A 144,179-nucleotide genomic window follows, 5' to 3' on the forward strand; every position below is an offset into this window, starting at 1 on the left:
ACCGTGGCAGTAGCCCCGCCCGCCTAGCACGGCGCCCCGAGCCGCCGCCTAATTCGCCCCGACGATGCCCTGCCCGCTTAGCACGGCGTCCCTGTCCGCCGCCTAAGTCCCCCCGACGTGGCCCTGCACGCTCGGCACGGCGTCCCTGTCCGCCGCCTAATTTACCCCGACGATGCCTTGCCCGCCGTGGCAGTAGCCCCGCCCGCCTAGCACGGCCCCCCGACGATGCCCTGCCCGCTTAGCACGGCGTCCCTATCCGCCGCCTAAGTCGCCCCGACGTGGCCCCGCCCGCCTAGCACGGCGTCCCTGTCCGCCGCCTAATTTGCCCTGACGATGCCCTGCCCGCTTAGAACGGCGTCCCGCGCTGACGCAGCAGCAGGCGCTGCCTAATATATATATATATATATATATATATATATATATATATATATATATATATATATATATATATATATATATAAAGAGTTAAAACTTAAACTCATTTACTTGTTTGTTCATTTCTTACCATTTCCATTCCTTACCTAACTCACTGCGCCCGAGCTCCCCGGTATCTCTCTCTCTCTTGCTCGAGCTCGACTTAATGTCTGCCCGACTCATCTCAGCCGTACGACCTGCACTCGGCCACTTTTTTTTTTTTTTTTTTTAAAAAAAAACTATATATATTTTGACCATCTTCGTTCCCCACCTCCCCCCGGCAAAAAAAAAAATAATAATAAAAATCCTCAATATAACATTCGAACCTTTAGACTCGTGGCCCACAAATAGATGGACAAGAAGAGAAATACAGCAGCAGTCCACAATCAACTGAGAGAAAAAAGAAAAAAAAGAAAAAGTGGTGTCTACGATATTCAAATTTGGGAGATTTCTAGGACACGGTCCATTCACGGTTCAGATCAACAGACGCCCAATTCCATATGCTTCTTATTCTAGTTGCTTTTATAGTGATTTCTACCTGCTACATTCTGGCCTAGATGGTGAATCATTCAATCTAAAACATGGGATATCATGCGTTAGTGGGCCACAGACCCAAGACTCAGCAGAGAGAATTGGTTGGATGCTATTAAGGAGGATGGTGAAAGACAATAGGATAGCCAATCTGTTAACTGCATCGGTAACCACAGTGCTTGATGTGAAGATCAGAGCCAGCTTGTCATGGAAGGCCATGATCACCACCCAAAAGAAGAGTCCGATCACCGAAGATGCCACCACCGATACAACTGTAGCAAACTTTGCAGCATTCCCATTTCCAGCTCCGAGTTCATTCGAAACACATACTCCAGTTGCAGCGAAGAATGCAGATGGAATCATTATCTCCCAACTATTGATAGACATGCAGATGGATAACGCATCGACCGCAATTTCAGCATTCTTCAGATTCCCAGTTGACACGATCAACACTTTATAGTACCAGCTCTGCCACTTGCCCGAGCTATCTCTCTCTCTCTCTCTCTCTCTCTCTCTCTCAACACCAACAACATGTACCTTTATGGCTTTATCTAATATATATATATATATATATATATATATATATATATATATATAATTGAATATTTGATTTGAGAGTTGAGTCGGGTGCGGGATGGGTCAGTCGGGTCGAGTGGCTAGGTTGGGTCGGGTGGTTGAGCTGAATTGAGTGTGGGTTGAGTCAAGTTGGTGGGAGTCAAGTGTAAGTTGAGTGTTGAGTTGGGCAGGGTTGGGAGTAGGATTGATTCAACTCGAGATAAACTCGCCTCAAGCTTGACTCAAAGGGTTCGGCGTATGAGTCAAGCTCCGGCGATAAATTCGAGCTTGAGCTTGAGAAGAGCAGGGACGAGTCAAGCCAAACTTGGCCCAACTCAACTTGGCTCCATGCACAGGCCTACCTGGAGGTAGGTAGGTGGTAGGAGAGTTCCAGTACCACACGCATGGTACGACACTCATAAGAAAAGTCACCCAGCGTCATGGCCAAAGTTTTTACAAGTCAAGGATTCGGATTCCGTCCTGCCCCTGCGGTGGATAATAATCCGTCCAGGAAAGGTCCCATGGGTCCACCATAATGTATAGGTTTACGCTGTCCATCCAATTTTCCAGATTATTTTAGTGAAAGATCACAAAGTTGAGGGCGATCTAAAGTTCAAGGGGACCGCACCACAAGAAGCAACTGTGATATAAATATCCACTGTTAAAACCTTCCCAGGAGCCTTGATGTTTATTTGCCATCCAACCTGTTCACAAGGTCATATATACCTTGGTGAAGGGAAAATACAAATATCAAATTGATTCAAAACTTATGCGTCTCCCATTAAGTTTTTAACGGTGGGCGTTCAATCCCCGGAGTGTCTGGTCCACTTGATGATTGAACATCCTCATTTTGAGATCTTTCCCTGGAAAAATGGATGGACGGGGTGGATAAAATCCGTACATCACGGCAGGCCTCACACTTGCACAACATTAGAAATGCTCATCAGACCATGCCAACAATCGAAATAAAAGATCTAAAAACCAGGCCTACATGATAATCAGTTTGATCACATCCTTATACAACGAACAAAACAATTGACATAAATTAACCAACGGTTGAGAATCTGTGTACATGTGCGGCTTACTTGATCATCATATTTAGCTAATTTTAACGCATCTAAACCTTTTCTCTTGCATTTCCTCCCTCCTTCCTCCCTCTGGTTTCTTCTCCTTTCATTGCATTTCCTTCTCCTTTCTCTTTCTAGCTTCTTCACCTTCCTTTGCTTCTCCTGTCTCATCTCTCTTTCAATCTCTTTCTACTTCTTCTTAAATGAAAGAATTCTTCCCAATTGTCATCTTCTTCTTCTGCTGTAGAAGAATAGCTCTTTCGATCGACCCACTATTCGAAGCTTGCGAGCCTCGAGACTGCGGCAATGGCCTCTACATACGCTACCCATTTCGGATCCTTGACCAACCTTCCTACTGCGGCTACAAAGGCTTCGAACTCGATTGCAAGAACGGAAGGCCTGTCCTCAACATGTCCAACAACGATCATTACTACATCCAAAACATATTCTACGAAAACCAAACTCTTCTGCTCGTAAACATGGGATTGCTCGACAGTGAAACATGCCTGAGACCGACTCACAATCTAACCGTCGAGAATAGATATTTCAGTGTTAGCTCTGCAACCACCTACCTCTTCTTCTTCTTCAATTGCCTCATCTCACTTCCTGATCGAATTGGCTATGAACGAGTATACACGATGGATTGCATGAACAATGACATACATCACTCTTACGCCACACTTGCTGATTATCAAACGGTGAAATTGATGAATTTTACCAAAGATCATGAAACATTGAGTTCGATGAGTTTTACTGAAACTTGTGAATCTTGGGCTACTGAACCGGTTAGAGCAGACCCAGAATTTCTTTATGGGTATTCAGAGGCCGGAAATTATTCAGAGATTTTGAAGACAGGGTTCGTTCTGGATTACGGGAGTGCTAGCAATTGCAATGGGTGTGTAGAATCTGGCGGTCAGTGTGGATTTAATGATACTATGTCTCAGATCATGTGTTTATGCCCTGATCGACCACAACTTGGGGCTTGCCCTGCTGGTAAGTCTCTGAGAGATAGTAGATTTTATTTTTATTTTTATTTTTTTGAAATTTTCTTTATTAAATTTTAATATAGGAAGAACAGAGTAGCGAAGCTGATGGGTCAGGTTCATTTGGGGCCTACAAAAGCCCTATTCCAGCTGATTTATTTTCTAGCCTGTCTAGACCCAACTCGAAATTGTGTTCCGAGCCTGAGTCTGTGATAGACAGAGACAAGCCAGGACTAGGTTCCATCCAGGCTGGAAAGGGTCAAACCTGGCCCACTTACATTCGTGGAATGGTCCATCTATGGTGGGGGCCATTTGAGTTTCACTCACATGGTCCATTGGAGAAGTTGGACGGAAGTGAATCTGCTTACCATAGGAACTTGCTTAAGCTTTTAAGAAATCAGTGGGGTCGAGCATGGTTCCCTTCCCATCACCACCCAATCCTGATCAAGTGATGATAAAGCCCACTACAGATAATTTCAATTAATGCATTTTGAGATAAAAATACTCAAATTAGAATAAGGTAAAATCCCAATTTGTGAAGGTTTCTGTTTCATGCAAACTGATGCATAGAACAGAACATAAGCCCATATGCTTGTAAGAAGTTGATCACCTGTAATGAAGTCCTACCACCAGATCTTTGAAACATTTCATCCACATGTCTAATAGGCCAAAAGTCATTCATCTTTTTCTCATTATTTCATCTTAGAAGTTCATATCTTTCGTTTGAATTTTTAAAGATCTTACAGTCTGAAGCGAATGAGAAATATGGAATAAACTCCTCTTTGGACGAGAGCTATCAAAACATAAAAGTAGACCAGGACCATTTCACAAATTTCCACATGAATTGCATCATTAGTCCAAATCAGAGAAGATTATGATGTGGAGGAGATTCATCTTTAGACAATTGAAATCAATACAAGGAAAGAGACGGAGGAATTTAAAATATCCCAAACCTACCTCCCACCATGCACAAGGCAGACGGGAAGGTGGATCAGGACTGTCCATCATGTCATTCCACAGATAGGCTACCTATCACTTTTACTGACCGATCAGACGACGTGAATAATTTCTCACTATGGTTTTTAACATGGTTACCTCTTGATGGACAGTCTTGATTGTGATCCATCTTCAATGTCACGAGTCCAATGGAGTTAGGTAGGTGGTATGAGAATTCCAGTACAATGGAGGAGTTGTACCAACGCCCATGGAAAAGTCACCTTCCCATCCAAGCCTTTACAAGTCTTTTAAGTCATCAATCAAAGTCATCACCCCAGTCAAACAAGAAAATGGACGTCTTTAAAGAAATGTTAGATTTTTTAATTTTCCTCATTAAAACAGAGAGGGCTCTGTATTTCTGTTGAATGAATTACAATTCATTCTATTTCAATGGCTGCTCCTTCAAATCCTTCCATCCTTCTCTCTTTCCTCTTCATATCTCAGCTTTCTACTCACTCAGCCAAAGAAGAACCTCATGCCCACCCAACGTGTCAGGCTTTTGAATGTAACAGAACAGACAAAAGCAGATTCCCTATCTCCAACTTCACCAGCCCTAAATGTGGAGTACACAGCATAAATTGTTATGAAGCAATATCAAAGATCCAATTTGAAGAGCATGGAAGATGGTATGTTGTTAAAAGCATCTCCTACAAAAACAAGACGCTTGTAATTCAAGATGCTGAACTCAATGATCACTTGCATGATGACATCTGCAATTCCCTCGACGACTTTATGTTGCCGTCCTCTCATTCAAAATACTTCCAAGTTGTAAGCCCCATCATCACCTTCTTGAAATGCGAGCGTGGTCATCATAGCCTCCCTCAAGATCACCCTAAGGAGTTATTTAATTACGCACACTGCGGAGCCTATGATCTCTATTACTTGCCCAGGAATGTACCGCCCCCGACTTCTCAGGATGACTGTTCTGTCATTAAGTTTCCTATGATGGTGTTTCCACCGCCTTTGGATCCGCATTGGTCAGATGAAAACCTCTCATCTCTGTTGGATTGTGGCTTTGCTCTTAAATGGAGCCCTCATGTGGACTGCTTCTTCGCATGTCACGCTCCTCATTCCGGTTTGAGTCATGGTAAAAGAATAGAAAATTGGGTCTGGTTGTTATAGTTTTTGCAGCTAAGGATTGTAGCAACTGAAAAGTCGATGCATCTCAAGTTCTTAACCTAACATTACTATTCACATTTCTTAGAGCCTGACTTACCAGTGGTTTTTAACTTTTAAGAGCTTATCCTTCTTGGAAAGAGATCCATTATCAATTGGCTTTCGCTTGTATATGATCATATTTACTCTGTTTTCCATTTTCTTTTCTTTCACTTAATAGTTTGGATAGTCATGTTAAACAGACAGCATGATTTATGTTTTCCTTAACCTTCTATATGTTATGATTTTGCAGATAATGAGAAAAGAAGGAAGATAAGGAAAATAATAATAGGTATTATTCTTTTCAAATACCAACATCTTCTTTGGCTTCGTTTCCGATTCATTAGAAACAATGCTTGTGTTTGCCTTTGAGAAAAGAGAAGCTAACACAATCTATTGGTTTGGACCATTGAATAGGTGATCTACACCTTGTAATTCCCATGACACAAAATCCCCGCGATCAAGCAATCCTAAGTGACTTGGGTCAACAATCTAATATGGAAAGAAAAAATATAGACAAATAATCGACACCAAATGTCCAAAATTTATTGAACTGATTGATCATGACTGTCTGATACTCTGAACAGGATGGCTTTTGCTAGAAGAGTACTAGCATGATTACAAATTATTTCTAAAAAGAAGAAAAGTCTAAAACCCTAAAATATATATATATATATATATATATCGGAATTACTAAAAATAGTAGATTTTCTTGAATTTTCATTTTTTAGCCGAAAGTGTACGTTTTCTGCGAAACTGAAAAATGCAACCCACTTAGTAGGTCGGTTCACCTCGGATGGCCCGTTTCAGCAAAGATTGATAGGTTGTGCATCCCGTAACGATACCCAGATCAAAAGTTATAATCAATTTACGGTCCACCTTCTTTTGGTCCACCCATGCTAGGAATGTACCTCATGTGCCACTTCCTACATCACTTTTTTAGTCCATCTTGGCCATGAAAGTGTTCACGACTTGCTCTACTTCACTGCACAATAGTCTATGTTGTGTGAGAAGCAAGCTAAGCTTTTAGTCGATGAATGTTAGCCACATGTCATTATAATGGCTCCCTTGAGTATTAATTTGCAAACATTATCATCAAACAACCACATATATACATTAAACTCAAACATTAGAAATTATATATATAATTCATTGAATAAATATATAAATGTATTAATAATGATCTGATGGGCCCTACAAAGTTCAACAATATAGACTTATCATACCACCAAATTTTTGACGCAGGGATGAACGTGATGAGGATAACTACTCCGAATCCACGGAGCTTTTCTGGACTCCTCACAGAGACTTCTCGAATCTACGAGGAAAGAAAGCAGAAAATAGAAATAAATTTTAAGAAATTCAAAATTGATTAATTCATCCATAGAAACGAGTTCACAACCCTTTAAATAGGGGTACCAAGCAATGGGAAAGAAATCAGAATCAAACTACAACTCAAAATCCTAGAATCCGCGACTTACTATAAATAGTAAACTTACTATTTATAGACGGTTGTGATGTCTACTAGTGCGCAAGGTTTTTGGCCAAAAATAGTAAGTGTCCTATTTAGCTTCACCAAACCGTTCTCCTAATTATTCTAAGCTCTTTTCACATTGGGCGCAACTCCTAAAGCCCTACGGATGAAGAGTTATAATCAAACTAAAACTTACTATTTATAGTAAAAATGAAATTAAAACAGGGAAACGAACATCGATTCAGGGATTTTTTGCAATTCTGGGCTGCGGAACCCAGCGTAGCGGGGTTGGTTGGCTTCAGTAGCTCGTTCTACCCCAAAATCATATATTTTACGTCAGATAATTCATTCCGGATTGCAAGATACGCCCGATTTAAGGTTCGATGGTCTGGATCACTTCTGTCGTCGACCGGGCCTTTTCTGATCCATCTTGGCCATGTAACTGTCCGCGACCCGCTCTGCATCAATTTTTTACTGGTGAATGATTTGTGTGTTAATGAAAGAGGTTGTACTTAACTGACATGGACTATTGCATATGGGCCTGACCTTATATTACCAATGTACCAAATGCATTTGTATGTGATAATTCTGACCATCTAATCCTGAGTATGAATATATATTGTGTGCATTACACATTAATGGACACATGCAGTCGGATTTCCCTCACCTAAAATGTCCTCTTATAAAGAGAAATGCATGTTTTTGAGGACAATTTCTAAGTTATCTTCCCTTCATCCTTTAGGTGCGTTTGGAGCAGCTGGGGGCATCTTTCTCGTATGCCTCATCTTCTTCCTCTCTCGAGTCATCTCCTCAATCACCTCTGGACAGAAATTCTGGCTGGATAATCTAATTTTCATTTGGAAGAAGAGAACAAAAGATGCCCACAACGTGGAGGAATTTCTAAAGAATTATGGATCACTCATTCTACAAAGATATAGGTATTCTGAAATCAAGAAGATAACCAACTCTTTCAAAGACAAACTAGGTCAAGGAGGCTATGGTGGTGTATTCAAAGGGACGCTCTTTGATGGCCGTCTAGTCGCCGTGAAGGTCTTGAATGAGACCAAGGGCAACGGAGAAGAATTCATCAATGAAGTCGCTAGCATTGGTAGAACATACCATGTCAACATTGTGACGCTTCTCGGTTTCTGTTCCGAGGGGTCCAAAAGGGCACTCATCTATGACTTCATGCCTAATGGTTCTCTTGAAAAATTCATCTATGCTGAGAAACCAAGAACAACAAATCATACTCTTGGTTGGGAAAAGCTATACCAGATTGCAGTTGGCATTGCTCGAGGACTAGAGTATCTACACCGTGGCTGTAGCACGCGTATATTGCATTTCGACATAAAACCACATAACATTCTTCTAGACCAAGACTTCTGCCCCAAGATTTCAGATTTTGGTCTAGCAAAGCTATGCCCAACGAAAGACAGTATCATATCTATGTTGGGTGCTAGAGGGACTGTTGGTTATATTGCGCCCGAAGTATTCTGTAGAAACTTTGGAGGAGTTTCATACAAGTCTGATGTTTATAGCTATGGAATGATGGTGCTAGAAATGGTTGGAGGACGAAGAAACATTGATGCAGGAGTCGAGAATACGAGTGAGATATATTTTCCACAATGGATATACAAGCGTCTTGATCTAAATAACGATTTGTTACTGCATGGAATAGCAACACAAGTGGAAGAAGAAACTGCAAGGAAGATGATTATAGTGGGATTGTGGTGCATACAAACGCACCCCACGAATCGGCCTACAATAAGTAGGGCTGTGGAGATGTTGGAAGGAAGCCTGGAAAGCTTGCCGATGCCACCCGATCCAGTTCTTTCTTCGCCCTCAAGGCCAGAATCACAGTCTTCCACAACAACATGTGCTTCGAAAATGGTCACCTAGATAATTGAAGAGGGATAAAACATATGAAATGGCTCATTTTTGCTTGTAAGCAAATGCCATATTAAGGGAGGTTTTTATTTACAAATTGTAATGAAATTGTTCCCATTTGCATATTTTAGACTTAAATCTTTTTCTTTCTTTTGAAGAACATACTAATCATCTGAACTGGGATGGTTTGTATTTGAGGAAATATTTCTTTTCTGATCATTTGCAGTAGCTGTGTGCATGCATATGGGTCGCCATAGATCGTTGGTGGATCAAATGTTATGAGTGCGGATCGTCTGTGTTGAAAGCACAGGAAATTCCGGTGCCGGCGATTCTCATCGGTTGGCGTCATTTTCGACGATTACAGAGCACTATGCTGAATCTCTTCCGGATAGATTGCATACTACACAACATAACTTTTTATGTGTGGGACTTCTCCAGGCCCACTATAATTTTTTGTGTTAGATCCAAACCGTCCATCAATTGTTTTAGGTAATTTTGAAGCACGAATCCAAAATTGAGGTACATCAAAAGCTCAAGTGGGCCACACCACAGAAAGCGTTGAGATTGAACAAACTGCCATTAAAAACCTTCCTGGGTCCAAGTGATAAAAAAGAGAGGAAGAAGTACGAAATAAGCAATAACAGGCTCACACGTGGCGATGTCTCTAGGTGATCGGTCAGGTCATTGTGCCTGACCCTATCTACTAACGGAATTAACGGGTATTCTTCTACAACACAGGCCCTTTACCTTTCAGCCGCAAAGAAATGTTGGCCTACTTCCACACAGGGTATATTGTATAACTCATTTAGTGTGTTGTTGGAACATGACATAGAATATTCATATTGCCCTCTGACAGAAATAAAATTTAAAAAAGAACTATTTTAATTCAACCATCTTTTTCTCAACTCGCCTAGGCTTATTTGCCATCTAACCTGTTGATAAGGTCACTGGTACCCGGGTGAACGTAAAACAAAAATATCAGCTCGATCATATAGCTTTCTATACCCCAAAAGTTTTCAATGGCGGTACTAATTCCTTGTGCTGTGGTTTACTTGAGCTTGCATTGTTTTCAGGCTTATATCGTAGAATGATTAAAAAATTGGATGAAACGGTGGATATAAGAAATACATAGTCGTGCGTCACATAAATTTCACTACCTAATTTACTGCTCGGTGGAGAGAAGAATACCCCGAGTGTTGACATGTGGAATTTTGGTGGGTCCATCATGATATATGTGTTAGATCCACACGCTACATCCATTTTTCTATGCCTTTTAGGGCTTCAGGTCAAATGCGAGGTAGATCCAAGGCTCAAGTGGGCCACGCTATAGGAAACAGTGAAATTTGAGGCCTATTGGTGAAAATTTCTTGGGCCCACGGGAGGCTAGCTCCTATCAAGCTGATACTTGTGTTTTCCATTAATCTAGGTCCATGTGACCTGATGATGAGCTTAGATGGAAAATAAACCTTACATTGGACCCTAGGAAGGTTCCCCGCTACTTTCGGTGGTGTGGTCCACTTGAGCTTTTGATGTTCCTCATTTTTGGACTCGTGCACTAGAATAATCTAGAAATAGTGATAGACAGTGTAGATCTAACAAATAAATCATAGTGGGTCGAAGAAGTTCCACATGGTAAAAATTGGATTGTGTGGCACTCAATCCATTATTGAGAGAGAAAATACAAGTGATGTTTACATGCCATCCATGCCATCCATACCATTCATAACATCATTTTTATTGAGATGAACTGAAAACACATATAAACGGATTCATAACTTTTGTGGCCCCACGAATATTTCACCTGTGTACGTTCAATCCTCACATTTTTGCCCCACTTGAGTATTGGATCGGGCTCATTTTCTCATTGGGCCCACTTAGGTTTCCATTGTAGGAACTTTCCGCCAAAGGCATTTATAGGAAATCCGCATCTGCAAGGGAAAAGCTATATCATATCACAGTTGGCATTGCTCGAGGACTTGAATATCTACACCGTGGATATAGAATGCATATTTTGCATTTGGACATAAAACCACATAACATTCTTCTAGAACAGGATTTCAGATTTTGGGCTAGTGAAGCTATGCCCAAGGAAAGTGTCGTATCAATGTTGGATGCTAGAGGGACTGTTGGTTATATTGCCGCTGAAGTATACAGTCGAAACTTTGGAGGAGTTTCATACAAGTCTAACGTTATAGCTATGGAATGATATTGAGGAAACATTTCTTTTCTCATTTACAGCAGTTGTGTGTGCATGCATATGTAATGCATGGGCATTTTCACACTAGGCTCGAGTGGGGTGGCCTGTGGGATGCAGGGTCACACTTCGGGTGGACAGCCCGTGTGAGGCGGGTTCCACCCGTGTGATGTGTGTTGCTTGTGTGAGACAGAACCCATGTGATGTGGGACCTACGATGGGGGTTTTAGTTAAGATCCTAAGCCATGCAATGTGGAGCTTGGGCTATGAGATAAATGGATTGATTTGCCATGCTCTATCAGTTCGAGCTTTTAGAGCAAGTGATTAATTGTCCTTCATCAATATGGTCATCATAGTCCGGATCAAATAATTCCTCATTTTATACTGCTAGCATGCCATCTTTAATGCCTTGCGCCTTGAGAAAAAAGTGTGTCGAGAGCAGTCATAATAGAGACACTACTCTTGGTTTCTAATGAAGGAATTTATCAAGTGCAACTGGAAGTAATACTAGATCTTAGAGTTATCGAAGGCAAGAATCATGGTATCTCGGGGAGGTTCGTGCAATGAGCTCACATTACACTAAAAGATGCTACATGGGAAAGATAGTATTTTTTTTTAAATTTTTTTAATTTTTTTAATTTTTATTTACACACACCCCACACACTCACGCCGCAATGGGATTTCACCAGCTATGGATACTTGAACCCTTGACCAGGTGTTGAAACTCTTGAGAGTCTACCACCGGAGCAAGAATAAGGATCCATGGGAAAGGTAGTATTTCTTGCAACAAAGATTTCCAAACTGCAACCTTCGGGGACAAGGATCATATAAGGGTGGAGGAATGATGGGACCCTTGATTCTATTGGTGAGCCAGCATGTTAGTTGCTCACAGGGTTAAGTAAAAAGAAAGAAAAAAAAAAGCCACAATGAGAGCTGTAAGGAGATTAGAAGAGTAATTTATTAAGGGAGAGGAATTTAATTGCTGGATGAAACATGAGGAGATTTTGGACCACCTCCGTTCTTTTTCTTTCTAGGCACGTTCTAGAGCATTTTAAACTAAAATTCAGAAGCTTATAAAATGGCACTTTTGTACCTTCTTAGAAATTTTTATGAAATTATAGAAATGCCCTTCTAAGAAAAGACTGATATACACATGCATAGAAGAGAAACTTCCAAAAATAACAGAAATTTCTAACCACCTAAATGTTATAATTGAATCCATTCCACGTACAACTGTATAAAAGACATGTTCCAGCTAAAGTCACATCTATTTGTAGAATTCCATAACCCAATTGTTACAAGCACAGCACAACATCCTAAAACCAGTGAAACCAGCTCCCTTCGGCAAGTCCTCAAACTCGTTTGCTGTCCTTTCTTTGCCTCCTGAAAAGTTAATCATCATAATCAAATCTAGCTTGATGACAGAATTAGCGGCTGTATTAGTCTCTGGTGCCACTGGGAGAAAGAATTCGACTATGATCACCTTTCCAGAGTCCGGTAACGCCTTACAGCAATTCTTTAGAAGTTTCAAGCAGTGATCATCGTTCCAGTCGTGAAGTATCTACTGCATGTATTTCATAAATCCCTTACTAGAATCCAAAGAACACTGAAGCAGTGATAATAGCTACAACATACTTATCTTCTTAATAAGTAGAAAGTAAGATAAGTTACTTGTGGAATAAGCAGCTTATCTTAAACAACTTACGATCCAAACGCCCCCTTAAAGTACAAGCAATAGTTAAATTTGGTTTAGGCATACATGGTCCAGCTCTAATCTATATTATAAATAATGTTTGGGCATACATGGTCCAGCTCTAATCTATACTATAAATAATATGAATAGCATCTATTATATATGTACATTTATTGCATTCGCTTATATTAATCTCAGCTGAAAAATGAGGTAAATGGGAGAATATGAGTAGGCCATAATATAAAAAAGAAAGAGAATGAGTCATCCACACTCAAACCATTCTCTTTGCATGTAACACACACTTTTCTCTTGCATCACTCCCCTATCTCTCAAGATGCACTGCATATACCATACATCCTAATAAATATAGTAGTGGCTCATTACCCATCTGAACTGAAAATGGCCAAGATCAGCCGGTGGAACTCACTACAAGAAATTGGCCTTTTGCTGACGAAATTATTTCCGACGAAATTGAAATATGACTTTCCCTGACGAAATTATATTTCATCGGAAAAGATTCCCACCATGACCAAATATGTTCCCACCACTATTTACAACAACGGCCTGGAAACTTTTCCTGACGACATTATGTATCATTGGTGAAAACTATTTTCCCAACGATTATTTTGTCGGTAAATGTAATTTTTCCCCACGAACCAAATAGTTCGTCGGCAAAAGATCCATTGGTGTCCATTCCGATGACGGAGATGCTATTTTTACTGACATTATACAATATCATCGATAAAAGAACTTTTTACCGATGAAAAAAATCATCGGTAAAGGAGCTTTTTACTGACGAAATAGATACATCGTTGGACAAAATGAACAGTGGATGTATTATTTCACTTTGTGTGGTTGATCATGGATGTTGAGTTGTAATTTTTGTTTTTGTTGTAGCTAATAAGTATATTTAAAAACATATGTACGAAGTGGATGAGGCTGATAAAGCACAGGTGAGCCCAAATATTTTTGAATCCTTTTATCGACAAATTGTGAAAACTATCACTGATGAAAATTTTCGTCAGTAATAATGTTATATTTTAAGTCAAAAATATTTTTTACCATTCTCTCTTCTTACCCTACCCCCCCCCCCCCTCTCCTGCCCGAAGGAGCACTGCTGTCTGCCTGACGCCCCTATTCCGGTCACCCTAAACCCTAACTCGCTGCTGCCTACCCAACACCCGATTATCTCCCTCTCCATCTCTCTCGTCTCAAATCTCTCTTACGTTGGTCGAATAAGTAATCTGTATATTTTTCTCTCATTGATTTCTTCTCTTTCACTTTTTTTCTAATTCTACTTTCTACCGATTCCAATGGTATGCATTCAATCTCCAATGTTCCTTTGGCGTGACCTAATTCTACTTTCTAACACACTTTTGTGGCCTCCAAGAAGTTTCCAATGGTATGCATTCAATCTCCATTGTTCCTTTGGTGTGGCCCACTTGAACTTTGACAACGGGTGCATTGCATAATTTTACGGCATGTGTGCAAAAATAACAATTCCACCCACTCGGTTGGATTTACCATCTAATTTTAGGGCATAGGCCCAAAAGTAAGGCCGATACAAAGCTCAAGTAGGACAAATGATCAAAGAATGATGATTGAATGCCCACCACTGAATCATTTGTGGGGCATAGTATTTTTATTATAACTCAATTCATCCAATGCCCACAATGAGGCAGATACAAAGCTCAAGCAGGAGACATGACAAGAAACAGGGATTGAATGCCTACCATTGAAGCATCTTACACCATTATGGGGTTCATTTTGAACTTCTGATTTGCCTCAATATTGGGCCCATGCCCTAAGATAAGCTGTAAAAAACCAACCGATGGAAGGGGTTGATTTCTTACCAGCATTAATGTGGCCTCATGTACAGTTTGGTTAGGTTAGCATGGTGTTCACACCCCAAGTGCAGGGTTGTGATGTAGTAATAAACTCGGTAAGACCGAGGTCGAATCCATAGGGACTGAAACCTGTACGTTATCTGAAAATAACCAGATCTAGAACTAGGCTAAGATGAAATCTAAACCAATTGTGATTTGAGGAATAATGGTGAAATATTAATTTAAACTTAAAGAATTCAGAGAAAGTGAACTAGGGATTCAGAGGATCCACTTGTAGAGATCAGGGAGATCTTATGCCTGCTTCATGGATATTATACTGAACTTACTTGATATAGTTTTCAAGAGATGAAAGGTATAAGAATTAGGTATGATTCCATCACAAATCCATGCCTAAGAGACAAGGTAAACAACAGAACTTAGACCAATCCATAACTAACTAAAAGATGTATGAGTATTAGGAAGGATCCCATCATCCACCCATGTCTATGAGACGATGGCGAACAACAAGGTTTTCGAACATTAAAATAAAAGGAAATGAATTATTCAAGCCATCATAGATCTACTGTAATTTAAATCACAACAAACCATTAATGACTAAAAGAATTTCTTAAATCAAACAAAGTCAATCAGTTCAGTTCAATCAAACCTGTAGAAGCTCCCATCACGCCACAAGCTTCACCTCTTAGCCCTAGCTAAGAGGTTTAGCCTAACATAATCATAAAAAAAAGAAGAAAAATAAAGAAAAAATACATAAAAATTTCAAACACTTCTCTCTCCGCCTCTCTCTCTCTCTATCTGACGTCCCCTATTCAAGCATACCTTCTTCTCCACGTTTGAAACTCTTTTTATAGCTTTTGGAGTGGTGGAAATCAGATTTGGGAAGCTATCGCACGCGCAGCGAAAGCCTTTTCGCAGCCAAGTTCAGGGCTTCATAACTCTCGCGTTCCTTGCATTATTTCTGTAAAATCAGCGTCTCTTGGAAGTATTTTGGCTGGCTACACGATGGACGGTTCAGATCTGCCATATGATCAAAGATGGTGGGCCATAACTGCCTGAAAAATCTGATTTCGCGGACGTGCGTAGCCTTTCGCACGTCCGGCACTGACGTGATCGGTGGGCCCCACAGAGGTATTTTCGGAGAAATCCACCCCATCCATTAGATTCAGGACGAAATTTCAGTCAAGAATGGGTGGTTTTAAACGTCACAGGACCGCCTGTTTGTGGCCTCTGTATCGTGCACGTGTGCTTGCATGGGTCCAAAAGTTCAGCAAGGTTTTGTAGTAGTCGAGGCCCTTTACACGATGGACGGTTTAGATTGTCCACTGGGACAATGTGTGGGGCCCACTGGCGTCCGCAAAACGGACAGCGTCCGTCCGTTTTAGCGCTAAAACGGCAACTGCCGTTTGGGAAGAAGATGCGGGTCAGCGCTGTTGACCCGCCTTAGATGGTTCGGTGCGCCGTGAGTCTACGTGTGCTGTGCACACGCACGCGCGTAAAGTGGGACCCACCTTGATTCTTTTGGTAAATCCACATTGTCCATCTAGTTTTTCATCTAATTTAATGGGTTGAGACCAAAATTGGAGTATATCCAGATATCAGGCGGGCCCAAAATCAACGGTTTATGAGCTGATCTGTCAGTTGGGGTACTTTCATAGTGAACCGATGGCTGAAATTTGATATGTACGGTTAATTTATGGCCCTCAGACCATGTATAAAGTTTTGGGCCAATCAGATGTCGAGAACTATGTGATCTTGCATTTTTCACCATTTTCGGGCCTCTTTAACGTGAATGGCTTGATTTCCTCGGATCCCTGGTGTGTAATTCCATCGATCTTAGTCCCCTAGAGTCCGTCCCTTGCCTTGGGTGTCATCAGAACGTTAAATTCATGGTTTAAGCACCCTTTTTCAGTTCATGCTTGTAAATACACTCTGCATCACAAACACGATTAAATCAGGCTGTTAAACGGTATCATGCTTGTAAATCCATGCAATAACTGGGTCTGATATGCAATATTTGACCCTCAACACATGACAATAAACATTAATAAATGTGCAGGAGGTTTGATAGACATTTAAGTATAGAGTTGAGGGTTGCTCCACAATAGGTAAGGACTACCATGATATTTATGACAAATCCACCCTGCCTATCTATTTTGCCATCTTATTTTTAAAAGTTAAAGTAAGCCAAAAGTATAGGAAAAGTGAGTATTAGCCATTGAAACATTCGTGAGGCCATAAAATATCCGTGACAAATCCACCATGTTCATCGATTTTGCTGGCTCAACTTATGACATAGCCAAAAATAAGTTCGATACTAAGCTCCAATGGGCTAAACAGCATGAAACAGTAGGGATTGAACCCGACCGTCGAAACATCTTGGGACTGATATAAAATAAATGATTTTTATAAAATATATTTAAAATAAAATATAATATAATATATTAAAAGTCTCGTGAAAAGCTTTTTCATGGATTTTGAGAATAAAATATAATATAATATATTAATTCATAGTAAAAAAGTGCTACACCGGTAATAATTAACTTACGGTGGTGTAAGGAGCTCTATAAGGTCTAAAAAATTATGTGTTCTATCTCAGTCGTCCATATATTTTGAAATATTATTATAGGGCATGAAATGAATAATTAGTTAGATCGCAGGCTAAAGTGGACCACACGGTAGGAAACATGGAGATTAAATTACATGTGCAACCTATGGTATGGTCCACTTGGGCCTTCTATCTACTTTAATTTTAGTATTATTTACTAAAATTAATAGGTGGAATGGATAAAGAAAATACATCATAGTGGGCCCCACGGAGCCCCTTCCATGACCATCCATTCGTCTCAACGCCCTAAAATGGGCGCGCGCTCAAAACGTAGCTGCGCCCAAAACTCCCCAATCATCTCTCTCTCATTCTGTTCCCTGACTTCGTCTGTCATCTTCCTCCCTCACTCTCTCCCTTCCCTAATCCTCTCACTCTCTCTCTTCCCCAATCCTCTCTCTCTCTCTCTCTCTCTCTCTCTCTCTCTCTCTCTCCCTTCCCCAATCCTCACTCTCTCTCTCTCTCTCTCTCTCTCTCTCTCTCTCTCTCTCTCTCTCTCTCTCTCTCTCCGTGGCCATGTCTCCAAATTCGCTCGGCGGCGGCGAAGACGAATCGGTACTTCTTCGGTCCCGTCTCCCGCCCGTCGGATCCCTCAATCTCCTCTCCGATTCTTGGCATTCCCACACTGATCGGATCCTCCCTGTAAGCTTCCTTCCACCAACCCCTAGAACCCCCAAAAACCCTTTTTAAAAAAACCCCTAAATCTCCTATTTCTCTCTCTTCCATTTCAATTTTGCAGTTCCTGACCGAAAATACCGATTTCACGGTCATCAGCATCATTGGTCCGACCAGTGTTGGCAAATCGATGATACTAAACGACCTTTATGGATTCAATGAGAGCACGCCCGGTAAATCCTCTAAAAACTTCTCTGTTTTCTACTCAAATGCAGTTCCTTTGTTTTGGACTAATTGATGGTTAGGGCTATGCTGATGTTATTTTAAACTAGTGATTAGAGATTTGAGTTCTTAGGTTTGATTAGAGATAAGTTTGAGCTATTCTGGCTTGCAGGAATGCTCCCACCTTTTACATTGCAGTCGGAAGAAACATGAGCATTGGCTAGGCATTGTACAACGGGAATTGAACTTAGGATTTCTGCTAAAAGGCTGATTCTTCTTGATACCCAGGTTCCTCTTACTAACCTTTTTGTTATTGCATTTCCCCCACTTTAAATTGATTAAATTTAGACTTAGATTCTTTGTTGTGTATTTTGAAGTCTTTTAACTTTCTTGAATAATATTTTTCTTTCTACCTCAGAACCTCTCTTCAAAAGTTTGCACCATTGCATTTTCTTTTAATTCCATGGCTCTAGAAGTGTTTTTCATTTTCACATGACAATAAAATTCTTCATGACATGCAGCCTTTATTCAGCCCTTCTATTCTAGTTGAGATGATTAGACCTGATGGTTCGTCTTCAGTTTCTGTATTAAATGGTGAATCCCTGTCAGCTGACCTGGCTCATGAATTGATGGGTATTCAGGTACTCTTAAAGAAAAAAGAATCGCATTACAGTTATGTTTTTAAAGATTCACACACTACTCACACGTGACAGTTTTTAAGATTGTTTAAGCACATCTGATCTGGCGCTATCCTTTTTGTGGTGGTGCAAGGAACCGTTCTAGCTTGGTGTTTTCCTAGTATTCATTAGTCATGTTTTACTGGTGGTATCAGAGGGAGTTCATGATGTTAATATGTGGCATCTGATGCTGACGGTATGCCTTCCTCTTGGGATTCTATTATTAAATGTCATTTATCCATTTGTCAGTAACGTGTTTTTGATGAAGCGAACTAGTATTTGTGCATGAGCAAACAGAAAAATTATGATGCCCATTAATGTGGAGACCACTGTACTGAAGCTTTTAGAGACCACAATTTGCAAGCTGTGATAATCTGTCTTTCCATAAAATATCAACTAGCAGTGTGGTGGCCATGAGATGTTTTTTCCTCACCATATTTTCACCGTGACTGGTTTATCACTCTTAGCAGTCATTATTCATACCAGTTCTGGAATTAGTTGCTGAGTCAACTCAGTTTGGATGGGAGCTCAGTATCAGTGAACAAGTTTTCCTTTTTAAATAAAATCAAGAAGTTGACCTGGCAGGGGCCAAAGTTGGAAAGCAAATTGTAGTTTGAGATTGACTTGAAGTTTTTAGCATTTCTGAATCCTTGTGTTGGTAAGACCATTCTAACATCATGAAACCACCACAGCCAATAATCATGTGAAACCACCCAGGGTTGTGCTTAAGTCACTTGATTGGATGACTCCCATCCCTATAAAAGCCTGTGATAGCCTATAATGCCAATGGACTGTTGGAGCCATACAATAATTATGGCAGGCATATAGAGCACCTATAAATAAGCTGTAACAAAAACTTGATCATGGTTTTAAGTCATTATATGGAGTTCATGCAGTGGAATGTGCTAAATGTTAACCCCACAAAAATCATGCGTAGATTAGCTGAAACTAGGTTTATCCATGGCTGATGAGAAACCTGAAACATCTCTTCTTCTTTTGGTCCATATTTTGTGTGTATGGTGCAATGTTTAAACACTTGTTTGTTTTTTCTAAGATAGCTCTGTGTGATAGTTTTTCTTTTCTTTTCAAGTCATATCCAGTTTAGTTGGTCAAGCATGTATCTGACCAAGAAGCTTTCCTTTGTGTCCGACTGTTTCTTCTACTAAAACATGCATCCTTTACATGCATTTGTCCCTCTCTCTGTGATCTAGGCTGGCTGCTCTATTAGGCTACTTCGCAGGCCAGTTCCTTACTAATTCAAGATGATGAATTACTGATACATCAGTATGGTTGAGTACAGCTGATGTGCTATTATATCTTGATTGTACTCCCCCCCCCCCCCCCCACTCTTTGAATTTGTTGCACCTTTGAAACTGATTTCTAGCTAACATTTAAAGATCTTGTGCTACACATTCCCCTCAGGCTGCTTCTCATTGGCTGCATATCGTCCCGTGGGGTATTCGCAAGTTGGCAAGATACATGAAGTATAACAATGGAGACCCACCGATTATTATAACTGAAAATGGTATTTTCGAATTCACAGCTTCAGGCGCATTTGGATGCTCAATTCAATTGAACTGCGATATGGTCGGTTCAATGTAGAGGAATCTCCAAAATGGGTGTAGTGCCATTTTAATTCGTAATAACGACTGAATCTCCTAATTGCAATTATATGAGTTGCAGGTCAAACTTGAAGCAAACAAATTATTGCAGTTCATTTCAATTGTGCATACAAACATGTCTCAACAGTTACAGGTGTGTTTGGATGCTCGATTGAATTGAATCGGGTGGAACACCATTTTAATTCTCATCAATGATCGAACCACCTAATTGTAGCTCTTTCTGAACTCCTGTATCAAAGTTATGATTTCAAATCCACTTTGTTCCATAGAGACTAAAATCCACCTGATTTCAAATCCACATTGCCAAACCAACCTTTATAGTTTGGATCAAGAGAATACTTTGGAAATGAATTCTGACTGCATGAAAATTGAGTTAGCCACTGTTAGTGAAAAAAACTGCTGCAAATTTGATTTTCATTTCCAAGGATTTACTCAAAAAAGCCAGTAGCAAAACTCTATTTTAAACCCAATCATCATCACAATAGTCACTCACATTGAGGTTGTCATGGTTGGAACATGACAAGCCTTTTTTAGGAGTAGGTTTAATTTAGATTTGTTGCTTGGGAGATCTGTTGATCACCCTTTTATTTTGACAAAATATTCTTAATTTAAAAAATGATAATACAATTTATTTTTAAAAAAAATGTACAAAATGTGGATTAGCAGTCAAGAACATTTCAGGGTCAGCTTGGCTCTATCAGGTTTTTTTTTTTTTTTTAAATATTTTTTTTTAATTTTTAATTTTTTAAAATAAAGAAAGTGAACCTGTCTTGGCTTTAAGGAAACTGTGGTTGAATTGAGGACTTGAAAGTGTTAACCAAGTACATGGAACAAAAAAAAAAAAAAAAAAAAAAACCCGGTTAAGTGTTGAAGTTGTAATTTCATTTCTTAAAATTCAATTGAGCACCTGAAAGTGTCAACCAAGTACATGGAACAAAAAAAAAAAAAAAAAAACAAACATTCCATTTCCTTTTCCACTAATTTCTGTGTGAATGCATTTCAATGAAATGTTGGTATCTAGAGAACTTCTACTAGATTTCTATATGAGTTCAGGGAAAAAGAAGCCTGACCAGATAATCATTTTCCGGTATGTTCTTGTTATTATTTTTGAAAAAGTTTTTTTTTTTTTGGAGGCCCATTTCTGGATTATATTTCCATAGGTCTACATTTCCATAGGTCTGTTGTATAAACTATGTGTGTGTGTGTGTGTGTGTGTATACATATACAATTGTTTGCTAGACCAACCATTGTCTCTCTCTACATGCACTCTTAAGTGCAGCTATATGATATTCGAGCTGTGTCCCGGCTCGAATCCTCCTGTGTGTATTAGTTTTGATGTTGTTTGCGTCCTGCTAGATGGAAGGTGAAAAAGGTTTTTTAAAAAACATCAGAGTTGTTCATCAGTTTGGATCTACCATGCAGATGACCTCGACCCTAGATTGGACTGTTAACAATCAGGTTCTTGGTGCATTTATGGTAATAATTACTGTTTTAAACCACTTGCTCATTTTAATCAGGTGTGGTGTTATCAGGGGTTGATCAGCCTATTGCTTTGAACTTGATTATCTATATAATAAGTCCAACTTTATATACAGCTGAGATGTCCTAACGCAGGTCATGTAGATCACATGTGAAGCTCATGTTTGAATGCTGAGGCTGAATGGTTGTATGCATGTCTAGCTACCCTACTCATCTGCATCAGAGCTCTTTCTAGGTTTAATGGTGTCGAGGACTGGGTTTTTAGGTCTGTTGAATTTGAGCTATAACAGATTTTGCCTAACCTTCAAAGGGGAAAGCAGAGAAGTTTTTAGTCTTAAGATCTTACCTTCTGTTTTGCTTTACCATTCTTCCTCATTTTAACTAAAAGAAACTATTTGAAGTTATGCTCTGATTGTCATGTTTATACATTTCCGCAATGTAGTGTCTTTTGGGGATGAATGTGTAGGTGCATGTAAAGATTTTATAATAGCATGGACTTGTAATGAAACAGAATATTCTAATAGTTAAATCGTATAAATTCAGTACTCCTTTCCCCATCTTGTTTCAGTTTCAACTGTCTCATATTTTTGCCATCTGTGTTTTTTTTCTTTGAATAGCTAGGGATGGAGTGAGTGAATCGCAATTCACATAGGTCCTAAACATCGAGCTGGATTAGATTATCGAGGTATTCTTGCCATGGAAAATGCCATGAATAATTATCAAAGCTATAATGTTCCACCTGGTTAGCCTCTTCATAAATTTCTTGAAGAAAAGAGTATTGAAAATAAAAATTTCACTTCAATCCATCATGGGTGTTTGTTAATGCTTTAGTGGGATGCTCATCCTAAGTAGAAGTTAGTGCATGTCTAGCTACCCTACTCATCTGCATCAGAGCTCTTTCTAGGTTTAATGGTGTCGAGGACTGGGTTTCTAGGTCTGTTGAATTTGAGCTATAACAGATTTTGCCTTAACCTTCAAAGGGGAAAACAGAGAATTTTTTAGTCTTAAGATCTTACCTTCTGTTTTGCTTTACCGTTCTTCCTCATTTTAACTAAAAGAAACTATTTGAAGTTATGCTCTGATTGTCATGTTTATACATTTCCGCAATGTAGTGTCTTTTGGGGATGAATGTGTAGGTGCATGAAAAGATTTTATAATACCGTCTACTTGTAATGAAACAGAATATTCTAATAGTTAAATTGTATAAATTCAGTACTCCTTTCCCCATCCTGTTCCAGTTTCAACTGTCTCATATTTTTGCCATCTGTTTTTTTTCTTTGAATAGGGATGGAGTGAGTGAATCGCAATTCACATAGGTCCTAAACATTGAGCTGGATTAGATTATCGAGGTATTCTTGCCATGGAAAATGCCATGAATAATTATCAAAGCTACAATGTTCCGCCTGGTTAGCCTCTTCATAAATTTCTTGAAGAAAAGAGTATTGAAAATAAAAATTTCACTTGAATCCATCATGGTTGTTTGTTAATGCTTTAGTGGGATGCTCATCCCAAGTAGAAGTTAGTGCAAAGGAGATTATTTTTCTTTTGGGGTAGCACTGGGCCTTATACCTGCCCCAAAATATATCTCATTTGCCTTTGGTGCTAGAAAATCGTGTTGATCTCTGGAACTGAGATATTCCAGATGACCATTGAATTGCTTGCTTTAGAGCTTTTATTCTCAGCTCCAAATGGCTATTATTATCTGGGTACATGAACATTTTGTGCTGGAAATTTTGCTTCCTGAGCTTGTTCAATGTGAATTGTCCTTTTATTTATTTATTTATTGTTCTTTATTTTTTCACTTAAACAGGCACTGTTGTGGACAAAGCAATTTGCCATCCGCGAAACGACGACTTCTACATGTGTTCACACGCAGGAATGATTATAAGATTTGACATGGAGCTGACCTTTGTGTTAAATTGTGGGAAGTCACCATCCATCCTCCATTGATTAATTGCATCGCCCGGTCTTTTTTATTGTGCTCATATCCATACACAAACAGAAAGAATTCGTACACAATCAATCAAGGTGCGTGTGGATTGCTTACTTTTGCATTGTCTTTTCCTTTAAACAGGGAACAACGCGCCCTACTCACTACCATGTTTTGCTGGATGAGATTGGCTTCTCCCCTGATGATCTCCGTGAGCTTGCGCATTCATTGTCCTATGTGTAAGTAGCGTTTCCCTCCACCTCTTTTGTATACAGTGACTTTATTTATGTCCCTTGCAATGTATGGGTAAATGCTGAAATCATTCATAGTATTGCTCTGCATCTGTTCAGGTATCAGAGGAGCACAACTGCGATATCAATCGGTAAGTACCGTGTTTCTGTTAAATGGCAATTGCCTATTTTATGTTATGAGGGGTTTTAATTACTATATCCCTGTCAAAGGACTCTTTTGAGTTGTAGGGCTGCAACTTGGGATCAACCAAAACCTTACTTACCCAAACGTAACCTAGGGTTTAGTTGGGGCTGGGTTGTTGGGTTCCTCGTTTGGTTAGGGTTGGAAAACTTATATGTATTTGTGCGTGGATGAATGTGTGTTGTATGTGGATGTGGATAGGATTGTTTGTGTATGGATGGATACGGTTTGTGTTTGGATGGATGTAATTTGTGTTTGGATGGATGTGGATATGAATATGATGAAAATGTATTGTAACAGGTGTATTTACAGGTATATATTAGAAATTTTTTCCTAAATTTTGAAAATAAATGAAACCAGTAAGAAACAGACTATTTCCGACAAAATGTTTCGTTGGTAATAGCAGGTTGAAAACTTATACCGACTAAATATTTCTTAGGTAGAAATTAATACAAAAATTTATACCACGATCTATATATGAAATATACCGACGAATTATTTCGTCGGTAATAACGGCTTATGCCGACGAACATACTCGTCGGTATTATTGTTTTACCGATGAACGTACTCGTCGATAATGTCGTTTATCTGGGCTTATGCTGACGAACATACTCGTTGGTATTATTGTTTTACCGACGAACGTACTTGTCGGTAATGTTGTCTATTCACAGTTTTACCGACGAAGATATTTGTCGGTATAAGCTGTGTTTACCAATGAAATATATTGTTTTTTTCTACCAAAAGTAACATGTTTGGCCGACGATTTTAGTTGTTGGTATTTGTTTTATCATTACCAACGAAGTCATATTTCGTTGGCAAAAGCCTTCAGCCAAGATCTTATTGTGATAATCTTAGCGATGACATATTTCGTCGGTAATAATCATTATCGACGAAAAAAGATAAAATAACGACGAATTATGTCGTCGGTAAAAGAGCAATTTCCTGTAGTGACTTTCTCATCTAGACGGAGAGAAATGGTCCATCCACGCTTTGTAGTACTAGATCAATGGTCTGGATCCAGGGAAAAAGGCCCACCTCAATCAGGAATCATAGAATCCTAAATAAGGGTGGAAATGGGCTGGGTTTAGGCTGGAAAGTCTATTAAGACCAGACCTGAGCAGCAATCAGAACCTAAAAGTTGTTTGGCCCGGGTCCAACCAACTTGTCCTGGAAATTGATAAATCCTCTTTCCTATGAATGTTCAAAATCAATCAGTTCATCAATTAGCCATGCGGTATTTTAGAAATTGAGACTGGAACATACGCAGCAACTCACACTTTTTCTTTTATACTCTGGACTTGTACAAGCCTTCATACGCAGGCACTTTGAAATTTTAGAAGCCTATAATGAGCCTTTATCTTCTCTAATGCTCTCCAACCCCACATGGTCGAGGATTTAGTGACTTAACACAGTCAATGTGATGGGCCCTTCCATGAAAGTCCTTAATTAGAAAAGGGTTCTCATTGGATGATGCTGGCTTGACTTTATGGAGTTCAGATTGTTGGATAGCTGCAATTGCACGGCAGATTCACTTTCTCTGCAAAGCTCTTAATTAGAAAAGGACTCCCATTTGATGATGCTAGTCTTATGGTCAATGGACTTTATGGAATTCCAAATTGTTGAATAGCTGTAATCGGACGGCTGATTGGTTTTCTCCAGCGGACTTTATGGGATTCTAAATTGTTCGGTAGCTGCAATTGCACGGCTGATTCGTTTTCTCCAGCGACTCATTGTGGTGGTGCCTTCCATGAAATTAGAGAAGGATTCGCATTGGATGATGTTAGCCTTATAGTCAATGAAAGTCCAAAGTTGATTTGTTTTATCTGCAACGGCAATTTCTAGGGCAGCCCCAATGGATGAGGGGCTAGGTTTCCTCTGCCATGATCTGTCCATAGCAGCAAAGAAATTGAGTATTTTAATTTTAAAAAGAAAAAGAAAAAGAAGCATTTAACAAAAAAATAAGTTTTCAAGTACCCATCTATATATGTAGTATGTAGTATTTGATGTGGGGCAGGTTATGGACAGTTTCATGTCCAAGATGGACCAAAGAAGACTATCGGAGGCGAAAGTGATCAGGACTGTCAGAATCCTAAAAGAGGCATATATCGCAAATTGGAACAAGTTATTCGATGTACCATATATGATTTTAGGGTAGGAGAAGTTACTTTAGCCACCCAATCATACTATGCTAGGTTGCCCATGACGAATTTGCAAGATTCCATCATATTGGCAGTCAAAAGTCCATTTTAATTTTGTTTTTACTATTTTTAGTAAGTTTTACTTCAATCATAACTCTTGATCCTTTTAGCTTTAAGATTAGTGCCCAACATGAAAATGGCTTAGAAAAATTAGGAGATTAATGTGGTTAAGACAAATTAGACCTTACTTTTGCATAAAACCATGAAGTCTAGTAAGAATCATGATCATCTATAAATAGCAAGTTTATTATTTATAGTAAATCACGTTTTTAGAGAGTTTGCGTTGGAGTTGGAGTTGGAGTTTGATTCTAAAACTTCTTCGTAGGTTTGGTATTACTATTTAAAAGGGTTGTAAATTTGTTTTTATCATCTATCAATTAATTTTCTAATTTCATAGAATTTACTTTTATTTTCTTATTTTCTCTTGTGGATTCAAAGAATCTTTGTGAGGAGTTTAGAGAAACTCCATGAATTCAGAGTAATTATACCCTTGAGGAAGATGGTGATCAACCTCATTACGTTCATCCATGCTCAGTATTTATTAAATAACAATGTCCAATGGATGATTTATTATAAAGTAAACAATAGATTCATAGTTCCAAAACTGAAAATATGGCAGATTAAGGACTGATTTGTGGTCCAGATTCAACCGCTTTTGGGCTAATTTATGGTCCCAATCTGACCAATTTTAGAGGCTGCTGGATGGTCCAAGTTTGAAGGTTTTCTAGGGCCACTAATTAGTCAGGTTGGTGGGCCATATGATGGCTTAAAAAGGGTCAAATTTGAACTGCTCAAAACGTCTAAGAAATGGGCATATTTGAACATTCAATAGGGGGTTCAGATCGGGCTGATTTAGGTCACTGATTTGTGGTCCAGAATTGACACAAGGAAGGACGTGTAGAGGCCGAGCACCGTCTTCCTCAAGGATAACTACTTCAAATCCACAGAACTTCTCTGGACTCCTCACAGAAATGCCTCGAATCCACAAGGAGAGATAGAAAATAGAAAATAATTCTAATAAAATTCGTAATAATTTGATTGATGATGAAAAACGACCTTACAACCTCTTAAATAATAACATAAAACCCAGGAAGAAATTTCAAAGTTAAACTATAACTAAAATCCTAGAAATCATGACTTACTATGTGACGCCCTGATTTCGGGGGCTAAGTAAATACTCGACTCCCGATATTTCGGGTATCACTTATGTTTTGCGGAAGCGAGTTATATGGTTCATTTTACTTGGCATGCAAGCATTTGAAGAATTAAAATGGATCCTACAACGTACACTAAAATAAATGCAAATTTAAATCAAAATACGACTAATGAGAAGATATATACGTCCAGTGTACGGGACCGTATCCTAACAAAATACATACGGTTCCAAAATACAAAATGTCTCGACCTTAAAGTCTCATCGACGCCTTGAAGGCGACCTACAACGGCCCGCCCAGCAATTGGAAGTACGAGAGCTCCTCCTCTGAGTCCACGAACGCCTTATCCAGTGTATCGGACTCTATGGTACCTGCATCTATGATTTGGTCTAGTTGGTATTTTAAAACACTGTCCCAAAGTGAAAGTAAGTGATCAACTCAATGGTTTCATTTTATCCTTTTTTTGCATATCAATTGCCACATACAGAGAGTTCTCGGGGCTCTAGAGTTTGGATGTATGACCATGACCGAATCATTACTGGATTTGACATTAGCCGATCAGGTTCGTTGGTTGTCTTGGGACATGCTGAGTATGCTCTATATTCAACTCGTTTGGATTTTCAATGATTTCTTAGTCAGTAGGAGATAATTTATTGAAGTCAAGTTGAAGCTCAAAGAGTGAATTATTCTCGTTTTAGGTGGGGTGTATACAGAAAGATTACTAGTTTAATGGAGATTTATCCATTATTTCTTCTTTTTCTTCTTCGTCTTCTTTAATGGAAGAAGTTCTATTGTGGCAGCAATGACGGCAAAGGTGTGTTGGGATGGGGGCATGGTCACGTTTAGGTTGATCATGTAGCAGAGGGAAAAGGAGAGGGGAAGAAGAAGAAGAGAGACCCTTGAACGAACCCTTATATACCCATGCATATTTCATTTAACAAGAAAGTGATCTAACTGTGAGTTTGGGGGCCCACCATGGTCTTCATGTGAAATCTATATCGACCACTAGGTGTTTAACCCCATCTTAAGCACATGGCTAAAAAATGCCCTAGTCCATATTTCATCTGGACCACATGAGTAGAAAAGGTGTGCAGAGTAATACTCACCTTCTAAATTAATTTTTGTGTGTAACCCACCTGATTCAAGGTTCAATCAATTTTTTTGTCCATGGCCATAAGGTAGTATTACACATCTAAGGAGATGAGCCTAAAAACAAGTAAATCATAGGCTTAAATGGACCACACTATTGAAATAGTGAGGATTGAACACCTTCCATTGAAAACTTCTTGGAGGCTATAAAAGTTTTGGATTAATATTTTATTTGTGTTTTCCCCTCATCTAGGACCTTATGAACAAATTGGATGACAAATAAACATCATGGTGGGCCTTAGAAAGGTTTTGATGGTGGGTGTCATTGTCACCCATATGCTTCCTATTGGGTGGTCCACTTGTGCCCTTGATCTGCCTCATTTTTTGGCTCACCCAAAAATGACCTGTAAAAAAGGATGGACAGAGTAGATAAAAAACATGTCATGATGGCCCCACAGAGCCCTTGCCATGACCATCGTATCTAGCTAGATTTTGGTGATGGTAGTACTCAATCCATGCCCTAGGATACCCACCCTTGATTTTCCAAGGGGCCCGCCTTAATGCGGTAGGTAGAATCCACTCCAACACCCCACACACCCAAAATCTTACCTGTGAAAAAATATATTCATTCTTACCTCACAGCCATGCACCTTCCGATGAAACACACAGTTCGAGAAGAAGAAGAGTACGGTGGAGTGAAAGTGGATTTCAAAATAGAAAACCTTAGGTCAAACTTGAAAGATTCCAAGTTTATCAGTGCAACCCGTTTGAAGCAATGAATAAACTCTAAGAAAGATGGCAAATATAAACTGACAATAGCAGAAGATTCATTCGGAGATTTCAGGAAAAAAAACAAAGAGAGAAAAATATTGGTTTTTGAGTATAGCCGAATGAAAAAAAAACATAACGCAAAAAATAAGAGTATTTTCATTTGAAAAAAGTCGATCCACACCGCGTGCATTTAGAAATGGAAGATAAAGTTTTGAAGGTCCAGTTAAGCTGACATGGTAAAAGTGAATTCTACGCCGGAAGATTTCTCAAAATTTTTCTCCCGTTTCTCTGTCCTGTCGTGTCTCATTTCTCTTCCATTTTGGGCCGTCCAATTGACCCGTACACCTGTCCCGTCAAACAGAAACGGTTGCAAGTCCAAATCAAAATCTAACCGATCAAACTTTCACACGCCTCATGGCCGCCGGGTGGAATTAGCAAGCCTCCCATCTGCATATATCAATTGCTCCAAAACCACCATCACCATTTCTTGTTAATCTCTCCAGTCCCTCCGAATGCAATCACATCACTTACTATCTTCCATCCTTTCCTTCTCCTTCTTCTTACTTGTCTTCCATGTGCCCACTTCTTCATCCCAAGCTGATAATCCAAACGACATATGCGCCCCCTTCAACTTTCGATGCGGAGAAATCGATCACACCATCAAATACCCATTTTGGGTCGATGGCCGTTCCAGGCAATGCGCCTTCCCAGGTTACAATTTCACTTGTCAAGACAATTCACTTATGATACAGATGCCATCAGAGACATACATTGTTAAGAATATCGATTATCAAAACAATATCCTAACGATAGTAGACACGGATTTCGTGAACCAGACGTGTCCAATATCAACTAACACAACCATCGAATACGGCTACTTCAATCCTACGGATCAAGTTCGGAACCTGACCTTGTACTACAATTGCATCACCTCCATTGAGCCATCTGGATTTCGCCGACTTCCTTGCTTCGCTGAGCCTAACAAGTTTGCCTACTTCACAGTCCAGACCGAATTCGACATGCTTGATACATTTGCAGATTGTGCTATGAGTGTCATTTCAATTCACGAAACGAATGTTGGTCGACTTGAAGATGATCCAAGGGTGTTCAGGGATGTTTTACAAGATGGTTTCAACGTGTCGTGGATCGTCGGCAACATTTGGTGCAAGCAATGTGTCAGCTCAGGAGGGCGCTGCGGATTCATGGAAGGCCTTTTTGCAGAGCCTACCTGTTATTGCAAGGACGGAGTACATACGACCGCGTGCCCAGGTATAGGTACGTCTTCTTTATCCCCCTAGATCTTGAAATGGCCAAATTTACATCTTCATTTGGAAATTGAGAAATATTCTTTCTTTTCTCTTCTTCTAATTCATTCGTGGAGTCATCATTTAGTAATTTAGCATTTCTGAGGAATTTTGTAGTAAAAATCCATAGAAGGTAAATGGAGGATTTCCATCATACCCAACTAACCATTACATGGACATTTCCAACAAGGTAAAAAATCATTGGTCGATTTCTCATTGTTTCATCTTACAAGGTTCCTATCTTTCACTTAAATTTTCAAAGATCTTACCAGCAAAAGTGAACGAGAAATATGGAAGAAACTCCTAATTGGACAAGAGCTATCAAAACATAAAACTAGAGCGGCCCCATTTCACAAGTTTTCCATATGAATTGCATCATCAGTCCAAAACAGAGAAGATATATGTGGAGGAGATTCATCTATGGACAATTGATATCGATACAAGGAAAGAAACGGGGAGGAAGATAAAATACCAATAATTGTGTGTGAGCATCTCTCTCTGTATAGTGAAACGGTTCTATGCGGTCGAGCTCATGGGAACTTCCCATGAGGTCGAGCTGTGTGGGCCCACCGTGATGAGTGTCGAACATCTACCCCATCAGTCAGATGCATCATTCCATGGTGGGCCTTGGGCTTAAAAATCAAGTCAATCCATGACTTTTGTGGGCCACACATACATAAGTTGAGAGGGGTTACCCTCCCATTAAAACATTCATAATCATTTGTTGGGCCCACAGATATGTTTTTTACAAATCCAGCCCATCCATTATGTGTGTCCCACTTGGATGAAGGGTCATACCAAGTTTCAGATGCATCGGAATTTTAGGTGGGCCCCACCAAGTGCTTTTATATATTTTAGGCATGTCTTCATATGATTTTAGATGCTATGGCCGACCTGAGTTCCGTATACAGCTGATTTTTGGCATATCCTATAATTTAAAGGGGACCCATCAAATGCACGGTGTTGATGTTCGACATACATCACGGTGGGGCCCACACAGCTCGACCTCATGGGAAGTTCCCATGAGCTCGACCGCATAGAACCATTTCCAACATGCCAAAAAATCATTGGTCTTTTGTCTCATTGTTTCTACTTACAAGTTTGTACTTTCACTTGAAGTTTCAAGTATGTTTCCAGCAAAAGAGAATAAGAAAGATGGAAGAAATATATATATACGGAACTCTCTCGATCGTGATCTGTCTTCAATGTCACGAGTACAATGGAGGTAGGTACGTGGTAGCTAGGAGAGTTCCAGTAGAATGGGGCATTGTACCGATACCCATAGAAAAGTCACCTACCGCCATGTCCAAGTCTTTACAAGTCAAGGATTCGGATTCCGTCCAGGCAAGGGTCCTATGGGGTCCACCATAATGTATGGGTTTTATCCACGCTCTCCTTCCATTTTTCCAGATCATTTTAGGCAAAGATCACAAAGCTGAGGGCGATCTAAAGTTCATGTGGACCACACCACAAGAAGCAACTGTGATAATGATATCCACTGTTGAAACATTCCTAGGGGCCACCATGATGTTCATTTGCCATCCAACCTCTTCACAAGGTCATATAGACCTTGGTGAAGGGAAAAATACAAATCTCAGATCATGTGTTTATGCCCTGATCGACCACAACTTGTGGCTTGCCCTGCTGGTAAGTCTCTGAGAGCTAATAGAATTTTTTTTTTTTTTTCAATTTTCATAGTTTCTTCTTCTTATTTTCTTTATTAAATTTTAATATAGGAAGAACAGAGTAGCGAAGCTGATAGGTCAGGTTCATTAGGGGCCTACACAAGTCCTATTCCAGCCGATTTATTTTCTAGCTTGTCCAGACCCAGCCGGAAATTCTGTTTCGAGCCTGAGTCTGTGACAGACAGAGACAGGGCAGGACCCAGGTTCCATCCAGGGTGCAAAAGAAAATGGATTAAACCTTAGCCCTTGCTTGACCCACTTACATTTGTGGAATGGTCCATCTATGGTAAGGGGCCATTAGAGTTTCACTCACTTGGTCCATTGCAGAAGTTGGATGGAAGTGAATCTGCTTACTGGGGGAATTTGTTAAAACTCGACGGCAAGTGGGACCTAAGTGCTTAAGCTTTTAAGAAATCAGTGGGGTCAAGCATGCTTCCCTTCCCATCACTACCCAATCTTGATCAGGTGGTGATAAAGCTCATTACAGATAACTTCAATTAATTCATTTTGAGAAAAAAAAATACCCAAACGAGAATCAGATAAAATCCCAATTTGTAAAGGTTTCCGTTTCCTGCAAGCTGATGCATAGAACAGAACATAAACCCATATGCTTGTAAGAAGTTGATCACCTGTAATGGAGTCCTACCATCAATCTTTAATCACATGTGCTAACGAGGGGGAAAAAAAGATACTGATTTATGCCATGTTTGGATACACTATTTAATTGAATTGCAATAATAGGTTCAGTGGAGCGAAAATGGCCAACTGAAATTAACTTGGTATTCATAATGAGAAAGAAGCCCTCAGATTACATTCCTTTCAAGCCCGACCTGGAAGTAATATAATTTTAGTTCTGAGCTTAGTCACTCAATATGAATTCAGAGAGCGGCAAGTCTGGTTTTGTCATTTCTACTACTGAAATAACTGTCACAATTCAATTCAAAAGTGTATCCAAACATAGCTAATGTGCTCTTCTTTCAATATGAACAATAACATATTTGTGCAGATGCACGCTCATACATGGCCACAATACACAATTATACAATTCCTTTCTTGATGTAGATGACACCAAGGAGACCAATGCAGTTGGCTTTGTTATTTAAAAATCAATGTCATATTGGAATATTGCTCTTATATATCATAAACTATCCAACTGTCTTGTGTAATTCCGTCTCTGTTTGACATCTTCCAATATTTTAGCTGGAAGACTGTTGTTAGGGTATACAGTCTTCAATATTGTACTTACATTGCAGTATGTTTGAGTGTGAGAGTAGTATACGTATATTCAATTTTCATATTGTGCACCATATCATTAGAGATTATGGTAAATCTTTTAGATTTCAATAGAGTTTATTTTGAGCTTATCTCTTGTAGGTACTTATCACTGTAAAAGGATCTCGGGAAGGAGCATACATGTCCTCTCCCCTTCTTTTCCCTATTTTTACAAATATACAGATGGGATTTTTACTGCAGAATTCCTCTGAAACTAGGATTTTACCAAATAATGTTTCTGCCAACCAAAAATGTAAGGAATTGCTTTATGAGCGGTGAAATTACTATAACGCGTACTGTACACTTTTTCCTTTAAAAGTGGCAAGGTAGAATTATGAGGCATATGTTATATTTTTATAATATCCAACCCATCCAATAAATGTGATCCACTATGATGTTTAGAAAAATAAAAAATTTGATCGATCTAAACATAAGGTGAGACGCACTATAAAAACAATATACAACATTTGAAAATATTAAAATTCAGGTGCAACCCCTTTGGTAATTTTATCAGAAAGATTTTTGGTTAGTGTGATTATTATGGTTAGACACGTATGTTTAATGGGTTGGATGTCATGCACACACCATGTGGGCCCCAAAAGTTTCTAACTTAAATTGTTTTTTAAAGAAAAAAACAATAAATCCGAGTACTTTGGTATCTTCCTAATGAGGGGGCCTTTTCACACTGTCTTGAGTGGAGTGGCCCGTGAGATGCAGGGGTACACTAGGGGTGGCATTTGAGACAGGTGGCTTGTGTGAGGTGGAATCCATGTGATGTGGGGGCCCATGAAGAGTGTCCGACCGATGACTTAACCTATGGAATGTAGGGCCAGGGTTATGAGATATAGGGATCAATTTTTCATACTCTATCAGTTTGAGCTTTCAGAGTAAGTTGTTAGTTCTGTTGCAACATAGTAGTATCAAAGCCGGAGGTCTTGTGTTCTCACACAAATTGCATCAATATCAATACAAGGAAAGAGATAGGGTGGGAGATAAAATATCCCAAACCTACCTCCCACCATGCATGAGGCAGTCACCTCCCCATCCAAGCCTTTACAAGTCTTTTTAGTCATCATCCCAGCCAAACAAGAAAATGGACGTGACTATAAAGAAATGTTAGATTTTTTTTTTTTCCTCGTTAAAACAGAGAGGGCTCTGGATTTCTGTTGAATGAATTACAATTCATTCTATTTCAATGGCTGCTCCTTCAAATCCTTCCTTCCTTCTCTCTTTCCTCTTCATATCTCAGCTTTCTACTCACTCAGCCAAAGAAGAACCTCATGCCCACCCAACGTGTCAAGCTTTTGGATGTAACAGAACAGACGAAAGCAGATTCCCTATCTCCAACTTCACCAGCCCTGAATGGGGGGTACACAGCATAAATTGTGATGAAGCAATAGCAAAGATCCAATCTAAAGAGCATGGAAGATGGTATGTGGTTAAAAGCATCTCCTACAAAAACAAGACACTAGTAATTCAAGATGCTGAACTCAATGATCACTTGCATTATGACATCTGCAATTCTCTTGACAACTTCATGTTGTCGTCCTCTCATTCGAAATACTTCCAAGTTGTAAGCCCCAACATCACCTTCTTGATATGCAAGCGTGGTTAATTATCATAGCGTTCCTCAAGATCACCCTAAGGAATTATTCAATTACATACACTGCAGAGCCTATGATCTCTATTATTCGCCCAGGAATGTACCGCTCCTGCCTTCTCAGCATGATTGTTCTGTCATTAAGCTTCCTATAGTGGTGTTGCCGCCACCTTTTGATCCCCACTGGTCAGACGACAACCTCTCGTCTCTGTTGGATTGTGGTTTTTACTCTTAAATGGAGTCCTCATGTGGACTGCTTCTTCGCATGTCTCAAGAACAAAAGTAGTACTTCCTTGCACGCTCCTGATACCAGTTTGAGTCACGGTAAAAGAATAGAAAATTGGGTCTGGTTGTTATAGTTTTTGCAGCTAAGGATTGAAGAAACTGAAAAGTCGATGCTTCTCAAGTTCTTAATCTAATAGTTCTTAATCTAATACCATTCACATTTCTTAGAGCCCGGCTGACCAGTGGTTTTTAACTTTTAAGAACTTATACTACTTGGAAAGAGATCTGTTATGAATTGGATTTCGCTTGTATATGATCCTATTTACTCTGTTTTCCATTTTCTTTTCTTTCACTTATTAGTTTGGATAGTCATGTTAAAAAGACAGCGTGATTTATGTTTTTCTTAACCTTCTATATGTTATGATTTTGCAGATAATGAGAAAAGAAGAAGGAATATACGGCTGATAGTAATAGGTATTATTCTTTTCAAATACCAACATCTTCTTTGGCTTCGTTTCCGATTCATGAGAAACTATGCTTGTGTTTGCCTTTGAGAAAAGAGAAGCTAACACAATATAATGGTTTGGACCATGGAATAGGTGATCCACACCTTGTAATTCCCATGACACAATTCCCGTGATCAAGCAATCCTAATTGACTTGGGTCAACAATCTAAAGATGGAAAGAAAAATTATAGACAAATAATCGACACCAAATGTCCAAAATATATTGAACTATTGATCATGACTGTTTGAGTTTGATACTCTCATGAACAGGATGGCTTTTGCTAGAAGAGTACTAGCATGATAACAAATTATTTCTAAAAAGAAGAAAAGTATAAAACTATATATATATATATATATATATATATAGAGAGAGAGAGAGAGAGAGAGAGAGAGAGAGAGAGAGAGAGAGAGAGAGAGAGAGAGAGAGAGAGAGATGCTCACCTACGCACCTACACATGTGTGCACCTTTGCACACATGTCATGGGTGTTGAATCCGAACGGTCCATAAGATGCGGAATCCCATGAAACCTTAGGAGGTGAATTTTCACCCTGATCTAAGATTCTGGTGGGCCATAGCAAAGATAAATTCAAATCAAGGGAAGAAACTGTTTGCATTTTTCATGGCCCACTGAAGTTTTGGATCAAAGTAAAAATTTGTACCAGGGGGTTTCATGAGGTTCTGCTTCATGTGGACAGTTCAGATTTGCGAGACTCATCAGATATGATGAGTTCTCAAAAAAGTTCGTATGTAGTAGGTACGAACTAGTTCACATGTGAGCATTTCTGTGTGTGTGTGTGTATATATATATCGGAATTACTAAAAACAGTAAATTTTCTTGAGTTTTCGTTTTTGAGCTGAAAGTGCGCGTTTTCTGGCGAAACTGAAAGATGCAACCCACTTAGTGGGCAGGTTCACCTCGGATGACCCGTTTCAATAAAGATTAATAGGTTGTGCGTCATATAACTGATGGAGTTTTCCTCCTCAGGTCAAAGGAGATGAGGTGCGGTTCGGATGCCACAAACAGTAGAATCCCCGCGCTGCTCGACCAGTCCTGCAGCCTGCTCGACCGGTCGAGTGAACAGTGCCCGCCAGTCCTGGGTCACTCGACTCAAAGTCCAGTGAGCTCCGTGAACAGTGCTCGACTAGTTGAGGGTCGGCTCGACCAGTCGAGTGAACAGTGCTCGACCAGTCCTACAGCCCGCACGACCAGTCTTGGTTACGCAGATTTGAGTCTGATTTTGTACGGGATTCGGAATTTTGAGGCGGCTTTCGCAAGGGTGCGAAAGAGAGTTTCCTAAACTATAAATAGGAGGTCCCTAGGGTTTTCTAAGGCATGCAAGAGGTAATATAAGAGGGTTTCCTAAAGCTTTGTAAGTGTTTGCCAAAGGGTTTAGGGCTATCAAAAGTATGAGAGAGAGAGAGACAGAAAGAGAGAGAGGAAGCTTGTGGAAGAGAGGTTATGATCGTAGAGGTGATCTACTATATCTTAGCGCCTCCACGTCCTCGTAATCGGTGAGATCTCTCCATTTTTCTTTTATTCCCTTATTATTTATTCACTCTTGCGTGAGTGAAGAAGGTTGTAATGTTCTACTTCATAGTGGATTGTTGATCTGTACGAGGTCCTGTGGTTTTTACCTCTTTGAGGGTTTTCCACGTAAAAATCTCTTGTGTGGTGTGGTTTATGCTTTGATTTATTTCATTGCTTTATTATCCCATAATTCTAGTTTGTTTTAGGAGGTTAAATCTTAAGGTTTTGTTCAAGGCCCCCAACAAAGTGGTATCAGAGCTAAGTTCATTAAACGGGTAGGATCGGTTTTGAATTATGGAAGGTGGCTCATCAAGGATGATCAGCCTCAATGGTTCTAACTGGATCATATGAAAGGCTAAGATGAAGGACTTACTTTATTGCAATGACTTATATTATCTAATTTTAGGCATATCAGCAAAATCCAAGGATATGTTTGATGATGATTGGAAGAAGATGGACCGAAAGGCGGTGGGGTTTATTAGATAATGGTTGGACGATTCCGTATTTCACCATGTGTCTACGGAGACCTCAGCCGCTAGCCTATGGCTGAATTGGAAGGGTTGTATGAGAGGAAAACAGCCGGTAATAAAATCTTCCTGATAAAATGACTTGTGAATCTTAAATTCAAAGATGGTGGTTCTGTGGCCGAGCGTATGAATGAGGTTAGTAATATAGTGAACCAGCTCTCCGTTATGAAGATAGTCTTGGATGATGAATTGCAGGCTTTGCTATTGCTTAGTTCCTTGCCTGATAGTTGGGAGACATTGTTGATGTCTCTAAGTAACTCCGCGCCAGACGGAAAGATATCCATAGAACAGGTTATCAATTGTCTCTTCAATGAGGAGAAAAGGAGGAAGTCTTAGGGATCTACTCAGCAAGAGACCCTTGTGACACAGGAACGAGGGAGAGGAAAGAACAGGAAGGGTGGGAAGGCCTGAGATAAATCAAGAGGCAAGTCGAATATAGGGAAGGATGTTGAATGGTGGAATTGTGGCAAGAAGGGCCACTATAAACATGAATGTCGTAAAAATAAGAATGACAAAAAAGAAAAAGGAAAGGAGAAGAAAGATGAATCAGATTCCACTGCGGTCGCTTTAAATGGCAACGTTGTAGTTATTCTTTCAACAGATCATGATGTTTGTTTCACGGCTACGAGTCAGGACACCGATTAAGTAATTAACTCAGGAACTTCTTTTCATGCGACTCCACGCAGGGACTTCTTCGTAAGCTACAAGTAAGGTGACTATAGGACTGTGAAGATGGAAAATTCTGGTGTATCGAAGATCGTAGGAGTCGGTAATATTTGTGTGAAGACCGATGTGGGCTGTACATTGGTTCTCAGGGATGTGAGGCATATCCCAGACCTTCGCCTCTACTTGATGTCGACAGGAAGGTTGGATGATGATGGTTATGAAAGTCAGTTTGCTGGTGGGCGCTGGAAGCTCATCAAGGGTTCGTTGATTGCAGCCAGAAGAAAGAAGTGTTGCACCCTTTACAAGGGAAGTGTCAGTGTGTGCAAGGGTGGGTTGAACACAGTGAAAGATTCAGCTATTGACATGTGGCACAGGCATATAAGTCACATGAGTGAAAAAGGGCTTCAGCTACTAGTAAGGAAGCAGCTCCTTCTAGATGTGACATGTACGCCTCTCAAAACCTGTGTTGATTGTTTATCAGGGAAATAACATACAGTTTTATTTATTAAATCTGCGTCTCATGTTAATAAAGTGCATGCATTAGATTTGATTTATTCTGATATTTGTAGTCCTATGAGGATAAAAACCTTGGGTGGGGCATTGTATTTTGTTACTTTTATAGATGATGCATTTAGGAGGGTTTGGGTTTATGCTTTGAAATCCAATGATGAGGTCTTTAGTGTGTTTAAATTATTCCATGTTATGGTCGAGAGAGAAACATATAGATCATTGAAGTGCATCCGCACTGATAATGGTGGTGAATACATTGGCGACTTCCATGAGTATTGTAAGTACCTGGGTATACGACATAAACAGACGATTCCCAAGTCCCCTCAGTATAATGGTGTGGCTGAACGAATGAATTACACCATTGTAGAGAGAATCAGATGTATGTTATCCCACGCGAAGTTGCCGAAGACGTTCTGGGGAGAAGCAATGCACACGGTAGTATATCTGATAAACAGGTCTTCATTAGCCCCCTTGAATAGAGAAGTACCTGAGAAGGTGTGGACTAGACATGATCCATCGTATAGTCATCTCAGGGTATTTGGGTGCAGGGCATCCGTTCATGTACCAAAGGACAAGAGGTCCAAACTCGATATGAAGATCAGGCAGTGTGTGTTCTTGGGGTACGGTGATGAACAGTTCGGTTATAGATTGTGGGATCCGACTAAGAGGAAGCTCGTCAGGAGCAGAGATGTGGTTTTCTTTGAAGATCAGTGTATAGAAGACATTGTTAAGCCAGAGAAGAACCAGCCTAGTTCAGGTGAGCTAGAGGATATGGATCTGATTATTCCTCCCATGGTGCCTGATAACGGGGGAGTAAAGCAAGGTGCAGAGGACGAGGGAGTTCCTTTAGAAGATGGACCAGGGGAGTAACCCCTACTTGATCCACCTGTTGAGTTATAGGTGACTCATTTAGGGACAGACAGCCGTCCAAGAGATACTCGCCGCATGTGTACATTATGCTAACTGATGGGGGAGAGCCAGAAAATTATTCTGAGGCCCTAGCCGACGATCATAATGGGGAGTGGTTAAAAGCTATACAAGAGGAGATAGAATCCTTGCATAAGAACCACACCTATGATATAGTGAAGTGAATACTGTGGTATCTAAGAGGCTCATCCAGGTTGAGCCTATGCTATGGTGACGGAAAATCTGTGTTAGAGGGCTACACAGATGCAGATATGACAGACGACATAAACTCCAGGAAGTCTATGTCGGGGTTCATGTTTACGTTTGCAGAGGAAGCGATTTTTTAGAAGAGCAAGCTACAGAATGTCGTAGCGTTGTTGACGACAGAGGCTGAGTACATTGCAGTCACAGAAGCATGTAAAGAGATGCTTTGGATGAAGAGGTTCCTAAAGGAACTTAGCCTGAAGTAGGAGCAGCACATGGTCTGTTGCGATAGTCAAAGTGCTATATACTTGAGCAAGAATCCAAGTTAGCACTCTAAGTCGAAGCACATAGAGATTCAGTATCACTGGATCAGGGATACTTTGGAACAGAAGGTGTTACAGCTTGAGAAGGTCCACATGGATGATAATGGGTCAGACATGATGACCAAGGCTTTGCTTGAGGTTTGTAGAAACCGGGTTAGCTTGAAGAAAGTGAATTCCTCCTGAATCGGAAAGGGAGAGATTTAATGGGGTTTTTCTCCTCAGGTTAGAGAAGATGAGGTGTGATTCGGATGCCACAAACAGTGGAATCCCTGCGCTGCTCGACCAGTCTTGCAGCCTGCTCGACCGGTCAAGTGAACAATGCTTGACCAGTCCTGGGTCACTCGACTCAAAGTCCAGCGAGCTCTGTGGACAGTGCTCGACCAGTCGAGTGAACAGTGCTCGACCAGTCGTGCAGCCTGCACGACCAGTCCTAGTTACGCAGATTTACGTCCGATTTTATGCTGAATTCGAAATTTTGAGGCGGCTTTCGTAAAGGTGCAAAAAAGAGTTTCCTAAACTATAAATAGGAGGTCCCTCGGGTTTTCTAGGGTATGTAAGATGTAATGTAAGAGGGTTTCTTAAAGCTTTGTAAGGATTTGCGAAAGGGTTTAGGGCTATCAAAAGTGTGAGAGAGAAAGAGAGAGAGGAAGCTTGTAGAAGGGAAGTTATGCTCGTAGAGGTGATCTACTATATCTCAACGCTTCCACGTCCTCGTAATTGGTGAGATCTCTCCATTTTTCTTTTATTATCTTATTGTTTATTCACTCCTACGTGAGTGAAAGTTGCAATGTTCTACTTCATAGTGGATTGTTGATCTGGACGAGGTCCCGTGGTTTTTACCTCTTTGAGGGTTTTTCACGTAAAAATCTCTTGTATGATGTGGTTTATGCTTTGATTTATTTCATTGCTTTATTATCCCATAATTCTGGTTTGTTTTGGGAGGCTAGATCCTAAGGTTTTGTGCAAGGCCCCCAACAATAACAATACCCAGATCAAAAGATATAATCAATTTACGGTCCACCTTCTTTTGGTCCACCCATGCTAGGAATGTATCTGTGTCATGTCCTACATCACCTCTCTGGTCCATCTTGGCCATGAAAGTGTTCACGACCTGCTCTACTTCACCGCACAATAGTCTATGCTGTGTGAGAAGCGGGCTAAGCTTTTAGTTGATGAATGTTAGCCACATCTCATTAAAATGGCTCCTTTGAGTATTAATTTGCAAACATTATCATCAAACAACCACATATATACATTAAACTCAAACATTAGAAATTTTTATATAATTCATTGAATAAATCTATAAATGTATTAATAATGATCTGCTGGGCCCTACAAAGGTCAACAACGTAGACTTATCATACCTCCAATTTTTTATACTATTGAATGATCTGTGTGTTAATGAAAGAAGTTGTACTTAACTACCATGAACTATTGCATATGGGCCTGACCTTAAATTTCCAATGTACCAAATGCATTTGTATGTGATAATTCTAACCATCTAACCTTTGAGTATGAATATATATTGTGTGCATTACACATTAATGGACATGGTAGGTTTTTCCTCACCTAAATGTCCTCTTATAAAGAGAGATGCAATGTTTTGAGGACAATTTCTAAGTTATCTTCACTTCATCCTTTAGGTGTGTCTGGAGCAGCTGGGGGCATCTTTCTCGTATGCCTCTTCTTCTTCCTCTCTCGAGTCATCTCCTCAATCACCTCTAGACAGAAATTCTGGCTGGATAATCCAATTTTCATTTGGAAGAAGAGAACAAAAGATGCCCACAACGTGGAGGAATTTCTAAAGAATTATGGATCACTCATTCTACAAAGATATAGGTATTCCGAAATCAAGAAGATAACCAACTCTTTCAAAGACAAGCTAGGTCAAGGAGGCTACGGTGGTGTATTCAAAGGGAAGCTCTTCGATGGCCGTCTAGTCGCCGTGAAGGTCTTGAATGAGACCAAGGGCAACGGAGAAGAATTCATCAACGAAGTCGCTAGCATTGGTAGAACATACCATGTCAACATTGTGACGCTTCTCGGTTTCTGTTCTGAGGGGTCCAAAAGAGCACTCATCTATGACTTCATGCCTAATGGTTCTCTTGAAAAATTCATCTATGCTGAGAAACCAAGAACAACAAATCATACTCTTTGTTGGGAAAAGCTATACCAGATTGCAGTTGGCATTGCTCGAGGTCTAGAGTATCTACACCGTGGTTGTAGCATGCGTATATTGCATTTCGACATAAAACCACATAACATTCTTCTAGACCAAGATTTCTGCCCCAAGATTTCAGATTTTGGTCTAGCGAAGCTATGCCCAACGAAAGACAGTATCATATCTATGTTGGGTGCTAGAGGGACTGTTGGTTATATTGCGCCCGAAGTATTCTGTAGAAACTTTGGAGGAGTTTCATACAAGTCTGATGTTTATAGCTATGGAATGATGGTGCTAGAAATGGTTGGAGGACGAAGAAACTTTGATGCAGGAGTCGAGAATACTAGTGAGATATATTTTCCACAATGGATATACAAGCGTCTTGATCTAAATAAAGATTTGTTACTGCATGGAATATCGACACAAGTGGAAGAAGAAACTGCAAGGAAGATGATTATAGTGGGATTGTGGTGCGTACAAACACATCCCACGAATCGGCCTACAATAAGTAGGGTTGTGGAGATGTTGGAAGGAAGCCTGGAAAGCTTGCCGATGCCGCCTGATCCAGTTCTATCTTCACCCTCAAGGCCAGAATTAGAGTTTTCCACAACAACATGAGCTTCAAGAACAGTTTCGAAAATGCCCACCTAGATAAGTGCAGTTCCAATTGTTGGAGAGGATTAAAACATATGAAATTAATGGCTCATTTTTGCTAATAAGGGAGGTTTTTATTTATCAATTGTAATGAAATTGTTCCCATGTGCATATTTTAGCCTTAAAAATTTTCTTTCTTTTCAAGAATATACTAATCCTCTGGACTGGGATGGTTTGTATTTGAGGAAATATTTCTTTTCTGATCATTTGCAGTAGCTGTGTGCATGCATATGGGTCTCCATAGATCGTTGGTGGATCGATTAATTCCTCATTTTATACTACTAGCTAGTGTGCTATCATCCATAATTTCTCAGGTGGAAACAATGGCCATTGACCATTAAAAACTTTTGTGGGGCCACGCAAGTTTTGGATCAAGCTGATATTTGTGTTTTCCCTTCATCCAGGCCTGTGTAACCTTATCAACAGGTTGGATGAAAAATAAACATTACGGTGGAACCCAGGAAGTTTTTAATGGTGGACGGTCATGAACCCTGTTTACTAGTGTGGTCCACTGGAGATTTATATCTGCTTCATTTTTGGGACTGTCCACCTACAAGGAGTGAAAAAAATGGGTGGACGGCGTGGATATAAAAAATACATACATTGAGGTGGGCCCCACAGCAGGACTCGACCACTAAGCTGTTGCCGGACTCACCTAATCCGCGCCCAACTCTCTTGGTGTTCGTTTTGACCCTGTAGCGATTCAGGATCCACCATGTGTCGCCATCTACTGGGGCCTACATGCTAAGATAATCCGATGATTTGAACCGTTCATTTTCTACTTACTATCATAAATAAGCTGTTATCCTTTAATTACCCGTTAGTCATGATCCTAAGCTTTGGTTTTAGTCGAATTTGAGCCCTTGAAAGATTACTTTTCATTCGTTGTGGTAAAAGCATCCACAGAGCTGATGGTCCCAATCATCCCTTGATCATAAGTTTATTAAGTCATTTCGTATAGCATATAGGCCAAAGCATGGACGGTTCAGATCATCAGACCGCTTAGCATGTGGGATTCAATGGGCATCGACAGAGGCTATATCCTGAGTCCCGACTGACTTTAATCTTGGAATCTGGACAACTCACGATTTTACCTTTAACCATCCATTTTATAGCCATTGTATGATGGATGGTTATGATTTCTATACAGATGTGATTTTATAGATTTGCTCCACCATGGTATGCCCCTCAATTTGGATGGTCTGGATAACTGGACAGTCATCACCTTTTTTTTTTTTCTCTCTGTTTTTTGAAGGCTGGCAAATCTGACTCTTTCACGCGTTAAGAGCACTTTTCCGTTGCGAATAGTCAGTGCATGTCAAAGAATGAGAAATTTCCGACTATACGACCCATTTCCGAGACGAAGCCCACCTCATTTTACCTTCCAAGAGTAAGCCCCAGCTGTACGGACGCTTTCCCACGGGTCGAAATTGCCCCCTGCTTTTTTTCCTTCAACGGATCGGCTGGTGGCTGAAGGCTGGGGTTCCTATTACTACGAATTATAACCGTAGCAACAGCGGCAGCCATTGACAAAATTAATACAGCTGGCTGTACTGCCGATCCGGCGGTAATGCTGCCGACCTCTGGACATCTGTGAGGTAGTGCCGCCCAGGTGCGGTAGCTCCACCCAGTTTTTGGTTAAAAAATTGGGTGCATAATTTTGAACGGGCCCCACACTCAATGATCATGATTTTGGTGGGCCGTACATCCACCTGTGCACTTTTTTTTTTTTTTTTTTAGCATAGACAACTTTATTCTACCTACATTTTTATCTAATACATATTTATATAAATATGTATATATAAGCATATAAAAAAATTTTCTCTCTTTTTCCCATTTATTTCTTTATTCATTTAACAAGATTGTCTTCTAAACCAAAATTAGTTACTTGATGTACCCTATATGATTTTTGGGGTAGGAGAAGCTACTTTAGCCAACCAACCTCTTTATTTTCCAAGATTTCATCAGGTTGATGGTCGAAAATCCATTTCATTCACTTCGCTGTAAATTTCAATCAATTCGTGGTCAATTTCATTCATTTCATTTTCCTCACAATCAATTCCATGCATTTCATGGTCAATTCCCTTCACTTCACGGTCATTTCCATGCATTTCGTAGTCAATTTGCTTCACTTCACCGTCATTTCCATGCATTTTACGGTCATTCTCGGCGATTCCGTTTGGATTCACGGTCAATTCCACACATTTCATCGTCAATTTCCTTCACTTCACAATCATTTCCATGCATTTCTCGGTCAATTCGCTTCACTTCACCGCCATTTCCATGCATTTCACGGTCATTCCCGGTGATTCCGTGTTGATTTACGGTCAATTCCACGCATTTCACGATCAATTCCCTTCATTTCACGGTCATTTCCATGCATTTCGCGGTCAATTCGCTTCACTTCACCGTCATTTCCAAGCATTTCACAATCATATCCGGTAATTCCGTGTTGATTCACAGTCATTTTCATGCACTTCACGGTCAATTCACTTCACTTCACGGTCACTTCCACTCATTTCACGGTCAATTCTCTTCACTTCACGGACATTTCCATGCATTTCATGATCATATCTGGCAATTCCGTGTTGATTCACGATCATTTTCAGGCATTTCACGGTCATTTCCATGCATTTCGCGGTCAATTCGTTTCACTTCACCATCATTTCCATGCATTTCATGGTCATTCCCGACGATTCCGTGTTGATTCACGGTCAATTCCACGCATTTCACAGTCAATTTCCTTCACTTCACGGTCATTTCCATGCACTTCATGATCAATTTACTTCACTTCACCACCATTTCCATGCATTTCACGGTCATTCCCGGCGATTTCGTGTTGATTCACGGTCAATTCCACGCATTTCACAGTCAATTCCCTTCACTTCATGGTCATTTCCATGTATTTCGTGGTCAATCCGCTTCATTTCACCATCATTTCCATGCATTTCACGATCATATCTGGCAATTCCGTGTTGATTCACGGTCATTTCCATGCACTTAACGGTCACTTCCACTCATTTCCCGGCAATTCTCTTCACTTCACGGACATTTCCATGCATTTCACAATCATATCCGGCAATTCTGTGTTGATTCACGGTCATTTCCACGCATTTCATGGTCAATTCCCTTCACTTCACGGTCATTTCCATGCATTTCGTAGTCAATTCGCTTCACTTCACTGTCATTTCCATGCATTTCACGATCATTCCTGGCGATTCCGTGTTGATTCACGGTCAATTCTACACATTTCACGGTCAATTCCCTTAACTTCACGGTCATTTCCATGCATTTCGCGGTCAATTCGCTTCACTTCACGGTCATTTCCATTCATTTCACGGTCATTCTCGGCGATTCTGTGTTAATTCACGGTCAATTCCACACATTTCACGGTCAATTTCCTTCACTTCACGGTCATTTTCATACATTTCGCGGTCAATTCGCTTCACTTCACCATCATTTTCATGCATTTCACGGTCATTCTCGGCGATTCCGTGTTGATTCACGGTCAATTCCACGCATTTCATGGTCAATTCCCTTCACTTCATGGTCATTTCCATACATTTTACGGTCATGACTCGTGAATTTAAACGTGGGGCCCACCAAAATGGAGTAGAGTCATATCGCTGGAAATGACCGTGAAATGAATGGAAATGATCCTGAAGTGAAGCGAATTGACCATGAAATGCGTGGAAATGACCGTGAAGTGAAGTGAATTGACCGGGAATCAACATGGAAATGACTGTGAATCTAAACGGAATCGTCGGAAATGACGGTGAGCCACAAAGCATCACAAGAGGGAGAGAGAAAGAGAAATAGAGAGAGAGAGAGTGTGTCACGCCCCAAACTCGGAAACCGGGCTCACAAAATTTTCGATCGCCGAATCCGGCGCCGACAGCCTCTGTAGAACCCCATTCTCGGCTCCCAGCGCCCATTCACCAGGTTCCGATCCTAGGATTCTATGAGGAGGGTTTTCAACATCAGTTTGATTCATAATAAGCATAACCAAAGGCATAACCCACAAACAACAACTTAAAACTCCATCACATTTCCACTATGATAAAAAAAAACTTTACAAGTACAATGAGCATAAAGGAAAATACAATGATGATAAATCAAAAGCTCCAAAATGATCTACTACGAGCTCAAGCCTCAGCGCTGCTGCGATCCAACGTCACCTGCACGCAACAGTCGTGCATAAGCTTATAGAAAGCTTAAAGGGTGGTGAAAGTGTGTGCTCAAGGTGGTAATGTAGTTATGCAGTATCAGAGTAATGCAGAACATGCTAATAAATGCCAAGAATACCATAGCCGTACCAAGGCCATACGGCGCAAAGCATGAATGATGTCAGCCCTACCAAGGCCATGCAATGCAAAATGCAACTCAAGCATACAAATTCTCATCTAAGTCCACATATCAATACAGCTCAAATTTGGAATATCACCGGGGTCTAATACACTTCAAGCCAGATTGCCGCCCCATCGCGTGCAATAAGGTGAGTGGAAAAGACTTCACTATCCGCCTGCCAATATCGAGCTCGGCTCGCCAATAGCGGACCCATTCCTCGAGCTGTCAGACTCAGCCTAGCATTACCCCCTACTCTCGGGCGGGTAAGGCCGCACCCCCTTCCAACCGACCACGACACAGTAGAAAGCACAACCGTCTGGTAATCGGCACTCGACGCTCATGCACCTACTCGGTCTAGACGTTGGAGCAACCTCTTGGTACCATAAGGGTTTAGGGACTTTCACCTAAGGATATCTATAGCACCCCATATAAAACAGTATTTTTGGTATCCAATCCTGCCAACCACGATACGTCAATGGAGGTTACGGCCCTAATGTCGCTAGGGCGTATAGTAACTATATCACACAATACGAATGCATAAATCATACTATCCAGTCATACAACAATCCTGCGCGTATCGTGCGCTCATGTAGGGCAACACTCTCTATCCGGGAGCCCCTAAACAATCTGCCCGAAGGCATATGCTATGATCAGTCATTTCTCATATCAAGCATACGTATGATGCATATGATCATAAATCATGGAACTAAACATATTATATGGGATGGATGATGTTCATAACGAAGATGGGCCTAGACGGCTTACATATTACATATACGAGCCTAACAATGGGCCCTAGGGAAAGTCATAATGCGGACATTTAACCAACACTATACTTGCAATGTGGACATCAAACCAACATTACTCCCAAGGCACGACTGTCATAAACATCATTACATAAATCATGTTAGGATCACACATTGCAATGAACCTTAGGTACATCCCACTGGGCCTTAAATACATCAAATGGGCCAAATCACATGGGCCTTATATTCATCAAGTGGGCCACATCAATGGGTCCTTTGTACATTGCAATGGGCCATAACCCTTTGGGTCTTGAATATATCAAATGGGCCTAATCTCATGGGTCTTATGTGTATCAAATGGGTCACACCAATTGGGCCCCATATGTACATCAAATGGACCTCAACCCCATAGGCCTTAATACATCTCAATGGCTTTAACCCATGGGCCCCTAATACATCAAATAGGCCTTAACCCATGGGCCTTACATATAACAAGGTGGGCCTCATACATCCAAAAAAAAAGAATCATATTGAAGGATCTAAACCATTTCACAAATAGTAGTGGAGGTAATGATTTTCACCGTTTACAATCCCAAGGCCCACCATCAAGTTTAATTCCCATCTAGTCTGTTAGTAAAGTCACGTAGGTTGATTGGGAGGAAAAACAAATATCACCTTAATCCAATACTACTATGGTCCAAAAAGACTTTAATGGTGGGCATTCATCTCTCCACTATTATTTTTGTGATGGGGTCCACTTGAACCTTAGATTTGACTCTTTCTTAGCCTCAAGCCTAAAATGGGCTTTCAAAATGGTTGGACGGTTAGGAGGCAACACATGCATCAATGGGTCCCACAAGTAAATGGCGTGGATAAAATAAAGGGGGAACCACTGAGCTTGCTGTTGTGTACAACACTTAGTGGTCGGGCCACGTATATAATATATATAATAATATATATATACTGTAGCTGCAAGAGCAGTTTTATGCATTAAAAGCATATATATATATATATATATATATATATATATATATATATATATATATATATATATATATATATATATATATATATATATATATATATATATATATATGAGATGTACCTGCTGCTGAGCAGCTTTTTAAGCACGTAAAGACTGTGGTGGGTCCCGTGTAGGCCCATCATTTCATATGAAATATATATATATATATATATATATATATATATATATATATATATATTATTGCATACCAAGTGACGTCCAGGCCTCTGGACGGCTGCCTAGACAGCCACGTACGTCAAGGAGGGCCCAGGGATGGTGGACGGTCCGGATTAAACACATGCAACATAGTGTGGCCCAACAGAGTAGATGGACAGTGTGGGTGGGTCCCATGGACCCCACACCCTTGTCAGTACACACATGTCAGCACACACTCCATGTTAGCCACCGCCACAAGGGATCGATATCATGACCTCGGTGTTTGAAACGAGGTATCTTCACTCAGTCTACCAGATGAGCTATGGATCTGGGTGGAGAGAACGGGCCCCACATGGTGGTCCCATTGTCCAGGTGCAATGGACGGTTTGGATGAAGCACTTACATCATGGTGTAGCCCATCTAAAGGATGGAGGATGGGAGTGGGTCCAATGTACCCCACCGTCAGCACGCCCTGACAGTACACCCACAGCAGTTCACACTTCATTACCAGCACGTCCAGCGTCCCAGGAGCATTGGATAGTGTGGATATAACACAAGCCTTATGGTGGGTCCCACAGGGACGTGGCCCACCTAACTTTTGGATCAAACTGTTATTTGTACATCCAGGCTCACCCAAAGATGATCAGCAAGGTGGGCCCTACGGATGAGACGGCATAGATCGTACATCATAGTGGGGTCCACAATACAAGAGAGAGAGAGAGAGCCTTGTAAAGGGAGAGAGATGGGTGATGGATGTGTTGATGGAGTGATGGGTGTAAAAGGCTTTTTTGACTTTTGTGGCTAATGGTGTAAGAGAGGTAAGGCTTGTGTAAGAACTTTTTGACTTTGAGGCTTGCTTGGGAAAGGGTGAAAGGTAATGTGTACTTGACATGATGGGATGGATTGATTGATTGATTGAGATGACATCTCGTAGAGATTCTCTCGGATTTTACGACGCGCAGCATTTTCCTCGCATCGAACGCTGGCCCACACCTCCCGACCAGGGTATCGCCTCGGCGCGCGAGTCGCGGCATCGGAACCGCGGCGACGGCGCGGTCGCTACAGTACAAGTCCTAGGTTGAGTCGACTCGGGTTGATGGCATGAGAATCAGGGTGGCGCACAAATACCAATTAAGGGTCGAAGGTTGCTGAAATTCGACCGGAAAGACCGCAGAAGCCTATGGAACAGTACGGTCTAGGATACGGGGCTTACACGAATGGATCACGAAATGCATGAAAATGACCGTGAAGTGAAGGAAATTGACCGTGAAGTGCGTGGAATTGACAGTGAATCAACACGGAATCGCCGTGAATGATCGTGAAATGCATGAAAATGACCGTGAAGTGAAGCGAATTGACTGTGAAAAGCATGGAAATGACCGTAAAGTGAAGGAAATTGACCGTGAAATGCGTGGAATTGACCGTGAATCAATACGGAATCGCTGGGAATGACCGTGAAATGCATGAAAATGACCGTGAAGTGAAGGGAATTAACTGTGAATCAACACGGAATCACCGGGAATGACCGTGAAATGTATGGAAATGACCGTGAAGTGAAGGGAATTGACTGTGAAATGCCCAGAATTAACCGTGAATCAACACGGAATCGCCGAGAATGACCATGAAATGCATGGTAATGACCGTGAAGTGAAGCGAATTGATCGTGAAATGCATGAAAATGACTGTGAAGTGAAGGAAATCGACCGTGAAATGCGTGGAATTGACCGTGAATCAACACGGAATCGCTGGGAATGACCGTGAAATGCATAGAAATGACGGTGAAGTGAAGCGAATTGGCCGCGAAATGTATGGAAATGATCGTGAAGTGAAGGTAATTGACCGTGAAATGCATGGAATTGACCGTGAATCAACACGGAATCGTCTGGAATGACCATGAAATGCATGGAAATGACGGTGAAGTGAAGCGAATTGATCACGAAATGCATGGAAATGACCGTGAAGTAAAGGAAATTGATCGTGAAATGCATGGAATTGACCGTGAATCAACACGGAATCGCCAGGAATGACCGTGAAATGCATGGAAATGACGGTGAAGTGAAACGAATTGATCGCGAAATGCATGGAAATGACCGTGAAGTGAAGGGTTATTGACCGTGAAATGCCTGAAATTGACCGTGAATCAACATGGAATCGCCAAGAATGATCATGAAATGCATGGAAATGACGGTGAAGTGAAGCGAATTGACCGTGAAATGCATGGAAATGACGGTGAAGTGAAGGAAATTGACCGTGAAATGCGTAGAATTGACCGTGAATCAACACGGAATTGCCGAGAATGACTGTGAAATGCATGGAAATGACCGTGAAGTGAAACGAATTGACCGCAAAATGCATGGAAATGACCGTGAAGTGAAGGGAATTGACCGTGAAATGCGTGGAATTGACCCTAAATCAACACGGAATCGCTGGGAATGACCGTGAAATGTATGGAAATGACTGTAAAGTGAAGCAAATTGATCGTGAAATGCATGGAAATGACCATGAATCTAAACGGAATCGTCGGAAATGATCGTGAAATGCATGGAAATGACCGTGAAGGGAAGCGAATTGACCGTGAAGTGAATAACATGAATGAAATTGACCACAAGGTGAATGAAATGGATTTTTGATTATAGACCCGATGGAATTTTGGAAAATTACTAAGTTGGTTGGCTAAATTAGCTTCTCCTACCTCAAAATCATATATGGTACGTTAAATAAGTTATTCTAGTTTAGGAGATATGCTTGTTAAATAAATAGACGAAGAAATGAATTAAGAGATAGAAAAATATTTTTATATACTTATATGTATATATTTACATAATTATGTATTAGTGGAAAATGTAAAGGAGAAAAAGTTCTCCCAGTAAAAAAAATAAAATAAATAAATAAATAAATCTACCAGACTGCCGCGACACTGCCGCTGAACTTTTTTTTTTTTTTCCTTTTGTGGGTCCCATCATGAGGTTTGTGTTATATCCAAACCGTCCATCTACTTGGCGAGCTCATATTAAGGTTTGAGACGAAAAATAGGATAGATCTAACTATCAAGTGGACCACACTGTAGAAGGCAGTGGGGAATTGAATGTCTACCATTGAAATCCTTTTAGGGTTACAGAAGTTTTGGAACATTATGAAATTTGTTTTTCCTCTTCATCCAGGTCTTTATAACCTTATGAATAGATTGGATGGAAAATAAATGTTACGGTGGGCCCTACAAAATTTTTAATGGTGAAAATCAATTTCCCCGCTGCTCTTTGTGGTGTGGTCCAGCTGATCTTTGGGTATGATTTATTTTTCTTGATAATGCTCCGAAATGATCTCGAAATATGGATGAACGTTGTGGATATAATAAATACATAACGGTGCGGCCCATGTAACTTTGATATCTTTTGAACCGTTCGTACAACTCGGAGTTCGAGGAGAGTCAGCGCTCGTTTTCGAGCACCGGGCGTTCCGCCTCAGGAAGGGAAGCAGGGGCATTTTCGACCTGAGAAATGGGGCCGTACAGCTGGGGCTTATTCTTGGGAGGTAAAAAGCAAGTGGGCTTAAAAAGGTTGGTGGCCATATACGGGTCATACAGTTGGAAATTTCTCTCAAAGAAACACTCTTAATGGTAGATGGTTTACTTTCAATATTTAAAAGCCAAGTGGTTTTCGGTCTATGGCCCAAATGGCAGGTGGTTATATGGAAAAATCACTAAATTTTATTATAGCAACAACAGATTACGAAGCTGATGGGTTAGGTTCGTTCAGGGCCTACATGAGCCCTATTACATCACATTTATTTTCTGGCCTGTCCAGCCCAGCCCAAAATTCAGTTCCAAGCTAGAGTCTCTGACAGACAGGCTAGGACCCAGTTTCCATCCAGGCTGCAAAAGAAATTCTGTCAAACCTTAGCCCATGCTTGACCCATTTACATTTGTGGAATGGTCCATCTATGGTGGGGGGCCATTGGAGTTTCACTCACTTCTTCCTTTGCAGAAGTTGGATGGAAGTGAATCTCCTCACCGTCGGAACAGGCTAAAACTCGACGGCAAGTGGGACCCACTTACTTAAGCTTTTAAGAAATCAGTGGGGTCGAGAATGGTTCCCTTCCCATCATCACCCAATCCTGATCAGGTGGTGATGATAAAGCCCAATTCAGGTAACTTCAATTAATTTTAAGATAAGAATACCAATCGGGTAAAATCCCAATATATGAAGGTTTCTGTTAAATTTGAACTGATGCATAGAACAAAACATGAACCTATATTCTTGCTAAGAAGTTGATCACCTGTAATGGAGTCCTACCATGTTCGGAGCCTAGTCCCTCAATATGAATACAAAGAAAAGGCAATTTTGTTAGGGGACTGTAGAAGCACATAGAGATGAATCAAGTAAAGTACTCTAATTGTACAATCAAGTCCAATCACAAATACTCCAAATTTAACATGAAAAAACCCTTGCGTGAAAAAAACCATAGCACAAAGTGACATTGATGCACTATGAAAGCAGAAAATTATAAGATAGTTATTACCCGATTTGAACAAGCCTTAAATCTCCCTTATAAGCCCTTAAAACCCTTTGGGACGAATTAAAAAGCCTTGAGATATCCTATATTCCTGATTACACTCATATATATAGCCTTTATAAGAATCACAATCGAAATAGGAAACAAATCCTGCACTTAGGCAACTCTGAGTAACTTTGCGCGATCGTTTGATGACATTGACAGACTATTGATGGCGTCGTACATCTTCGATGTCATTAAACTAAACACCAAAACATTTCAACGATAAAACTGATTTTTTTAGATTTTTCTAATGACATCAAAGTTTGCTCAATGATATCAAGCAGTCATCAACAGACCTGTTGATTTTTAATTTTGAAGACATCAACAACAATCTCCACCATGTCTTCAATCGTAATTCTTCATAGCTCCTTTTTCTCATCTTTAATTCTGCCTTGCATTATAGCTTCGTCATTGCTTCTCGTGCATACTCCGTCTTCAATTTACACATTCATCAAGCCTAAAGAAGTTGCACAGAACTTGAACTTCTCTATGAGACAACCTTAGTGAGCATGTTCACTGAATTCATGCTCGTGTGAATCTTCTCCAGAGTCACGCCTTCTTCCTCAAGCAAAGTAATCGCACAATCAAGTTCAATCACAAATATTCTGAATTTAACGTATAAAACCTCATTCGAAAAAAATCCTGCACAAAGTGATAGATAAACGCTATGAAAGCAGAAAATTACAAGAGATGGAGATTACCCGATTCAAACAAGCCTTGAATCAGCCAAGCTACACCCTTGAAACCCTATGAATGAATTAGAAAGCTCTTAGATATCCATTATTCTCGATTACACCCCCACACACACACACATATAGGTGAATCACAATCAAAATAGGACACAAATCCCGCACTTACGCAATTCTACGTAACTTTGCGTGATCGTTCGATAACACTTCGATGACATCGAACAAAACACAAAATCGTTCTGACAACTAATCATGTATTTTTTGGATTTTCTCGATGGCATTTCGATGGGACTTCAATGCCATCAATGGCTTATCGATGGCATCGAGCATGATACCAAAAGTGTCCAACAACCAATTACAAAATTCTCAGATTTTTCTAATAGCATCGAAGTCTGCTCGATGCATGAAGCTGTCATCGACAAACCTGTTGATTTACATATATATTTAAGACATCAATCAACAATATTTATGGGCAATTTTTATTTAACCCAAGTGCATAAAAATGGTACTGAAATTGTTCCCTTTACATATTTTAGCCTTGGAACTTCTTCATTCTTGCGAAGAACATACTAATCATCTTAACTTGTATGCTACAACCTATCCACTATAGGACCCATGACTCAGATGGTTTGTACTGAGTAAACATTTATTTTCTCATTTGTTGTAGCTATGTGCATACATATGGGTCACCATAGTCCATTGGTGGCCGGATCAAATAATACCTCGTTTTATACTACTAGCATGCCATTTTCCATGTCTCGTGCCTTATGAAAAAGTGTGTCGAGAGCAGTCATAGTAGAGACATTGCCCTTGGTATGTAATGAAGGAATTTTTCAAGTGCAACCGAAAGTAATACTAGATCATAGAGTTGTCAAACGCAAGAATCATGGTATCTTGGAGGTTCGTTAGTGCAAGGGCATTTTCACAACGGGTTCGAGTGGGGTGGCCTGTGGGATACAGGGGCACACTCGAGATGGGCGGCCCGTGTGAGGCAGGTAGCTCGTGTGAGGTGGAATGCATGTGATGTGGGGCCCACGAGGGGGGTTCGGCCGAGAACCTAACCCATGAGATATGGGGCTTAGCTTATGAGATAAATAGATTGATTCGACACACTCTATTAGTTCAAGCTTTTAGAGCAAGTAGTTAGTTGTCCTGCATCATAGTGGTATTGGGATTGGAAGAAAAACTCAACAATGAGAGTTGTAAGGACATTAGAAGAGTAATTATTAAGGGATTTGAGGGATTTAATTGCTAGATGGAACATGAGGAGATTGTGATGTAATTTTGGGCATTACAGAATAAAAAACTCTTGCCTTTTCTAAGGTGGACCACCTCCGTTCTTTCTCTTTTTAGGCATGTTCTATAGCATTTTAAACTATAATTCTGAAGCTTATAAAATGGCACTTTTGTCCTTTCTTAGAATTTTTTATGAAATTATAGAAATGCCTTCTAAGAAAAGACTGACAAACACATGCATGGAAGAGAAACTTCCAAAAATAGCAAAAATTTCTAACAACCACCTAAATGTTATAATTGATTCCATTCACAACTGTAAAAAAGACATGCTCCAGCTAAAGTCACATCTATTTGTAGAATTCCATGACCCAATTGTTATAAGCACAGCACAACATCCTAAAACCAGTGAATCCAGCTCCCTTCGCCAAGGCCTCAAACTCATTTGCCGTCCTTTCTTTGCCTCCTGAAAAGTTAACCAGCATAATCAAATCCAGCTTGATGACGGAATTAGCAGCCATGTTAGTCTCTAGTGCCACCGGGAGAATCGATTCGATGATGATCACCTTTCCAGAGTTCGGTAACGCCTTATAGCAATTCTTCAGAAGTTTCAAGCACTGATCATCATTCCAATTGTGAAGTATCCACTGCATGTATTTCATAAATCCCTTATTAGAATCCAAAGAACACTAAAGCAGTGATAATAGCTACAAGCCTAAAACCTTCTGATTAGGAGTCAGGGGGCCCACCCCTAAAATGGACCCACCCTTGATTTGAAAGATATTATCTAAACCTACTTCTCATAAATAATATTGATATTATTTATAATCCTCACCAAAATTTCTAATATACAATTACTATGTATTAAACAAAATGAGATTAATTCATCTTCAAGTTGTAACTGAACATGGTACTAAGAATTTAGGAAATGACTCGAGACGGGTAAACTTTAGACTTCCCCTTAAAGCGAGTAGGTTTCAGTGAATTTCATTTTCTAGAATGGCTATGGTCCATTTTTAAGAGAGGAAAACTATGTTCTTCATCTAAAATGGTCAAAATGGAACACATTTACAACCATTCATTTAATAAGCGATGGAAAGTAGAAACCTAGACGACAAGGTGGCGCCCTCCAACTTTAAAACCCAAAATTCAAAAGGTTCATGTGAGAGAAATACAGGGACATTTTCATATTGGGCTTGAGTGGGGTAGCCTGTGAGATGTGACACACTCAGGGTGAGCGGCCCATGTGAGGCGGCTTCACCCTTGTGAGGTAGGTGGCTTATATGAGGCGGTACCCATGTGATGTGGGGCCCACGAGGGGATGTAGCGCCTAGGCTATTGTTGGGTGCCTTGCACAAAACCTTAGGATCTAGCCTTCCAAAACAAACCAGAATTATGAAATAATAATGTAATAAAATAAATCAAAGCATAAACCACACAACATAAGAAAATTTTACGTAAAAAATCCTCAAAGAGGTAAAAACGATGGGACCTCGTTTAGATCAACAATCCACTATGAAGTAGAACGTTACAACCTTCTTCACTTACATAGGATTGAATAAACAATAAAAGAAACAAAGAAAACAAAGAGATCTCACTGATTACGAGGATGTAGAGCACTGAGATATGGTAGATCACCTCTACGAGCATAGCCTCCTTTCCACAAGCTTCCTCTCTCTCTTTCTCTCTCTCTCTCTCTCTCACACCTTTGATAACCTTAAGCCCTTCTAGAAAACCTTTAGGGCCCGTTTGGCCGGTCGGATTGGAAAGGATTGGATGGTATTGGAAGGGATGGGAAGTTAGATCTCGGGATTGGCCAGGCGTGCCAAATAGAGTCGGTGATCTGATCCCAATCCTATAGATCTTAAGACAGTCCACTGACAACACCATCATTACCTTTAAATCCCATCCCATCCACCCTAATCCGTTTAAATTTTCCTGGGACGTGTTTGGTTCGAGGGATTGGAAGGGATAGGAAGGTTTAATCTCAGGATTGGCCGGGCATGCCAAACAGACTGGATATAGCAATCCCATGGATCTCAAGACAATCCACTGACAACACCATTATTGCCTAGGAATCCATGCCATCCACCCTAATATCATTCATTCCCTTCCAATCCACCCAGCCTAACGGGCCCTTAGGAAACCTTAGAATACCTTAGAATACACTTCAATCCCGCATACACCCCTTTATATAAGAATAGAAAGAGGTAGAGTCAAAATAGGAAACAATTTCCACAGAATCTGCGTTTCCACAATCGCATCTGCTTAACTCTTCGATGATATCGAAGGTCTCTCGATGATAGCCTTCGATATCATCTAAGGTCCTTCGATGACATCGAAAACAGGACCAAAACTGTCTAGTGACCAGGGGTGTTTAATTCCAACAATTATCGATGTCATCGAGCAGCCTTCGATGACAGCCTTCGATGATATCGAAACAGGACAAAAACTGTCCAGTGACCAGTAGTGAAAAATCTAACAGTTATCGATGATATCAAAACTGGTTCGATTTCATCGAATCCAGCAATAAGGAGAAAATCCCCATCAAATCTCTCCCTTTTCAACTCAGGAGGAATTCACCTTCTTCAAGACAGCCTGGTTTTTACAAACCTCAAACTTGCCCTTAAGAAAAGCCTTGGTCATCATGTCTGACCCATTATTGTCTGTGTAGACCTTCTCAAGCTATAATATTTTCTGTTCCAAAGTATTCCTAATCCAGTGATACCGAATCTCTATGTGCTTCGACTTGGAGTGCTGACTTGGATTCTTACTCAAGTGTATAGTACTTTAACTATCGCAATAGACCACATGCTGCTCCTGCTTTAGGAGAAGTTCGTGTGGGAACTTATTCATTTAAAGTATCTCTTTACATGCCTCTGTGACTACAATATACTTGGCCCTTGTCATCGACAATGCTATGACCTTCTGTACCTTGCTCTGCCAAGAAACCACTCCCCTGCAAATGTGAACATGAACCACAATGTAGACTTCTTGGAGTCTATGTCACCTACCATATCTGCATCCGTGTAGCCCTCTAACACAGATTTTTCGTCACCATAGCATAGGCTCAACTTGGATGAGCCTCTTAGATACCGCAGTATCCACTTCACTACTGCCCAATGCTCTTTGCAAGGATTGGTAAGATACTGGCTGACAACACCAACCGCATATGCTATGTCTGGGCATGTACATACTGTAAGTATCATAATTTATAGCCCTTTGTGTTGTCAAATTTGTGGTGCCAAAGACACTGTTATGAAGCTTGCATCTATGAAGAACAATGCTCTACTCAAGATCAACTTAGGTTGACAAGCACTGTTCACAAGTCAAGAATCTCAAAGATGCTTTCAAGTTCTACCTTAAGATCTCAAGAAGCTTTCAAGTTTGAGCTCCATCAAGACTTCAAGCTTCACTACTTTCAAAGGTTACTTGTCTCCTATGTTTAATGTCCTTACTTCACTCCTGAGGTATGACTGACCTTAGGTTGACCTTTAGAGTAGGTCATTTTGGATACATACTTCATATGTTTTCTATAAGTGAGTTTGGTCTGTTCTAAGACTAGTCCTGGACTTTGTCCGACTAGTCCTAGTACTGTTTCGACCTATCTAAGAAATTTATGGACCAGTTGTAAGTTTGTTACAAAAATCAGAAATTTTCTGTTAGGCTTCGACTAGTCTGGGGACTGTTCGACCAGTCGTAGGTATAGTATCGACTGCATCTTCGACCTGTCATAGAACTACGACTCAATGTACAGCACTGAAATTTGACTTGCTTGGACTAGTCGTATGAACCTACGACCAGTCGTAGGAGACTCACGACTAGTCGTAGACCACCTACAACCAGTCGTAAAACTGCCAAATCTTATCACGCCCGAATTTTTCAAATACTGTTGTTCTACCATCAGACATAGAGGTCCTTAGACCAGTCGAAGGTGTGATTTGCTTACCTATAAATAGAGCACGAATCTCAGAATAAAACAAGAACTTTAAGCTAAATTAATTCGGTCTTTTGAGAGATAAGTCGGTGCTCCATTTAAGCTAAGTGTGCATATTTAATATTCTATTTCTTTAGCTTTATTAATTAATTTTTTTCTTACATTCCAATCTAATCTGAAAAAGAGGAATTATTGTTTTCCTTCCTCTGGAATCAAAATCAATTAGAGCTAGCCTTTTTGTTTTAATTTAAAATCTATTAGAACCTAAAACCATTATAAAGTGAGTATTAGATATTGAACTTTGACATTCAAATCTCTACTCCGACTTGGTTCTTCTGGGCTGCTACAACGAAGGAGAAAATCAGGTATTTTACAATTTGTGTAATTTACATTGTTTGGTTTTATTTAAGGTTAAGCCAGAAAAATCTCAAAGTTGTTGGTTATTTGAGGAGAGCCAGAAAACTCAGAAGTGAGGGTTTTTGAATTGTGTAAGTCCTTTTGAAAAAGACACAATTGTAAAGGTTTTGGGTGAACTTGTGAAAACCTATTTGATAGTGAACGCTAATATCCCCTGTGTGAGGATATTAGGAGTAGAGTAGCATTCTGTGTGGCTGTTGTTTAACGGTTGGTGAACACACAGGCGAACCACTATAATTCTTTGTGTTGTAGATGTGTGATTTATATTTCCTATCTTGTGGAATGTATGTGTGGATGTGAATATTGTCAATTTTACATTTCAAGTACAGTGGGGAATGTTGTAATAATTTAGATTTACATTTCAGTATTATATTTTTGCTATCTTTTTATTACGTTGTACTTCTGTTTCTCTATTTGTTCTAGAAATAAGGTTGTTCTACCATAAACTTTGGTTTTTGGTGTAAGGTTGTCCTTAAAATAATTTGTGTTTCTATTTCTCTATTTTAGGTTGCTTTTCATTCCTATTCTGTGATTGGTGTATAGTGCTATCTATTCTCTATTTCATATTCCGCTATATTTATCTTAAAATTTGGCATAGTCCTATTCACCCCCCTCTAGGACATATAGCTTGGCCATTTCATATACCATAGCATATATAAAACTTCCTACTGCTGACGCGTAGGGTATCTTCTGCATCTCTTCCACCTCTGCCTTCATCTTGGGACACTGTCTGTCGCTCAATCTGAAGTGACCATCTAGTGGAGTGCTGACCGGCTTCACTGCATTCATATTAAACCGCTTTAGGACTTTCTTAATATACTGCTCTTATGACAGCTAAAGCTTCTTGCTGCTTCTGTCACGGGTTATCTCTATTCCTAGGATCTGTTTAGCCAGGCCAAAGTCTTTCATTGCAAACGACTTAACCAACTCCTGTTTCAGCCTGTCGATCTTCTTGATGTCTTTTCCCATGATGAACATGTCATCAACATATAACAGTATAACTAAGAAATCACCATCTGAGAACTTACGCGTGAACACACAGTGGTCTGACTCCATTCTGTCATACTCATGCTTCAACATAAACGAGTCAAAGTTCTTATACCATTACCGGGAGCTTATTTCAGCCCATATGAGCTCTTCCTCAGCCTACACACCATTTGCTCATTGCCCTTGACTTCGAACCCCTCTAGTTGGTGCATGTAGATCTCTTCTTCCAGGTCACTATGGAGAAAGGCAGTTTTAATATCTAACTGTTCTATCTCCAAATCCATGCTCGTCGCCAACCTAAGCAACACCCGTATGGATGTCATCTTCACCACTGGTGAGAATATCTCCTCAAAGTCTATACCTTTCCTCTGACTGAACCCTTTCACCACAAGTCTGGCCTTGAACCTCGTCTGTGAATTCTTCTACTCCACCTTCTTTCTGAACACCCACTTGTTGCTCAAAGCTTTCTTGTCCTTAAGCAATTTCACCATATCATAGGTGTGGTACTTATGCAAGGATTCTATCTCATCTTGCATAGCTTTCAACTACTCCCCCATATGCTCGTCAGCTAGGGCCTCAGAATAATCTTCTGGCTCTCCCCCATCAGTGAGCATAATGTACTCATGCGGTGAGTACTTCTTAGACGGCTGTCTGTCCCTAGATGACTTTCTCACCTGTTGCTCAACAGGTGGATCAAGTGGGAGCTGTTCCCTTGGTCCATCTTACGAAGGAACTCCCTCGCCCTCTGTACCTTGCTATACTCTCCCACCATCAGGCATCACGGGAAGAATAATCAGATCCATATCCTCTAGCTCACCTGAAGTAGGCTGGTTCTTCTCTGGCTTACCAATGTCTTTTATACACTGATCTTCAAAGAAAACCACATTTCTACTCCTGACGAGCTTCTTCTCGGTCGGATCCCACAATATGTAACTGAACTTTTCATCACCGTACCCCAAGAACACACACTGCCCGATCTTTATATCGAGCTTGGACCTCTCGTCCTTTAATACGTGAACGGATGTCCTGCATCCAAACACCCTGAGATGACTGTACGATGGATCATTGTTGAGGGTCAAATATTACATATCAGACTCCAGTTATTACCTGGATTTATGAACATGATACTGTTTAACGCCCTATTTTAATCGTGTTTGTGTTGCAAGGTGGATTTATAAGCGTGGACTGAAAAGGGTACTAAAAGCATGAATTTAACGCTCAAAATTCACCAAGGCAAGGTACGGACTCCATGGGACCAAGATCGATGGAATTACATGTTAGGGATCCGCGAAAATTGAGAAAATTGAAGCTCAAGTGGCTCAAAAATCATCCAGAATGCAAGATCATGGGGTTCCCACCATCCGTTCGGCTCGAAACTTCATACATGGTCTGAGGGCCATAAATTAACCGTACACATCAAATTTTATCCATTGGATCATTGTGAAAGTGGCCCAACGGACAGATCAGCCCCTAAAATCTTGATTTGGGGCCCGCCTGATATCTGGATATACTTAAATTTCATTGTCAATGCCTTAAAGTGGATGGGGAAAAGGATGGACGGAACGGATTTCTCAGAAACATTACAGTGGACCCCACATGAGGGTGTGCAAGCATACAGTGCACGCACACGCGAGCAGCACCGGACGGTCAACCCGGTCAAAGACGGGCTGACCCGTCTCTCCTTCTCCTTCTATGTTTCAAACAGCGGACGCACTCGGTCAGCCAGTTTCACGTAGTGGGGCCCACCCCTCATCCAAATATTCCATCTGGCCCGTTCATTATGTACAGATGGGGGGTACTAACCACACCTAGGTTCCCTTTTGGTCCTATGCATGCACTCAAGCAATCTCCACCGCCAAATGTCGGATGGACGGCGGAATAGAAGATTATGTGGGCCACACCAAATCCAATTCAAAAACATTCTTTCCTGACTGGTTTTTCGAGGGGAGTTCAATGAGCGGCTTGGATTTGTCAAAACAACACTAAAGTGGGCCCCACCAATGTCACAGTGGAAGCTTCTGCGTCCCTATTTCACATCCGGCGAGAGTCCATTTTGTGAAACTTTGTGGGCCCCATCCATGGCCTGTCCAACCAATCTGATCCGTTCATCGTGTAGAAGGCCTCGAATACTACAAAACCTTGCTGAAATTTTACACCCATGGGTGCACATGTGCGTGATACAGAGGCCACAAATAAGTAGTCCTGCAACGTTCAAAACGATTTTTGGCATGATTTCTTATCTGGGTCGCGTCAATGGACGTTCAAAACCATTCATTCTTGACTGAAATTTCATCCTGAATCCAATGGACGGGGTGAATTTTTTCGAAAATACCTCTGTGGGGCCCATCGATTACGACAGCGAAGAAGTGCGAAAGCTTTCGTACATCCGCAAAAATCTGAATTTTCAGGCAATTGTGGCCCACCATCTTTCATCATATGGTAGATCTGAACCGTTCATTATGTCGAGCACTCAAAAATATCCTAAGGGACAGTGTTTCTTTGAAAATTGAGTGAGGAAAGTGGTGAGTTTTGAGACATTGAAACTTGGCTACGAAAAGTTACACTTCGTTTCCTGCTGCGACTCTGCCACCGACTCCAGCCTTCCAGCAGCTATAAAAGGAGGTTGTAAACATGAGAGAGGGTGAGGAGATGATCTAGGGTAAATGCGGAGGCACCTTGCGAGCTTGGACGTGGGAAGAAATAGAGAGAGAGAGGGTGGACGACCATCAGCGTGGAGTTTTCCTTTTCCTTTTCCTTTTTAATTTCTTTCCTTCTTTTGATGTTTTAAGAGACTTTAGTTAATCATGTTTATGGTTAGCTGAACCTCTTAGCTAAGGTTAAGAGGTGAAGCTTGTAGCGTGATTAGGATGGTTGTTTTACTTTAATTCATGTTTTATGAATTCTCTTGGATTTTAATTTGATTATAAAGGTATACTTCTAGTTTTTAATAGTTTGTTGTGACTTAAATTACAATGGATCTACGATAGCTTTAAGTATGTTTTCCATTATTAAGATTGTGAAATTAGTAAGACCCATTGTTCACCATCGTCCCATGGGCATGGTAGGGTGACGGAACCCTTCCTAACTTTCACCATTCTCTTATGATTGGCCGTGAGATTAGTAAATCGCTGTTGTTGCCATTGTCTCCTGGGCATGGTTAGGTGACGGGATCACTTCCAAATCTTCACCAATCTTATCTATTGATGATTAGATACATAAGAAGTTCAGAGATCTGACAAATCTTTTCTTACCAGCTGGATAAGATAAGACTCTGATTCCAGCTGTGACCTTGAATTATGCAAGGTAGCTTCCCAATTGCTACAAGTGGATCCTTGGCACCCTAGCCCTCATCTTTATTTTTATTAGTTTTTAATTAATTTATTTCACAATCATTCATCAAATTACACTCGATTTAGATTTCATCTCATTCTAGTTCTAGCTCTAGTTAGTTTCAAATTACGTACAGGTATCGGTCCCTTGGGATTCGACCTCGGTCTCATCGAGTTTATTACTACATCACAACCCTGCACTTGGGGAGTGAACAAGTTTTTAGCGCCATTGCCGCGGACTGACGGTTATGTTTTCTGAAATTAATTAGTTTTAGAATTAGGTTAAGATTAGAATTTTACTAACTTTAGGTTAAAGTTTTTTTATTTTTTATTTTTAGAAACTAACATGTTTTCCTGTCTTGTAGGATCCTGACATAAACTTCTAATTTGGTAATCCCTTTCTAAATTCTCTACTTTTTCTATTTTCAGAATTAGGGCTTTATTTTTTAGAAATTTTCTAATTCTAGTCTTTCTTTTTTAGAAATTTTCTATTTTCTAATTTTAGATTTAGATTCTTCCTTTAAGTAACTTTCTATTTTTTAGTTTTAGAATTTTTTTTTTCTTTTCTGTTTTTAGAAACTAATTTCTTCTATTTCCTTTTGCAGGATTTTAACATAGGAACTCCAATCTGGTAACTTCTTTCTAACTTCTCCTCTACTTACTTTCTATATTACTATAGGATTTTTCCTTTAGGATTAGACTCAGAGTTAGGGTTCTACCATGGAAGCGTGGGTAAGTGCATACGCTGAGATGGATAGGAGATATTGGGGAATGCTTGAGGGTTGTGGAATTCAACGTATACCTCAAGATTTCTCTCCATCGAGAACCGATATTGAGAACCGACTAGAACGTTATGTTCCATCGGTTAATAGGGCCGTATACGATCGTAATTATGGGAATGAGGATTATTATCAACCATCATATTCTCCCATGTATGATTAGTATAACTATAACCAGTAGAAACATCAAAATTGGGAAAATGAACCAACAACATGTTATAATGAGTATTCTCTTGGATACCCTACCTTTGAGACCCAACCAGAAACAATCTAAGAGGATTCATTTCAGCGTAACATGGCTTGTCTTGCGAAAATTAGAAAATAATTAGAAGTGCTTAATTCGCGCCTTAATAAGGCAAAGGAGGCTCATTCATTCCAGTCACAATTCATTCCAGAAATACAATGCGAGGAAAGTGATCCTAACTCGCTTTTGAAGAACTCTGGAATTACAAATGAGGAGTTGGATTCCATTAGTGAGCATACGGTTCAATTTTTCGATGAGTCGATTTCAATGACTATTCAAAAGAATAGTCAAGATACGTAGGTGTCTTTCAAATATAATGATGATGACACATTTCACTTACAAGACACACTAGATTCCAATGATGAAGAAGAAGTTAGTTTATGCGAACCTCGACCCATTCTAGGTGTAGAATGTAAGGAAAGTGATCTTATCCCAAATGTGCACTGCACTGAACTAGAATATGATGAGTATTGGGATGACGATCCTAAATGTGTAGCCACCGTTCCCCCGAAATTAATCTCAAGTTTGGTCCAGGTCAATGATCGAGAAGTACACGAAAAGAATGGTCATAACGAGCCACTCTACTCACCTGACATATCTGATATAAAAGTGGATGAGCTCCTTACAATCGACCTTTCTATCTCTTGTGAGATATGTTTAGACTACTCCCCTGAATTGAATGATGATATGATTCGAGGTACTCGATATGACTCTGGAATTTGAAACCACCCAGTTGAGGCCACCATCTGAACTGTTGAATGTTGACGATTCAATGCCTCTTCTGAGTAGTATCAATGAACAGAGTCCGCACATCAATGCTTCGTATACTGACCCTCAATCTGTCTGTGTAGGGTTGGAGCAAGAGAGCACACCTCCGTTTACCTTTAAAGACAATGGATTCCTTAGGCAGATCATCACGAGCTCTAATGTGGAACATAAGTCACGCTCAATTGAATTTCCCAACTCTTTGGATGATTGCTTGACACACTTTATAGATTCAAATGATCCTATGATAAGAGACATAGTGAATGCCTTGCAAGACAACATCTCGGTAATCAACACTGACCGAGAGAACCCTTAGTCTGAAGCCCCTTCTTCTATAGATCCTGAATGTTTACCATTAGGGAAGGAGGAGCTGAAAATTGAACTGAAGTCTGCTACTTCAAAATGTGTTGAGACTACACCACTTCTTGAAAATTTTTCTCAATTTGATCTACTTGTAGTCTCTGATTCACCATGGGATACTAACTTTGAAACTTTTTCTGACACAGGTGAATCATATATACTTTGGATATCTCTGACGAATCAATGGTAAATTTTTAATGAGGTACATAAGTTTCTCTGTAAAATCAAGCTCCAAAGCATCCAAGCTTATTGCAAAAAGGGCTTTTGGATGATCCTGTTGAGGAACTTATGAGAAACTTATCAAGATATTGGCCGGAAGAGGAATCTTACGGCATGATCGAGTCATTTTTTTCTTACTTTCATGGGACTAGGGTAGTTTGCTTTATGCTATTCTAGGTTAGACGGTTTTACGCCATTAGGTTAGTTTGTTTTCTACATTGTTTTTAGGATAGTTTGTTTTCGTGTCTTCACTCTCGTGCTGACCGGTTTTCATGCTGTGATCTCTATGGAAAAGTCTCTCTCGATTCGTTATCCAGGTACTATCTTCCCATCACTTTTCATTTACTTTCGATGTCCCATGTGCATTGCATGTTCATATCTTTTACATTGAGGACAATGTAGATTTTAGGTTGGGGGTGGGAGATCAGGTTACCTGATCAGTATTTTCTTAGTCTTTAGCAAAAATTGTGAAAATTTTTAAATTTTTGTGGACTTTCTTGTGAATTCGAAGTAATTTTGATGGCTATCTTGGATTCAGAATTACAAGATAAGTGATGTTGGTAATTTATGACTCTTGGATTCAGTTATTTTGTTAGATTTCACAGTTAAGTTCGAACTGTTAATCCATGATTAGAAAAACATTGATTGAGTCATGGTTTCACAAGACACATCTCGCTTGCACATTAAGGTTTCAGTTTGATACTGAATTGTAACTTGGTAGTCACTGAGTATGCAAGGAACCAACCTAGAAAATTTGCCCATCATGATCAATTGAAGAAAAAGAAATACCTAAAAAAAAAAAAACAGATGCCTTTGGAAAGGGTTGGGCAAATAATCTTAACCATAGGTTTGCTCCCTATAGGTGTAGATTTAATTCTTCATGGATGATATGTGAAAAGGGTTGGGTGTACGATCTTCACTATAGGTTTGCTCCCTATAGGTGCGGATTCGATTCTCCTCTCCCTCGATGGAAAAATCAAAAGCGAGAAGAATGAAAAAGAAGAATTGTAAGGCAAGTTCTGGTTTAGGTTTTGAGTGTCCTGAATGCTCTTTTGATTATCAATGTTATCATAGAAATTATCTATTGAATTTCTCAATGATGATAAGCCAAGATTTCATTATACACTCATGGTACTCATTGTTTAGAATTGTTCTAATTAATGCATAAATACTTTAAACTTGATTATGAAATTTATTGTGCGCTTGATTCCAGGAGGAAGTAATGCCCAACATTCATGCATCTTAGAATTTCCGTATCTAGATTGCTTTTCAAAAATCACTTGAGTTCATAGAGATTGTCCTATAATTCTCAACTTATTTTTCGCATACTTTGCTCGGGACTAGCAAATACTGGTTGGGGGTTGTGTTGAGGGTCAAATATTGCATATCAGACCCCAGTTATTACCTGGATTTACGAACATGATACTGTTTAACGCTTTATTTTAATCGTGTTTGTGTTGCAAGGTGGATTTATAAGCGTGGACTGAAAAGGATACTAAAAGCATGAATTTAACGCTCAGAATTCACCAAGGCAAGGTACGAACTCTATGGGACCAAGATTGATGGAATTACAGGCCAGGGATCCGTGAAAATTGAGAAAATTGAAGCTCAAGTGGCTCAAAAATCATCCAGAATGCAAGATCATGGGGTTCCCACCATCCGTTCGACTCGAAACTTCATACGTGGTCTGAGGGCCATAAATTAACCGTACACATCAAATTTAGTCATTAGATCATTATGAAAGTGGCCCAACGGATAGATCAACCCCTAAAATCTTGATTTGGGGCCCACCTAATATCTGGATATACTTAAAATTTCATTGTCAATGCCTTAAAGTGGATGGGGAAAAGGATGAACGGAACGGATTTCTCACAAACATCATAGTGGACCCCACATGAGGGTGTACATGCATACAGTGCACGCACACGCGAGCAGCACCGGACGGTCAGCCTGGTCAAAGACGGGCTGACCCGTCTCTCCGTCTCCTTCTCTGTTTCAAACAGCGGACGCACCCGATCCGCCGGTTTCACATAGTGGGGCCCACCCCTCTTCCAAATATTCCATCTGACCCGTTCATTATGTACAGATGGGGAGTATTAACCACACCTAGGTTCCCTTTTGGTCCTATGCATGCACTCAAGCAATCTCCACCGTCAAACGCCGGATGGACGACGGAATAGAAGATCATGTGGGCCACACCAAATCCAATTCAAAAACATTCTTTCTTGACTAGTTTTTCGAGGGGAGTTCAATGAGCGGCTTGGATTTGTTAAAATAACACTAAAGTGGGCCCCACCAATGTCACAACGGAAGCTTCCGCGTCCCTATTTCGCATCCGGCGAGAGTTCATTTTGCGAAAGTTTGAGGGCCCCACCCATGGCCTGCCAACCAATCTGATCCGTTCATCATGTAAAAGGCCTTGAATACTACAAAACCTTACTGAAATTTTACACCCATGCGTGCACATGTGCGTGATACGGAGGCCACAAACAGGCGGTCCTGTGACGTTTAAAACGATTTTTGGTGTGATTTCTTATCTGGGCCGCGTCAATGGACGTTCAAAATCATCCATTCTTAACTGAAATTTCATCCTGAATCCAATGGATGGGGTGAATTTCCTCGAAAATACCTCTGTGGGGCCCACCGATAACGACAGTGAAGAGGTGCGAAAGTTTTTGCACATCCGCAAAAATTTGAATTTTCAGGCGGTTGTGGCCCACCATCTTCATCATATGGTAGATCTGAACCGTCCATCATGTAGAGCACTCAAAAACGTCCTAAGGGACGGTGTTTCTTTAAAAATTGAGCGAGGAAAGTGGTGAGTTTTGAGACATTGAAACTTGGCTGCGAAAAGTTGCACTTCATTTTCTGCTGCGATTCTGCCACCGACTCCAGCCTTCCAGTAGTTATAAAAGGAGGTTGTAAACATGAGAGAGGGTGAGGAGATGATCTAGGGTAACCGTGGAGGCACCTTGCGAGCTTGGACGTGGGAAGAAATAGAGAGAGAGAGAGAGGGTGAACGGCCATCAGCGTAGAGTTTCCCTTTTCCTTTTCCTCTTTAATTTCTTTCCTTCTTTTGATGTTTAAGAGACTTTAGTTGATCATGTTTATTGTTGGTTGAACCTCTTAGCTAGGGCTAAGAGATGAAGCTTGTAGCGTGATTAGGATGGTTGTTTTGCTTTAATTCATGTTTTATGAATTCTCTTGGATTTTAGTTTGATTATGAATGTATACTTTTAGTTTTTAATAGTTTGTTGTGACTTAAATTACAATGGATCTGCGATAGCTTTAAGTATGTTTTTCATTATTGAGATTGTGAAATTAGTAAGACCCGTTGTTCACCATCGTCCCATGGGCATGGTAGGGTGACGAAACCCTTCATAACTTTCACAATTCTCTTATGATTGGCCGTGAGATTAGTAAATCGCTGTTGTTGCCATCGTCTCTTGGGCATGGTTAGGTGACGGGATCACTTTCAAATCTTCACCAATCTTATCTGTTGATGATTAGATCCATAAGAAGTTCAGAGATCTGACAAATCTTTTCTTACCAGCTGGATAAGATAGGACTCTGATTCCAGCTGTGTCCTTGAATTATGCAAGGTAGCTTCCTAATTGCTACAAGTAGATCCTTAGAACCCTAGCTCTCACCTTTATTTTTATTAGTTTTTAATTAATTTATTTTACAATTATTCATCAAATTACACTCGATTTAGATTTCATCTCATTCTAGTTCTAGCTCTAGTTAGTTTCAAATTACGTACAGATATCAGTCCCTTAGGATTTGACCTCGGTCTCACCGAGTTTATTACTACATCACAACCCTGCACTTAGGGAGTGAACAATCCTGTCAAATCCACACATTCTCAGGCACTTTTCCATTTAACGGGGCTAATGGAGACCTGTTTATCAGATACACTGCCGTGTGCATTGCTTCTCCCCAGAATGTCTTGGGCAACTTCGCATGGAATAACACGCATCTGATTCTCTCAACAATGGTATGATTCATTCGCTCAGCTACACCATTATGCTGGGGGGGGTCTTGAGAACCGTCTATTCATGCCGTACACCCAAGGACTTGCAGTACTCATGAAAGTCGCCAATGTATTCACCACCATTGTCAGTGCGGATGCACTTCAATGATCTACCTGTCTCTCTCTCAACCATAACATGAAACAATTTAAACACACCAAAGACTTCGTCCTTGGATTTTAAAGCATACACCCAAACTCTCCTAGATGTATCCTTTATAAAAGTGATAAAATACAATGCCCCACCTAAGGTTTTTGTCCTCATCGAACTACAAACATCAGAATAAACCAAATCTAATGCATGCACTTTATTAACATGAGAAGCAGTTTTAATAAATGAAACTCTATGCTGTTTCCCTGATAAACAATCAATACAAGTTTTGAGAAGTATACCTGTCACGTTTGAAAGGAGTCGCTTCTTTGCTAATACTTGAAGCCCTTTTTCACTCATGTGGCCTAGACGCTTATGCCACATGTCAATAGCTAAATCTTTCACTGCGTTCAACTCACCCTTGCACATACTGACACTTGCCTTGTAAAGGGTGCAACACTTCTTTCCTCTGACTGCGATCAATGAACCCTTGATGAGCTTTCATCGCCCACCAGCAAACCGGCTTTCATAGCCATCATCATCCAACCTTTCCATCGACATCAAGTTGAGGCAAATGTCTGGGATATGCCTCACATCCCTGAGAACCAATGGCAGCCCACATCGGTCTTCACACAAATATCACCGACTCTTACGATCTTCGATACGCCAGAATTTCCTATCTTCACGGTCCCATAGTCACCTGACTTGTAGCTTGTGAAGAAGTACATGCATAGAGTCGCATGAAATGAGGCTCCCGAGTCTATCACCCAGTCGGTGTCCTGACTCTTAGCCGTAAGACATATATCGTGATCTGCTGAAAGAATAACTACAACGTTGCCTTCTGAAGCGACCGCAGTGGAATTTGATTCATCTTCCTTCTCCTTACATTTTTCTTTCTTGTCGTTCTTCTTACCATGACATTCATGCTTGTAGTGGCCCTGTTTGCTACAATTCTAGCAATCAACATCCTTTCTATTACTCGACTTGCCTCTTAATTTATCTCAGGTCTTCTCGCCCTTCATGTTCTTTCCTCTCCCCCATTCCTGTGTCACAAGGGCCTCTTGCTGAATAGACTCCTGAGACTTCCTCATTGTCTTCTCATTGAAGAGACAGCCAGTAACCTATTCCATGGATATCTTTCCGTTTAGCGTAGAGTTACTTAGAGACACCACTAATGTCTCCCAACTGTTAGGCATGAACTAAGCAATAGCAAAGCCTACAATTCATCATCCAGGACCATCTTCATAGTGGAGAGCTGGTTCACTATATTGTTGACCTCATTCATGTGCTCGGCCACAGAACCACCATCTTTGAACTTGAGATTCACAAGTCGTCTTATAAGAAAGATTTTATTACCGACTGTCTTCCTCTCATACAGCCCTTCCGATTTCAGCCATAAGCTAGCGGCTAAGGTTTCCGTAAACACATGGTGGAATACGGAATCATCCAACCATTGTCTAATAAACCCCACCACCTTTCGGTTCATCTTCTTCCAATCATCATTAGGCATATCCTTGGATTTTGTTGATATGCCTAAAATTGGAGAATATAGGTCCTTGCAATAAAGCAAGTCCTCTATCTAAGCCTTCCATATGGTCCAGTTAGAACCGTTGAGGCTGATCATCCTTGATGAAGCACCTTCCATAATTCAAAATCGATCCTACCTGTTCAATGAACTTAGCTCTGAGACCACTTTGTTGGGTGTCTTGCACAAAACCTTAGGATCTAGCCTCCCAAAGCAAGCCAGAATTATGGAACAATAATGCAATGAAATAAATCAAAGCATAAACCACACAACACAAGAGAATTTTACGTGAAAAAACCTCAAAGAGGTAAAAACCACAGGACCTCGTTTAAATCAACAATCCACTATGAAGTAGAACGTTATAACCTTCTTCACTCACGCAGGAGTAGATAAACAATAAGAGAAACAAAGAAAACAGAGAGATCTCACCGATTACGAGGACGTAGAAAACCCTCAAAGAAGTAAAAACCACAGGACCTCGTTTAAATCAACAATCCACTATGAAGTAAAACGTTACAACCTTCTTCACTCGCGCAAGAGTGGATAAACAATAAGAGAAACAAAGAAAACAGAGAGATCTCACCAATTACAAGGACATGGAAGTGTTAAGATATGGTAGATCACCTCTACGAGCATAGCCTCCCTTCCACAAGCTTCCTCTCTCTCTTTCTCTCTCTCTCTCTCACACCTTTGATAATCCTAAGCCCTCCTAGAAAACCTTTAGGAAACTTTAGAATACCCTAGAATACACCCCAATCTCGCATATACCCCTTTATATAAGAATAGAAAGAGGTAGAGTCAAAATAGGAAACAATTTCCGCAGAATATGTATTTCTGCAATCGCATCTACGTAACTCTTCGATGATATCGAAGGTATCTCGATGACAACCTTCGATATCATCTAAGGTCCTTCGATAATATCGAAAATAGGACCAAAACTGTCCAGCGACCAGGGGTGTTTAATTCCGACAATTATCGATGTCATCGAACAGCCTTCGATGACAGCCTTCGATATCATCGAAAGTCCTTCGATGATATCGAAATAGGACAAAAACCGTTCAGCGACCAGCGGTGAAAAATCCGACAATTATCGATGATATTGAAACTGGTTCGATTTCATTGAATCCAGCAATGAGGAGAAAATCCCCATCAGCTATGAGATAAAGGGATTAATTCACCATGTTCTATCAATTCGAGCTTTTAATGCAAGTGGTTAATTGTCCTCCGATTGGCACTGTAAACCTAAAATAGCAAGGGCCAGATGATCCAACAATCCCAACTGTCAACTTAATCAGTGTCTTCTAATAAATCTAGAATACAAAGAAATCAAGACTCACCTTCATGAAAATGGCTTCCCCACTAGGGACACTAACAAACATGTCTCCCCCAACATGCTCCACACCTGGAAAACATCAATAGAAGGAATATAATAACAGCAGTAGTAAGAACAATAATAACAACAATAATAAATTTACAGTGATCTCTCTCTCTCTCTCTCTCTCTCTCTCTCTCTCTCTCTCTCTTCCTGTGTTGCACATGCCATACCCCCCCTAATAACAACAACGAGCACAGTCATACGCCCTAACAACAACAATAACAACAATAGCAATAATAATAATAAGCAATAATCATTTTTTTTACTAACATCAACAAAAATAAAAGATTATGCTAGAGAATCTTATTGTTAATGTGTTTGTAGATGTGGGATCCATGGTTTGGTGAGACGGTTGCAAGTGGCTTTTGCTGTGGATCATACTCGAAAAGCATCCTAAATCAGGCAACCCTAACCTTTCAATTGTTGGCATTCAAATATAGGATCTAGAATACTGAAACCAACTATCCACATTCAATGGAAAGTAAGCTGCAAATTGAAAGGCTAGGATCTTCAGATTTGGGAGATTTAAGAACATGGTCCATCCATCATAAGGGCTATTTAGATCAATGGATGATATTAGTCATTATTATTAATAATGATAATGATAGTAACACATACAGACTCACCAGGAGAATCTGGCGCATCTGCAACTGCATGAGGCAAATCAAAATTAGTTCCTTTGATTTGGGGATGCTTGGAGATGATCATGTTGAGGGAGGCCCCAACACCTCCTCCCACATCAACCAACTCCTTTAGTCCTTGAAACCCTTTATATGTCTCCAAAATCTTCTTCATGATTAAGGTGGAGTGATCTGACATAGCTCTGTTGAAAACCTTATTTAATGTGGGATCTATGCCAAGGTACTCAAACTTGGACATTCCATGGGCCTTGTTGAAAGGTTCTCCCCCTTCAAGAACCACATCTTTCAGGTGGCACCTAATACAGAAGCAAAAGATCAGATAAAATCGTATAAATGTTCAACACATTGAATTTTCATTCTTTTTATCATTGTTAGGGAGAAATGGTTACATGTACTGAGATTTTGTAAGACCCACAAACGATATCAGATAAAATGGTATAAACGTCCACAGCGATTTTACATTCGTTGATGTAGAGAAATGGTTACATGTACTGAGACTTTTTAGGGCCCGCAAGGCTCTTGGATGAAATGATGTTTACCCAACATAAAAATAAAAATTAGGCTAATGTAATCATAAGTTAGTGCTCACTTGGGGGTGTTTGGATTGTAAGTTACTTTACATAAGCTACTTATGCCTCAAAGTACTTAGCTTGGTTTCTACTTATTCAATGGATCGATATGATTAGTAAACAACATACTTATCAGCCAAAAAGTTAAAAAATAGATTTAGTTTCCAACACCACATGAGTACTTATTCCTCAAGTTTGTTTATTCCAACCTTAATATATATCCTCCATCCATAATGTGGGCCCAACCTTTCATGTGTACCGTTCATTATATTGGGCTCACCTTGGCCCTATCGTCAATGTGAACTGCCCAACTGTGAGGCCTACCTTCAATGTGGATAATCCCCCTTTGATGTGGCTATGCCACGTGGGGTCCACCTTGGATGTGGGCCATTCATCTTGTGGGCCCACCTTTAATGTGGACCATCCATCATCAGTGCCCAGTTTTGAAGTGAGTCGTCTTTTATGCAAGGTCCTACCTTAGATGTGGGTCATTCATCATTAGCGGCCGACCTTCGATATGATATGCCCTCATGTGGGGCTCACCTTGATATGGGTCATCTATCATGTGGGGCACACCTTTAATATTCACTGCCCATCATGTGAAGCCTACATTTGATGTGGACCATCCATCATGTGGGGCCCATCTTGGACGTGAACCATTCATCATAGACACCTTTGATGTGAACTACACATTATGTGGGGCCCACCTTGATGTGGGTCATCCATCATCTAGAGCCCATAATCAAAATAAATTGTCCATCATGTGGGGCACACCTTCAATGTCCAGTGCCCATCATGTGGAGCCCACCTTCAATGTCCAGTGCCCATCATGTGGAGCCCACCATTGATGTGGACTGTCCATCACGTGGGTCCCACCTTCAAGGTTGGCCGTCGATCATGCAGGGCCCACATTGCCCACCTTGGATGTGGGTCATTCATGATTAAGGGCTGACTTTTGATGTGGATTGTATTATGTGGGGCTACCTTGGATGTAGGTCATCCATGATTAGGGGCCGACTTTTGATGTGGACGGTCCATTATTATGTGGGGCCCACCTTTAATGTTATTGTCCGTCACAAGGGACTATTTTACTCATGTGGAACCCACCTTCAACGTGGGTTGTCCATCGTGTGGGGCAGTCTTTGGATGTGGGCCATTTATTGTTAGGGCCATACCGTGTGGACAATCCATTATTTGGGCTCATGGCATGGACAGTATAGCGTGGATAATGATCACAACCGTCAAATATTTATAACTTTATGTTGAGGGGTTGGGTGGGGCATTCAATATATATATATATACATCACAGTGCCACTGATCCACCTTCTACCAAATACATACATATATAACTATAATGACTTTGGACCACCATCTTACAATGGAAGGGAAGATGAATCGTACCAGCTTTCAATCGGGACACTGTCATTCATCAGCACCATAGGTGCCAGGGAGACACCGTCTTGATTTGGGACGAGGAATTTACAGACAGGTGCCAAACCGTAGCGTCGCCCGACTTGACCATCGTCTAATGTAACAAGGGAGCATGTAAGGACACAGCTGCTAGCCAAGAGCCGAAGGACACGATCGAGCATTATCGGAGCCTCTGGATTCTGTGTGGGGAGGTGAGCAGCGACCTCGGATGGGGAAAGATGTGCCCCTGGGCCTGCTTTGGCTATGATCTCTAACACACCCAGCTCTATCGCTGCTTTCAAGGCCATGGTTAGGACCGGACCGCTTGCAAGCTGCATGGCGAATAGCCATTGCTCGTCTTCTTCGGACGTTATGGGTTGTTGGATGAAAGTGGAAGTCATGGCTGTTGTTTGTGGTGTGTGTGGAAGGAGATTGTGAGTCGACTGAAATAGGACTATGGTGCAACTAAGTCAATTTTAAGATAGTATATGAGGGCGGCTTGGATCACACCCCAACCACGTTGGGGACCACTTTGGAAGAAATGGACAAATGAACAAAGACGTTTCAAAAAAACAAAATCTTTCTTCTTCTTCCATTCCTTTTTTTTTTTTTTTTTTTTAAAAAAATCATTTTAGGAGGGAAGAGTCAAATCTCTCTGCTTTTTGGAACAAAACAACCGTAATATCACGAGATAGGAACAGGCAAGGGCTCTGAGGGGCCACTGTGATGCATGAGTTTTATCCACACTGTCCATTCATTTTTCAATATCATTTTAGCATACAAGCCCAAAAATCAGTTAGATTCAATGCTTAAGTGCACCACACGGATAGGATTAAACACTTACCATTGAAAATTTCTTGGGGGCCACAGAAGCTTTGGATTAAACTGATATTTGTTTTTCCCTTCATCAAGATCTATATGACCTTATCAGCAGTTTGGATGGCAATTAACCATCACAGTAGGCCCTACAACAATTTCAATGGTCATTATCATTAACACCGCTGCTTCCTGTGTGGTCCACTTGAACATTTTATCTGCCTAATTTTTGGATTTGCAGCATAAAATGATATGGAAAAATAGATGCACGGTGTGGATAAGACTCATACATCACGGTGGCCCCTCGGAGCCACCGTCCGTTCCAATCCAAGGACAGGTGGGGTACCTAGTACCCCATTCGCGTTCGTGATTTTCCATCCTCTCCATTCAACGTGCACACGTGCCTAGTGACATGCTTGGTAGACGTCTGAAAATGATTTCATCATATTTTAATTAATCATAATTATTTACTAGAGATCATGATATAATATATAATTATAGTTTAGTCAGTCGTAATTACGTAGTAAAGGTTATCATCTCCAGTTAAATTAAATGAAATGGTCAAACAAAAATACAGGTGATGTGCTTTTTAAATAATAATAATAATTGTGTGGCAATTTAAAAATCAAATGGACGGTCACAGGTTTGTCCACGGACCGGCTTCTAGGGCCAGGACACAAATCGAATATACCATGACCATTCGGCTTTTCATAGAGCGGGCCGGCATTCCAGATCCCATACTGGCTTCCGGGCTCTGGGGACCCGCCGTGGATCACTGACTGAAGGGCCCACTGTGATGTATGAAGCTTACATCCACGCCATACACCCGTATTTACAGTTCATTTTATGTCATGATGCCAAAAATGAAGTAGATCCAAATATCAGGTGGACCACACCACAGGAAACAGAGCTGATTCACCATTAAAAATAATTTGTGGGCCCCAAAAGTTTTGGATCAAGATGATATTTATGTGGTTCCTGCATCTAAGTCTTTGTGACCTTATCAACAGGTTGGATAGAAAATAAACTTTTCAGTTGTCACCAAGAAGTTTTTAATGGTGGGTATTTAATCACCACTATTTCCTGTGCTGTAGTCCACCTAAGATTTGGATCTATTTCATTTTAGGAATCATGCCCTAAAATGAGCTTTCAAAACTGATGGATGGCGTGCATATAAGGCACTATGATGCCTCATAGTCAGGGATCCACCGAAGCCGCACACCTGGCTTCCACCCTTGGAATCACACGTGTCATGGAGCCGACCATTTATGAGGTATGTTTACACTAGGAAAGTTAAATTTTGATATAGGACAGGTGAAGGATGACTCATTGGTGGGCCCGGATGAGAAAAATGTACCTGACCGGACAAAAATGACCCAAACGCATGATATTCTTTGTGACTGCTGTCAATTTCCAACCACTTAATTGTTTCACATGTATAATATACTGCTGGAAGACTGTTGACCAACTCTCCACCCAACCAGCAAAAAAATTTAATTATTTTAACAGAAAACTTATTATTTTTAATAAGTTTTATTTTATTTTATTACTATTTTTAACTTATTAAAAGTCAAGTTGATGTGCAAAGTCGTTATATATGTGTAGTCACCTAAAGGTTGTTTATCAGTTTTGATAGAATTAAATATATATTTTTTAAAATAATTTTTATTATTTTGAAAAAGTATCTTATTTTGAATCAAATTAAGAATTTAGGACTTTTTTTTTTTTACTTATACAAGAACATTAAATGGTTGTACTTAGCATTTCATTTAATAACATCAATTTTTCTCTTATTTTTTAGAGATTTTTCTATCCTTGTAAATTTAAGTACTATGATGATCTTTTATTTTTTATCCACACATCCACTATGTTACTTAGTATTAGAGTGAGATATTTCTTGGGTCGTGACATGCTAGATCGTGCAAATTAAAAATAATCCTGCATTATTTGCTTTATTTAAAATTTAAAATTAAGTTTTTAAAAAAAAGGCATTAAGGTGGGTAGAGTATGTTGCATTTTATTAGGATTCGATAATTCAATGTATGAGTTACAATGAAGAGAAAATTCAAGGAGATTATTTCAAAAGATCTTCCAAATGGATTGTTATCAAACAAATGTTCGCATTTCAAATGTTTCAAAGTATTTCTAGAAGGTGATTTAGTGACAGTTTACCTAATAAAAGAGTGTTTAACAATAGCAGCATACATTAAGTGGCTAGACATGAAGATTTGACCTTATCAGGTACTCACAGAGATCAATGTGTAAGAACTCTATTTAGTGGGCCTCACCGATCAATGGTCTGAATTGTTATACAGTTGGACTGGATAATTGAGTAGACCAGTGGGCCCCACTTCAGGTGATGCGCTGCGCAGTCTATCTGCGCAGCTCTGCGTACTAGGGCTGGAATGCTATAGATGTCTTACGCAGACAGCAGTTTGAGTTGAATTAGGATGTTACAACGTGGAGCATGGGAGAGAGAGAGTTGTGATGGGTTTCAAACTCCCTCTCTACAGACTCTATAAAAGAGAGCTGGGTCCCCAATCCTATACCACAGCAGAAATTCGAGTCCCATCTTGTGAATTGCAAAAAGGGTGTGAAGGAGAGGAAAATCCTAAGCTCTACAGGTTTTCTGGTATTCTTATCTGGCTTCCATGGCGGCGTCTCAGCTAGGTAAGCTACCCGACCCCTGATCGCCATGTCCCATGCACAGACAGATCCGTGGGCCTATTACGCATATAGATAAGATCCCACATTTGGTATCAGAGCTGATGTGCATAGGAATGGATGATCAAATTCGACAATTAGGGCTTTCAAATTCGAAACCCATACAGCAATTAGGGCTTTCTAATTTGGATCCCATATCAGATCAACATCAGGGATTTTCAAATCTCTGAATCCAGAAATAGCAAAATTAAGGATTTTAATCCGAAATACAAAATTAGGGATTTCGAACCCTGTATACGGCAATTAATTAGAGATTTCGAAAACCAGAATCCCTATTTGGGAATTTCAGATTCAACTTCCTATTAGGGATTTAGACTTTCGAATCTCAGATCGGTAATTAGGGGAAATCCAAATTAGCCCCAAATCCAGGTAATTAGGGATTTCGAAATCCCATCCAGTCAATTAGGGATTTCAAAATCTCAAATCTGAATATTGGGGATCCAGATCTCGAAAACCCTAAATCAAGGAAATTAGGATTTTTCGAAACCCTAAAATCTGGCTAATTAGGGATTCCAATTCCAAATCAGTGAAATTAGGGATTTTAATCCCAAAATCCATATTGGGGACTTCAAACCCATAAGAACTTCACCATGATCTACCTGCTACTTGTGAGTGCCGTCCGTCATCATCGAGAACAGAAATTGCAGACGACGGTGATGGCATTCGACCATGTCCGCTGCTTCTGATGCAATGCGGCGTCTTCGCTCCAGGCAGACAGCGAGAGCCGAGATTGAAGAGTCTTCATCTCTTCTTAGATCCAGGCAGGAGATGATCTCCGTGGTTGATGGAGGCGGTTGGATGATCGCTCTCTCTCTCTCTCTCTCTCTCTCTTACGGTGAGATATTTCGGAGAGCCTCGAGACGAGTCCAGGGCATCTTGCCCTGTTGAGAATAAAACACCCGATTTAAGGACCCGATTTGAGTCCGTTCGGGTATATGGACCCGATTCCAGGGAGCTTGCTTCCTTTTTAATAATCGGACCTGCAGACCCGATTTTGATCATTCAGGTCTGCAATTCAGGACCCGAACCGGATTTTCTATTATCCATATTTCAATTAGTGGGCCCTGACATCATTCAAGGCCCATTGGTCCAATAATCTGGTCCACTTGATATCATTCTAATATAATTTTATCTTATTTTTGGCCTGGACCATATATGGGTTCAATCATGAGCGTATAATCTAACTCATTCAGGAGGATATGGACCATTTATTATGATCTGACCGTTTATTAGTTTGATCAAGAACTTTCATCTGACCTTTAACTCATCTATTCAACTTATGGACGGCTATACATAGATCTACCCATCAAATTTATTCAATCCATAATATCGGTCCATCATTAAAATGTCAAGAGCTCGATTTAATTATGCTCATTTGAACAAATACAGATCAAATAAGAGTCCTGATTCGGCTCTATTATTTGCCCATCACCCATATTTAAGTATTGATATGGACCGTTGAAATGTAAGGTGTGAAACCTATTTATATGTTTCACTTAAGGTCCCTTTATTTCCAAAAAGGTCAGTATCAACTAACTTATGGGCCGCATCGGACTAATTAAGATATAATCCATAGAGAGGCAGGATTATAATAGCAATCCTAAAGTCTATATTTGTAGTTTTGGATTCGGTTGTGTTAGCCACCATAGTGACCTCAATCGATGAAAACTTTACAAGTACAGACTTGTAACATTGGGATCAGAAAGATTGCATACAGTTGCGTTCACGTTTTCATGCGTACGGTAACGAAAACATAGACGATTACCGTTTGGCAGTCAAGTGAACGGGTGAAGTAAATGGTGCTGGTAATGTAAAGCTGAAAGACTCATCTCACCCACAGGTGTTGAGTGTCTCAGATTTACATGACTAACATCACTTAGCTTCATATTCAGGAGAATCACTAACATGTTGTTATTACCTCCCACAGGAGGAATAATGATGATGTAACAGATTCTCACTAAGATGTGATGGTTGGGCCCATCTTCATCTTGGATGATTCAGTCAATGCCTCCCTTAGCAACTGAATCAGTTATCTTTGCCTGATATTTTGTTTACTAAACTGTTTTGTGAAATAATGAACTAATGTGAGTATATGTGTATCTCTTTTATTTCAGTCTCAATTCCAACTAATACGCATCAAGTCCCTGCCTTAAATGGGTCTAATTATACTCAATGGAAGAACGCCATTGAAGTTGTACTGGGCTGTCTTCAATTAGATCTTGCCTTGATAACACCAGAACCGCCAAAGCCATCTGATAATGCCACTGAAACTGAATATAATAGATGGGTTGTATGGTTTAGATCAAATGATACATGCCTGAAAGTCATTAAATATTCAATTTCTGAATCGATGAAGGGTGTCATGCCTGAAACAGATAAGGCTAAAGTTTTCCTAACTGAAATGGGAAAACGATTCAAGAAATTTGATAAATCTGAAGTAGGCATTCTTCTGAATAAATTGACTCGTTCATCCTACGATGGAAAAGGCAACATCCGTGAATACATTGTAGAGCAGATCGAAGTTGTTTCTAAGATCCGTGCTCTAGGGCTTGTACTCACTGATGATCAACTGGTTCATTTGATCATGAACAACCTACCTCCCCAATTCGGCATGTTCCTGGTAAACTATAACACTTTGAAGGACATGTGGACATTGGATGAACTCATCACACAGTGCGTCCAAGAAGAAGACAGGATCAGACAGATGATAAAAGTTCAAAATGTTAATATGGTAACTTCAGGACAAGAGCATAGGCAAGGAAATAAAGGTAGAAAGAAGAGGAAACAAGGTTCTAATAATGGATTCTTTGGTCCTCCATCTGGAAACCATGAGAATCAATCTGGAAATGGATCTAAATGCAAACAGGTTAAAGGCAAACCGTGCTACTTTTGTAAAAAGACGGGTCATCTAAAGAAAGACTGTGAAGGTTTTAAGGAATGGCTCATAAAGAAAGGTAATCATTCTGTTCTTGTCTGTTTTGAATCTAATCTGACCAATGTGTCAGTGGATTCCTGGTGGATAGATTCAGGAACTACTATTCACATATGCACTTTTATGCAGGAATTACTACAGGCCGGGCCACCAACTGATGCAAAGCACTCAGTATACATAGGCAATGGTATTAAGGTAGACGTGGAGGCAATAGAAGTTTATAAGCTTAAGTTGAAGTCTGGTCATTTTTTGAATTTTGTAGATACATTCTGTGTGCCATCTATAAGGTGCAATTTAGTTTCAATTTCCTGTTTGGATAAGTTGGGATATTCATTCCACTTTGGAAATAAAAGTTTTAGTATTTACTTTAATTCGATTAAAGTTGGAACCGGCTCTTTAGTAAACAACTTATACCAGTTAGACTTGATTGCCTCTCACGTCTATAATATTAATACCTTGCATGGAAATGTAGTGGGATCCAAGCGAAGACTAGACTATGAGAATTCCTCCATGTTGTGGCACAGGCGGCTATGCCATATATCTCGTGAGAGATTAGACAGGCTTGTGCGAGAAGGAATTTTGCATTCTTTAGACTTCTCTGACTATAAAGTATGCATTGATTGCATAAAAGGGAAACAGACTAGAACGAGAAAGAAAGGTGCAACCAGGAGTGTAGATCTATTAGAGGTTATACATACAGATATCTGTGGACCATTCCCTACAGCCTCATGGAGTGGCCACAAATATTTCATTACCTTTATAGATGACTACTCTCGCTTTGGGTACCTATACCTTATCAGTGAGAAATCAGATGCCCTGGATGCTTTTAAAATCTATAAAGCCGAGGTTGAAAATCAACTCGATAAGAGAATTAAAGTTGTCAGATCTGAATGTGGTGGTGAATACTATGGCAGATATGACGAATCAGGACGCAATCCAGGGCCATTTGCTAAATACCTACAGGATTGTGGCATTGTTGCTCAGTACACTATGCCTGGTACTCCAGAGCAGAATGGAGTTGCTGAGAGACGTAATCGCACTCTTATGGATATGGTGCAAAGTATGGTCAGCAATTCAACATTACCAGAATCTCTGTGGGGTGATGCGATCAAAACCGCAGTTCATATATTAAACAGGGTTCTCAGCAAAGCAGTAAACAAAACTCCTTTTGAGTTGTGGAATGAGAGAAAACCAAGTCTCCGATATCTACATGTTTGGGGTTGTTCTGCTGAGGCCAAAATTTATAACCCGCATGAAAAGAAGCTTAATCCTAGAACCATAAGTTGTTTCTTCATTGGATACCCAGAAGATCAAAAGGCTATCGATTCTACTGTCCTTCCCACTCCATCAGGATTGTTGAGACTGAGAATGCCAGATTCATTGAGGACACTGAAAACAGTGGGAGCACGAACATAAGAAATTTTGTATTTGAGGAACAAAGGACTGTGACTCCTGTCATAGTCAATCCAGATCACGTGGACATTAATAATGCAGTCGATTCTGCAGTCACTGCAGAGCACCACGTAGAACCTCATATACAAACCACTGATGAGGAAAATCAAGATCAGACCCAACAAGCTGAACCATTAAGAAGATCTGAAAGAGAGAGAAGGCCTGTAAATCGAGACGATTACATCGTATACTTACAGGAACACGACTTTGACATAGGGGTGGAAAAGGATCCTGAATCCTTTACACAAGTCAAACAAAGTGCTGATCCTTCTCGTTGGTTTAATGCCATGAAAGATGAGTTGAAATCCATGCAGGACAATAAAGTATGGGATCTTGTAGAGTTACCCACTAGAATAAGGCCGATTGGTTGTAAATGGATATTTAAAACCAAACGGGACTCCAAAGGTAATGTCGAACGATATAAAGCCAGACTTGTTGCTAAGGGTTTTAACCAACATGAGGGCATTGACTTTAAGGAGACTTTCTCACCAGTATCCAAGAAAGACTCATTCAGGATCATAATGGCTCTTGTAGCTCATATGGATTTAGAGTTACATCAGATGGATGTAAAGACTGCATTTCTCAATGGGGATCTAAATGAGAATGTGTACATGTTGCAGCCTGAAGGTTTTGTAGCTACTGGCGCAGAATATTTGGTTTGCAAACTTAAGAAGTCCATCTATGGGTTGAAACAGGCATCGCGGCAATGGTACCTTAAGTTTCATGAAGTAATTTCTTCATATGGCTTTGTAGAAAACACTGCAGATGAATGCATCTACATTAAAACCAGTGGGAGTAAGTTCGTTATGATGATTTTGTATGTTGATGACATTCTGTTAGCTAGCAGTGATACCAGGATGTTGAGCGACACCAAGAAATTTTTATCTCAAAAGTTTAAAATGAAAGACCTTGGTGAAGCTTCTTACGTCATCGGCATTGAGATTCGCCGTGACAGAACACTTGGACTGCTCATCTTGTCACAGAGGACCTATATTGCTAGGGTACTCGAAAGGTATGGCATGCAAAATTGTGCTTTAGGAAAGTCGCCCATTGTGAAAGGCGACAAATTTGGTTTATTTCAGTGTCCAAAGAATGATTTAGAAAAGAATCGAATGAAAGAATTTCCGTACGCATCAGTAGTAGGGAGCATCATGTATGCTCAAGTCTGTACGCAACCGGACATTACCTATGTCACTGGAATGTTGGGAAGATATCTATCTAATCCAGGAATCCAACATTGGATAGCTGCAAAGAAAGTATTACGGTATCTTCAGAGAACAAAAGACTTCGGACTCACATACAGAAGGTCTGATCAGTTGGAGTTGATCGGATATTCAGATGCAGACTTCGCAGGCTGCGTCGATACTAAGAAGTCTACTTCAGGATACATCTTCATGATGGTGGGAGGAGCTGTGTCGTGAAAAAGCGTGAAACAATCTACCACAGCCTCATCCACTATGGAAGCTGAATTTATTGCTTGCCATGAGGCATCTAATCAGGCACTATGGTTACAGAGTTTCTTCTCAGGTTTGCGGGTACTGGAGCATATCCCGAAACCGTTGAGAATATTTTGCGATAATTCGGCTGCTATTTCCTTCTCTAGTAACAACAAGCATTCGTCAAGGTCGAGGCATATCGACATCAAGTATCTTGTTGTAAAGGAAAGGGTTCAGAATCATCAAGTGTCCGTGGAATTCATCGGCACTAAGCAGATGATTGCAGATCCGCTCACTAAAGGGCTCCCTATCACGCCATTTCAGGAGCATGTAACATCTATGGGAGTCATTGATCCCACAGATGTTTTCATTTAGTGGGAGTTGAGCGTACTTTGATTTTCACAGACACTTAGAGATCTCGTTTTATACAGTTTGTTTGGATGATTTTGATATAAAGATTTATTTCTGCTTATTTATATATATGCGCAAATTTTGAATAAGTGGAACTACAGTTGTGTCTCGTTGGAGACATGAAAAAGCTTCAGGACCTCTTAAGGATAGGCACATATTATCACACTAAAGTGTGTAATCCTTATACCACATTTCCTAGTTCGTGATCTATGTCATTAAGATTGAAAGTATTTGTGATCGCGCTTAGACTCACTTCTCATAAATTAAATGTTGTGATGACTACCGCGTTTCGATACTGACTGTTTTGATGGACCAGATTGAATAACATTACTCATATTGTCCAACTGTTTTCATTGGTTAACCATTTAGATATTTTCTTAAAATATCAAAACTTGTTTACAAAATTATTATATATATGACTATCATTGACGTTGCTCAATGAGGCCCAAGTGAGAGAATGTAAGAACTCTATTTAGTGGGCCTCACTGATCAACGGTCTGGATTGTTATACAGTTGGACTGGATAATTGAGTAGACCAGTGGGCCCCACTTCAGGTGATGCGCTGCGTAGTCTATCTGCGCAGCTCTGCCTACTAGGGCTGGAATGCTATAGCTGTCTTACACATACAGCAGTTTGAGTTGAACTAGGATGCTACAACGTGGAGCATGGGAGAGAGATTTGTGATGGGTTTCAAACTCCCTCTCCACAGACTCTATAAAAGAGAGCTGGGTCCCCAATCCTACACCATAGCAGAAATTCGAGTCCCATCTTGTGAATTGCAAAAAGGGTGTGAAGGAGAGGAAGATCCTAAGCTCTACAGGTTTTCTGGTATTCTTATCCGGCTTCCATGGCGGCGTCTCAGCTAGGTAAGCTACCCGACCCCTGATCGCCATGTCCCATGCACAGACAGATCCGTGGGCCTATTCCGCATATAGATAAGATCCCACACAATGATGATGCCTATATCGGTGATCTCCATAAGGCCATGGTGATACCACGAATGTTCCTTACTACATATATGTTCGAGTATTCTGCACCAAGTTATACGTGACCACAGATAAATTCAATGACGAGTTCTCTTCAAGTGGACATGAGTAATGTAGGATGAGTAAAGGGATGACTTAAATTTTGGCTAAGAAGGAATAAATCATCATTGTGAGGGCCACTTGGAATGAGTAGCCATCAACCTGAAGAGCCTCAGTGTTAAATCGGACGATATAATCCATTAGTAATTCATTCTCCTTTTATGTTACTATGAGGAGGTGAGTTGTTGGCCATATATCCTTGCTCCCGATAAATTGATTGGCAAAAACCTTTCTAAGTTGGGTGAATGAGCCAATAGATTTTGGCTTTAAGTTCTATACCACTTCTGAGCTACCCCAATTAGCGTCAAGGGGAATGCCTGCACATCACAGGTTTGAAACAACCATGTAATTTCATCCATACCCTAAACGATTCCAAGTGTTCGGTTGCATCTCTCGAGCCCGAATAAGGCGTTACCTGGGTCATTCGAAACTTGGGGGAAATTGTGTCTGCATAATGTCATCCATAAATGATGGTTTAGTCTGTTCAAGGAGGGCCTCTATAGAAGTTGGGGCTTTCACTCGATAGGCTGTTATATATCCCCGAGCCGATCCCAGATTTCTCTAATTTTTCTCCTAAGGGACTCGTTTTCTTCCATTGTCTTTGGAGCTTTTCCCTATGCCTGCCGCCTTTGGTCCAAGGTGTGACCCATGCATGATTCGGCGAGCTCGATCAATATCAGGGCCTGTGTTTGAGCAAGAGTCCTTTCCCCTGACATGGCTCAGGGTGCGACAAAATTGGGTGGGATGACTTGTTATTGCCTCCATCTTTTCGTGTTGGTTAGATGGGGATTCATATTGCTTCTCCAGCAACCTCATGATGCGGTATACATTGCTATTCAAGGCCCCCACCTGGTTTTCGAAAGATATAAGCTGGTTACCCCGATTTCAGGATTTTGCCTCGCCACGTGCGAAGGGAATTGGGATTGGGGCACCGACTATGAAACATGGGCCTCCTCAGCATCGGCCCCGTAGGAAGACTCGTTTGCAGCCGGAGCGTTACCTTTTCTTTTAGCTATAGAGGGGAGGAACAAATAGTGGTTTAAACTTAAAATGCTGAAAGATTGGCTTCGTTGTTGTTCCCAAAGACGATGTCAATCTGTTGTTATTAAATTTTGGACCAACAGATATAGTGACTGCGAAGGTTTACCCACCTGTAGACCTGCAAGCAATGGGAGAGGGGGAGGGGGAGGTGCTAGTAACTGGCTATGGACTCTCTGATGCCTAAGTTACATTTAATCACCCTTGATCATAGACGTAAGCGGTAGGTATTATTCGTGTACCTTCTCTTGTTTGGGGTAGGCGTCTTTATAAGTCCACGGACGACTCTAAAATTGTTGTGCTTTAATGAATGTAGTGGAGATTTCTTATTCGGATAATAGACTACTTCCGAAAGTGTCGTTGAGCCCGACTCGGCCGGCGTGATCTTCGGTAGAGATCAGGCTAGTCCCTATGATTTTGGATATGGGTCGTGACTCCCTTCGAATTACTTGTCTCAATAGTGGTTGGTTCATCGACCGAAATGTAAGGGAGCTTGGATCTTGAGCTCTTTGCCCTCTAAGTCCCTTCCATGCATTGCAGATGTTCCAAACAAGATGAACCTTCCTCTATCAAGTTTCATCTTCAAATAGCTCAGCTCGAGGTTACATTTGCTTGTCAAAGAGTTGTTCATCGAGGCCCTGAGCCCTATGCTTTGGTAAGCTCTGCTCGGGAATCTACCTGGAGTCATCGATCGACCTCCACTGTCTGGGTAGTTGTCGATCATTATTCCCGTGAGAGGAATCAATTCAGTTTTCCCCTATAACAAATCTTATTTGGATCAATGATCCAAGGAGAAGCTCGCATCATCTAGATCAGCCTCCATCAATCTATAATTGGGTCATTTTAACATATCAACCGTTGGATATATTGAAAGTTGCATGTTAGCCTATGAAATGTATTATTGATCTAATGGACTGTTCAGATCAATCAATATGAGTGTCCAAGTGACCTGCTGCAACTAGGAGCACTGCAACGATTGTTAGGTGTTATGGGTAAAATGGAACTAAACAAATGTATGAGATAGATGAGCCGAGCAGCCAGACTCGATGATTATGGATTGTTTGAGGACCGAAAAATCACCCCGGCTTTTGGTGTCGGCTACTTTCTACTTCGGCCTCAGTTGTCACTTCGACCCTTAGGTATGACCTCAGTCTCAAGGGACGACCTTGAACTCGGAGGTCGGCCTCGACCATAGACTTTGACCTCGAAGGTCAGCTTCAGGTACTGACCTCGACCTCAGAGGTCGGCCTCAGGTACCAACCTCGACTTTGGATATTGATCATCACCTTGTAATAGAAATATCCTTATAATATATAAAGATAGGATTACTCTCCGAGATCTTCACATAGGATCACACCAATAAAGGGGCAATATGCCCAGAGATAGATCCACTTTGTGATACGTAACTATCCAGTAGATTTATCACCATATACATAAGTGATGTTAAGGGATTATAAATAGAGACCCTCACCATGGAATAAGGTACACACAAATATACTGATTCTTTTATGCCTACTGTGAGTCTATATGCCTAACTTAGGCATTAGAGGGTCCCCGACCTTAACCGACACCCCTAGTGCATTTTCTAGTTCTCCATTAATTGTAGATACTTAGCAGCTCGCAGGAGGTGAGGCAGGATTGACCGGATTTTAGCATAAATAATTTGGCGTCGTCCGTGGGAACGACATCAAAGCCACCTTAAAGATCTCTTTGCGTCAAAAGAATCATCAGCCTTGTCTTCTCAATAATGGCTAAAGGAAGAAAGCACGCCTTGGCCACCCTTGCTGCACCAAGTCCTGCACCAAAGGAATGGCTTAAAAATCTCGAGGAACCGCTTTCGGAACATCATACCGACCATATTCCAATGATGGCCTCGGGTGGGCCCCTTAACAGAGCTGGTCGACTCATCTCCCCAGAGAATCAAGTCGAGGATCTAAACCGGCAACATGGATCAAATAATCCAGATATTGGAGAGACAACAACCGTTCCCCAACCAAAGCATGAAAGTGGAGGCAACAACCGCGCAATGTCGACCTCTACAGGTACTTCACAGTTCATATGCATTAAAAGATCAATCAGCGCGATGCGTGCGAGTCCCCATGCAAATAATTGAGCTTGCTGAGTCCGACCTACACCACACTCTAGAGAAGAGAAGGCGTGGGAAGACTCCTGAGGTCGTCGTAGAGAGCGATGTCTCATGGGGGGAAGAGATGAAAGAGATCCAAGATTAACTCAGCGACATCTAATGGACGGGCCAAGCAAAAGCTTCGACCTCCGTCGAAGCCATGCTCAAGGAAGTCAAGCCCCCCATTCATTGAAGAAATCATGAGATATCAGCTACTGTTTAAGTTCCGAATGTCACAGATCACCCCTACTCTTGATCTGGGGACCCGGCTGAATACTTGGAATCCTTCAGAGATTGGATGAAACTTCATAGCACCTTTGAGTCCGTGATGCACATAGCATTTTCCTTGACTTTGTCGGTGACTGTACGAAAATTGTACAAGTAATTAAAGCCAAAGTCCATCAACTCCTTCACTCAACTTAGCAAGGCCTTCGTCACACATCATCGGTGGAAAAGATAAAAGAAAGCCATCAACTCATCTTCTCACGATCGCATAGAAGAAGGACGAGCTGTTAAGGGATTATAGCATCCGATTTAACGTGAACGCAGTGCAGGTCGATGATTACTCCAACCAGATAGCTCTGACCGCCATGGTAGCCACCTTTAAATAGGAAAAGTTCATCTTCTCTATTGGTAAGAACCATGTTCACTCCCCAAGTATAGGGTTGTGATGTAGTAATAAACTCGGTAAGACCGAGGTCGAATCCCAAGGGACTGAAACCTGTACGTAATCTAAAACTAAATAGAACTAGAACTAGACTAAGATGTAATGTAAATCAAGCAATTATGAGAGAATAATTGTGAATAAATTAATTAAAAACTAATAAAATAAAGATGGGAACTAGGGTGCCAAGGATCCACTTGTAGCGATTGGGAAGTTACTTTATATTGATTCAAGGACACAACTGGAATCAGAGTCTCATCCTATCCAGTTGGTAAGAAGAGATTTGTTAGATCTCTGAATGTCTCATTGATCTAATCATCAACAGATACGATTGGTGTAAATTTGGAAGTGATCCCATCACCTAATCATGCCCAGGAGACTATGGCAAACAACAGCAATTTACCAAACCCACAACCAATCACAAGAGAATTGTGAAAGTTAGGAAGGGGTTCTGTCACCCAATCATGCCAAGGAGACAATGGTGAACAACAGGGCCTCCTAAGTTCACAATCTCATAATGAAAAGAACATACTCAAAGCTATTGTAGATCTACTGTAATTTGAATCACAATAAACCATTAAAAAACTAAAAGTATTCCTTAATAATCAAATTAAAATCCACAAGAGTTCAATAACTATGAATCAAAGCAAAGCTAACAACCCAATCACACTACAAGCTTCACCTCTTAGCCCTAGCTAAGAGGTTCAACCCAACATAATTATGCTAACCTTAAAAGAAAGAAAAAATAAAATAGAAAAATAAAAGACACTACTTGGTACTGATGATGCCTCCACGGCTGCTCGTCCTCGTCCCCGTCTAGCATGGATCCCCTCTGCGCCTCTCTCTCTCCCTCTTTATAGCAGCAAGGACGGTGGCTGGGTCGGTGGAGTGCGTAACAAGCAACTCTGTTTACGCAGGAATTTTCTTACGCACTCCCTTCTTGTGTGATGATTGGCAAGCCCATAATTAATGCTCTGGAATAAAAATTCACTCCGTTCACTGGATTATACTCGAAAAACCAATTGGAAATGGCTAGGTTTTTTATTAGATTCGGTATGGCCCACATCATTTTCTGCTCTGTCGTCCGTCCTATGTTTGGACAGATAGGAACCCATCCTCGCTATCGCATCTTATTTCGTCACCCAGGCTTGGGAAAGATGAACCACGTGAGTCACATGGACGGTCTGAATCAGTGATCAGACTGATGGGTGGGGCCCATGGTAAAAACCCAGTGGATAGCACGTTCGTCACTGGACGTTTCGCATGGCTCTATTTGGATGGTTTGCAAAAAATAGGTGGAGCCCACTTCTGATGGCATTTTCAAAGATCTACTCCGCTCATCATTTTCTTAATAAAGTATAAGCTTATGGGTCAAAGTATGAAGTAGATCTAAACTCTAGGTGGGCCACACCATCAACCTGTGATGAGTCAATACCGAGCATTGAAGCAAACCTCTTCTAGCTTACGTGCATGCATATAGAGTTTTGCTTATTTACAAATTTACCACTCTCCCTTTTAGAAACGTCTATCGTTCGTTTCTCCCTACTGTACCATCTAAAAGAAGTGAAATTTGACGGGTATCCACCGTTTTTCATGCTCTTTCTATCGGTTCAGTTTGGGTCCTGATCTCCCAAGGATGTCCAAGATGCTTTCTTAATGGTTATTGTCTGATCTTATCCATCGGGTCACTTACACACTGATCTAAGGGCTGATTTTTGACATGTACGGTTAATTTGCGGTCCCTTGGCCATGTATGAAGTTTCGGGCCGAACGGATGGTGGGAACCCCGTGATCTTGCATTCTGGACCAATTTTGGGCTACTTGAGCTTCAGTTTCCTGATTTTCTCGAATCTTTGGCATGTAAATCTATCGATCTCAGTCCCCTGTAGTCCCGTCTATTGCCTTGGTAATTCCTGAGCGTTAAATCCATGCTTTTAATATCCTTTTTGGTCCAGGCTCGTAAATACACCTTGCACCAAAAACAAGATTAAAGCAGGGCGTTAAGCATTATCACGTACGAAAAATCAGGTAATAATTAGGGTCTAATATGTAATATTTAACCCTCAACAAACCCCCGGAATACTCTCGCCGACCTATTTAACCGAGCTAAAAAATATTTCAATGTCGAGGAGTTCTTTAGTTCATGAAGAGTTACTCGAGAAGAAAAAAACTCGGTTAAGGACAGGAAGTATAGGAAAGAAGGGGATCCCTCTGCCACTAACGCCAAAAGAAAGAAAGAGAACGACCAAAACCGAGGCCAACGTTCCAGCTAACATCCAAAAAAAGTCATTTCTGTCGATACACTCCCTTGAACATCAAGCCAGAGCAGGTACTTAAGGAAGTTGGATTGAGTAAGGAAACTTGAAGACAGACATAAACCAGTCAACCACGCTCGGTAATAAGGCTCATCGGCTAACCCTGGCCTCAACCCCAAGTACTGTGGGATGTATTAGCTAAAAGATATGGAGGGTAAGCTCTCACCTCACCCATGGAATGTCGATCATCTGAAAATCTACTACACGGGAGGAACTCTGATGGATGAAACAATTGTGCTCGACTGATCGCCATGGTAGAAGCTACTCGTGTTTGACTATCAGAAACCTCCATCAGTTAAAGGAAAGAAGATTCTCCCCTTTATTTATATTGTTTTATCTACCGTTTTTATGTACATATTCGATTGTGAGTGACCTCCCTTTATAAAAGGAAAAAATATGCTCATAATATTGTTACCATTTTTCCTCTACTATTTTATGAATTCTACAAGTAAATAACTTCTCCAAGTCCAGGGAATAGAATTTCTTTCGAATCCTGACTGTCCGAGCTGTACAATTGACCACAAGGACTTCCCTCAATTTAAGGAAAGAAAGTCTTTCATAGTGCTCGGCTTATTACTACATGTACTATTTGACAATCAACCTATTGATTCTACCTTGCATGGCCTATTAATACATGCTCGACTATCATATTAACTAAGTCGTCATACATGACCACCCACATATAAAAGCAACAAAATCGAGGAACATATGGACGAGCTGACCTTTTCAAACATTAGTTCAAAAGTTACTTCTCGAGCTCATAAAGTATAGATCTCGAAAGTAAGGAGTTATTATTATGGGTAAAATAGGGTTAAACAAATTTATGAGACAGATGAGCCGAGCAGCCGACTCAATAACTATAGATTGCTTGAGGGCCGAAAAATCACCCCGACCTTTGGTGTTGGCTAATTCTACTTTGGCCTTAGTTGTCACTTTGGCCCTCGGGTACTGACCTCGGTCTCAAGGGACGACCTCAACCTCGGAGGTCAGCCTCAAGTACCGACCTCGGTCTCAAGGGACAACCTCGACCTTGGAGGTCAGCCTCAGATACTGACCTGACCTTGGGTACCAACCTCGACTTCGGATATTGACTACCACATCAGAATAAAAATATCATTACAATATATAAATATAGGATTAGCCTCCGAGAAAGGCACGATATACCCAAAGACAGATCCACTTTGTGATACGTAACTATCGAGCAAATTCATTGCTATATACGTTAGTGATGCCAATGGATTATAAATAGAGACCCTCACCATGGAACAAGGTACACACAAATATATCGATTCTTCTACGCCTATTGTGAGTCCATATGCATGACTTAGGCATCGAAGGGTCCCCGGCCTTAACCGGTGCCCTAGTGCATTCTCTTGTTCTCCATTAATTATATGTACTTAGCGGCTCACAGGAGGTAAGACAGGATCGACCAGATTTTAGCATCAACATTAGGCAGCACTAGAGCAATTCCCAATCGAGTCAATTCGAGTCTAGTCATCAAGTCCACCCAACCCGGCTGGACATTGAATCAGATTTCGAGTTTTTTGAACTATGGCCCCATCTTTCTTCTTCCCCAAAAAGCTTTCCCAAGTCCAATCATTCTCTAAAGACTTCCAAACCATCTTCAAAACTCGCTCTGATGCCAATAATAACGCAGAACAGAAAGTAAGCACAACCATTGTTTGACGAAATGCCAAAGAGATGTTGTTAGCCTATGGATAGCCAGTGATGGGAAGATTTTCAACGGAAGGGAGGTGAGTTGAGTTATTATCAATATTTTTTGTGACTTCTAGCTTTTCAATGGCTGGTGTTTAAGATCATTTAGGTCTTGGAATAGGTAATTTAGAGCAAGAAATTGGGCATTGTTGAGCAAGCGGTGGTGGAGATTTAGAGAAGAACCGTTTGAGCTATGGACATAGTTCTAAAACTCAGCTAACTTGACTCGAAACTCAGACTCTGTGATATTTCGAGCCGAGTCTCTGGGAAACTCAGTTGTAGGCCTGACTCGGCTTGGAGTCGAAGAGATTCGTCAAGTGACCTGATGGCCTAGACAACTCAACACGACTCAGTGTGACTCAAATCGAGTCACTTGCCGTTAGAATGGGATTTTATTTACTAAAAAAGAAAATGTTAGGGGTGAGATTCACACCGCCAACATCACATAAGGGAATCGTTGCCATAACGGGTGAGGCAGTGGTAGTGTTGTTGCTTTAAGTTGCATTTTACATTACTAATTAGAGATCTAACTACTTTACCATTACCATTTCAAATATTTCCAATTTATGCTAATTAAATATTGAGTCGAGTCTTTGAGTCAACTCAACAGCTGAACATCGAGTGAAGTCAAGTCGAGATTTCAGGTCTTCGAACCATGCTATGTAAGAATGTAAGAGTGGGAAGATACGGCTCGTGGGAGGGGGTGTCTGGGCATGGGGAATAGATCAAAAAGATCACAAATATGGAAGGATATTAGTAAAATGGGAAATTGGAAAGTGGGTCAAGTGAGATATATATCAAGTGAGGTTGGGAGAAGTTTTTGAAATGCATTGGATTTGTAGTCGAGAAAGGAGGTAGAGTTCCGTTCTGGAAAGATGAATGGCTAAATAATACAGGAGCATTTTCACACCATGCTCGAGTGGGGTGGGCGGCCCGTGTGAGGCGGGTGGCTCGTGTGAGGTGGCACCCATGTGATGTGGGGCCCACGAGGGGGTTCAGCCGAGGTCTTAACCCATGGGATGTGGGGCCTGGGGTATGAAATAAAGGGATTAATTCGTCATTATATATTATGACTTTCTAATGTTCTTGTCCTACCTGTAATCCATCCCTCATGACAAGATGGTCACTGCATAGAGATTTATACTTTTACATAATTCTATCTTTTATTCAATCATCAATTGTCAAAAAAAAAAAAAAAAACCCTTGGAATATCCAATGCAGGCGTGCATTTTGCACATTCCAAAATCAAGTATCCCAAACAGATCGCAACATGGCACACGTGTTTGCAATCTGGGACCTTGATCAGGCTGGCCCAAGGTGAATATTTCCTAACCTATTATGCCAGCCTGCTAATAAGGTGAGATGCAGATGTAGATGAATGTGGAATGTAGGCAAAATGTCCACCTTTCCATGCACATATACTGCACCTACTAAGGCACTAGGGAACATGAACATTCACCATATCCCTCCTGAAGAATGGCCCAGATCTCACATAGGTGTGATTGTGTAAGTCTGTTGGGTGCTTGTGTTAGGTGCATGCAAGATGTGTGACTACATGGCTCTGAAATTTTGAAGAAGAGAAATGGTCACATATAAGCATTCTATGTGAACTTTCAGATAGAACCCGCGCAACATGGACCGAAGCAAATGCCAGCACAAGCAGAAATGGACGCATGGACTGCTAGAGTGCAGCTGCTATGTCATCTCAAGGTGGAAACAGCTACCTAGACAAGAGGCCAAAGTGCCTGCAGCCACAAAGTGAACTGCCATAGACATTGGCTATACAGCATGGTGGTCTGAGAGCACTGGATCATTTTTCAATATTTTAATTTTAAATAAAACAATAAAAGAATATATTATTTAAAACCAATATCAAAATAATAAAATAAAAACATCCAAAGTTTCAAGTAGCGTGACCATAAGCACAAGTCTACAATTGTACCCCCTTAATTTTAATATAATGTATCCAATACTAACAGCATTAGTATATACATATTGCCCCCAAAAGCCACTAATTACATCTCCCAAATCCCCTTAAAGAACCCACAAAAATTATGATGATGATGATGGTGAAGAAGGAAGTAGAGAAGAAAAGATAAGAAAAGAAATTATAAGGTACCCTCTTCCATCAGATGATGGATAATCCTACAATTAATTAAGACAAATCATGCATTACCCACTTGCACTAGGTGTTGTGGAGCGGCTGATCCACGTATCCGTAACAGAATCTGGTGATAGCGGCCGGAATTTCTTCAACAGAACGGCATCGTCTGCCACCGCTAGAACATCCAACTCTTCTGCCTTCTCCACCTTGTAGTCTTCCCTCTGAATCCCTTTCAAAACCTCCAGCACTTCCTGCATGGTAGGCCTCACCTCCTTCTCATCTTGCAAGCATCTGAATGCCAACTCAGCCACCAATGTGATCATCCTCCTCACTGCATGATCTGATTCGTACCCAAGAGTGGGGTCCACCAGCTCATTCAATGCATTATTGTGGATCTTGTTGATTGCCATGTTAGCCAAGTTGATCTCTTGCCGATGCCTAGTGATATCCACGGCTGGCTTCGACGATATAAGCTCAATCAGGACCACTCCAAAGCTGTACACATCACTCTTGTTGTTGAGCTGGTAGCACCGGTGATAGTCAGGGTCCACATAGCCGGGCGTTCCTTGGGGAGCCGTCGATACATGTGTCCTGTCCGTTGGGAATAATCGGGACAATCCGAAATCTGCGACTTTCACATTGAAATTGTTGTCCAGGAGAATGTTGTTGGTTTTTACATCACGGTGTATGATTTCAACTGCATGGAGGTAGGCCAGTGCATCAGCAGACTCTATAGCAATGCTCATTCTGATGGGCCATGTGAGGGCCCCGTCTTTGGCATGGTTGCCATGGAGATGATCTGCGACAGTACCATTGGGGATGAATTCGTAGACGAGGAGGAGCTCACGGCTGTGGCGGGAGGTGCACCCATATAATGTTACAAGGCTCTGGTGACGCAGGCGGGAAAGGATATCAATTTCATTCATGAATTGTTCAACACGCCTGCAGTTGTTCTCATAAAGGCGCTTGACTGCGACCGAACGCCCATCACGAAGCTTGCCTATAGGAAGTTACATTTTGAATTACTTGACAGTGAAAGAGATTACTGTGGTGTGTTTGGAAGCATGAACAAATTGTGTTTCCTGGAAATGTCAACTCCTCCCAATTGCAGTTGGAAACATCCCCAAACACTGCTTTCCTTTTGTTGATGAGCTCTGTTGAAATACAGAGCATTGCTAACCCCAGACACATCTACACAGCCAGATTCATAAGATCTAATCCATTCATCAGGTGGGCCACACCTGTAGCTCCATTAGCCCACAAAAAAGGCTAGTCATCTCATCAGGTGGACCACATGCTATGAGAGCAGTGGACAGTTTCAAAATTTTCCAATTGTCAAGTTTCAACTTTCAACATGTGTCCTGCCTCATGAGTGTACTGACCTGGTTTCAGGTCCAGGGAATATACATGGTGGGGCCCAGCAGATGAATGGCTCAGTTCTAGTACATGTGGAGCAATGGGCACTTGCGAAGAGAGGTTCTGACAGTTGGGTAGGCTTTAACAAAGTCCTGAAGTTACTACGTTTCTAAGCAAGCAAAACCATAAACAACAAATCAAAGGAATATATCTGAATTATTTAGAAGATGGGATGAGCTTACCATGATAAACAGTGCCGAATCCTCCGTCTCCTAGTTCTTTAGACGGATCGAAGTTGTTGGTGGCGTCTTCAAGTTCCTTGTAGGTGAAGATATGGGTTGGGAGGATGCTGCCGCCCTTGCCAAGCTCTGATTGGGAAGAAGGGTCTGAAGAGAAGGACCGTGAGAGGAGTTTTGAAGCAGTGGCAAACCGTCTCTGGCGGTACCGATGACAGATGAAGAAGAGGAAGCATGTTAGGATGCAGCCACCGACTCCAGCGCCCACTCCTGGAAAAGAAGGGAAAGGACTTAGAAATTGTGTTTGTGCACTTTGCATACTGTAAAGGAAAGCCTTTGTTGCATTTTCAAATCCATGATTTTAGTGCTTATGAAGAAAAAACCATGAATTCAACTAAGATGATGATCCAATGTGTTATATCAATGAACATCAATAGGTTAGGACCTATCAGCAATTTCCGGCAGCCAAAAGCCATCCTGTTCAGAGTATCAGACAGTCATGATCAATCAGTTCAATAAACTTTGGACATCTGGTGTCGATTATTTGTTTATATTTTTTTCTTTCCATCTTTAGATTGTTGACCCAAGTCACTTAGGATTGCTTGATCGTGGGGATTTTGTGTCATGGGAATTACAAGGTGTAGATCACCTATTCAATGGTCCAAACCAATAGATTGTGTTAGCTTCTCTTTTCTCAAAGGCAAACACAAGCATTGTTTCTAATGAATCGGAAACAAAGCCAAAGAAGATGTTGGTATTTGAAAAGAATAATACCTATTATTATTTTCCTTATCTTCCTTCTTTTCTCATTATCTGCAAAATCATAACATATAGAAGGTTAAGGACAACATAAATCATGCTGTCTGTTTAACATGACTATCCAAACTATTAAGTGAAAGAAAAGAAAATGGAAAACAGAGTAAATATGATCATATACAAGCGAAAGCCAATTAATAATGGATCTCTTTCCAAGAAGGATAAGCTCTTAAAAGTTAAAAACCACTGGTAAGTCAGGCTCTAAGAAATGTGAATAGTAATGTTAGGTTAAGAACTTGAGATGCATCGACTTTTCAGTTGCTTCAATCCTTGGCTGCAAAAACTATAACAACCAGACCCAATTTTCTATTCTTTTACCATGACTCAAACGGGAATGAGGAGCGTGACATGCGAAGAAGCAGTCCACATGAGGGCTCCATTTAAGAGCAAAACCACAATCCAACAGAGATGAGAGGTTTTCATCTGACCAATGCGGATCCAAAGGCGGTGGAAACACCATCATAGGAAACTTAATGACAGAACAGTCATCCTGAGAAGTCGGGGGCGGTACATTCCTGGGCAAGTAATAGAGATCATAGGCTCTGCAGTGTGCGTAATTAAATAACTCCTTAGGGTGATCTTGAGGGAGGCTATGATGACCACGCTTGCATTTCAAGAAGGTGATGATGGGGCTTACAACTTGGAAGTATTTTGAATGAGAGGACGGCAACATAAAGTCGTCGAGGGAATTGCAGATGTCATCATGCAAGTGATCATTGAGTTCAGCATCTTGAATTTCAAGCGTCTTGTTTTTGTAGGAGATGCTTTTAACAACATACCATCTTCCATGCTCTTCAAATTGGATCTTTGATATTGCTTCATAACAATTTATGCTGTGTACTCCACATTCAGGGCTGGTGAAGTTGGAGATAGGGAATCTGCTTTTGTCTGTTCTGTTACATTCAAAAGCCTGACACGTTGGGTGGGCATGAGGTTCTTCTTTGGCTGAGTGAGTAGAAAGCTGAGATATGAAGAGGAAAGAGAGAAGGATGGAAGGATTTGAAGGAGCAGCCATTGAAACAGAATGAATTGTAATTCATTTAACAGAAATACAGAGCCCTCTCTGTTTTAATAAGGAAAATTAAAAAATCTAACATTTCTTTAAAGACGTCCATTTTCTTGTTTGACTGGGGTGATGACTTTGATTGATGACTTAAAAGACTTGTAAAGGCTCGGATGGGAAGGTGACTTTTCCATGGGCGTTGGTACAACTCCTCCATTGTACTGGAATTCTCATACCACCTACCTAACTCCATTGGACTCGTGACATTGAAGATCGATCACAATCAAGACTGTCCATCAAGAGGTCCATAAAATGGACGGTAACCATGTTAAAAACCATAGTAAGAAATTATTCACATTGTCTGATCAGTCAGTAACAGTGATAGGTAGGCTATCTGTGGAATAGATGACATGATGGACAGTCCTGATCCACCTTCCCGTCTGCCTTATGCATGGTGGGAGGTAGGTTTGGGATATTTTAAATTCCTCCCTGTCTCTTTCCTTATATTGATTTCAATTGTCTAAAGTTGAATCTCCTCCACATCATAATCTTCTCTGATTTGGACTAATGATGCAATTCATGTGGAAATTTGTGAAATGGTCCTGGTCTACTTTTATGTTTTGATAGCTCTCGTCCAAAGAGGAGTTTATTCCATATTTCTCATTCCCTTCAGACTGTAAGATCTTTGAAAATTCAAACGAAAGATATGAACTTCTAAGATGAAATAATGAGAAAAAGATGAATGACTTTTGGTCTGTTAGACATGTGGATGAAATGTTTCAAAGATCTGATGGTAGGACTTCATTACAGGTGATCAACTTCTTACAAGCATATGGGTTTATGTTCTGTTCTATGCATCAGTTTGCATGAAACAGAAACCTTCACAAATTGGGATTTTACCTGATTCTAATTTGAGTATTTTTATCTCAAAATGCATTAATTGAAATTATCTGTAGTGGGCTTTATCATCACTTGATCAGGATTGGGTGGTGATGGGAAGGGAACCATGCTCGACCCCACTGATTTCTTAAAAGCTTAAGCAAGTTCCTATGGTAAGCAGATTCACTTCCATCCAACTTTTCCAATGGACCATCTGAGTGAAACTCAAATGGCCCCCACCATAGATGGACCATTCCACGAATGTAAGTGGGCCAGGTTTGACCCTTTCCAGCCTGGATGGAACCTGGTCCTGGCCTGTCTCTGTCTATCACAGACTCAGGCTCGGAACAGAATTTCGAGCTGGGTCTAGACAGGTTAGAAAATAAATCAGCTGGAATAGGGCTTTTGTAGGTCCCAAATGAACCTGACCCATCAGCTTCGCTAATCTGTTCTTCCTATATTAAAATTTAATAAATAAAATTTCAAAAAATAAAAATAAAAATAAAATCTACTATCTCTCAGAGACTTACCAGCAGGGCAAGCCGCAAGTTGTGGTCGATCACGGCATAAACACATGATCTGAGACATACTATCATTAAATCCACACCGACCGCCAGATTCTACACACCCATTGCAATTGCTAGCACTCCCGTAATCCAGAACGAACCCTGTCTTCAAAATCTCTGAATAATTTCCGGCCTCTGAATACCCATAAAGAAATTCTGGGTCTGCTCTAACCGGTTCAGTAGCCCAAGATTCACAAGTTTCAGTAAAACTCATCGAACTCAATGTTTCATGATCTTTGGTAAAATTCATCAAATTCACCGTTTGATAATCAGCAAGTGTGGCGTAAGAGTGATGTATGTCATTGTTCATGCAATCCATCGTGTATACTCGTTCATAGCCAATTCGATCAGGAAGTGAGATGAGGCAATTGAAGAAGAAGAAGAGGTAGGTGGTTGCAGAGCTAACACTGAAATATCTATTCTCGACGGTTAGATTGTGAGTCGGTCTCAAGCATCTTTCACTGTCGAGCAATCCCATGTTTACGAGCAGAAGAGTTTGGTTTTCGTAGAATATGTTTTGGATGTAGTAATGATAGTTGTTGGACATGTTGAGGACAGGCCTTCCGTTCTTGCAATCGAGTTCGAAGCCTTTGTAGCCGCAGTAGGAAGGTTGGTCAAGGATCCGAAATGGGTAGCGTATGTGGAGGCCATTGCCGCAGTCTCGAGGCTCGCAAGCTTTGAATTGTGGGTCGGTAGAAAGAGCTATTCTTCTACAGTAGAAGAAGAAGAAGATAACAATTGGGAAGAATCCTTTCATTTGAGAAGAAGATGAAAGAGATTGAAAGAGAGATGAAACAAGAGTTGCATAGGAAGATGAAGAAGCTAGAAAGAGAAAGGAGAAGAAAACACCAACCAACAAAATGAGGCGGCGTTTGGTGATGCATTCGGTAAATGGTTTGACTTGGTTTTTCAATTTTTTATATTTTTTTCTCTTGCAGTGCAAGTTATAGTGCTCTTGACTGCATCCGGATACTTGACTATCAAATCGATTGATCTGGACCGTCTGTTAGGTTCATAAAACATTCCATGGCCAACCAACAAAAAATCACACCAGTGGGATGATTCTAACCATCCAATTAATACACTATAAATAAAATGATCCGATTGCATAAAACTAAGTCCAATTAACAATTTAAGCTATCTATTTGATGGGCCATCATGGATTACTATGTAATCCTTATCATATCATCAATGGTTTGGAATATCAATGGCTGTTAAATAAACTAACTTATAGTTGGATTGGATCATTTAATTTATATCATTTATGCATGGTTTTCTATGAAATGTTTGACTGATTATCTTAAGAGGGGAAAAGCAAATGCAATATTTTTACTTCTTAAATAAATGCAAATGACTTACCAATGTGATAGTAGCATTTCGTAATTTGAATCCTGTCCAAACATGCCATAGGCACTCTATGCAAGTTATGCAAGTAGTAGTATTATAATTTAACATGTTGGGGAGAAATGAATTATTTTATATTTTATATTTTTTCTTATTATTTTTAATTGGCTAATTGAAAACGTGGAGACTAGCTACATGTGTATAAGATCGGATCCGTTTAACACGCGATCCTCGCCTTTCAGATCAGATTTGTTAAAATTAGCTAAATATGGTGATCAAGTAAGCCGTACATGTACAAATATTTTCAACCGTTGATTAATTTATCTCAATGGTTTTTTTTCGTTCTACGAGGATGTGGTCCAACTGATCATCATATAGGCCTGGTTTTTAGATCTTTTATTTGGATCTTTGGTATTGTCTGATGAGCATTTCTAATGGTGTGCACGTGTGAGGGTGTACACGTTGGAAGTACACACGAGTCGTAATTAGCAAATTGCTTGTCCTTTGGACTTTGGAGGCAGAAGTGGCTGCCAGACGGGTTTGGTGTTGAAAGTAGTTGAGGCGCTGGTGGAGTAGCATCCTATATAAGAATGAGCATAGTCTATGTATATTCTGAATAAATTTACCTAAATCTGAACCGTCCAAATCAATGAATCACTACGAATGGGTCACGAAACAAAAGATTGAATATAAGGAATAATTAAAACCGTCTGATTAATGACAATGAAATAAACGGTACAAATGAAAAGAGATTAAACAGATTGTCTTTAATTGAAAGTTTAGCCATTCAAATAATCCTGGAATCAGGGTGATCCCCAATCTATAATGGATCCCGTAATTTTATTGGTATGGATCGAAGTAAGATCATGCCACATGTACAGTAACTAGGTGCATGTGTACAATCACGAGGAAAGCACTCCACCGTTGTTTGTAATTTTGAAGGGTTAGGTATCAAGTTGGAATGGGTGGGCTCAATAGAGTGGACGGTTAGTCATCCATCATCATACCACCTGCCCCAAACGTGACATGATGTGGGCCACGTGCTGCATACGTTGGTCCCATCTTATCATCACCGTCCAATTTAAGATGGGTCAAGATGATTTGGTGTAGGAGTCAAAAGGAAGACTTTGATGACAGTGGTTGAACTGAAACTAGGTTAAAAATGGATATAGTCTTCTGTGATAGTTTGCCACCCTTTTGTAAAAGGTCATGACTTGTATCCAGTGATCCGGACCATCCAAATTGAGGAGCATAGTGTGGGTGGAGCAGATATATAAAGTCACATCTATCAAGAAATCGTAACCATCCATCATACAAAGGATATCAAATGGATGGTTATAGGTAAAGTCGTGTGTTTCCAGATTGCGATAGAGAAGTCAGATGGTTTGTGCCATCTTCTTATTGTAATTTTTGGTATAGACTCCACTGACAATTGAGTTTTCAATTTGAACGGTCTGGATTGGCGCACAGCTATTCATTGTGTACGGTTGAAGACCCAGCATCATTTTCTAGATGGTGTGATAAACTATCATGGAAATCTTTCCCAAGAATAGAAGCAAGCCCTAGCCGTCCGAAGTGGACTAAGATTGCGCCAGCGAAAAACAACCCTATTTAACTACGTGGTGTAAAAACTGTATGGGGGCCCACCGTGATGTATGTGTTATATCCACGCCATCCATCTATTTTACAGCATGATCTCAAAATTGAAGAGTAATATTTATTTTTCATCCAACGACATGTTCATGAGGTCACACGGACGTGGATGAAGGGAAAACACAAATGCCGTTTGTCTCCAAAATTTCTGTGGTCCTCAGGAAGTTTTCAACGGTAGGTATTTAATATATACTGTTTCTAATGGTATCGTCCACGAGCATTGGATATGCTTCAATTTTGAGCTCATGGCCTAAAATGAGCTGGAAAAATGGATGGACGACGTGGATAAAAACACAAACATCACCGTAGGCCTCCTTACACCACGTAGCTACGTGGTGTTGGGTTCACCGCGCAATACGCGTCCGTCTAAAGTCTACACGCAAAGGAATACGTCTTGCCTCTGTCGCGACTCATGATCCAGCTTCTGTCCACGCCCATCGAATCCCACGTGGTCAGCTGTCTGATGATCTGAACGCGCTCATCGGTCTAATAAACTTGCGCTCAAGGAATGATTATGACCGTCAATATCTGTTTAAATGAATTTAGAGCAATAAAAAAGAAAATTTTCATTGGCTCAACTTCAACTAAAATCGAAACTTAGTATCGTGTATAATGGCTAATTATGGGATAATAGCTTATTTACTATAGTAAAGAGAATATGGACGGTTCAAATCATCCGATTATCTCAGCACGTGGTCCCCCGTGAATGGGGACGCACGCTGGATCATGCGTCGCGTCAGAGGTAAAACAAACACCCAAAAAGCAATGGCTGCTGGTGGTATGAACGGCGTGACGTGGAGATTGAGACCGACCGCTGATGGAGACGTAGACGCGGAACCGTACGATTCCGTTTTGATGAGCTATCAGGACCATCACCCCTTCACATGGTTTCACGAGGTTATTATACATGATCCTAACCGTCTGATTGTGATGAGACTGGGTCGAAGAACATTGAAGCTGCCACCTAACCTTCTAGATAACATGGTGGTGCAATTCCCAGCACTTTCCTCACCGTCTTCTCATATGGTATGACTCGTTCTGTACCATTCTACACACGTGTACTTCAATCCAAATTCTCCAAATCGTGGGGTCCAGTATGAATGGATCCTACTCCGAAATTCATAATGATCGTGTGATCTTAGTCATCCAATTTCGGCCATCAAGTGGACGCAGATAAAAAGGGAATGATCACATAGGTTCCAGCTATGCTGGCCCACCTGTGATGTTTTATCCAAAATTAAAACTGTGGATCTGGTGAGACTACTCATAAGCACCGTACATCCCTAGAATCATCCGTTCAAATACTCTGTTAAGCTATAGTAATGACTATGGTCTATATATTCATCTGTAGTGGCCCACCTAAATTTTGGAATATCTTGAGTTTTGGTGCATCCCATGATCACTGGGTTAACAAAATATGCACAAAATAGTGGACCCCACATTCCATCTGGAAGTTTCTATGACACCCATATCCCTCATTGTTCATTTGGGTGTGGGCCATCTAACTCATTGATCAGTATGGATTTTGAGAACTAAGCTTAACATGGGGTTGGGCCCCACACATCCCTAATCATATGGTAATTACTATGCGTTCAAACGCATCTGATCATTCGCCATCAGTGGCAAAATCAGGCCGTTAAGAGCACCTAATCGATACAATTTCAGGCTGTGCTCCATCCACCATGGGGTCCACATGGTGACTTTCTGGATCACCGACGGTGGGTAAGTCAACAATCAATTAAAAACTGGTGATGCATGTGTACAGTCTGATTTTTAAGCTGATGCATCTTTTGTATCAGTCTGATTTTTAAGCTGATGCAAGTGATGTAGGGAGTGAATGCCATACAGCTGATCTCATGATGGGCGTCACAGAGCTTCTTGGCTTCCTAAGACAATCAGGTGGGGCCCACTATGTAGATGATGTGGCCCAAACTTCACAATAGAGAGAGAGAGAGAGAGAGAGAGAGAGAGAGCTAATTGAGAAACTAATGGGGTAGTAGTAGAAATGCTTACCCTTGGTGCATGTTGCATGATTCGGTTGACTTTCGCAATTACGTATTGGTTCTGTGGGATTAGTCGAACTGTAACTACAATTCCCACCTGATCGGACACAATCCGTACACTTCGGAAGATCGACGGTCCACTTCAAATCAAAAACTTTGTTCCACGCATCCCCATAAGTCGACAGAACATCCTTCAAGCTGCGCGCAACCGATTCAGGAAGTGGAATCACACTAACCTTGCAGCTTCGAAAACGTTCAGGGACATGAAGTGGGCCAGCCTTGATTATGTAGTAAACAATAGTAAGGCTAGGAAATGAAGGAGAGTTCGGGATATTGGAGGGAGAGCAATCGTAGTATAAGATGAGATTGGAATCATCGGTAGCATATTCGAAGAGAGAGAAGTCGACCGTTGCATTGATTGGCGGCTTAGGACACTTCTTGCCTTTGAAATCCATATCAGCAACCTTTAATTTCTTCTCCTCATGAACAATCTTGTTAACTCGATATTTCCGGGACCCAATTTTGATTTGTGGGGTATTATCTTCGCATCTGAGTTCGAATCCTAGGTGGCTGCAATTGTGCGAGTGGTCCACCGTCCAAAATGAGTAGCTGATGTCTTTGATTTCACCGCAATTGAACGGAGGAGGAGCGCAGTCGGGTTGGCCATTGGAGAATGAGGTTGAGACAAAGATGAGGAGGAATAGGAGAGATTGGAATGTGGAGTTTTCAAAATCTCTTTCCATATCAAATTAGAATGATGATAAGATGATCTTTGATGAAAGTGAAGAGCAATAAGCAGCAGAAGTAGATGAAGATGATGAGAGAGAGATGAATTTGAATGGATTGAATTAAAATTTTGAATGGATTGATTTAAAATTTTGAATGGACAGGACTATTGAATAGTTGCCTATGAATTTTCAAATGATAAATAAAAGACTTCTTCTTTATATTATATTTTGGCTAGAGAGTGTGGTGTGCGTTTGTCACGGATCCCATGCAACGCACACGTTGGATACATGTAAATCAATCCCACCGTCCAAATCGTCCACCACATCGGAATTCAATCCATGCTTATATTAAGATTTTGACTGCGATCACCATTTTCGTTTTAGCCATCAATTGCTGGACGGGTAGGATCAACGGATCAGTGCAATTATCCACTTATGCTCCACACACAATAGATCCCAAGATTTGGACGGTCTGGATTGACATAAGCGTGTGCCACGTGTGAGGCGGATGTATACCTGTTGGCAGTGTCATGATGAGAAGGTGTGACAAAAGCACACTGTATTCGTATCTAATTCTAGAAATTGACTAGACGTTACCGGTCAAGGGACGATGCAGCAGTCGCCTAGGCATGCGTCTAAAAGATGCCACGTGGCACGCTGAAAGAATATGTAACTTATTTTAGGGCGTGTTTGGCCGGACCAATTCCATGGGATTAGGTGGGATGGAATGGATTTTAAGGTAATGACTAAAACAGGCCCTTAAGGGCCGCACAAATGGTTGAGACATTAGGTTTTGATGAATGGATAGAGAAGTCATCCATAGGAAAACGCCAATGGACGGATCACATCATCATCCGTACTAGTGGGCCCACTTCCTTTGATATTTTAGGATGTGGCGGCAGCTTCCCGGCGCGTCAGGTTCGGGTGTGACTGCAACTACCAGCCAGTGGACGCGGTTTGGATGGTGAACCCAAAACTCTGTGAGCCGTACAATGATGTATGTGTTCTATCCACGCCGTCCACCATTTTTTTAAGATCATTTTAGGGCACGAGTTCAAAAAGAGGGTGATCCAAAGCTCAAGTGAACCACACTACAGCAAACAGTGGGGATTGAAACATTTACCGTTGAAAACTTCCTGAGGACCACAGAATTTTTTGATCAAGATGGTATTTGTATTTTCCCTTCTTTCAGGGTTATGTGATATAATCAACAGATTGGATGACAAATAAGCATTATGGTGAGTCCTGGGAAGTTTTCAATGGTAAGAATTCAATTCCCACTGTTTCCAGTGGTGTGGTCCACTTGAACTTTGAATCTACCTCATTTTTGGGGTCGTTAGCTAAAATGATCTGAAAAAATGTATGGACGGAGTGGATAGAATACATACATAATGGTAGATCCCACGGAGCTTTGACATCAGCTAGCACGTTGGTGTTGGGGCCATCAGCCAAACCGTTTCCCCAGCTTTCATTTGGAGGTTTTGCAAAGTCCATGTACACATAGAGCCGTCCATCTGCAGGTAAGCGCAATATGGCACATGTTTGAAAGAGCTTGGCCACAGGTAGATGTCTTGGTCAAAACTCAGGACAGTTGTCTAACTTGGTGTGCTCACAAAAGTAGGTTGAATATGGACCGTTACTCAATTTAGCTGAGGTCGTGTTTGGCCGGAGACGAAAAATAATTAGTTATTTTTTCGTAGTTCTGCTTTTATCAGAATGTCTACTTCTGATATTGCTTCTTCAATTGCATTCGAAAAATAATGCAGTCTATAAATCCATCGACAATTACTTATTGATTACAATCAACCTAGTAACATACTATGACATAACATCTGCAGTGGTTTTGGACTCTCATTAATGGTCCTGAGTCCATATAGAGGAGAGTTAGATTAAGCCCATCTAGAGAAGAATTAGATTAGGTTGGTAACTCAAAGAAGAGCGTGAAACAATAACAAAAACATCACTATCATTCTTAAGTAGGCAAAACCTTAAATTCATGAGGTTAGTTTTGAACCCACAAGATAAAAAAAGAAAATTTTGAAATGATATTATTCAATTATAATTATGGAATAACCAATTGCACTATTTATACGGAATACTAAACCTCTAATAGAAGTCCTAATTCGTCGGGAATACAACTTACTCAAAATATTAAGTTTTGTCAAAAAAAAAAAAAGGTTCTAAATTAATCTTCTTGGAGGATTACTAACATAGTTAAATGAAAAGCTAAAACTCAAAAATGAAGAAGATACGATAAAATTAAAAATTACTTAAAATAATAAGTCTTTGTTAAACCACAATTTTGAACCGGAATGATGCATTTTCTCATAAAACGGATTGACACGACCTGCTACGATGTCAAGTGACCTTGGATGGCCTGCTATATAAGGATTGATAAGTTATGCATTTTGTTATAATACCAAAATCAAAAGTTATGCTTATTTTACGGTCTAGATTTTGAACGGCAATTTCTCTCCATCCAAAGTGAATTTATTTAATCCAGACACACCTAGGACCAATTATGTCATGCCTGCGTAAGACCGGGCCTGGATCTAGCATACTACATCCGACTCCATTCAGACCTCTTTTGGCCTAACTTGCCAAGAATGCATTTGCAGCCCACTCTACATCAAATTCTAGCAACATGACAATGATCTAATTGAAAGTTATGGCCCTCGATGGAATTAGCTAGGATAATAGAGTTTGCATGGCCAACCCACTTAGTTGGGATAAGATTTGGATGATGATGACACACATCAACGGGTTAGGTCAAGTGGCTTCACCCCTTTATAGGGCAGGCTTGGGCCCATATAAATGATAGTGTGTCGGGATTCAGTTGGAAAATGAGGACCACTAAATATATAGCTCATCTTCTAATGTTTAGATTAATTTAATCATTATAACATTTGATTAATAAGTATTTACTTGTTGAATTTAGACCATTGGTTATTTCGATCTTGAACATTCATTAAATATCCACTAATCAGCCAGTAACATGATAGAACTAGTTTAACTTTGTTTTTATTATTAAGGGTCATCTAAATCAAGGCCAACTACTATATTGTTTATTTTAAGTCGATTATATACCACACATACATTTTCTTAGTGTCTGAGAATCAACCATATTGTAACTCCATTAAGAGCGTTAAAGTTTTTCTTGTTGCGGAAGGGAAGAACTATCATCACACAACCATAATTAGCTAAGTCATACAAATGTGTTTTTGTTTTATTAAGAATCATTCTCATGTCCTTTGCTAACACAAATGTTTTAGCCCTTTGGAAAAAAGATTGATTGGGGGTTGTTTTTTTTTTTTTTGGCTGCCTTTGCTATATATGGAGTGGAAAAAAGAATAAAAGACTGCATATATACCTAAAAATTCAACGTTTATCAACATGTGTTATACTAAAATCTATTTGGGTGGACACCTTGTTAGGTAGCAGGGACGTCTTCTTCTAGGAGACATCTTCTCTCTTGTGCTAGGAGACATCTTCTCTCTTGCTTTTCTAATGTTCGCATTTATGTATATATAATATTATTGCTCCGTAAAATAAGCATATTGTCAAACCACATAAATTCATATGCCCCTTGTCTTTTATTTTTGTTTAGCCCTTGTGGCCTTTTATTTGACTCCTTTTTTTTTTTCTTTTCATTTTATTTTTTTGGTCTTGTCTGCATCAACCATACACCAATGTCTTTGCGCATCGCACTCAAATCAACATTCGTTCTATTATTTTGCCTAAAGCTGAAGTGAGGTAAGAATTAGTAGGTTCGAATGTTATATATCCTAGTTTCGATTTGGATGTATCCCAAATCAGTACAAATTTACCAAAATTGGCAACTCTTCTTACATACTGAAAATTTTTTCATAAGATGTTAATGGAAAATTACCTAAAATGAGTAAAATGGCCTAAAATGAATGATATGATATTAAAGCGTAACTTCACTATATTTTATTATTATGCTATTAAAGCCTATAAAAATTCCAAAAGAAGTAAACATAAAATAATTGAAATTAGAAGAAGAGAAAAGAAAGAACATTTCTCAATTTCCAAATGAAGATGTAAATTTGGCCATTTCAAGATCTAAGGGGATAAAGAAGACATACCTATGACTGGGCACGCAGTCGTATGCACTCCGTCCTTGCAAAAACAGGTAGGCTCTGTAAAAAGGCCTTCCATGAATCCGCAGTGCCCTCCTGAGCTGACACATTGCTTGCACCAAATGTTGCCGACGTTCCACGACACATTGAAACCATCTTGTAAAACATCCCTGAACACCCTTGGATCATCTTCAAGTCGACCAACATTCGTTTCGTGAATTGAAATGACACTCATAGCACAATCTGCAAATGTATCAGGCATGTCGAATTCCGTCTGGACTGTGAAGTAGGCATTCTTGTTAGCCTCGGTGAAGCAAGGAAGTCTGCGAAATCCAGATGGCTCAGTGGAGGCGGTGCAATTGTAGTACAGGGTAAGGTTCCGAACTTGATTCGTATGATTGAAGTAGCCGTATTCGATGGTTGTATTAGTTGATATTGGACACGTCTGGTCCACGAAATCCATGTCTAGTATCGTTAGGGTATTGTTTTGATAATCGATATTCTTAACGATGTATGTCTCTGACGGCATCTGTAACATAAGTGAATTGTGTTGACAAGTAAAATTGTAACCTGGGAAGGCGCATTGCCTGGAACGTCCATCAACCCAAAATGGGTATTTGATGGTGTGATTGATTTCTCCGCATCGAAAGTTGAAGGGCGCGCATATGTCGTATGGATTATCAGCTTGGGATGAAGAAGTAGGCACATGGAAGACAAGTAAGAAGAAGGAGAAGGATAAGATGGAAGATGGTGAGTGATGTGATTGCATTTGGAAGGATGGAAAGAAGGGATGATTTGTTCTATGTCTATATGTGTGTTTTTGTGGGGAATAAATGGTATTCATGGTTTTGGAGCAAAGGAGAAACATAGATGGATGATCTAAAAGAGAGGGAGATGGAAGTCTAAATATGACGGGACCAATTCAAAGGTGAGTCGTTTAGACTCTTATGTTTGTTCACCACCATTTTAAACGGTCTTGACACTTCAATTGTACCGATGACATAGCTGTGGGACGATCCACATCGCCCAAATATATTACTCAATTGTGGATGGACCATAATTCAAATATTACACCAAGAATGTACAGACTATCTTGTTTTGATTTTGGAATTTGGAGTACTTGTTATTTTTTGTTTAATCAGTCATTTGATAGCTATGAATTGGATGGTTAGGATTGATTGGTTGGTGTGATTTTAGATCGTTCCATGATGTGGCCCACGGTTTAGATGGTCTGGGTGGCAGTTGGTGAGAACCACATGTGAGGAGGATGAGCCGCCACTATTTTCAAAATGGTGGTGAACTACAAGAGGAGATTCGTCGCTTTAGGTTCAAGAAAACAACAGAAGATTCTTGAAAGGTGGCTACCCAAAAATTCGTCTGCCACCGCTTTAAGAGCAACTCATCTCCACATGCTTGCTTGTATGGTCTAAACTGCCAATTGCAGTCCACTGTGGATAATGCATATGTATATAATCAAATTGACTGAAAATCAGAACCATCCAATTGGCTGTCCATCAAATTAGCATCATAAAGAAACTAGTAAACGGTGCAGATTCAAGTGCCATTATCAGACGGTCAAAGTTTGTACGATGCTAGCGATGGTCCATCTGTGATCTGGCACAAAAATTGGGCTATTGCTACATGCATTTGAAACGTGTGAGGTTGAGTCACTGCTGTTGAAAAAATTGTAACAAACGCACACGGGATTATACGGTGAGCGTGGACTTTTCAAAGGCATAGAAGAATTTTGATTTCCCTTTCGGTTGGATATTCATCGGAAATAGGCTAAAATATTAGTGCCGGTGAATGTAAGATTTAGTAGCTGACCATAAAGCCACGTCCCTAGATTTTCGGATGCCACGTGGTAGTCATCAACGTCATTGATACGGACCGACAAAATTACTAGAAACGGGGTCGAGTGACCGTCCAAATCCTACTCTTCCTTTGCGTGCAGGACCATTAATTGATTGGTGCATGGCACCACGATATATGCGCCATGGTCCAAAGTCAGGCCAGACCTGTTCGATCAGGGCCCGTAGGGTGAGGGCTTGGGCTCCCAAACTTGGCCTTAGGGCTAGGTCAATGTCTGAAACCTAGGCTCAATGCTTGGGCAGTGGCCAATAATGAATGGCTAGACCCAGCCCACGATTCAAACCGAGTAGGTGAGTCGATTTTAATAAAGTTGACTTTGTCCAATTCGAACTTAAACCAAGTTGAGTTGGAGTCACTCGATAACTGGACTCAACTTAACCCGAAATCCAACTCGATACTAACTTGACTCATACATACATATGGAAAAAAAAAAAAATCAAATATTACGTTTCAAATTTGAGATGACATGTAGCTTATGGAGAGGCCACAATGCTGAAAAGTGAATCTTGATTTTGATTTGTGATTTCAGCTCGTGGATACCCGCTGCACCCGACCGGACTCGGTACTTGTGACTGGATCTGACTCAGTCCAGATTAGTCCAAGTCAGACTCAGACTTAGATCGGGTCAGGCATATTGGATTCGGTACTAAGTTGTGTCAAGTTTAGGTCAGGCCTATTTCAAAACCGGATCGAGTCAAATCAGCCCTAACTCAATCCAACTCGACTCGACTCGATTCCCAGCTCTAGTTGGGGCTCCTAAACTTGGCATTAGGGCAAGGTCAATGTTTGAAATACATGCTCGATGTTCGGGTCATGGCCAGTGATGAATGGCTCACGTAAACGGTTGGCTTGATCTAATCATTAAATCGGCTATTGTTATAATGGCTACCCTCACGCATTGATCCCTACCGTTCATACGTAGGTTTTATTATCAACGAAGGATATTCTAAAACCTTTGATCACTTAACTCTTCTTTGTATCATTGGCCGAGGCCTCTTCAGTCTGATTAAGGCCATGGCAAGCTAAGAATAGGGCTAAAGAGAATAGGGCCAAGCCAGACAGGTTCTACATCCATGTGGTGAATCAATGAACGGTTTCTAAGGATTGAAGTCCATGTTCAACATATACATGTGGCCACTTGATTGCTTGACTGGCTTGATTAATAGACTATGGAAGGTATAGGACGTGGCCTACTAGATTAATGGCTTGTCTAGTACATATTACACAATGGAGACCAAGAATAACAGTAGTTAAAAAGAGTAAGTAGGTACAAGTTGAAGGCGTTATAAGTATCCAAAAAAAAAAGGTCTACAAGGATGTAAGCAAAAAGACCTGATGACCTATTGTCTAATGGAACTAAATATATGGCTATTGATAAATTGGATGGTAGAAAATTATTCATATAGCTGATTCTAATTAGTTGACATAAGGCTTAGATAATGATGATGATGCTTCGGTGGTACTCTTAAGAGTTTCAACACAAGGTCTTGAGTTTATGGAGTATCCATAGGTGGTGAAATCCCACTATGACCTGAGTGCAGGGTGTGTGCGTGTACGGAGGAGGGGACGTCTACCGAGATACATTTTTTAACATATGCACTTGCACACACCGATGCACTCGCACCACAATCGGTGCTCCATTCCCTGACCTCACGTTGAATCCATTTTAATAACTTAAAAGCCATGTATATCATAGCTCCCTTTGTGTAAGGACGGAGGATATTTAGAAAATCTTCCGGATAGAAATATTTCAACCTTTCAATTATATAAAAGTAAGAAAATATTAAAAGAAAAGTATCAAATGATCAAATGGCTAAAATATTTTTATAACTGCACTTTTATTTTTGTACATGGAAGTGGATTGATGGAACTTTGGTGGTGTGTTCACGTCACCAAGTTCTATGGTCCCTAAAAATTAGATAAATCTAAAGTTGAAATGGGGCAACACTACAAAAAACAGTGGGACAATTATAACCACCGTTGACTTCTTCCCGGCACCCACCATGATGTTTATTTACCATCCAACCCGTTCATAAGTTCACGCAGACCAATGAAGGAAAAATACAAATATCAACTTGATCCTAAACATCCCCCAAGAAGTTTTCAATGGTGGGTGTTCAATCTCCATTGCTTTATGTGGTGTTGTCCACTTGAGGTTTGGATCTACCTTAATTTTGGGATCATATCCTAAAATAACCACGCAAGATGAATAGACAGTATAGATATGATACATACATCATGGAGGGGCTTACATATCTGGGTGATGTCAACCCACCATCAAAGTCTGACACCACGGACAAGGATTTCCTGCCAAAGGTTTTCACGGTAGGTTCCTACTCCGAGATGCTATCCATTCATTTTTCCACGTCATTTTAAGAAATGAGACAAAAAAATCAGATGGATCCAAAACACAAGACCACCCTATCAGAAGAAAAATCCAAGAAAGAGTTTTCCTACGGTTGAAACCTTCCTAGATCTACCTTAATGTTTATATGCCATCTAATTCGACTTTAAAGTCATTTTAAATCTTTGGGGCCATACGAATGTTAGAAACGGTGGTCACCAATTCCCACCGTTTCCTTTCGGCCCACTTGAGTGTTAGATCCACATTATTTTTTGTCACGTTTTTAAATGAGTTCTCCAAATGCATGGACCGGTGGATTTCTCACAAACATCACGGTAGCCCTACCAAACATCCCACCAAAGGAACTTCATGTGAAAGGCTTTCGCAGGGAATCCACATAGGCGTGCCATGCAATCTACTTCGGTACATACCCTATTCAAGTTTTGGCTGGCCCATCTATTGGATGGATTGGATCATTGGAAGATGAACTCATGTATAAAGGCTATAGTCCCAACATATCCAATAATAATACGTCCTAATCCATTGTAGCAAACACTGAATTAAGATGCTGTGAAAAGGGATTTGTGCTGTTCTTGTCGAAATGCTTTTCCATGCGTTCCACCGAGTAGACAGCTGAGAGGAGGTGGGAAGTCAATGGGTGAAATCTTTCTGGAATTTCACGATTTCAATGGTATGATGTTGCCTTCATCTCCACCGCACATTTATATTCCTATTATAGACCACTGACCGGTTCAACTTGTTTAACGGCACACAAAAATAAAACAATCCAGCTATTAGACAGAGAGTATAATTCAATGTCATCGTGTCATGGCCCAACAAAAATGGAAGCTGATTGCGTAGCGCGCCGCACACGACTGACCTCCATGGTTTGTTGACATCACCCAGTTTTTGGGCCCACCATGATGTATGTGTTATTTTCATACTGTCCATTTATTTTTCAAAATTATTTTAGGGCAGGGGATTAAAAAAATGAAGTAGATCCAAAGCTCAAGTGGACCGTAACACATAAAGCAATGGGGGCAACACCCACCAATGAAAACTTCCTAAGAGGCAAGGAAATTTTGGGCTGGTGGATATTTGTGTTTTCCCGTCATCCAAATATGTGTGATCTAATAAACATGTTGGATGGCAAATAAATATCACGATGGCCTTAGAAAAGTTTCAACCGTGGGCATCACTACCCCCACAGCTTTATGTGGCGCGGTTTGCATGAGTTCTAGATCTGCTTCATTTTTAGGCCTATTCCCTTCAATGATCTCGCAAAATGAATGGACGGTATGGATACAATACATACATTATGTTGGGGCCCACATAACTGTTACATCAATGTACCACAACAATCCGCTTCCACAAAAATAAATAAATAAATAAATAGAATTGGCCCCACTGAATGAACAGTCAAAATCAGGAAACGAGTGTTGGAACACGTGACAATCAAATTTTGGACCGGGCTTTTTGCAGGGCATTGGTTTCCTCGACCGTGTTGATGAAGCGTTCAGATGTTTGACCACATATGGAAATTGACAACCACATGACTATGGACCCAAAAAAACGTCCAGCCTTGCAGGCTTACCAGTTCCGGTCGTCTAACTGGTTTGGTCAGGTACGGCCCAATTTCGATGTGACCGGTACAGTTTTTCAATGCTTATGTTCTCTGGTGGGTCATCAATCCGACTTCTTCAAAGCTTCTTCTTTTTTTCTTTTTACTCCCGCAATTTATTTTCAACTGCGCATAAATATGTTTGTTTGAGGAATATGAATGAGATTTTAATAAAGTATATATATATATATAAGTTATGGCCATTTTGAAAATTCAAAAATATGCATGCTTAACGTGTGGTTAAGATTCGACCTGCAAATGTGCCTTGGTCATTAATATTTGAGTTTGACCTTCTTTTAATGCGGATAACTACCAAGTTATTTCTCCCATGCGTGTATGCATGTAGGTCACATGAAGAGTCATTGTTACTTGTGAGATTCATAGTTGAAAATCAATGGTTGAAAGTCATTATTTGAACAGTACATACAAAATATCAATCTTTCAACGATGAGCATAATTGTTGTCATTGCTTTTTGATGTGGTCCACATGAGCTTCGATGTACCTTATTTTCTGGCTTAGGCCCTAAAATGACCTGGAAAAATGGATGGATGATGTGAATACAACACATATTGTGGTGGGACACTGGGATCAAATAAATACATAAAGATGCTAGGGAGTACGTGTCTCTAGTGGGGCCCACCCTGTGTGGGGCTAGGGCTTAGGGTGAGATTTTGGTGTAGAATGTAATGGTTGGATAGTCCTCACTTGGCTTAGGCTTTGATGGTTGGAGTGGATGTTACATACTCATCGCAGTGTAGTGGGGAGTCCCTCTCCTAGTTGTTTCAGTGCTAAGTAATGGAATTGCAACTCAAGCTCACTCTCTCTCTCTCTCAAGCTATTATGAAAACTTATAAAATCAAAACACATTACATCTCTAAGTGATGTGGGATAAAATGAAATTCTTTTTTTTTTTATATATAATTTTCAAAATGCTTTGGTGGATAAATGAAATTTAACTTTTTTTTTTAATTTGAATTTTGAATTCAAAATTCAAATTAATACATTTAATTTAAGCAATAATTCTCAACATTCAGAGCTCAAGTAAACAACACAGTGGGAAAAAAAAAAGGAAAATGAACGCCTGCCAATGAAAACTTCACAGGGCCACAAAAGTTCTAGATCAAAATGATGTTTGTATTTTCCTTTCTTCCATTTCTTTTTTGTGCATATCCAGTCTTATGTAATCCGTTTATGGTATAATGGACTATACAACACCATTTTAAGTTTTTAACTTTTTTTTTATTTAGATATGACTTTTTTTTATGGTATAATGGTTATACAAGACCATTCAAAATGGGTCCAACCGCCTTAAGCACCAATCGGAGGCTGTCACAGCCCCTGTTAAGCCGCGTTTCGTAGATATGACTTTGGTTCGGTGCAATACGATCCTTGCTGAAAGCTTACACGTCACCTGCCTATTAGACTATTTAAGGCGACTCATTGCAACGAAAACCGGTGGAGGGGGAAGAAAGTAATACGGAGGAGAGAAGATGGACCCTGCCAAAGGCCTTGATCAAGGAAGTGACCCCTATCCGAATATGCTCAAACAACCATTAACCTTCATTAGTTTGGAAGACGCACGCGTCTAACCTTCTGGCCTCTCTGAAGTATTCATCTTGCTACATTTTTCTACTAATCAAAGTAAAAAAGCCAAAGCTACCATAGAAGTCAACGTCGAGCACAGTCAAAATTCGGGGCATTCAGTCATTCCTTTTGACTAAAAATGGTGTCTAATATTTCTTTTTCTATCGCACGTATCAAAATTAAGCCCTATTCCACTCCACACATATCCTGCACATTAACAACATCTACACCCACTCACATCTTTTCTTCTTTCATTCTCTCTAATATTTTGCCTACATGGGTCTTAAAAAACATGCGTAGTACTATTTAATATTGTGCACCATCTTTAATTTATTATCGCTTCTTTATTTTCTTTATTTCTTTCGGGAATTTGTTATGTAGAATCACACAAATCTAGATCTAGGATAGCAATCCAGTGACACCAAGCATACAAGAAAATACACAGATTTAACGTGGAAAACTCTTGCGGGAAAAAACCACGGCACAAAGCGACAGATCTTCACTATGAAAATAGAAATTACAAAGAGAGGGAACTTACCCAATTCGAACAACCTCGAATCTCATCCTTGCTAAACCCTTTAGAAACCCTAAAACCCTTTTACGAATCCTTGAAAAACTTTTAGAAAGCCTTAGCATTCCTTAGAATAGCCCTAGAGACCCCTACTTATGGTTTAGGAAACTCCACTAACGCGCATAGTCCGGAAAAGTCTGGAAACCGCCTCAAATTTTCGCAGTCCGCACAATATCCGGACTCAAATCTGCGTAACCTCGACTGGTCGAGGGACCCCTTCGACCGGTCGAGCCTGACCCTCGACTGGTCAAGCAGCTCGGACACCCAAAACCTGTGCTCATTGGACTTCGAGTCGAGATGGCCTCGACTAGCCTAGCGACCCGCTCGACCGGTCGAGCAGTCCACTCAACCGGTCGAGCAACCCAGAAGATTTAAGATATCTTCTCTGACAATAATCTTCACCATGTCTTCAATCTTCAAACGTGTATCTTACTACCCTCTTCTCTTATCTCTGAATCATAGCTTCTTGATGTACAGCGGGTCGCGGACAGTTACATGGCCAAGATGGATTAGAAAAGGCCCGGTCGACGACAGAAGTGATCCAGACCATCGAACCTTAAATCGGGCGTATCTCGCAATCTGGAATGAGTTATCTGACGTAAAATATATGATTTTGGGGTAGAACGAGCTACTTTAGCCAACCAATCCAGCTATGCCAAGTTGCGCAGCCCGGAATTGTGAAAAACCCCTAGATCGACGGTCGTTTCCCAATTTTAATTTCGTTTTTACTATAAATAGTAAGTTTTAGTTTGATTATAACTCTTCATCCGTCGGGCTTTAGGAATTGTGCCCAACGTGAAAAGAGCTTAGAATAATTAGGAGAACAGTTTGGTGAAGCCAAATAGGACACTTACTATTTTTGGCCGAAAACCTTGCGCACTAGTAGACACCACGACCGTCTATAAATAGTAAGTTTACTATTTATAGTAAGTCGCGGATTCTAGGAGTTTGAGTTTTAGTTTGATTCTAATTTCTTTCCCATTGCTTGGTACCCCTATTTAAAGGGTTGTGAACTCGTTTTTACTGATCAATTAATCAATTTCGAATTTCTTAGAATTTATTTGTATTTTCTGCTTTCTTTCCTCGTGGATTCGAGAAGTCTCTGTGAGGAGTTCAGAGAAGCTCCGTGGATTCGGAGAAGTTATCCTCATCACATTCATCCCTGCGTCAATTGGTATCAAAGCCAGGTTTCCCCTCGGGCCGATGACAAACAATGAAGGTATGAATCAAAATCCTGTGGACGGTGATACATGGATTCGTTATCTTTCGGAAAGAATGAAAGCTTTTCACCGAGAGAGTCAGTTGACCATGCAAGGGCTGCAGGCAACTCTCGACCGTCTTGCAGATGCGTTACTCCCGCCCCAAGCCCTAGGCGGTGCTCCACCACCTTTGGTTGTTCCCCCACCCATGGTAGCTCCACCACCCATAGTTGCGGTACAACGCAACCCCGATTTTCGTAGAGCACTACCAGTGGCAAACCGTAGGGCTACACCAGATGATTCAAGTTCTAGCAACGAGGACCTTAATGAGGGTTTTTCCAGATGACCAATTCATGGAGGTGATCATCTAGATCGTGCTGAAAGAGACTATCGAGGTAAGGCTGAACTTCCTAGTTTTAACAGTTTATTACGTATAGAAGATTTTCTCGATTGGCTAGCCGAAGTAGAGAGATATTTTGATTACATGGACGTGTCAGATCATAAAAGGGTAAAATTGGTAGCGTTTAAATTAAAATCTGGTGCTTCTGCATGGTGGGAACAATTACAACTCTCACGAGCCCGTCAGAACAAGGCGCCCATCTCATCATGGCCACGGATGAGACATCTTTTTCGATCTTGATTTCTCCCCAGTGATTATGAGTAGATATTATTCCAGCAATATCAAAATTGCAGACAAGGAAATCGAACAGTCACAGATTACACTGAAGAATTCCAACGGCTGGCTACACGAAACGATCTGTCAGAATCTGAGTCACAGAAGGTGGCACGATTTATAGGTGGGTTGCGACCGACAATTCAGGACCGAGTTCAGATGTACCCAGTCGGGACTGTGGATGAAGCAGTTCAATTGGTGGGTAGGGCAGAAACACAACTTATAAGAGCTCCTGCTCGTCCATATCCTTCAATTCGACCCTCCATGACAGGTCCCACGCAGGATCCACTGCTGCCACGAGGAAAAGACCCAGTACCTCAACTTCTTACAACCGCAAACGTGATACGGGGAGCGGCTCATCCAGACCTCAACGTGCAGTACCCACAACAGCGAGTCCGAGTAGGATTCCAAATCCTTATGTTCGGCCAAGGTCAAACAATTGTTACCGCTGTGGCCAACCAGGCCACTTATCAAACACTTGTCCTCAACGTCCTGCAGCACACTTGACTATAAACGAAGGGGGTACTGAAGATGAGGTCGCAGAAGAAGACCATGGCTTTGATGAACATGAATAAATCACGGAAGAAATAGCAGGTGGCGATGAAATAAAGGGCGAGGATCGTGGTGAATTTCTAGTTGTGAGGCGATTGCTGTATACCCCACGAAAGGAATTACATCCATAACGACACAATATATTTCGTACTCGGTGCACCGTTAATGGAAATGTCTATAATGTGATCATAGACAGTGGTAGTAGCGAGAACATCGTCTCAAGAGTGATGGTGGACAAGTTGGGGCTATCAACGATGAAACATCATTCCCCGTACTCAATTGGCTGGATAAAAAAGGTGAATGAGACCAAGGTAACTGAACAATGCATTATCTCGTTTTCAATTGGTAAAAATTATAAAGATCAAATACTTTGTGACGTGGTCAATATGGAAGCTTGTCATATGTTACTCGATTGACCCTGGCAGTTGGACCGTGATGCGACCCATCGGGGATGAGATAATGTTTACGTATTCGTCAAGGATAGTCGAAAAATAATCCTTGGCCCTATGGCACCAGAGAACCACCTTGAAGCCTCTAAAGTGGAGGGGAGTTCCTTCTTGACCATTGGGATTTTATGGAGGAATCCAAAAAAATCGGCGAGGTATACGCTGTAGTGGTGAAGGGTGAGGAAGAGGAACCCGTAAACATCCCTCCAAGTTTAAGACTATTGCTAAGCGAATTCAAAGAAGTCTGGCCTGAGGATTTACCCGATGGATTGCCTCCCATGAGGGACATCCAACATCACATAGACCTCGTCCCTGGGGCTAGCCTACCCAACCGCCCTCATTATCGGATGAGTCCGAAGGAGTGTGAGATACTTCAGGGGCAAGTGGAGGAATTGATCTGTAAGGGTCTCTTGAGAGAGAGTATGAGCCCATGTGCCATACTAGCATTATTAACGCAAAAAAAAAAGATGGAAGCTGGCGCATGTGTGTCGACAGCCGGACAATCAACAAAATTACCATCAAATATCGGTTCCCAATACCACGGTTGGACGACATGCTCGATATGTTAGAATGGGCCAAGGTATTCTCTAAACTAGATCTAAGGAGCGGGTATCATCAAATTCGTATTCAACCCGGTGATGAGTGAAAAATGGCATTCAAGACCAAGGAACGGTTGTATGAGTGACTGATCATGCCCTTCGGCCTATCGAACGCACCAAGTACTTTTATGCGTTTGATGAATCAAGTTTTAAAACCGTTTACTGGCCGATTTGTGGTAGTATATTTTGATGACATATTGATATATAGCCAGGATGAGGCGGAGCACAGGAAACATCTCAGGCAGGTGCTGCAGGTCTTACAAATTAACAAGTTGTACCTCAACTTGAAGAAGTGTAGTTTTTTAACTGACAGCCTGTTGTTTCTAGGATTTGTTGTAACGTCCACAGGCATTCGTGTGGACGATGAAAAGGTGCGAGCTATTAGGGAATGGCCGATCCTGACAAACATTCATGAGGTGAGGAGTTTTCACGGGTTGGCGACTTTCTATCATCGATTTGTGCGAGATTTTAGTACCATAGTCGCGCCTATAACAGATTGCATGAAAAAAGGACCGTTCCAGTGGACCGATAAAGCTGACAAGAGCTTTCATGAGATCAAGCATCATTTGTCTACAACACCAGTTTTGGTGCTTCCTAATTTTGACAAATTGTTTGAGGTTGAGTATGACGCTTCATACGTTGGAATTGGAGGAGTATTATCACAGGAAGGCAGGCCGGTAGCCTTCTACAGCGAGAAGCTCAGTGAAGCCCGAAAGAAGTGGTCGACTTATGAGCTTGAGTTGTACGCAGTTGTTCAGGCGCTGAGACATTGGCGGCATTATCTGATTCAAAAAGAGTTTGTTTTGTACACGGACCATCAAGCATTAAAGTTTATTACTAGTCAGACTAACGTGAATCGTGTGCATGCTAGATGAGTTGCATTTTTATAGGAATTCACGTTCGTTCTAAAGTACAAGTCAGGGCAGCAGAATAAGGTGACTGATGCACTTAGCCGTCATACATCACTACTTGTTATGATGAGTAACGAGGTGGTCAGCTTCGACAATCTCAAGAAGCTGTATGCCGAGGATGAAGACTTCAAAGATTCTTGGATGAAGTGCCAAGAAGGTCACCCCAGTGACCTTCATATACAGGACGATTTTTTCTTCAAAGGGAATCAATTGTACATCCCCCAAAGTTCTCTGAGGGAGCAGATTATTCAGGAGTTATATGGAGGTGGCCTCGGTGGACACCTGGGGCGAGACAAGACGCGAGCTCTTGTGGAAGAGAGGTATTACTGGCCGCAATTAGTCCGTGATGTGGAAAAAGTCGTACAATATTGCCATGTTTGTCAGACCTCCAAGGGGCAATCTCAGAATACGGGCCTCTATACCCCATTACCTGTGCCTAACGGTCCTTGGGAGGATTTATCAATGAACTTCGTGCTTGGTCTCCTACGAACACAATGCGGCATAGATTCGGTATTCGTGATGGTAGATCGTTTATCCAAGATGACGCATTTTATCCCATGCAAGAAGACCCTCGATGCAACATACGTGGCGAATCTATTTTTCAGGGAGGTAGTACGGCTACACAGGGTCCCCAAGACCATTACTTCCGATCGTGACATGAAGTTCATTAGCCACTTTTGGCGAACTTTATGGAATCGATTCGATACATGACTTCAATTCAGTAGTGCTTACCACCCACAGACTGATGGGCAGACCGAAGTTGTGAATCGCACGTTGGGAAACCTCCTTTACTATATTTAAGGAGAAAAATCGAAGCAGTAGGATTTGGCCTTGTCTCAAGCAGAGTTTACATTCAACAATATGGTGAACCGCTTGACAGGGAGATCACCGTTCCAGATTATCTACGGACGAGTGTCTCGCCACACACTTGACTTAGTCCTTCTGCCCAAGCACCCAGGCACGAGCATTGCAGCAGAATATATGACAGACAAGATCATGGGCATCCATGCAGAAGTGCAGACCAAGCTACATGCCTCGAACGAGAAGTACAAGGAACAAGCGGACAAGCATCGGCGATAAAAAGTGTAATTGACGCAGGGATAAACGTGATGAAGATAACTGCTCCGAATCCACGGAGCTTTTCTGATCTCCTCACAGAGACTTCTCGAATCCACGAGGAAAGAAAGCAGAAAATAGAAATAAATTCTAAGAAATTTGAAATTGATTAATTGATCAATAAAAATGAGTTCACAACCCTTTAAATAAGGGTACCAAGCAATGGGAAAGAAATTTGAATCAAACTACAACTTAAACTCATAGAATCCGTGACTTATTATAAATAGTAAACTTATTATTTATAGACGGTCGTGATGTCTACTAGTGCGCAAGGTTTTCGGCTAAAAATAGTAAGTGTCCTATTTGGCTTCACCAAACCGTTCTCCTAATTATTCTAAGCTCTTTTCACGTTGGGCGCAACTCCTAAAGCCCGACGGATGAAGAGTTATAATCAAACTAAAACTTACTATTTATAGTAAAAATGAAATTAAAACAGGGAAACGACCATCGATCCAGGGGTTTTCACAATTCTGGGCTGCGTAACCCGTCATAGCGGGGTTGGTTGGCTAAAGTAGCTCGTTCTACCCCAAAATCATATATTTTACGTCAGATAACTCATTCCGGATTGCGAGATACGCTTGATTTAAGGTTCGATGGTCTGGATTACTTCTGTCGTCGACCGGGCCTTTTCTGATCCATCTTGGCCCTGTAACTATCCGCGACCCGCTCTACATCACTTCTTGTGCAAACTCTGTCATTCTTTTCCGCCATCGCCAAGCCCAGAGAACTTACAAAGAACTTGAACTTCTCTACAGGAACGATCTAGGTGAGCATGACTGCCAGATCAAAATCCATGTGTTCAAACACCTTTGCTCTTGTCTTTTCAAAAGGAAAGACGTAGTCTTCTTACCATCTCACCGCTACCCAATATTGTTTGCCAGGGTACTTGCCCATAACACTGATAGCCTGTGAAAAAACCGGTCTAATCCAGACCATGACATACACTACCAACCACATTCGAATAAGGCTCATGAGATATCCTGCTTTTCCTCATCTATTTTGGGACATGCCCTGAGGAAAACTTGAGGAGAGACGCGTAGTGTTGTGGTTCAAATATTGCATATCAGACCCAGTTATTGCATGGATTTAGAAGCATGATACCGTTTAATGGCCCGATTTAATTGTGTTTGTGATGCAGAGTGTATTTACGAGCATGGACTGAAAAAGGGTGCTTAAAGCATGGATTTAACGCTCTGATGACACCAGAGCATGGGACGGACTCTAGAGAACCAAGATCGACAGAATTACACACCAAGGACCCGGAAAAATCGAGAAACTGAAGCTTAAGCGGCCTGAAAGTCAGCCAGAATGCAAGATCACTAGGTTTCCACCATCTGTTCAGCTTGAAACTTTATACATGGCTCGAGGACCAAAAAATAGCTGTACATGTCAAATTTCAGCCATTGGATCCTTCTAGAAGTGGCCCAGCGGACAGATCAGCCTATAAATTAGTGATTTGGGGCCCTCCTGGTATCTGGAAATGTGTCAATTTTGGTTTCAACTCCTTAAATGAGGTAGCAAAACAGATGGACGGAGCAGATTTCTCTCGAACATCACTATGGACCCCACGTGTGTATTGCATGTACACAGGGTACATGAGCACGAGAGGTACACCATACTGGGGATCCGGTCAAAACTCGGTTTGACCGAGTCTCCTTCTCAAAATAGGAAACCACGTTTCCTATGGCATGAAACAGAGCCTCAGTTGGACTCTTGTGGGCCACCACCATGCGTCGAAGGTCCGATCCAGACTGTCTATCAGAATTCTACAAGTCCACTAGCCTTGACCTAGGTGGAAATTTTCTAGGAAGCAGCGTGTATCGGATTTTGACCGTCAAAACGTAGGACGGACGGCGGAGCAAACTATTCTGTGGGCCACACCGAATCCAATCTTAAAACAACCATTTCTTACTGGATTTTCGACTGGATTTCAATGGACGGAGTGGATGTCTTATACACCGAAAGGAGTGGGCCTCACCGACAGCTAGCGCAAGACGCACTGGCTCTGTTTCGCAGTCCAAAAAAACTGGACGCAACGTGCCGCTGTGGGCCATCACGATGGGCCAGATCTTCAATCCAAACCGTCCAAACGTTGGAGAAGGGGATCACAACCCTTCCTATGGAGTCAGAATGAACGAAGCGGATGGATATTTTACCCAAACTCAGGCCATACGCAGCTGTTGTGTGCGTTGTTTTTATGCAGAAACGGAAGTCTGTTCTGCTGCGTAAAGAGGAGTGCGGAACTCCTTCTCCAGGGGTGCTGTGCTTATAAGAAAGAAGAGAGAGAGAACGAAAAAAGGGGGGGATTGAATCTGGAAAGCTTTGGACGGGCAGTTGGAGGCAGCAGGAGGGAACGGTGGAGGGCTGAACGTGGAGTGTTGGAACGTGGAGAATGGGAGGAAGGACAGAGATTGCCGGCTTGGGCTGGAAGTGAGCAGAGGGAGAGAGAGAAAAGGTGGGCTGACTACGTCTGGCAGGGTCTTTCCTTTCCTCCTTTATGTTATTGCTTTTTATGTTAAGGGATTTTAGTTTGATTATGTCAGGCTAAAACCTCTTAGCTGGGGCTAAGAGGGGAAGCTTGTGGCGTGATGGGACTGACTCTATGCCTTTGATTTATGCTAGACTGATTGATGTTGATTTTAGTTCAATTAAGAGGAATACTTTCAGTTTGTTTTAATGGTTTGTTGTGACTAAAATTATAATAGATCTGTGATGGCTTTGAGTATTTCTCCCTCCTTTTGATGTTTATGACGTCAGGAAGCCCTGTTGTTCACCATCGTCTCATGGGCATGGTTGGATGACGGTATCCTTCCTAACCTTCATGCATTGTTGAGTGGTTGGTAATTAGTTTAATTATGTTGGTTGCTTTGCCTCCTGGGCATGGTTTGATGATAGAATCCTTTCTAATTCATATACCTTTCATCTCTTTAAAATTATATTAAAAGAAGTTCGGTTTAATTTTCATGATAATGGCATAAGATCTCCCTGATCTGTACAAGTGGATCCTCTGAATCCCCAGTTTCCCTTCCCTGAATTGTTTAAGTTTTCGATAATTATTCCACAATTATTCCTTAAATTCTATTTGATTTAGATTACATCTTAGTCCAGTTCTAGTTCTAATTAGTTTCAGATAACGTACAGGTATCAGTCCCTTGGGATTCGACCTCGGTCTTACCGAGTTTATTACTACATCACAAGCCTATACTTGGGGAGTGAATACGTAGGGAACGCTCTCCGGCTTTACCTGGCCCATCACATCCTTGATTAATACCTACACACAAGGTATTCCTCCTGTGATTACCAAAGCCTACTTCTTCTTCACTCTCACCGCCGACAACCATCTTTGCAGCCCCCTCGATCCTTCATCCTGAATGTCCCACTTAACTGAGTCTTTAGTACATTGATTTCAGACATGTCATAATTGGTGATATACATGTCATCAATTCCTAACTCACCATGAAGGAATCAAACCACTGTCTAGGCAACTGGTCGAATCACGACCTCCTGCAAAGTCTTTTCTCCGCCCTTTTAACTTCGAACTGCTCTTGTTGCTTCATGTAGATCTGCTCTTCACTTTCCCTTATAGAAGTACATACTCCACATCCATCCTTCCAGTTCAAGATCACGTTGGCCAACCAGCACCAATTACAGATCTAATAGACACCTGCTATACCGTCGGCGCGAATATTGCTGAGAAGTCGATCCCTTCTCTCTGAGCATAACCCTTCGCTACAAACCTCACTATGTATCTATGATGTATCCTCCTGAAGATCTACCTGCATCCAACCGCTCTCCGGCCCACTAGAAGCTCCACCCGCTCCTATGTGTCGGTCTAGTACAATAAATCCATCATATTGCCCATAGTCACCTTACACTTCTCAGCACCAAGCTCACATAGAGCCATCTGAATAGAAGATGAATCTCCTGCAATATTGAAGTCGTTCATATACCTCACCGATATCCTGCAATCATGTCGTGTGATTCTTCTCACAGGTGGCTGCTCCACCTGCTCTATATCTCTGTCCGCGCGTCTCAGCCTTCCTACCCTGCTTGCTCATGTGGTCATGCCCAGCATGCCACACACGTGCAGAGGTGGATTCCACTACATCCACTGCAGCTCCACCTTTTGAAGTGCTTCCGATCAACCTGTACAAGTTACCAAATCGTTGCGCTTTCATGATTATCCGTACCCCCTTAGATACTTTAAGAGCACCATCAATACCTGTATACTTGCATCTTTTTACCTTAAGTAGACCAAGAGAAATCAGATTCTGCTTCAAATCAGGAACGTGCCTGACATTAGTCAAGGTACGCTCCACCTTATCAAACATCTTAATGTGCACCGAACCAACTGTCACGCCCCAAACTCAGAAAGCGGGCTCACAAAATTCTCGATCGCCGAATCAGGCGCCAACAGCCTCCGTAGAACCCCATTCTCGGCTCCCGGCCCCCATTCGCCAGGTTCCGATCCTGGGATGCTACAAGGAGGATTTTCAACATCAGTTTGATTCGTAAGAAGCATAACCAAAGGTATAACCTACAAACAACAACCAAAAACTCCATCACATTTTCACTATGATAAAAAACTTTACAAGTACAGTGAGCATAAAGGGAAATACAATGATGATGAACCAAAAGCTCCAAAAAGATCTGCTACGCGTCCAAGTCTCAGTGCTACTGTGATCCAACGTCACCTGCACGCAACGGTCGTGCATAAGCTTATAGAAAGCTTAGAGGGTGGTGAAAGTGTATGCTCAAGGTGGTAATGCCGTTATGCAGTATCAGAGTAATACGGAACATGCTGATGAATGCCAAGAATACCATTAGCTGTACCAAGGCCATGCGGTGCAAAGAATAATGTCGGCCATACCAAGGTCATGTAATGCGAAATGCAACTCAAGCATACAAATCCTCATCTAAGTCCACATATCAATATAGCTTAAAATCTGGAATATTACCGGGGTTTAGTACACTCCAAGCCAGATTGCCGCCCCATCGCGCGCAATAAGGTGAGTGGAAAAGATCTCACTATCCGCCAGCCAATATCGGGCTCGGCTCGTCAATAGCGGACCCATTCCTCGAGCTAGTCATACTCAGCCTAGCATTGCCCCCTACTCTCGGGCGGGTAAGGCCGCACCCCCTTCCAACTGACCACGACACAGTGGAAAACGCAACCGTCTGGTAATCAGCACTTAGCGCTCATGCATCCACTCTGTCTAGACGTTGGAGCAACCTCTTGGTACCATAAGGGTTTAAAGACTTTCACCCAGGGATATCTATCGCACCCCATGTAGAACAGTATTTTCGGTATCCAATCATGCCAACCATGATACGTCTGTGGAGGCTACGACCCTGATGTAGCTAGGGCGTACAGTAACCATATCACACAATGCGAATACATGAATCATACTATCCAGTCATACAGCAATCCTGCGTGTATCGTGTGCTCATGTAGGGCAACATCCCCTGTACGGGAGCCCCTAAAAAAACTGCTCGAAGGCATATGCGATGATCAATCATTTCTCATATCAAGCATACGTATGATGCATATGATCATGAATCATGGAACTAAACATGTTATATGGGATGGATGATATTCATAACGAAGATGGGCCTAGACGGCCTACACATTACACACATGGGCCCTAGGGAAAGTCATAATGCGGACATTTAACCAACACTATACTTGCAATGGAGACGTCAAACCGCCATTGCTCCCAAGGTACAGCCCGTTGTAAACATCATTACATAAATCATTTTGGAATTGTACATTGCAATGGACCTTAGGTACATCCCATTGGGCTTTCAATACATCAAATGAGCCATATCATATGGGCCTTATATTCATCAAGTGGGCCACATCATTGGGCCGCACCAATAGGCCCTATGTGCATTGCAATGGACCATGACCCGTGGGCCTTAGAGTGCATCAAATGGGCCTACTCACATAGGCCTTATGTGTATTAAATGGGCCTCGCCAATTGGGCCCCATACGTGCATCAAATGGGCCTCAACCCATAGGTCCTAATACATCTTAATGGGCCCCTAATACGTTAAATGGGCCTCGACCCATGGGCCTTACATATAAATCAAAGTGGGCCTCAACCATGGGCCATAAGCAAACTGAGGTGGGCCTCCCACCATCATTATATTAAATATGATATAATATAATATATATATATATATATATATATATATATATATATATATAATACATATAATATTATATATAATATAATATTATATATATATATATACACACACACGCACACACCACACACGCATGCATACAAGAGGCCCACCGTCCTTGGACGGTGGGGATAAAACACAAACGTCATAGCTGGCCCCACCGTCCGCCTGGACGGTGGCCATAAAACACATACATCCCTGTGGGCTCCATGTGGGGCCCACCATAATGTTTATATTCCATCCAGCCCGTTGATAAGGCCACGTAGGCCTAGATGAAGGGTGAACACAAATTCCACCCTGATCCAAAACTTTTGTGGGCCCAAAAAGGGTTTCAAAGGTAAAGGTTCAATCCCACTGTTTCCTACGGTGTGGGTCGCCTGAGTCTTGGATCAGGCTGATTTTTGGGGTGGTCGTTTGTAACTGTACAAAGACATTAGATGGCGGATAAACCTCCAAGCAAACCCTTGTAAGATTTTAATAATAATTGTTCAATTTTCACTTATTTATGCAGCTGCTGCTGCTGGTTTTATATATATATATTTTTTGAATTTTCAGAATTTTCATGGTTTTCACAGGTGGGGTCCACATCCAGACAATCCACTCCGTCCAACGGCCCTCCATGGCTCCAGACAAGCAAAACAAGCCCAATATTGGGCATGTTTCGACGTATAAAAGGGTTAGGGAAGGTTTCAATGGTGCAAACCACCATTTGCTACGGTATGGCCCACCAGAACCTCGGGTTGACACCATATTTTGGTTCAACGCCTAACCTAAGGTTTGGAACAGAATGGACGGCGTGGATTGAAGACATACATCAAGGTGGGGCCTACATGAGTGGGCCTCCTCTATTAGCTTGGAACCAAGCTTATTTTTGTGTTTTCAGCAACCGTCCAGCGTCCCTGGACGCTGGACTCTCTGGCCGAGCAAGGTGGGCCTGCTCATGAGGGCCACCACTGATGGGTGGTGTGGGTATAATACACGTATAAGGTGGGCCCCACTTATAAACGGTTTGGATAAAATATCTACCTCATGGTGGGGTCCATTCAAGTGGGCCACACAACCTCAATATCATCAAAAAAATAAAATAAAATAAAAGAGAGAGTGATAGAGAGTGAGACCCGCGTGATGGAGGGACCCCGGCACTATGGGCCCTCCCTTGCACTAAATCATACATCAAGAGGGTCCCATTACATATGGGTCCATGAAATCGAAATCCAACGGTGGAGATCCCTTCTCTACTAAAATAGATGGTCTAGATGACCCTAAGCATGCAAAGAAATAAATATCATGATGGGGTCCATGGAGAATGGCCCGATTATAGAATGATCATGATGATCCAAGTGGGCCATTGGCAACATCTTAGGGTCCAAAGTGAGATCCGAACCATTGATCGGTTGGCCTCACTTGGCCCATCTTAAAAACATCATAAACTATCCTATCAAAACACCCACCGCTTGATCTTCTTGCTCCCTTGGCTTCCTTAGCTCCTTGTGCTTCTCTTTGATGGAGGAAGATGAGAAATGGATGGTTGAGATGAGAGATCTAAGGATGGAAAGGTGGGCCACACATGTAGCTTGGGAGATATGGGGAGAGGCTCATACGTATGGATTTTTACTTGGAAAAGCTTGGAAATGAGAGAGAGACTTGTAAGGGAGAGAGAGAGAGGGAGTGATGGGTGATGGAGTGATGGATGGGAGAGAGGGATGGGAGTGTAAGAAACTTTTTGACTTTTTTTGCAAAAGTTGTAAGAGAGGGTATGGGTGGTGTAAGAACTTTTTGACTTTGGGGTTTGCTTGGGAAAGGGTGAAAGGTGATGTGTACTTGACATGATGGGATTGATTGATTGATGTGACACCTTGTAGAGATTTCCTCGGAATTCACACGCGCGGTGTTTTCCTCGCACCGAACGCTGGCCCACATCTCTTAACCAGGGTATCGCCTCGGCGCGCAAGTCGCGCCATCGGAACCGCGGCGACGACGCGGTCGCTAAGGTATAAGTTCTGGGTTGAGTCGACTCGGGTCGACGGCATGAGAATCAGGGTCACCGGCAAATACCGGATAAGGGTCGAAGGTTGCCGGAATTCGACTGGGAAGACCGCGGAAGCCTATGGAACGGTACGGTCTAGGATACGGGGTTTACACCAACAGCCACAACATTACAGGCAATGTCATTGCACATAAATACATGTCCACCATCGCACTCCCTATAGCTGGTGAACCAACTCCGATGAGGAGTCATGTGAAAAGACGTTCCTGTGTCTAGCATCCACTCCTCCTTATGATCATCGTATGACCGCCTAATAGTAAACATAGACAAAACATTACCATCACATCCACTTGATCTATCTGACGTGTCAGCATTGGCCTCCCTGTATGAAGCCTTAGAATCTTTTCTCTTCGATTTATGATTTTCACAATCTTTCTTCACATGTCCTTCCTTCTCACAATTCTAACACTTTACCTTTTTTTGCCATTGCCATTGGATTTGGATCTAGAACATAAAGAACCCGTACCTTGTTCAGAATTCCTACCCCTTGTAAATAGTGTATCAGAAGATGTCCACATGTCGCCATTTAGCTTTCTTATATCTTTCCCTTGAAGGGCTGAAATAATGGTGTCGACACTCAGGATTTTATTCGTGCTACATATAGTGTCCTTGAATGACTCATACAACACCGGAAGAGAATTCAGCAACATACATACTTGTTCTTCATCTTTCATCACTTCCTCCAAATCCAGCAATTTGCAAACTAATTTATTAAAGTTGCTGATATGAGCCTTTAGATCTCCACCCTCTGCCATCTTGAAGTTATACCACTGCCGCTTCAAGTGTAAGCGATTTTTTGAGGATTTTTTCACATAGACATCCTCTAACTTCGCCTATAACTTAGCCGTAGTTTTTTTCCTTCATGACGTTGTGAAGAACCTCATCCGTGAGACATAAATGGTTCAATAATAATGCCTTCTTATCAAGAGTATTCCATTCATCATCAGCCATAGTAGACTTTCACACCTCAAGAGCACCATCTTCGCCTTACTTGATTAAGGAACTCATCAACTTGATCTTCCATAACTTAAAATTATTTTTCCCTGAGTACTTCTCAATATCATACCTAATGCTCGTCATTATTATTAATCCCTCACATTCAGATCTGTGCCCCAACGATTATTTTGATACCACTTATTAGGGATTTGTGATGCGGAATCACACATATCTAGATCTAGGATAGCAATCCAATGACACCAAGCATACAAGAGAACACACAGATTTAACGTGAAAAATTCTTTCGGGAAAAAACCACGGCATAAAGCGACAGATCTTCACTATGAAAATAGAAATTACAAAGAGAGAGGACTTACCCGATTCGAACAACCTTGAATCTCACCCTTGCTACACCCTTTAGAAACCCCAAAACCCTTTTAGGAACCCTTGAAAAACTTTTAGAAAGCCTTAGCTAGACTTACTCGATTCCTTAGAATAGCCCTAGGGATTCCTATTTATAGTTTAGGAAACTACACTTACGCACGTAGTCCGGAAAAGTCCGGAAACCGTCTCAAATTTTCACCGTCCGCACAAGATCCAGACTCGAATCTGCATAACCTCGACTGGTCGAGCCGAGGCCCCCTCGACCGGTTGAGCCTGACCCTCGACTGGTCGAGTAGCTCGGACACCCAGAACCTGTGCTCGCTAGACTTTGAGTCGAGATGGCCTTGACTAGCCTAGCGACCCGCTCGACCGATCGAGCAAACTAGAAGATTTAAGACATCTTCTCTGACAACAATTTCGCCTACCCGAGTCCTAAAAACCCACGTAGTATGGGTTAGTATACTATATATACATTGTTACTGTTTCTATATATATATTGAAGACACAGGGTGTCCCCACCTCTTTTTTAAAGTGAGACTAATCCTCGAGGATACACGCAATAAATATATATATATATATATATATATATATATATGCCATAGCCCTATGACTTATTGTAATATGGGTTAACTCTATTATATTAGAAGTTACTCTGAATAAAAAAATTTATACAGTTATGTAGGTAGTAGAGACCATGCATTATACATGCAGAAAATGGTGCTTAAGCCTTTCCTTTTTCGTAACTGAGGCCTTTACCCAAAATATACAATGATTAATAAACCGTGGGAGTCACTCGAGTTAGAGAATCTTACGGTTCCCTGACCCATAAGTGATTTTGTGATTTCTATCTAGCCATATATTCTGAAACTTCATTTGATTCGTTAGGACTTTAAGTGAAATGCATTTTACCTCGGAGTTAGCCTCACATTCAATTAAACCGAAGTCAAAACCGGCAAACAAAAGAAACCAAGAAAGTGAGGGCACCGTTCCATCGTTGTCTTCATGCATCAAAGGATGTTCACACCGAACAACTTTCTTATGTGCGCTATGTGAGCCCCACCTCTAATAGTGGACCTATTGTCCAATCATATCCTGCCACATTATACCTTTACCAACTTCGGTAGAAGTAATACCTAATCAGCATCCCTTGTTACGTCATAGAGGTGTCTTTTTAAATAGATGTAGATTGCACAATGGACTTGCCACCACCGACCTTTGTAATGAAAAAACATGGCAAGTTTTCTTATGGGCGACTTGCCATGGTTAGAGATGGCCTACTTAGCCTAACAACTTTGAAATCTGGTTTTCCACGCTTCGTGTCCCCATCTCTGATAGCAGCACATGGCCAAATCAAATTTATCCATGCCAGGTAACCATGACCTTAGTGGTGGCAAGCTCACCATTAGTTGTGTCAACGGCCGGGTCATGGCTGGGCCGCCAAGCTCCATCCAAGACCACCTCGCATCTTTCAAGCTAAGCCCAAATCCAATCCTGGGCATATGGTGGGCCAAAAATGTCTGGCTTGAGCCCCACTCGAATTTTTTCCAAGGCCCTGGTCTAAGCCTAGTCCGCCTGCTAATAACATTTTTGCAAAGGATGCACACCCTTGATTTAAGGGACCCAACATGATGTAAGATCTATTCTGACCATTAGATGTGTAATCTCATGCTAAGCGAAGAGTAAAAAAATCAGGCTTATCCATGGGCCACAGCAAAGGAAACAATTGCAGATGTCCACCCTATATAAAATCCACTCTAAGAATTAGATGCCACATAAATATTTAAGCATGGGCCCGAAAATCAGGCCCATCAACAGTTTAGGTGGGCAACACGAAAGGAAATAGTTCAGAGGGTGAGCCTTGCTCCACGTATCATATTCAATCATGTGATCCTCTTGGATTAAGAATGGGATTGATTTTTGAACCATGGACCTAGCATGGTCTAACACACTTAATGAACAGGGTGAATTTTAAATCAACACCAATAAGTAGCCCACCCACCCGCTTCTTTTTCATAAGCCGTGTGAAATAACTCATCTCTATTGAGGTGCAGGGCATGTATAAGGTGGAATAACTCTCCTAGGCACTCTCAGCCTTATTTTTATAAGAGCCCACCTTAATTTCACTCTGAGCATTAGATGTGTAATCTTATATTAGGCACATGGCAAAAAAATTAGACTGAACCTTGATTGAGCTAGAGTAACGTCCACCCTTGATATTTACAGTGCTCATTATTGATGATTATAGAAAATTCCCTCTAACTATTAGATACCACACACTAACTTAGGCTTGGGCCCAGACACTATTCCCATCCGTTATTTAGGTGGGCCATAAAGGGGAAATTATTGTTTGGAGAGTGAAGACATTATTCCCATCGGTTATTTAGGTGGGCTACACAAAGGGAAATTATTGTTTGGAGAGTGATATTACCTTGTACACTGTTTCACTTTATTATTATTATTATTATTATTATTATTATTTATTTACACATGCACACACACCCTCACACACTCACGCTGTAGTGGAATTTCACCACCTATGGATACTGGAACCCTTGACCAGGTATTGAAACTCCTGAGAGTCTACCACTGGAGCAAGAGTAAGGATCCCAATGTTGTGGTTCACTTGAAAAGCCAATGGGCCTGTGCCTAACATTGGTTGACATACCAGCTGGTCGAGGTAGATTTCACATAAATACTGTGATGTACGTGTTTTACCTCCCACATGAGATGGGGATAATGACATCTACCGTTGAAACCTTCTGAAGGCCAATAATGATTTTTAGGGCCTGTTTGGCCGGGCAGATTGGATGGGATTGGAAGATAGATCCTAGGATTGGCCAGGCGTGCCAAACAAACACGGGCTCCTGATCCCGGGATATAGCAATTCCATGGATCTTAAGACAATCCACTGACATCGCCATCATTACCTTTAAATCCCATCCAATCCACCCTAATTCCTTCAAAATTGTCTGGACGTGTTTGGTTTGAGAGATTGAAAGGTATTGGAAGGTTTAATCCCGGGATTGGCCGGGCGTGCCAAACAGACCGGAAATTGTAATCCCAGAATATAGCAATCCCATAGATCTTGCACTAATCCGCTGACGCAGCTATCATTACCTTGAAATCCGTGAAAACCATTCTAATACCATCCAATCCCATCCAATCTGCCCGGCCAAACAGGCAAGGTCATACGAAGAACGGATGGGGCTATGAGAACGGATGGACGGCATGGATAAAACGCAACTTCACGGTGGGCCCCACAGATCCCTGCCACCATCGACCTCCGTGGTGGCAGGGTCACCACTCAATCAGCGTCGTCCGTTCAACCCGTGCGAAACGGTTAGTCCAGCAGCTGGCCGCACCATAAAATTTGGTGTCCCTCTATGGTCTCCACGTGGCTTGTAGACCTCGATCTTACCATTTAATACATTGTTATAGTACACTGTCGAAACTTAATACCTAGTAAGCGGATGGTGATCTAGAAACTTCTATGTTCCATATCCAACCGTTGAAACTCAGTTGATCCAAGGGCTATGATGTGAGTTTGTGCCCGCATCCACACTGCGACAAATGACATCCGGATCCATCACTTGCTCGAGCCAGGTTTATAGCCTGGATTGCGACCGACCACCAATCCGGACGGTGCGGCAGGCTACTGATTTCCACACTCTACAATATAGTTTCGTGAATATGACTCGCGCGAGTGCACTGAATTACACATGCGAGCTTGTTGCAGTGCGACCAATCAAATCCGTTCATCAGGTGCGTTCCTCTGATTCCTTGGTCAAAAGAAAAAAGTTTTAATAATGCCTCCAAATCTGGTCAATATATTTCGGTTGAATGTGATAATCGTTCAACACATCAACCGTCCGTTTATTTGTACGCTTATTTATGGCCTAATAAGAATATTGGATCAAGAAATATAATGATATTCACCACCTGATGAACGGAATAGATCTCACGTTTGATAATTGACCTGAGTGATCCGAGAACGAGAGTGCACAAAATGCACTCGCGCGAATCCATATACGTCTGTCTATCCATACGAAGTCCTGCAGAAGTCAAAGGTCAGTTTCGTATGGGTTCGTTTTGCCTCTGTCGCGACATAGAATCCAGCGTGTGTCGCCACACGCCGTAGCCCACACGTTGAGATGGTCTAAAGATTAGAACCGTCCATATTCTATTAACTATCCTAATAGTATATTATATCATAATTTTTCTTCAGAAAAAGTCCATACTTTTGATTTTTAGATTTGAATATGAATCATTGAAAATTTTCTTTTCAGCGTTCTAAATTCACCCACAGACGACGATGGTTCCGATTATCCGTCGAAGAATAATTTTATTAATTCAGATCTTAATTATATATTCAACAATATGGACAGTTCATAAAATTTATTATGTGGGTCCCAGTAGGCTGCAACACATGCTTATCCTGAGTCGCGACTGAGACAAAATGACCTCAAACAGTAAAAATTCCTCCGGAACGGGGGCAGATTAGGTGCGGCCCCGGCCACACCCAAGATGGTGTGTCCCTTATAGTGGAGCCCACATTAGTGTATTTATTCTATATCTACACCGTCCATCTGTTTTTATATATCATTTTAGGGTATGATCCAAACATTGTAACAGATTAAAATCTCACGTGGACCATACTATAGGAAACAGTGGCGATTGACAATTAAAAACTTGTCATAGGCCACAAAAGCTTTGGATAAAGATGACATTTTTTTGTATCTTCAAGATATTGGAAGGAAAATAAGTATTATGAAAACAGTAAGGAGAGCCCTAGGAATTTTTTAATGATGGACCGTTCAATCACCACTGCTTCTTATTTTATGGTCCATTTGAGATTTGTATTTGATTTATTCTTTGATAATTACATAAAATGATATAAAACCAGATTAATGGTGTAGATTTAGAATCAAAACGTCAAGGTGGGCCCCAAGGCAAGGAATGCACATTCTTAAGGTGAAGCCGGGGCCGGACCTAATCCGCTCCCCGGGAACTCGTGACTTTCGGCTAGAGGGTCCCCGTAAAATGGGAAGCGGATTGGCTGGTGTACATCACACCGGCTATATAGCTGCTGTAGGTACGTGTCGTGCGACGAGCACCGACGCCCCTCGAGCTCCGAGTTGTACGGAAACGGATTGGCTACTCCCCCTGACACCAGCCCCGTGGCTGGTGGTCGGTGCTTTGTGGGTCCCATCATGATTTATATGTTTCATCCATTCCGTTCATCCATTTTTACATATCATTTTCCGAATTGATCCCAAAAATGAGAGGTATATAAATCTTAGGTGGACCACACTACATGAAAACAATAGTGATTGGATATCCCCCATTAAAATCTTCCTAAGGCCCACTGTACTGTTTATTTGACATCCAATAGGTTGATTAGGTTATACAGGCCCAGATGAAAGTGAAAAACCAAAAATCAGCTTGATCCAAAACTTTTGTGGCCCAAAATGTTTTTTAATTTTCGGCGCTCCTTCAACACTGTTTCATGTAAAGATTGATAAATATCTCATTTTTCTTCAGTAAAATGACCTGGAAGAATATATGCACGCCATGGATGAAACACATACATCATGATGGGCCCACATTGCACCGACCACCAGCCATTTTCTGGTGTCAGGGGAGTAGCCAATCCGTTTCCGAGTTGTACGAACGGTTCAAAGGAGATCAAAGTTACATGGCTCCACAGTGATTTATATATTATATCTACACCATTTATCTCTTTTTAGAGTTCATTTTAGAGCATTGTTCAAAAATATAATCATATCCAAAGACCATATGGACATTTATTTTGCATCCAATCTGTTCATAAGGTCACAAATATCTGAATGAATAGGAAAAAAAATTCATACTTATCCAAAACTTCTGTAATCCTTAAAAGGGTTTCAATGGTATACGTTCAATTTCCCATTGGTTTTTACAATGTGGTCCAATTGATAGTTAAAACTGTCATATTTTTCGTCTTTATACTTAAGACGAACTCGCCAAATAGATGAACAATCTGGATATAACAAATTAGAGCTGGGCAAAATAGACCCGATCCGGTGGATCCGACCCGATCAGACCCGATCAGAACAGAACCGATGGTCTGGATTAGTGCGGATCGGGTAGCCCCATCCAGATCCGAAACTTTTCGGATCGAGTTCGGATTGACCCTGATTCGACCCGACCCGACTCGAAAACTGATCCATTCACATCAATTTTGGGTTTAACCATTAAAATGATCTACAAAAACGAATGGACGGCGTGGATAAATCCAATGCATTTAAGGTGGGCCCCAACAGAATTACTGTGTACATTAGTAAAAGGATTTGCGGGTGTACCACACACACAGTAGCTATGTAGCTGCCTTACGCACTAGCATAAGTACGTGTCGTGCCAAGAGAATGCTCCTCGAGTTGTGAGTTGCACGAATGGTTCAAAGGAGATCAAAGTTATATGACCCATAGTGATGTATTTATTATATCTACACCGTTCATACATATTTACATATCAATTTACAGCATTATCCAAAAAAATGGATCATATCCAAAGATCACCTGGACCACACCGCAAATAGCGACTGAGAATGATTTTCACCTCTAAACATTTTGTAGGGCCCATCATAACGTTTATTTTCCATCCAATCTATTCATGAGATTACAAAGACCTCAATTAAGAGGAAAAATAAATTTGAAATCATTCAGAACTTCCATCAAATCGTGACCCCAAAAAGGGTTTCAATGATAAACGTTCATTCTTCAATGCTTTTTTCAGTGTGGTCCACTTAATAGTTAGATCTATTTTATTTTTCGTCCCAAGCCTTAAAACATGCTCGCCAAATGGATGGACGGTTTTGATATAACACATGCACCGTGATCAAACCCACCTTAAAACGTGCTCGCCACTGACGCCATTCACAATCACACCTGTTTTACAGCTGTAGCTTTTAAAAGCCTCACCCTCGAGCTATGAGTTGTACGAATGGCTTAAATGAGTTTAAGATGGGCCCCACAATAATGTATTTATTATATCTATACCGTTTATCTATTTTTCATAATTATTTTAGGGCATTTGGTAAAAAAATGAATCATATCTGACGTTCAAATGAACCACACTGAAAATAGCAATGAAGATAATGATTTTCACCTCTAAAAAATCTGATCAAGATCGACTTGATTCGGCGGTTCGGGCCAGACCAACCGTGCATCTAATCGGTTCGACTCTGATGGCATATACTCGGTTCCGCATCTTATCAGATTCGGATCAGGCCCGTAGACTTCAGATCTGAACGGGTTGGTTCGACTGGGTCGATGCCCAGCTCTATAACAAATACCTCGTGATCAAACCCACGTAACTCAATACAGCAGCTATATAGCTGGTGCGAGGTACACCAGCCAATCCGCTTCCCGTAAAATGTACGAAACGTCCACCAAGTGAAAAAAAAGGATTGATACATTGGCAGAGTATTTATTTCCATACACATGCACATACATTATTTTTAGTTTACATTAGTATAGACCGTTGAAATCACGTACCGTGCTGCAGATTGGGTCGAATTGCTAAAGTTACATTTATCGGATAATTACATCCTTCGATTAAAGGAAATTCTTTAGCTGAATTTGGACCACTTATTTCATCACAGCCGTCTATTTGATAGGCAGAGTAGGACAGTGAGGCCATCCTTTCCGTTGTGCTTCCGACAAAGAAGCCTGACGCGATGGGGCCCACTATTTGGACGGTTTGTCTAGGCATCTATGACACGTGTAGTGGTCATACTATGCCACCCTAACCGATAAGTCATTCCCTTTCTCGAGGCACTCGTCTTAGTCAGAAACCAATCCATTCTTCATTGTTTTCTTCAATCCAGTCCATACATGTACACAATCCTCTCCACCGACCACGTGGCGCCATCTGCCCCTTCTACACCAATTACCCCGAGAAGAATGATAAGGCGAATCGCTCAATTGGAGAACAAAGAAACGAATCGCGTCACATGTGGAAAGCTGCCATACGTGGAAGAGATCTGATCAGTTCAGTTTGTATTTCTTCGTAAATTATTTCGAATTTCTCATTTTAATGGCAAAATTTACTTGAGAAAAATGGACGATTAAAATAAAATACCAAAGGCCTTTATTCATTGTACATGTGTGGCCCACTGACAAGTGGATCAGAATAAATCTTTAGGGAATTTTGAAATTGACCCCCGCTTGATTATGGGCATGCCATTCAACACGTGGGAATAATTGGCACGTACGACGCGATTCACCTCTTCAATCCGCACTTACGACGTGAATCGCCCCTCCCAAACTCGCCCTCAATCCGCATACTCCGGAATCGACCAATCGCAAAGCAGCAGTCGCAAAATAAAAGTAAAGCAGACCTTAAACCATCGCGCGGTGAACTAATTACAGTACATTTTCTTTACATGGGTAATGTGGTTATACGGTTACTGATTTTGGACCGTCCATTTAGTGGGAAAATAATATAAAAGGCCCATCGAAGAGGAAAAAACAATATTTAAGTAATTTCATGTTTTGATTTGTTGA

General features: G+C 40.9%; 4 protein-coding genes across 12 annotated transcripts; 2 read left to right on the forward strand and 2 right to left on the reverse strand.

The window, feature by feature from the left end:
* Positions 1–2,565: 2,565 nt before the first annotated feature.
* LOC131235676 (uncharacterized) lies at positions 2,566–43,719 on the forward strand. The gene is made up of 11 exons (XM_058232960.1): positions 2,566–3,560; positions 5,955–5,993; positions 7,918–9,068; positions 18,757–18,876; positions 20,335–20,499; positions 20,596–20,667; positions 24,088–24,182; positions 24,294–24,325; positions 30,080–30,862; positions 36,106–36,147; positions 42,488–43,719. The coding sequence occupies exons 1-11, from the start codon at positions 2,771–2,773 to the stop codon at positions 43,621–43,623; spliced, it is 4,425 nt and encodes a 1,474-aa protein (XP_058088943.1). The 5' UTR covers positions 2,566–2,770; the 3' UTR covers positions 43,624–43,719.
* LOC131234330 (protein argonaute 4B-like) lies at positions 17,873–24,623 on the forward strand. 7 transcript variants are annotated; one of them, XR_009165677.1, is made up of 9 exons: positions 17,873–18,040; positions 18,138–18,246; positions 18,408–18,523; positions 18,757–18,876; positions 19,007–19,108; positions 22,635–22,755; positions 23,299–23,362; positions 23,824–24,182; positions 24,294–24,623. XR_009165677.1 is itself a non-coding variant. In XM_058231134.1 (5 exons), the coding sequence occupies exons 2-5, from the start codon at positions 23,374–23,376 to the stop codon at positions 24,382–24,384; spliced, it is 306 nt and encodes a 101-aa protein (XP_058087117.1). In that variant the 5' UTR covers positions 21,379–21,621; positions 23,299–23,373; the 3' UTR covers positions 24,385–24,623. The 7 variants fall into 7 exon arrangements, 1 of the variants encoding a protein (XP_058087117.1); XR_009165678.1 differs by having other exon boundaries at positions 18,173–18,246; XR_009165679.1 differs by lacking the exons at positions 18,757–18,876; positions 19,007–19,108.
* A 12,962-nt stretch (positions 43,720–56,681) lies between the features above and the next one.
* On the reverse strand, positions 56,682–77,699 carry LOC131235354 (caffeic acid 3-O-methyltransferase-like). The gene is made up of 4 exons (XM_058232514.1): positions 77,078–77,699; positions 75,093–75,403; positions 74,429–74,493; positions 56,682–57,055 (listed from the first exon to the last, which is right to left on the reverse strand). Exons 1-4 carry the CDS (start codon positions 77,485–77,487, stop codon positions 56,759–56,761), a joined length of 1,083 nt encoding a protein of 360 aa, XP_058088497.1. The 5' UTR covers positions 77,488–77,699; the 3' UTR covers positions 56,682–56,758.
* Positions 77,700–97,636: 19,937 nt separating this feature from the next.
* LOC131234414 (LEAF RUST 10 DISEASE-RESISTANCE LOCUS RECEPTOR-LIKE PROTEIN KINASE-like 1.2) lies at positions 97,637–113,450 on the reverse strand. Of its 3 annotated transcripts, none has more exons than XM_058231267.1 (4): positions 112,595–113,450; positions 100,271–100,309; positions 99,503–99,766; positions 97,637–98,904 (listed from the first exon to the last, which is right to left on the reverse strand). In XM_058231267.1, the coding sequence occupies exons 1-4, from the start codon at positions 113,430–113,432 to the stop codon at positions 97,973–97,975; spliced, it is 2,073 nt and encodes a 690-aa protein (XP_058087250.1). In that variant the 5' UTR covers positions 113,433–113,450; the 3' UTR covers positions 97,637–97,972. The 3 variants fall into 3 exon arrangements, with proteins under 3 accessions (XP_058087250.1, XP_058087252.1, XP_058087251.1); XM_058231269.1 differs by lacking the exon at positions 112,595–113,450 and adding an exon at positions 107,771–108,664; XM_058231268.1 differs by lacking the exon at positions 112,595–113,450 and adding an exon at positions 102,725–103,602.
* Positions 113,451–144,179: the final 30,729 nt, after the last annotated feature.

This window comes from Magnolia sinica, chromosome 19, assembly GCF_029962835.1.
Source record: "Magnolia sinica isolate HGM2019 chromosome 19, MsV1, whole genome shotgun sequence".
In the NCBI taxonomy this organism is placed as follows: domain Eukaryota; kingdom Viridiplantae; phylum Streptophyta; class Magnoliopsida; order Magnoliales; family Magnoliaceae; genus Magnolia; species Magnolia sinica.

Bases quoted from the DNA above. Each gene is read 5' to 3' on its own strand.
- LOC131235676 (XM_058232960.1), top strand. From the start codon at position 2,771: ATGAAAGAATTCTTCCCAATTGTCATCTTCTTCTTCTGCTGTAGAAGA. The intron at 9,069-18,756 runs ACCTAGATAATT...CATGACATGCAG, and splicing joins CATGTGCTTCGAAAATGGTC to CCTTTATTCAGCCCTTCTAT. The intron at 24,326-30,079 runs GTAAGTACCGTG...CCATTTCTTGTT, and splicing joins CACAACTGCGATATCAATCG to AATCTCTCCAGTCCCTCCGA.
- LOC131234330 (XM_058231134.1), top strand. From the start codon at position 23,374: ATGGAAAATGCCATGAATAATTATCAAAGCTACAATGTTCCGCCTG. The intron at 23,420-23,823 runs GTTAGCCTCTTC...TCACTTAAACAG, and splicing joins AAGCTACAATGTTCCGCCTG to GCACTGTTGTGGACAAAGCA. The intron at 23,898-24,087 runs ATAAGATTTGAC...TCCTTTAAACAG, and splicing joins GTTCACACGCAGGAATGATT to GGAACAACGCGCCCTACTCA.
- LOC131235354 (XM_058232514.1), bottom strand. From the start codon at position 77,487: ATGACTTCCACTTTCATCCAACAACCCATAACGTCCGAAGAAGACGAG. The intron at 74,494-75,092 runs GTGAGTCTGTAT...GATGTTTTCCAG, and splicing joins AGATGCGCCAGATTCTCCTG to GTGTGGAGCATGTTGGGGGA. The intron at 57,056-74,428 runs GTGAGTCTTGAT...AAATACATGCAG, and splicing joins GGGAAGCCATTTTCATGAAG to TGGATACTTCACAATTGGAA.
- LOC131234414 (XM_058231267.1), bottom strand. From the start codon at position 113,432: ATGAATACCATTTATTCCCCACAAAAACACACATATAGACATAGAACA. The intron at 100,310-112,594 runs GTATGTCTTCTT...ATGATTTTGCAG, and splicing joins GACTGCGTGCCCAGTCATAG to ATAATGAGAAAAGAAGGAAG. The intron at 98,905-99,502 runs GTAAGCTCATCC...AACTTCCTATAG, and splicing joins ATTCGGCACTGTTTATCATG to GCAAGCTTCGTGATGGGCGT.